The sequence below is a fragment of the Xyrauchen texanus genome, chromosome 39 (assembly GCF_025860055.1).
Source record: "Xyrauchen texanus isolate HMW12.3.18 chromosome 39, RBS_HiC_50CHRs, whole genome shotgun sequence".
NCBI classification, from domain to species: Eukaryota; Metazoa; Chordata; class Actinopteri; order Cypriniformes; family Catostomidae; genus Xyrauchen; species Xyrauchen texanus.
In genome coordinates this window covers 15,113,661-15,257,839 of record NC_068314.1, presented here as the reverse complement: position 1 = coordinate 15,257,839, position 144,179 = coordinate 15,113,661, and the positions used below count along the sequence as shown (strand labels likewise).

The window sequence follows — 144,179 nt, the reverse complement described above, 5'->3', positions numbered from 1 at the left end:
GGCAAAAAAGAAACCGCTTTCTCTGGAAAGTGTTTTGTGGAATAAAGGCTATACAATCCTTGAAATTGCCAAGAAACTGAAGATGTCACACAAAGGTGTACTACAGTCTTCAAAGACAGAGGACAACTGGCTCTACAAGGACAGAAAGAGATGAGGAAGGCCAGATGTACAACTAAACAAGATGATAAGTACATCAGAGTCTCTAGTTTGAGAAATAGATGTCTCACATGTCCTCAGCTGACAGCTTCATTGAATTCTACCCACTCAACACCAGTTTCATGTACAAAAGTAAAGAGAAGACTCAGGGGTGCAGGCCTTATGGGAAGAACTGCAAAGAAAAAGCCACTTTTTAAACAGAACAACACAAAGATAAGTTATATTGGGCAAAGAAACACAGACATTGGACAACAAATAATTGGAAAAGAGTGTTATGGATCTTAAACCCATTGAGCTTTTGTGGGATCAGCTAGACTGTAAGGTGCGTGAGAAGTGCCCGACAAGACTGCCTCATCTATGGTGAGTGCTACAGGAAGCATGGGGGTGAAATGTCACCTGAGTATCTGGACAATCTGACAGCTAGAATTCCAAGGATCTGCAAAGCTGTCAATGCTGCATGTGGAGGATTTTTTTATGAGAACTCTTTTAAGTAGTTTAAGTTCAAATTGTAATAGTAATTTTTACTAAACTAAACCTTGTGATCAGTTGAATACTACTTTGGTGAATAAAAGAACACATTTCTTTCCATAAGAGCAAAATCTGTACATCATTCTAAACTTTTGGCCACCAGTATATGTATGTATGTGTATATATATACAGGTGAAACTCGAAAAATTAGAATATCGTGCAAAAGTTCATTAATTTCAGTAATTCAACTTAAAAGGTGAAACTAATATATTATATAGACTCATTACAAGCAAAGTAAGATATTTCAAGCCTTTATTTGATATAATTTTTATGATTATGGCTTACAGCTTATGAAAACCCCAAATTCAGAATCTCAGAAAATTAGAATATTGTGAAAAGGTTCAGTATTGTAGGCTCAAAATGTCACACTCTAATCAGCTAATTAATCCAAAACACCTGCAAAGGGTTCCTGAGTCTTTAAATGGTCTCTTAGTCTGGTTCAGTTGAATTCACAATCATGGGGAAGACTGCTGACCTGACAGTTGTGCAGAAAACCATCATTGACACCCTCCACAAGGAGGGAAAGCCTCAAAAGGTAATTGCAAAAGAAGTTGGATGTTCTCAAAGTGCTGTATCAAAGCACATTAATAGAAAGTTAAGTGGAAGGGAAAAGTGTGGAAGAAAAAGGTGCACAAGCAGCAGGGATGACCGTAGCCTGGAGAGGATTGTCAGGAAAAGGCCATTCAAATGTGTGGGGGAGCTTCACAAGGAGTGGACTGAGGCTTCAAATGTCATATTCCTCTTGTCAAGCCGCTCCTGAAAAACAAACAACGTCAGAAGCGTCTTACCTGGGCTAAAGAAAAAAAGAACTGGTCAGTTGCTCAGTGGTCCAAAGTCCTCTTTTCTGATGAGAGCAAATTTTGCATCTCATTTGGAAACCAAGGTCCCAGAGTCTGGAGGAAGAATGGAGAGGCACACAATCCAAGATGCTTGAAGTCCAGTGTGAAGTTTCCACAGTCTGTGTTGGTTTGGGGAGCCATGTCATCGGCTGGTGTTGGTCCACTGTGCTTTATTAAGTCCAGAGTCAACGCAGCCGTCTACCGGGACATTTTAGAGCACTTCATGCTTCCTTCAGCAGACAAGTCAAGTCAAGTCAAGTGGTTTTTATTGTCGTTTCAACCATATACAGTTAGTACAGTACACAGCAAAACGAGACAACGTTCCTCCAGGACCATGGTGCTACATAAAAACAACAAAGGACCAACATAGGACCACATGAGACTACACAACGAAATAAAATACCTATATAAACTACCTATATAAAGTGCACGTGCAAACGGCACTTTATAGTGCATTGATGATGTCACTTTCTCCAAGACCATCACCACACGCTCCAACCAGAAGCCGTGGATGACTGCGGAGGTGCGCACGCTGCTGAGGTCCCGAGACTCCGCCTTCAGAGCAGGCGGAGCTTTATGGAGCTTTATGGAGATGCTGACTTCATTTTCCAGCAGGACTTGGCACCTGCCCACACTGCCAAAAGTACCAAAACCTGATTCAATGACCATGGTATTACTGTGCTTGATTGGCCAGCAAACTCGCCTGACCTGAACCCCATAGAGAATCTATGGGGCATTGCCAAGAGAAAGATGAGAGACATGAGACCAAACAATGCAGAAGAGCTGAAGGCCGCTATAGAAGCATCTTGGTCTTCCATAACACCTCAGCAGTGCCACAGGCTGATAGCATCCATGCCACGCCGCATTGAGGCAGTAATTAATGCAAAAGGGGCCCAAACCAAGTACTGAGTACATATGCATGATTATACTTTTCAGAGGGCCGACATTTCTGTATTTAAAATCCTTTTTTTTTATTGATTTCATGTAATATTCTAATTTTCTGAGATTCTGAATTTGGGGTTTTCATAAGCTGTAAGCCATAATCATAAAAATTATATCAAATAAAGGCTTGAAATATCTTACTTTGCTTGTAATGAGTCTATATAATATATTAGTTTCACCTTTTAAGTTGAATTACTGAAATTAATTAACTTTTGCATGATATTCTAATTTTTCGAGTTTCACCTGTATATATATATGAGCATATTATTTGAATGACCTACTTACTATTTTATCATATTCATTACCCTATTTGTATCATCAACCTTTTAATTTACCATTAGGTGTCATGTTATGACATTTATTATTGCAGTAATTATTTTTTTTTTTTAGGCGAACTATAAATATTTACTCACCCTCATGTTGGTTCAACCTGTTGAACACACAGAGACAAACACAGACACAGACATGTTGGTCTACCTATCATTATGAGGACTTTCCATAGACATAATGACTTTTATACTGTACAAACTATAGATTCAATCCCCTAAACCTAACACCCTCACTGAAAACTTTCTGCATTTTTACATTTTCAATAAAACATTGTTTAGTATGACTTTTTAAGTCATTTAAATTATGGGGACACTAGAAATGTCCTCATAAATCACATTTATAGCATAATACCCTTGTTATTACCAGTTTGTAACAAAAAAATTGTCCTCGTAAATCACACAAACATGCACACACACACACACACACACAGAGAGAGAGAGAGAGAGAGAGAGAGAGAGAGAGAGAGAGAGAGAGAGAAAAGAACAAGTTAATTACATTCTTTAAAGAAAACTGGAATACAAAATTGCACACGATATACATAATGATTAACTAAACTTAAAAACTTCACTAAGCAGTTAATTGTGCAATAATAATAACAATAATAATATAATATTATATATATATAGATCAGTGGTTCTTAGAATTCTGAGATTAAAGATCATCTTTTGAGTTCCACTGAAGAAAAACAGCTGACGAGTTTGGAACAATATGAGGGTGAGTAAATGATACTGAATTAAAATGTTTGCTACATAGCTTGTAATTCTCTGAAACACAAGAGGGCGTGCCATTTAATATTTGGAAAGGGTTGAAGCACGTATTTGAAGTTTAATCTCCCATCATTAGCATAAACAAAACCGCCATAGAAATCACGTCTAAAATATAATCAAAGCGTTAACGACAGGGCATTGTAAATAGGCGATGACGTAAATCATGACGTCACCTCGAGACGTTCTCGCGATGTTTGCTCATGCTTGGGTTTGATATAATCGTTGTGCGTCCTTTTGCCCTCTCGTTCGTCCTCAGTGCAGGATAACGAAAAGACGTGCCCATCAGCCGGTAAAGCAGGCCGCAGACGGAAAAACTAGTATTTGTAGAGACTGTGACAGTTTAAGTGGTCGCACATCGAGAGAAAAGGAACAATTTTGGATAATAGTGAGGTGAGAAGCTTTTTATGAAAGTGTTATATTTCATTCGCTCGCGACGCGTCCGTACACTGTGGACGTCTTCGTTGGTTGGGAGCGTTCAAATTTGTTGAGTTGCGATGTCTTTTTTAACTCTAAACCTTTGAAAACTATTAGACTCTTCCCAATAGTGATCGATTATCAAGACCTGAGGTATGTGTCTGATGACAGTATGAATTCAGTGTTCATTAATTAAGAATTTGTGGTCAAATATAAATTCTATAATAAATGTCAGAGCTGAATTTAGTTTAACTTAACTTAGCTGAGTTTTAAAATACAGTGGTGTCCAATAGTGAAATGCCTCTCTCTCTTTTTTTGTTTCTTTTCTAATATATGTATATATATATATATATATATATATATATATATATATATATATATATATATATATATATAATTATATATTAGAAATTGTATTATCAGCACAACACTTTTAATGAAATGTGAATTGAAAAAATATTATTCCTACATTGAGAATGTTTAAGTATAGTTTAGGTCCCTTTAAAGTGTGTTCACGAGCTGGTTTAGACAGAACCTGATGATTCACGTAATCCCAATATGTTGTGAGAATGTTACACAAAAACATCTAAATTCTGTCATCATGTACTAATTAATATTCATGTTGTCCCAAACCTTTTTGATAATTTGTCACTACATAATTCTCATGCTTCCATTTTTGTAATTTCATACTTTTGATGACTTAATCGTTAAAAAAAAGATCTCATTTTCGGAATTCCCATTGAGCTGAATAAGGAAAAACAGCTGAAATAGGTTTAGGGATAATTTTTGGCATAGACTTTCGAGACATGCCTACCTATTTCCTCAAACTGAAGTGTTTTTAGGAGTGGCTGCATGGTTTTTATAGTGTAGATTAGGTGTGGAGAGTATGACCAAAATCTTATCATATATGTAATGTTACATCACAATATATTTATTTAATTTAGCTGGAAAGTTCAGTGACAATATAAATAAACAGTTTATATTTTAATAACCATGCAGTATGCCTATTTTTGGATAATCCAGTTATTTAAATACTTTACGAATAAAAGGTATTCAAAGAAAATTATTCACAATGAGAAATTTTAAATAAATATGCAAGTAGTGCAAAAACAGTTTTAGACTTTATAACAAAAGACTCAAAGTGGATAGTGTCACCTGTTCAGAGGAGCCACATTTAAAATCATTGTAAAATAGCCAGAGTACACACAGATGTGGCTGCACATCAGTTTCATTCTATATTAATGCAGCAAGTAGTGGCATTGCTCTGCCACCCTTGTTACAACCCCTTAATAAGACATTCTTCCTCGTCTTGACCTGTCTGAGACACTTCCCACTTTTGTTTCTCTTACATGTAACAACATAAAGCAGTCCTGCACAATAATAGCTTTGCAAATATATATTTTGTTATATAAACAATGCCATTTCTTTCCAGGCTTGTACAATCAACTATGGACACTATTATCCGCTGCCCATTCCTGTCTCGTGTCCCCCAAACCTTCCTGCAGCAGGCCAGAACGTCCTTGGTTGCTTATGCAATGAAATGTCCTGTCATGATGGACCTTGCCTCAAGGCCACTGGTCCGTTCTGTCTGCTCTTCTTCAGCCAGCTTGCAGAAGGTTGAGAATACAACCCCAGCCAATGAGGGTCAGTCTTTTCAACCACTGCTTGATTTTGCATGAAGTCTGGAAGTGTACACTTCTTACTAAACAATGTCCCATTTGTTTTTTTGTATTAGAAACTAAAGAGGCCCCCAATGTGCCGCTGGGCCACCCCGTGCCTCCAGTCGGTCAAGCAACAGCCTCCAAGTGCCCCTTCCTGGCCGCAGAGATGGGGCAGAAGAACAGCAGTGTGGTTCGGCAGGTCAGCATGGAACTTCAGGAGGATGTTTCCGAAGTTCGCACTATGTGCAAAGGTTTGTCAGGATGTTTGATTTATTATTTTTTAAGTTCAACTTTATATTCTATATATATATGCACTTGGATGGCTGTAGTAAACATGTTGACCTCACTTATTGAGTAATCAGTGGTTGGGCAACTAATTGACCATTCTGGAAATCCCTACTCTACATATTAGTTTTTTTTATGAAATAGGCAATTGTTTGACATTGACGTGGCCTGTTTTTCAGATGTCTCTCAATCTGAGCTGAATCCATTGGTGAAGGACACCAAGGTTGGAGGGAACCTAATGAAAAAGCTGATGAAACAACGTCCCACCAGGGTCTCCCATTTGCTGCAGGAGAACATGCCCAAAAGTAAGTACTTTTATCATCACTATCTTGCTTATAGTTGTGTTCAAAAGTGTAATGATAAAACTAATACTGTACACAACTTCCTATTTTGAAACTTTTGAAATTCTCTTGCAGCTGTCTCAAACTTCCGCTATGATGAGTTCTTTGAGAAGAAAATCGAGGCAAAAAAGAACGATCACACATACCGGGTGTTTAAAACGGTGAACCGGAGAGCTACTGAGTTCCCATTGGCAGATGATTACACCGAGTCTTTGTCCTACAAGAGAAACGTTTCGGTGTGGTGCAGCAATGACTATCTTGGCATGAGCCGCCATCCCCGTGTTGCAAAAACTATAATGTAAGTGACACTCGAAATCTGTCAAGAACATGTCCTGGTCATATTTCATCCAAAAAACAACCAGAAATGAATAAAAATGGCATTTTGCATAAAAAATGTAGCTCCTTTTAGAGGTATTCAGATTTTTTGCGTTGTTAAATTCTTTTTGTGACAAGAATTAAGCCCCTTTTCTCCCATTCTCATAAAAAATAACAAAGAAATGTATGTCATGATGGTATTTGTTGTAATGCCTTTTTATTTATGCTGATTTCAACCAAAAAAGCATATAATTTACATGCTATCCCAGATGTGTATGACTTCCTTTCTTCTGCTGAACACAAAAGAAGATTTTAAGAAGAATTTCTCAGCTCTGTAGGTCCTTACAATACAAGTGACAAATATTTTGAAGCTCCAAAAACCACATAAAGGCTGGATAAAAGCAATCCATAAGACTGCAGTGGTCTTCGTCTCTATATCTTCAGAAGCAATGTGATGGGTGTTTGTGAGAAACAAATCAACATTTAAGTCAGTAATAAATAAAATCTCCTCCCCGCCCAGTAGGTTGCGATATGCATGAAGAATGTGAATCGCCTAATACAAAAGATGCATTTGAATGTGAAAGTGTAGATTTATTGTAAAAATATTAATAAATTAAGTACTTAAATATTGATCACACTTCTATCATAATTATTGATCTAAATCTGTAATTGTTTTTCATTTTTGGGTGAACTGTTCCTTAAAAGCTTCAAAAAGGACCAAAATGTATTAGATAATTGTGAAAGTCTTCTTAATATACACTACCGGTCAAAAGTTTTGAAACACTCGACTGAAGATCTTAACACTTAATCTTAAAAATCTTTTGATCTGAAGGCGTATGCTTAAATGTTTGAAATGAGTTTTGTAGACAAAAATATAATTGACCCAGACTCCATAAGCTTGTAAGATTTTGCTGTCATATGACTCATTAGTCAAGTAATTAAAGAAACTTTGGATTAACAGTTCTCTGCATTCTTTTCCTTGCTCTAAACAGGGAAACTTTACAAAAACATGGCTCAGGAGCTGGAGGGACTCGAAATATATCAGGAACGAGTAAGTTCCACGTGGACCTGGAGCACGAGCTTGCTGATCTTCATAGAAAGGACGCTGCCTTGTTGTTCACCTCCTGCTTTGTGGCCAATGACTCAACACTCTTTACACTGGCAAAAATGCTCCCAGGTAATAAAACTAAGACAATTTGGGGTTATTATTTAACCGCAAAATCACAAAAAAAAAAAAAAAAAAGAGAGAGAGAGAGAGAATTTTTTCATAAAGAAAATGCATTGAAATAATTTTCATGACCCACATATTTGTTCCCTAAATTCTCATTACCATTATATGTAAACATGTCATTCCCATTAATGTAATATACAAAATGTGTGTATCTATATATATACACACACACACACACACACACACACACACAAATCTATTTAAACAGAAATATTTTGTCATGGTTATTGTACTGAATATATGCTGGTTAAAAAAATTAATAAATAAACATTGTCCAGTAACTTTTGTTACTTTATTACAATAGAAAGTGATATTTTTCACATTATACTTATGACAGTTTGGTGTGGAAATGTGCCTAATAGTCTTTTAAAGATTTAAAAATTTCACAATGCCAAGTCCAAATGGTGTTTTAATGGTCCTGGAGAAACGTTGTCTCGTTTCGCTGTGTACTGTACTAACTGTATATGGTTGAACGACAATAAAAACCACTCGACTTGACTAATAGGCTTAATTTTCTTAATGCAAAATAGACTTTTTCTGGCTGTGGGGAATATGGTCTGCACATTTCTCCATGAGATTCACCCATTTAGGCTGTTGTGAGATTTCTGATAACACCTTTTTGTGTGTTTTCTTTTAGGTTCTGAGATCTATTCAGACGCAGGCAACCATGCTTCTATGATACAGGGTATCCGGAACAGCGGTGCCAAGAAGTTTATCTTCCGTCACAATGACGCCAAGCATTTACGTGAGCTTCTGGAGAAATCTGATCCATCCACTCCAAAGATTGTTGCCTTTGAAACCGTGCACTCAATGGATGGTTAGTAAGAACCTCTTTGTTATGCTTTTTGAACATGAGTTCCATGGGTTCCAGTAGTTAATGGTGATTCTTGTTTGTTGTGTTAGGTGCTGTGTGTCCATTAGAGGAGATGTGTGATGTTGCCCATGAGTTTGGTGCTATCACCTTTGTGGATGAAGTCCATGCAGTGGGACTCTATGGACCCAGAGGGGGTGGCATTGGAGATCGTGATGGTGTCATGCACAAGATGGACATCATATCTGGAACACTTGGTCAGCATCATTTGCTTTTATATTTTTATATATATATATATGTATATACACATACACACACACCCACTTGTATGTGACAATAAAGTGATTTGATTTGTATGTATATATCCGTGTATAAATATGTAAGTATGTATATTTATATATAATTTTATAAGGAAAAGCATGTTAAAATAACAAGTGTATATCATATTTAATCGGTTCTTCTGTTTTTTTTTTTCAATAAACCTTATAAAACCGAGAGTTAAAAAAAAACATAGGGAGTTGAAAATCTTTTTATTTTTTCCATTCCCCCCCAGAATTTGTTTTTTGTTTGTTTTCTCATGAAATAAGCCCAGAACTTTGGACTTGACATCATAGCTTTTGTCACTTTATGCTCTTGCAGATATTTGCTGCCTTGTTGCCTAGAAACCAGCTCTTGTTTTGCTCACATTGAATTGCCCCTGAAGGCTCTTGAATTACCATTTGTCAGTCAGGTTGTCGTGACCCAGAAGGATTTTAGTGCTAATGAAGAGTTCTTCACACAAAAAAAAAACAGACGTCATCTTTTTTATGCAATGTTAATTATGCACAGAAAGAGTGAAGTAAATATTCTTGGTATGTTGGCCCAGCACACCCTTTTTCAACTTTTCTACGCTGAATTTAGGGTAACAATCTGTGGAATTCAGTGATATGTCTTGTAAAATGTGTTAAACGAAGGCTTCCCGTGGTCATGCTAAACCTGGATATATCACAGAATTTGAAAATTGTGGTACTACACTCTTATTGTTTGCTGAAACCATAATGACATTAGAATCAGAATGAGCTTTTGAGACAATCAGAATGAGCTTCATTGCTAAGTATGCTTACACATAATTGTGAATATATACATATACAACATTTTTATACAAACATTTGAAATATACATATAAACATTTATTTGTTAACAGTGAAATAAGGTACAACAGATACATATATAGAGGAAACTACAGTAGGGCAATAATGTTGTTCAAAAATGTTATATACTGATATACAGTTATGTGCTAGGTTATTAAATGTGCAGAATAGGTAGGATATGTCAAATAAAAATAAATGGAATATAAATATAATATGAATGAATAGTTGAATATGCACATGATTGTATTGCACATGAATAAGCAACTTAATATTAAACAAATGTTATTCTTATAATTAAATAAAAAAAACGACATATTCATCTAAATTATGAGATGACTGATCCTTAAAATGACTGATCAGTGCCCTAACTACTGATCTAGGGAACTGATTGAGACCCACCCAATGTGTGATTCCCTGCGTGCTGCAAAAAGATTGGCCCTCAGTCTAGGCACTATAGGGCGATCGGCAATCATGGATTTAAGATGAAAATCGACTGATTTAGATCGGTGCACCCCTAGAAATCAGTATAACCGATAGCCACCAAATATTTTTAACTCTTTTCAAACTAGGACTCTTGACTGCTGGTTCAACAACAGTTTGACTGATTCACTGAAAAGAACCACACATTCAAGAAACGTATTAGCAAATTGTACAGCACATGGTGCTCTTGCTCATTTTTGCATGCAGTTATTAAGGAAAAGCTGTTGACCATTTTTGTTCATATATTTTTTCGACGACCAGTCATCCTCTTGTCGCATACAATTCACAAGCTTACAACTCATCTAAATTTGCTCTTTTATTTTTTATAATAGTGTTATGAAACTGCTTTCTCATGTCTCTTGTTGTTTTAATTTTGCAGGGAAAGCATTTGGGTGTATTGGGGGCTACATCGCCAGTACCAACGCATTGGTGGACACTGTCCGTTCTTATGCTGCTGGCTTCATTTTCACTACATCCCTACCACCCATGCTGCTTGCTGGTGCCCGGGAATCCATCCAGATCCTGAAAAGCGAAGAAGGGCGTGCACTTCGACGCAAACACCAATGCAGTGTTAAACTATTCCGTCAGATGCTGATGGATACAGGCTTGCCCGTAGTTAATTGCCCCAGTCACATTATTCCAGTTAGGGTACGTAGAAATCCCTGTCAATAATAGAGATCTTCCAGACCGCTGTATGATTTTGGTTGTGTTTTTGAGTGGTCAACTAATAAGGATTTTTCAATGACAAGAGTGTGTAATGTCTGCTAGGATACTATTTTATTGTAGCAGTAAAGATATACAGTATACACACCCCTCACATTTTTGTAAATATTTGATTTGGCCACACAAAATATGGACATTTTCACTTAGGGGTGTACTCACTTTTGTTGCCAGCGGTTTAGACATTAATGGCTGTGTGAGTTATTTTGAGAGGACAGCAAATTTACACTGTTATACAAGCTGTACACTCACTACTTTACACTGTTGCAAAGTGTCATTTCTTCAGTGTTGTCACATGAAAAGATATAATCAAATATTTACAAAAATGTGAGGGGTGTACTCACTTTTGTGAGATACTGTATACATACACAAGCATTTAAAAGATTTTACACAGTAGTTAGTGACATTTTTTAAAAACAACACAATTTGTGCTTTATCCATTGATTAAGCTGTTGGTATATTTTGGAAGTGAGCTAACGGTTGTGTTTAGTGTCAAAACATATCAGCTGATGTCGAAAATGTCCAAATATTGGTCACTAGACATATTGTTGATTATGGTTGACTAGTATGGGTTTTTACCGATATCTAGTGAGCAGGATGGATAATGTATGGAAAAAAAACATTAAAACAAAAATGCTGAAACAGTTACTGAACTTCACTCAAAGTTCACTTAAACATAAGAAAACCGTAAATCTATTGACAAAGCTAACATGAATATCTAAATTCAGGTCGCGGATGCAGAGAAGAACACCGAAGTCTGTGACATCATGATGAGCCGCTACAACATCTACGTTCAGGCCATTAACTACCCCACCGTGGCACGTGGAGAAGAGCTGCTCCGGATTGCCCCAACACCACATCACACACCACAGATGATGAAGTACTTTGCTGGTAAGCCTGTTTTTTTTTTTTATTATACATAAGATGTGTAGATGTTCAGTGCGGATGTATTGTAACAATAGTTTGCTTCTTGTGCCACAATAATTGACCAATTAATTTCTTCCCATAGATAAGCTAACTCAGACCTGGAAGGAGGTGGGTCTGGAGCTGAAGCCACACTCATCCGCACAGTGTAACTTCTGTCGACAGCCTCTGCACTTTGAGTTGATGAGCGAGAGGGAGAAATCATACTTCAGTGGGCTCAGCCAACCCATATCTGCCTGCGGCTAGCACCGACTTCATCAAGCATTACGCATTCCTCAAAATATTGTAGCGTCTAAAGTATCGTAAATTATTGAGATTGATATTCCATGTACATCAAATCCTGTATGAGAGAATAAATATTTAGAAAGATTGATTTAGTGTATTTATGTGTTTTGATAATGGATCCTGGAAAACAATTTTGAGAAGTTTAAAAGGTTTTATATTTTACATTGAACAAGGGTAGAAAAGTAATGAAAGTAAACTTCCATCAAAATGCAGATTTGACACTTATTGGATATTAAACGAATGACTCTTTACACAATTGTTTAGATCCTCAGCAGTTATTTATTTAATTATTTCTTTTTCATTTAGGGTTTTGTTACCCGACTGTGGACTTAAAGGAATAGTTCACCCAAAAATTAAAATTCTCTTATAATTTATTCATAATTTTTTTTTTCTTCTGCTGAACACAAACGAAGATTTTTTGTAATATCTCAGCTCAATTCACAATGCAAGTGAATGATGAACAAACGCTCTAAAAAGGCAGCATAAAATTAATTAATGTAACTCCAGTGGTGTAATCCAAATCTTCTGAAACAATCCAATCGGTTTTGGGTGAGAACAAACCAAAATGTAACTCTTTTTCACTGTACACTTTCACTACATCTTGCCATTGTAGTTTCTAGTAGCCACGATCATGATTTTAAGCCCTCTTACACTTCCTAGTGCTTGGTGCATGTGCAGAGAGCTCGATGGCTCTAAGATAATGCAGAGGTTGATCCCTTCAGCAGTGCTTTTTATTCATCATACAACAAAACAGTGCTCTTCTTTTTCCATCAGGTTAAATGTCTTAGACAATCAAACCAAAATCAAATTAACCCTTAAATGCATAGGTATTTCACAAAATATTATTACATACTCCGGTCTTTAGCAAGCTGGCACATAAATCTATCACTAATGGATATACAAAATGCCCAGATAGTGTCACATTTTTAAAACATTAGAATAGAATATATTTTTGAATATATTTTGACATTATATTTCTCATATTATCAAAGGGATGATGCAACAAATATAGAAATTGATTCATTACATCCACACTGATATGTCATGAGACACAACTGTCTGTCAAGCGCATTGAGCTACACTCAAATGTGTAAGTAATTTCTCAGACATGTTTTGAGTCTAAATAGATACACAACTTGCATCATTTCAGTATTACACCCAAATGACAATAGCCAAATCATACTGTTTATGTGTTGTACTTGCTATAGTTTACTTTCACATTGCTTCTTCATATCAATGTCAAATGAAACCAAGTGAATCACTGAAACAAAAGCGCCACTTTAAGAAAAATTATTTTACAGATTGTTTTACTTTTAATTAACTATATCACAATTCCAGTAAGGTGCAAGTATAAACACCATGGGAACACACAGCCATTACACAAGTCAGGAAGGAGACGCATTCTGTTTCCTAGAGATGAATGTAGTTTGGTGTGAAAAATGTAAATCAATCCCTGAACAACAGCAAAGGACCTTGTGAAGATGCTGGAGGAAACGGGTGGACAAGTATCTATATCCACAGTAAAATGAGTCCAATATTGACATAACCTGAAAGGCTGCTCAGCAAGGAAGTATCCACTGCTCCAAAACCACCAAAAAAAAGCCAGACAACAGTTTGCAAGTGAACATAGGTACAAAGATCTTACTTTTCTGAGAAGTTTCCTCTGGTCTGATGAAACAAAAATTGAACTTTTTGGCCATAATGACCATTGTTATGTTTTGAGGAAAAAGGGTGAGGCTTGCAAGCCGAAGAACACCATCCCAACCATGAAGCATGGGGGTGGAAGCATCATGTTGTGGGGGTGCTTTGCTGCAGGAGGGACTGGGGCACTTTATAAAATAGATGGCGTCATGAGGATGGAAAATGATATGGATATATTGAAGCAAAATCTCAAGACATCAGCCAGGAAGTTAGAGCTTGGTTGCAAATGGGTCTTCCAAATGAATGCATAATGCAGAGCATACCTCTGAATTTGTGGCAAAATGGCTTCAGGACAACAAAGTCAAGGTATTGGAGTGGCCATCACAAAGCCCTGACATCAATCCGATGTGTGTGATGAATATTTGTGGGCAGAACTGAAAAAGCATGTGCGAGCAAGGAAACCTACAAACCTGACTCAGTTACACCAGTTCTGTCTGGATGAAAGGGCCACAATTCCAGCAACTTCTAGTGAGAAGTGTGTGAAAGTCTACCCAAAACATTTGAACCAAGTTAAACAGTTTAAAGGCAAATATACCAAAAACTAACAAATTGTATGTAAACTTCTGAGATGAAAGAAATAAAAGGTGAAATAAATCATTCTCTCTACTATTATTCTGATATTTCACATTATTAAAATATAGTGATCTTAACATAAGACAGGGAATGTTTTCTATGATTAGTTGTCAGGAATTGTGAAAAACTAAGTTTAAATATATTTGGCTAATGTGTATGTAAGCTTCTGACATCAAATGTATGTGTACACGCAAAAACTTTTAATGGAATACTAATAATTCACCATTGTCAAAGAAAATGAACATAATATAGTAGTCATTTTTATAAATATAGTTATTATTTGTCTTTTTGTCATGTCAAGAAATGTATATCCTGTGATAATAAACTTGTATAGATACTGTATGAAAGAATCATAAAAATGTGATTTATGTAGCACACAAAAAAAAAGTGATCCAGACTAGGTCACTAAAGACCAGAGGTGTGCATTAAATGGTTAATGCCACCTTTATACCCCACAAACAGAGAACTCATCTGTGTAAAGATATCTTAATTGTTGTTATATAACATTTGAGACTTGGATTACATAAGAGCTAAATGAGTAACATCAGTGAAAGAGAAGAAGAAGAATGACTTATTTCTTGCCTCTATTTTCACTTTATTTTCTACATTGTGAAGTGATAATGTCTCCTTTTCAATGCACACCGTTATAGTGAACTATATGATGTCCAAAACAAAAACATTAATGTTCCTGGCACAGAAACCTAATATATGATAACAAATTGTCCGGGTAGTAGGTCAACTGAAAAATGAGACTGGTCTCCAACCAGATGGGATAAGGGACGAATAATAACTAATCCTTTTGCAGAAAACAGGTGTAACTGACATCATCATCTGTTTGCATCTTCATCTAATGCTGATGCTCAAAAATGTGTAAAATGAGGTGACCCATTTAAAAGAAAAGGAACACTGGTAAAAAAAATAATGTCTGTAAAATCCTTATTAAATAGAAATCATGGCCATCTTGTTTCGGCTACTGTAATCAATACAATATGTTTCTTTAGGAAGCAGTCAGTTTGAAACAAAGTAAAGAGTGTTATCTATGATGAGTTTACAGATGAGAAATCAATTAGTTCCGATCAACTGATCCATGTTGTGTATTCAGGGGAATTCTGTTCATCATATGATGTTTGATGAAACCGTGATCCACATTTTTAGGCCATCTTGTGATCAGTTTAGGCTGGGGTCCACTAATGTGGAAATACCACTTAAAAGAGCTTTTATCTTTTGGTTTAGTTCAGCTTCAACCACTGTCTACTGTCTTCTCTCATTGCCTTTGATGCAGTTTTGAGAAAGAGGAATTTCATGTACAGCAAATGGGTAAACGGGGTTGTGGTTAAGTTTGTGATACTGAATGTCCAACCAATGATTTAGACTTCCTAATTTGAATGATGAATGGAGCAATGCTATAGTACAGAATACTTGTGAATTTTATTAACCATTTCATTTTTTTAAGCAAACCTTTAAATTAGCGATTTCGAGGCCTGGAAAAATCCTGGCAATTAATAAAATCTAACATTTGTGTAACATTTATTTTGTAGTTACCTAAACATTTTTTATATCAAAGTGTTTTTGTATATATAAATAAATAAATAAATAAATAGCCATTTTAAAGAATAAAATTTCAAATGTTAATTAAAATCTCATTTTAGATATATATGAAAAAAAATCTTAGCACTGCTCATATTTTCTTCAAAATGTATAATGTGTTTTAGAAACAACGATTGTGATATTTTATATTTTTTTTTTTTGCTGCTACGGTACACAATGCATAAAATCTGCATTGCCCTAAAACATGCTTTATCTTCTTTAAGAAAAGCTAAATGAGTGAGATATCAGAATATATAAGAATATATATGGATTTTCAGGTGCATAACCCAGGCATGTTTTTGACAGGTTTTTTTTTTTATTCATCTTTCTAAGCCCAACAACCACTGTATCCCTCTACAAAGGCTGAATCATCTGAATCACCCTGGCAGGAAACACTAATTGATCTGATTTACAGTGCATATTGCTCATAGCTCATTGAACACATGTTATACTTGGGTCTGTTGACTCACATCTAATGGGATTTCAAGCCTTTTTTTCAGGGTATAACTCAGACCTTTTTCTGGGCTTATTTACATCAAAGTCCCACAACCCTCTAAACTACTGTTAGGAATTATGTACCTGAAGCCTTGGAACAATGCACTTTTTATCAGACAGAAGAAATATAAATGCTTGAATTCATACATTATATCTCTGAGAAATGTCCTGTCAGAGCATGAATGAGTGACTGTTCATTACAGTAAAATCATTTTTGTGGTATGCAGTCATGTGGCTTGTGCTCAGACAGCCCATAAAAGCCAATACGTCACACTAGTCTTAAAGCACAACTTCTCTTAGACAGAACCGATGAACAGTTTCAAAATGAAAAGTGCTGAAATTCCCCACATAACATTGTCATAGACATATTTTTACTTTTAAATTTGGTAATGGAAACTATCTAAATCAGAGGTTGTGTGTGTGTGTTTGTCTGTGTTTGTGTGTGTGTGTGTTTGTCTGTGTTTGTGTGTGTGTGTGAGAGCGTGTATTTATCACTTTGTGGGGACCAAATGTCCCCATAAGGATAGTAAAACCCGACATTTTTGACCTTGTGGGGACATTTTGTCGGTCCCCATGAGGAAAACAGCTTATAAATCATACTAAATTATGTTTTTTGAACATGTAAAAATGCAGAAAGTTTTCTGTGAGGGTTAGGTTTAGGGGTAGGGTTAGGTTTAGGGGATAGAATATAAAGTTTGTACAGTATAAAAACCATTATGTCTATGGAAAGTCCCCATAAAACATGGAAACACAACAGTGTGTGTGTGTGTGTGTGTGTGTGTGTGTGTGTGTGAGTGAGTGAGTGAGTGAGTGAGAGAGAGAGAGAGAGAGAGAGAGAGAGAGAGAGAGAGAAAGAGCAATTCATTTTTATAGTTCTGCGGACTGACAAATCATTTTGAAGAACTAATATTTAATGTAATCTCTCAATGACTATGAGGTCATAAAAACTATATGTATAATAATATAATTAGATAAAAAAACCAAAAAACTTTTAAATAGATTTAGATGGATGAAATTTCATGTCATCTAGCTTGACATAAAACTAATGATTTCCGGTTCGCAAAAGACTCGTTCTTTTGAAGCGGTTCTTGTTAGTGACTCTGAGAACTAGGAGTAATGTGATTCTAACACTAGTGATTGCCTACCTTTGCTAATGCTCCTTTGCAATGAAGTGCTCTGACTAGTTCGCAAATTGCACTGAATGATCTTGTCTCGCTCTCGAGTCAACAGTACACTGATTACATGTCCATCGAAATAACTGGTTTTTTGGACTTGAAACCACAATGAATTGTACTTCCCATCACTAGCTTCAAGGCATGTATAAATCTAAAACTCAAATACTAAACCAATCAAAATAAAGATAAAATAAATAAATCAAATATAATTTTATGATAAATCAAAATATAACTTCTTTTTCACTCTAAACTCATGTTTACACTGCCAAGGTGCTACAGAAGCTGTATATAATATATTAGATGTATTTCAACAGACTGTTTAATGCTGCTCAGGCATAAATGCATTTACACAGACATTACAATTGCATACATACTATTAGATTAATGTTTTAATAATACAATTTGGAATATAGAAATATGAAATGAATGAAAATATGAAATGATACTTTCAATATGAAACAAAATTATGAAAATTAAGCTTTATCATAACAAATACAATGTTAAAGGCTGCTCTGAGGTGGGTTAGAGCAGGCTTGCTTTTATGCTGCATTGTGTCTTTACACAGAATGTTAAGCAGGATTAGAGCAGGATTAACTCGGCTCTGTAAAGATGCCTTCAAGGCATCAGCAGTCTCCTAGTCCTATCTAGCGCTCTGTGCATGCATCAAGCACTAGGAAGTGTAATCAAGCTTGAAATCATGATCATGCATAGAGACCTCAATGGCAAGATGAACTGTGAAAAAGGTGTTATATTTTGGTCAATTCTCATCCGAAATCAATCGCGTCAGAAGACCACTGGTCTAATGGATTACTTTTATGCTGCCTTTATGTGCTTTTTGGAGCTTCAAAGTTTTAGTCACCATTCACTTGTGGACTTTATGGATCTACAGAGCTGAGATATTCTTTTTAAAATCTTCATTCGTGTTCAGTAGAAGAAAGAACATCACATGTGTGATAATGACTCGAGCGTAAGTAAATGAGAAGACTTTCATTTTTGACTGAACTATCCCTTTAATGTGACAGCTGATAAGTTTCAATGTGATGTTGCATTTTCTCTACTAGATAACCCCATTCATGTTTACATTCAGTAACAAGGATGTGGAAACTTGCATTCCAGAGTTAGCACGACATGACCAGACGTACTTCCTGTTGAGCAACAGCCTGACTGTAATTATATAATAAAAATGGGATCAGAATTACACCACCATCATTAAATGTCTTTTCTATGGGAAAGGCCAGCAAGCTGGCATGCATGATGAAACTTTAAAACAAATAAAGAAACTTGTAATATACAACAACAAAGATGCAGACAGTATGATTGTGGTTATTCAAAAACGATGTTAGACACTGAAATATGCTCTGGCCCCCTCCATGCTCGTTGTGGTTACAAGGTTTATAGTAGATTAGTGTCTCTGAGTGGTGTCCGGTGAATAGCAAAGGATTTATAAACAATTGGAAGAGTTTTTGGGGTAAAGTATCTGAGTAACTGGGGCCCAGGTCAGGAAGCAGACAAACTGGTTAATCCAAACATCTGCCTTGAGACATCACATAGGTCACATGAACGACAACACATAGAGACAGTATCACCTATCTTATAGAGACTGTCTGTTCCCTGAACTACCAAACACAAAATTCTCAGTAAATAATTTATAAAAAATGTGATTAAGCTCAAACTTAAAACATCATGTGACGGTAGGGCTACTAAACATTAGAGCTCTTTCTACCAAATCACTAATTGTATTTATATATTAGTTTAAATGAATCTACTCCCACAGGTTATTGTTATAAACATGAGCCTGGTCTGAAGGGTTGAGGAGGAGGTGTTTCTACAATTTACTGTGAAGTTTTAAGTGTTACTCAGAGGACAGGATATCATTTTAAGTCTTTTGAACAAATAATGCTTAATGTGCCACCGTCAGATATAAATAAATTAAAAAAACTCTGTCGTCTTTTGCCCTTGATTTCCTTGGTGAATTTGCTAAAACTTTTTATCAGAACTTGTAGTTAATCTAGATAGAGCTTTAATTGTTGGTGACTCGCATAGATAATGAAAATGACACATTGGGATTAGAATTTATCGATATTCTCAACTCGCTTGGAGTCAGACAAAATGTTACAGGACCAACTCATTGCCATAATCATACACTAGATTTAATTCTGTCATACAAAGTTGATGTTGATACTATTGAAATTCTTGCGCAAAATCTACACCACGCTATCGTTCAGGTAGAACTATTCTTTTGACCACTAAAGATAGCTTCACTAGTAATCTTCCAGATCTATCTCATACACTCAATAAGCCCCAAAGTCTAGAAGAACTTGATGAAATAACAGGAAATATAAATACAGTCTTCTCTAGCATTATTAGTGTCGCCCCCTTACAATTAAAGAAAATTAAAGAAAAAAGCTCTGCGCCATGGTACAATGATCACACTCATGCTCTCAAGAGAGTAGCTCAGAAAATGGAGTGCAAGTGGAAGATACAAAATTAGAGGAATTTCCCAGTGCATGGAAGGATAGTCTGTGTAACTACAGTCAGCATATTTTAGCAAACTCATAGAAAATAACCACAACAATCCTTTATTCAGTACTGTGGCTACATTGGTTAGGAATAAAACCTCAACAGTACTGGTACCTATATTCCATCGCAGCACAAGAGTAATGACTTCATGAATTTCTTTGCTGATAAAATTGAAATAATCGGAATTATGCAATCATTTGTCACAGTACCTCAGAAAACAGTGTCTCATAATTTTCCTTACATGCAACTTCAATCCTACACTGTCATAGGTCATGAAGAGCTAACATAACGTATCAAAAATCAGAAGCCACAACATGGATGTTAGATCAAATACCAACTAAGCTCTTAAAAGAGGCATTCCCTGTAATCTCAGAACCTCTTCTTAATATTATTAACTCCTCGCTATCCCAAGAAACTTTAAATTGGCATTATCAAACCGCTTATTAAGAAGCCACAACTTGATCCTGGAGAACTGGCTAATTATAAACCGATTTCAAATCTCCTGTTTATGTTGAAATTACTATAAAAGGTAGTATCCTACCAACCATGTACATTTCTACGGAGAAATAGTATATATGGACAATTTCAGTCAGGATTTAAGCCCCATCACAGTACAGAGACTGCACTTTTCAGAGTTACAAATTACTTGCTCTTATCATCTGATCACAGCTACAATTCACTTCTAGTGCTTTTCGATCTTAGTGCTAACACGATAGATCACAACATTCTCTTGAATAGGCTGGAGAATTATGTTGGCATTTGTAGACTTGCATTAGCATGGTTTAGGTCCTATTGAGCAGACCGCTACCACTTAAATAAGGAATTGTCAAACGAAACAAAAGTTAAGAATGGAGTGCCACAGGGATCAATTTTAGGGCCTCTGCTTTTCTCCTTGTATATGCTTCCCCTGGGAGATATTATCAGGAATCGTGGAATACATTTCCACTGTTATGCTGACGATACCCAACTTTCTATTTCTTCAAAACTGAAAATTCACAATTCTCCAAATTATCCAAGTTACAATTCTCAGATGTATCAATGAAATCAAAGTTTGGATGGCCAGAAATTTCCTTCTACTCAATTTCGGCAAAACAAAGGTACTAATTATTGGACCAAAAAAAACAAGACGCTAAAATATAATTTGACTCTCAATGAATGTACTGCTTCATCATCTTCAAAGCGAAGAACTTAGGTGTTATATTTGATACCAATCTGCCCATTAAAATCAAATTACCAATGTTTGTAGAACAGTATTCTTCTACCTAAGACATATTGCTAAATTGCAACACATGCTCTCTGTTGCTGATGCTAAAAAATGAATTAATGCGTTCATGACCTCAAGACTAGATTATTGTAATGCATTACTGGGAGGATGTCCAGCAAGATCAATAAATAAACTTCAATTAGTTCAAAATGCAGCAGCCAGAGTGCTGACAAGAACCAAGAAATATGATCATATTAGCCCCATTTTATCATCATTGGCTACCTGTTAAATTCTGTATTAATTAAAAAATTCTGTTAACTACATTCAAAGCTTTGAATGGTCTTGCTCTGCAGTACTTAAGTGATCTTCTACCACACTATATTCCAACACGTTCATTAAGATCGCAAAATTCTGGCCTGTTAATTGTTCCTAGAATATCAAAATCCACAAAAGGAGGTAGATCCTTTTCATATTTGGCTCCTAAACTAAGGAATTGTCTCCATAACACTGTTCGGGATGCAGACACACTCACTCAGTTTTAGTCTAAACTAAAGACTCATCTATTTATCTAGGCATACACCTAATTTATCCTTCAACTCACAATTAGGCTGCTTTAGTTGGGTCTGCTGGAACCAGAAACAGTGATCATGATCTATAATTCTGTAATAAATTGAATGACATCTATGCTAATATTATTCTATTTGTATCCTTGTCTCTACCTCGGGACTCCTATCCAGAGTTCACCAGAACCAGCTGGATCCAGCTCCATTCCTGCTTCATGTTGGACTCCTCTGCTATGTGTCTCTGAGTGATGACGACTAAACACAGCCGGTGCCAGCCAAACGTAACTTCATTCTATTGCGATAGACTTCAGAGGATGAACTGATGCCAACTCCAACCATAAAATCTGGGATACTTCATATGCCATTGGCTGGATTTTGGATATAGCTCACCGAAATTACCAGCCAGGTTGAACTGCGATGCACCTTAATCTAGGATGGACTTCAAAGACATTAGTCATTAATCTTACAGTTCATACAAAATCTTTGTTTAAACACTGACTTAGTTTAATAATTTTCAACTATGACTTGCACTATACATAATTAAATAATATTGGCATTATATTCATGATGTTAGTCAGAGGGGAACTGGCCCCCACAGTGATTCTGGTTTCTCCCAAGGTTCTTTTTCTCCATTAACCAACATCTTATGGAGTTGTGTGTTCCTTGCAACATTTGCCTTCGGCTTCCTCACTGGGTTTCAAAATATAATAATTATTTAATTAATTATAAAAAAAAAATATCAAAATCGTATTTTATCAAACTCCACAAAGATGACTCATTATAATACATTATAGATATTACAGTTTCATTTTCTGTTACTGCATGATTTTCTGTAAAGCTGCTTCGAAAATATGTATGTCGTGAAAGGCGCTATACAAATAAAAATGACTTGACTTGATGGGAGTGTGGTCATGTGTCTGCTTGAGAGAGGGAGTGATGTAACTCGTCAAGCTGGTTGACATGACCCTAACAGCTGTTTCTCATTACAGTGATAGCGGAGAGACACCTTAAAACAACTGAACATGCCAGAAGAGAGTGAGAGAGCAATAGAGAGAGCGAGAGAGAGAGAGAGCGAGAGGGAGAGGGAGAGGAAGGGTCTGTATATTCTTAATGGTAGGATCCGAGGGGACTCTTTAGGTCAATTCACATACTGCTTAGCTCTTGGGGCTAGTGTAGTTGACTATGCCATTACAGACATGGATCCCTCCTACATATGTGCATTCACTGTCAGACCACAGTCTTCAATAGCAGACCATTGTCAAATTAATGTGTTCCATACGGAAATTCCAACACCATAGTACAGACCAAGGGCCCAGAAACCTGTTCGAACTAAACACAACATACAAAGGCCCCTAATATATGAATCTGAATTCCTTAGTGCAATTAGCTCCTATGAAATGTCCAACCTAATCAATAGATTTCAAATAACACTGTTTATGGCTAACAAGATATACCAAGTCCCAACTACAACAAATAAATTATATTTATCAAAGGTGCTCAATCAAAGCAAACCTACTACTTACAAACAAGAAAACTTAACTAAAAACTAGGGATGAAATTTGGTTTGATAAAGAATGTAAAATTAAAAGAAAACTACTCTACTAGCTCTCTAACCAAAAACACAGAGAGCACAAAGCTGAAACTAGACAAAATTATTGTGAAGCACTCAGGGATTATAAAAATACAATACTTAATGAAATTTAAGACTCCATTAATAATAATCAGTTGGGAAAAATAACAGTCTGAATAAACAACCCAGCCAGGACATAGCCATACCAAATGGAGAATTGTGGAAAGGCTATTTTAAAAACATATTCAAACACTGTAAAAAGTATTATGTGATAACTATTTAAAAAAGTATGGTAACAATTTTAAATGAAATATTTTTAAGAACTTTCCATCCTTGTTTTTTAAAATTAAATCTCCTTAAATAAAATCACCCAAATGAGTTAGTAATTAAGCCCTGTTTTTTTTTTTTTTTTATGAAATCACATTAATTAAATCTAACATGCTTTATTCTTCTAATGATATTAAGCTAAGTTAGTCATTTTTAAAGGTGGGGTATGTGATTTTCTTTTTTGACCATTTTTTCCAAATAACTTGAAATCCTATTCCTAACCCACTTACTGGCTGTAAATTAGAAGCACTGAAATGAAAATTTAGCAATTTAATCATCTGTGGAACGGGCAGGACTCGAAAAACTCCAGCCAATCATTTTCAAGACCATCTAGAATCATTGGACAGAAAATGTGTCAATCAAACGGTCGTACCATGCCCCCCTCCCCCCACCACCCTGGCGCGCGTGTCCCGTTCGTGCGCATACTCAAAGCTCGTGACCCAGTAACAGGAAGCGATTGTATTTATGTATGGAGAACAGAGCTTTTATAGTGCTAGTGGGGTTGTTCCACATTTCTATGAATCCTGTTTTGAATAGAAGACCGCTGTACAGACGCCAGTGAGACTAGTGAGTCTAGAACACTGCTAGAACACTGCGCATCTGAGTTTTCGCTCGTGCATGATTGCGCGTCCATGTTTTTCGAATGGGTGGAGTCAGGGCCAGCGTTGGAGGAGAGAAGGTAGGACCTTAGAGTTGTGTATTTTCAAAATCTGCCGGCCGTTTGGCAAATCACATACCCCACCTTTAAGCTTAAAAAGTATAAAAGTGCCATTTTACCACCTTAAAACTGTCACGTTCCTGTGTTGTCTGCCCCAGGTTTTCTGTTTCACTCAGCACGTCACATTCCATGTCACATTCCTTGAAAACTACACTTCCCAACTCTCCTTGCCCTCACCACCTGCCAGCACTCACTCATTGTTTTCACCTGCGTATCGTGTAGTTCCATCACCTCTATGTATATAACCCTGTTTATTTCTCCATTCTCCTGTTGGTCTTTGATGTATGTGGACGCCTGTTACCCGTGCTGTCTTTGCTTGTTCCCTTTTGTATGCCTTTCATGTTTTGTTTTACTTTTTCCCATCGTGGATGTTTTCCTTTGTTCGTGTTTTCGTGTTACCCTTTTATTAAATAAACCTCCGCTGCAAGTAGATCCTCGTTCTGTGTCTGCCTTCACCTACAATCGTGACAGAAAGACCGACCACAAATGGATCTAGCAGCGGTATTCACCGAACTGGCCCGGGCAAAGTTGACCGTTCGCGAGTACTCACGACTCTTCTCCATGGTCGCCATCCACACCGGATTCGACGACGCTTCCCTGAAAACCATCTACATGGTCGGGTTACCATCATGCCGGCGGAGGGAAGCACCGGAACCCGGAGAGCACACGTAGAGGGAGTACGTGAGTCTCGTTCTAAAGAAACTCGCGGCCGACGAACCACCCCTCGAGATTCCGGCTTTCGAGCCTGAGCCCATGCCTACCCAGATCGACGAGCCAGCGCTGCCAACTTCGTCTGCCCGGAGGAGGAGGAGAAGGAAAGCCTCCGTTCTCCAGCCCACGCCTGCCACGGTCAGCGAGCCATCGCCCACGCCTGCCACGGTCAGCGAGCCAGCACCCACGCCTGCCACGGTCAGCGAGCCAGCGCCCACGCCTGCCACGGTCAGCGAGCCAGCGCCCATGCCTGCCACGGTCAGCGAGCCTGAGCCCACGCCAGCCACGGTCAGCGAGCCTGAAGCCCCAGACCTCAGTGAGCCAGTGCCAGGAACCTCAAACGTCAGTGAGCCAGTGCCAGAAGCCTCATACGTCAGTGAGCCAGTGCAAAGAAGCCTCATACGTCCCTGAGCCAGCGCCTGTAGCCTTGACCGTCCCTGAGCCAGCGCCTGTAGCCTCGACCGTCCCTGAGCCAGCGCCTGTAGCCTCGACCGTCCCTGAGCCAGCGCCTGTAGCCTCGACCATCCCTGAGCCAGCGCCTGTAGCCAAGATCGTCCCTGAGCCAGCGCCTGTAGCCACGATCGTCCCTGAGCCAGCGCAAGTGGCCATGACCGTCCAAGAGCCAGTTTCCCTCAAGCCTTCCAAGGTTCCACCTCTCGTGCCTCCTGAGCCTTCCAGGGCTCCGCCTCTCAAGTCTTTCAAGTCTCTCGAGCCTCCCAGGGCTCCTCTCGGGCCTCCCAGGGCCCCGCCTCTCAAGTCTCTCGAGCCACCCAAGGCTCCGCCAACCAACGCACCACCAGCTGCAAAAAAGCTTCGAAGGTACGATGAAGCATACCTGAAATTTGGGTTTACAGTCACGGCTGATCTGAGACCTCAGTGTGTCGTGTGTGCCGAGGTGCTGCCAAACGACAGTATGAAGCCCTGCAAATTAAAAAGGCACCTCGAAACAAAGCATGCTGTCATTAAAAATAAACCAGATGAATATTTTAAAAGAAAGCTTGATGGCCTCCATCAGCATCAGGCAACCATTTCAGTGCACAGCACTGTCTAAACAGTGTTTGGAGGCATCGTATGTAGTGGCCAAAAGGATCGGTAAACTGGGTAAACCGCATACAATCGCCGAGACTCTCATTTTGCCGGCAGCGCAAGACGTGCAGAATAATGATAGGCGATAGTGCAGCAGCCAAACTCGGTGCAGTACCACTGTCCAATGACACAGTCGCTAGGAGAATTGTAGACATGTCCAATGATATCAGAGAGCAACTGATAGAGTTCAGTAAAAAGAGTCCTTACTACGCTGCAGCTGGATCGAATCCACTGATATTGCTGGGCAGGCACAGCTCCTCACCTATGTCAGGTATCTGCGGGACAAGGCGATTGAGGAGGATGTCCTGTTTTGCCGGCCTCTTCAGTCGCACACTACAGGAGAAGCCATTTTCAATGTCCTTGATATTTTTATCCGTGAAAATGGTTTGGCTTGGGACCGATGCGTTGGCCTATGCACGGATGGTGCGCAGGCAATGACAGGGCGTGAGCGTGGCCTAGCTGCTCGTGTTCAGCAAGTAGCTCCACTTGTGAAATGGACACATTGCATGGTCCATCGCAAAGCACTAGCTGCTAAAAAAATGCCGGTTCTCTTTGACTCCGTGCTGAACCAATCTGTGAAAATAATAAATCTCATCAAATCACGGCCGCTAAACTCTCGCTTGTTTGGGGTCCTCTGGCAGGAGATGGGGTCAGGGCACGAACAGCTGCTTCTGCACACTGAAGTTCGCTGGCTCTCCAGGGGGCGGGTGTTACAGCGGTTGTATGAGCTGCGAGAGGAGGTGAAGTGGTTTTTGACAGAAATCAAATCAGATCTGGCTGAAGCATCTGGATGACACTATGTGGCTTAGCGTCTCTGTCCTATTTGGTCGATATATTTGACCGCTTGAATGGCCTCAACCTGTCTTTGCAAGGCCGCAAAACTCATATTTTGCTCCTTGCAGACAAAGTGCACGCCTTCACACAAAAACTAGACCTCTGGCATGGCCGCATCAGTCGAGGGAACTGCGACATGTTCCCCAGCCTTGCAGACTTTATCACTGATGCAGGCACGTCACACGATTTCTCCTCCCTATTTCAATCAGCGTCTGAGCACCTGTCAGCAATGAGAAAAGAATTTGCGACGTACTTCAAAGAGGATTATTGCTCTTTTGCGTGGGTTCGAGATCCGTTTGTGTGCACAGCAAACGAGCTATCAATTGATATGCAGGAACAGCTTATTGAGCTGAAGAGTGACAGTAGACTGAAGGAATTCTTTAGCTCCTGCCCTCTTTCGTCATTCTGGGCAGCATTGATGCAGGAATACCCTGATCTCTGTGACGTCGCCTTGAAGATTCTCCTTCCTTTCGCGTCGACATATTTGTGTGAGGCAGGATTCTCAAAAATGACTGCACTCAAAACGAAATACCGCAATCGTGCACAAATCGAGGATGATTTGAGGCTATGTTTATCAAACATTGAGCCAAGAATTGAGGATCTTTGCAAGGCAAAGCAGGCTCAGGTCTCACATTAACATCACCTACCAGCAAGCTTCTGTAAAAAATGCAGATGATACCTACTATTAGGCCTAGTAATAATAACAATAATAAAGCATAAATTAATATCAGAGGTCTGGTGCCAATTCCCAATTATAGCAATAGCCTAGTAATGATAATAGACCTACTGATGATGATAATAACAATAATAATAATAATAATAATAATAATAATAATAATAATAATAACAATAAAGCATGTAACCTCATATAATTATATAGCAATAGCCTAGTAATGATGATAGGCCTACTACTACTCATAATAATAATAATAATGCCTGCAAGCTCACATTAGAAGTCTGGTGCTACTGCCAATAATAATAATAATAATAATAATAATAATAATAATAACAACAATAAAGCATGGGGCGGGGCGGGGGCACTGGGGCCCCAACTGGAATGAACCAGCTTTGGGGGGGCCCAGCTTGCAAAAGGTTGAGAACCCCTGCCTTAAGGCTATAAAACATATCATAAAAAACTTTTCAAAAAGAACATTAATGATATAAAGCATTAATGATATAAAGTCATTTTTTTTACATTAATTTTTTGAAAAAGTTTCTGAAAAACCTACTTTTTCGAACTCGTCCTAGGCCGTTTGCATGAAAATTGGCTAGCATCACCATTTTCAAATGGCGCTTCAATGAATTTGACAAAGAGCACGCCAAAATGGACCTGAGGGTTTATCTCCTTAACGATTTCGCGTATTAATACCAAACTTATTATTTGTCATAGGCACCATGACTCGAGGGTGCCTGTTAACAGTGCCACCTAGTGGTCACGAGATATGAAAAAAGCAAATTTTTGCTTATAATGTCTGAACAGTTTGACATAAAATAATTAAATTGGTCTCATTAGTTTCAGTGGGGTATAACGATATGAAAAATTCCAATGTTGGCCATTTTGGACATTGGCCATTTAGAATTTTCTGAAAAGCCTACTTTTTCTAAATCGTCCTAGGCCGTATGTCCGATTCGCACAAAAATTGGCCTGCATTATCTCGTGGAACTCTCGACAAAATTTGATTCACAGACTTTTGATAAACCATACCATTTTCAAATGGCGCTTTAATGAATTTGAGGAAGAGCACGCCAAAATGGACGTGAGGGTATATCTCCTTAACGCTTTCGCGTATTCATACCAAGCGTATTATTTGTCATAGGCACCATGACTTAAGGATGCCAGCTAAGTTTCGGAACAGTGCCACATAGTGGTCACAAGATATGAAAAAAGCACTTTTTTGCTTATTACTTCTGAACAGTTTGTCATAAAATCATCTTAAGATCCAGAGGCGTTTAATGAGTCCAACTATATGAAAAATTCCCATGTCGGCCATTTTGAATTTAGTCATAAAATGCTGTATTTTACCAATGACATATCATATCATTACGAAACTCAGTGTGTGTTTTTGGCACCATGCTCTGAAGGGACTGAAAATGTTTCGGGAAAAAATTATAATGCTATTTCTAAAAATGCAAATAGCTATTGACTCCTTTTGCCTACAGTCATGAGACTGGTCTTGATAGATTCCATGGTTCATGCCGAGAACAATTATGTCATGATCGAGCATACTTCCTATCCGCCATTTTTAAATGTTTTGAAAACCTACTTTTTCTAACTCCTCCAAGACTGATTTGCATTAAAATTGGCCTGCATCATCTAGAGGCACTCCTGACAAACATGTGTTCAGAGAATTTTGATAAACCATGCTGTTTTCGAATGGCGCTTCAACGAATTCGACAAAGAACAAGCAAAATTGAACTTGAGGCTGTATCTCTGCAACGCTTTGAGGGATTGGGATGAAACTTGGTACGTGTCATCACAATTAGGCCCTGAGGTTACCTGCAGCATTTTGGCGCACTGCTCCCTACTGTTCAGGAGATAGAATTTTTTTATTTTGGCTTATAACTCTTGACCACTTGACTTGATAACCATCATGCCCAGATATTACCTGAGCAGTTTCAGAACAGCGCCACATACTGGACAAAAATTCTAAGAACTAGCTATTTTTTAGTTAATTTGAAAATAAATCAGTTTTTTTTATGATTGAAAGTTTTCTTTTTCTAACTCCTCATACACTGTTCATCAGACTCTAACCAAAAACATGTCTCAAAGCTTCTTTTGCTACTCATGGTGCCGATAATTGGCTTGACCCCGGTATCGCTGTTTGCAGCTAAATTTATTATTTTATTCTTATGTTCATAATGTCTTGTTAAACACTTATTTTATTTGATATTGTATAGTGTATATTGTTATTACTGTTTTTATTGTATTTTATGCATTACATGGCAACTTATTTTAATTCTATTTTTATTGTTACTGTTTTATTATAATTATTTGTCTTGTCATTATCTGTTTTGTGTATTAATGCATTGGCAATATTGTATGAAAACACAGTCATGCCAATAAAGTACTTTAAATTGAAACTGAAAATTGAGAGAGAGAGAGAGAGAGAGAGAGAGAGAGAGAGAGAGAGAGAGAGAGAGAGGGAGAGAGAGAGAGAGAGACAGAGAGAGAGAAAACATGAAAAAAAACAATGAGAATGAGTGTTGAAGCTATTGAGTGTTTGAGCAGAAGATTATTTTTTATTTTGGAGAGTGAATAATTGAACTGAGTGGAAAAACCTGAAAAGAGTGCATCTGCTGCACACGAAGACACGAAAATAACACCCAAAGCGTGTCACTGCCAATGTGAGTAATAGATTCCTGATGTGTCTTTAAAGATAAGACTGCAGTGGTGCAGCTTTTCCTGGGCAACAGCCAATATCTAAAATAAGAGTTCTCTCACTTCAGACCCTTCCATGTGTACGTGAAACAATACACACTCAACACACAGCCAATCTGATTATAAACACAATAGACCACACAAGCTAAAGGATTTCAGTTGATTAAGCTGGATTTTTATAGATATTAATTGAAGCTTAATTCAATGTTCTATTTTTAAGATTAGTGTAAGAACAATTCGTGGAAATATTATGTGTGTTGTCTGTGATGCTTAATAATGACCTTATATGACCATACTTGTTCTTCTATGCTTGGTTTACTTTCACTTATGCCCAAGAAGGAAGTGTTTAATTACATTTTAATTTAATAAAGTTTAAATTAATTAATGTTAATTTAGTTTTTTTCTAGATAATTAATTAATGTGTATCACATGGTGGGATCTATCTTGGCACTCATGCACAAGAAGATTGGAAATAATGGAGTGCAGAAGATAGCTCACTTCCTTTATATCATGCTAATGTGAGCAGTGTAGACAAGGGTATTAGACTTCTTTGACTTAAAATATATAATTATAAAATAGTTTAAAAATTGCATAAATTCTGATTTCTGAAAGTGTGAAAGAACTGTTTGAATGCACTGCTTCTCTGTTTGATTAAAAAAAATTATAATATAAAATGTGGGCAAATTTTTTTATTAAGGCCCACCCAAAAGTAATTTACTGGCTATGCTCTTGAATGTGAGTGAGATAAAGAAGTTTGATGCCGTTTGTTTTCTTTGGAATCTAAAACTGAAAAGCGGAAGCTATACAGTATATGTATACTTGAAATAAATATTTTATCTGTAAAAATCATTCCATAGAGACAAAAGCATACTCTCTAAGTTTGTGTAAATTCTGCAATAAACATAAATGGGCATTCACTCAAAATGTGATAACCTTTTAACAATTAAACTTGTTTAACCTCTTACCTTTTGAGATTAATCTCTGAGAACTGACACCAATTGTCAAATAGGTAAAAAGTTATACAGGTTTAATATTAACCTTGTCAAAATACCCACATTATCAGTACAAGGCTTGCTATAATTCAAGGTTCAAATATGATGTTCTATTAACAATGCGACATGACACAGCAACATACTGTAGATGGATTCAATACTAAACTTCAGTAACAATCATTTTCAAGAGTTTAATCATGTCCATAGCAGTCCAGTTGTAATTTCTGACTTTAGTTAACTGTTTAAAGATTAAATGTGGTTTCCTTGTGGATAATTTCAATGTCAGTAACAGGAATTGTTAAACAGAATTAAACACTAATGACACTATGTGGTTTCAAGGAAACTTCCCGGTCATGACTTCCAGTGAAATTACGAATTGAGTTTCTCGTAAGGACCAAAAAGCATTTTTTTTAAATGTCACATTATCAATGAGTAATTCATTTACACTAACAAAAGAAATGGCGCTTTTGTCTATAATCAAGGAAACGTGTAACTCAGGTTATTGCCCGATTATCCCATGATTTTGTTTCCTGTTTATTTTAGATGTTGTTTTATTGTTCTCATAAAAAAACATATATTTTATTTTCACAAAGTAATGTGAAAGGGTTCATAGGTAAAGACTCGCATGTAAAGGTGATAATGCTAGCTGTGATTCTTTGAAGGAGTTGATGTAGTTAATCTGACATCATCATCATTAGTAGTGTACAGTACATACTGTTCATACTTGATTATCATTGTGTTTGTTTCTACATTTTTGTAAATTATGCAATAAAAACAAACAGACTTTCACTCAAAATGTACATGACACTCCATTCTTCTGGAAATGTATCACATGCTTTGTCATGTATCATGCTTACATGACAATTAAACCAGTCTAACCTGTGCCTTAGGAGGTTTGTAATAGATTGTTACTTCTGACATCCTGTGGTTATTATTAAAATCACACCTAATTATAAGTTATGTCTACATGCACTTTTTGAAATATGCTCAAAATAATTAGGATGTCTAAACTAGCATCCATGTTGGAAGGCCATAGGTTGACATGCACGTATGTTTAGGCTAATTTTACAGATAGAATGTTGAATCTTTTTTTGAAAGACATGTCCTTTTTGCTATAGTATGATTTTTGACCTATTTAATGGTCTTACACAACAAACAGAAAAGCATAGGCTAACAAGATCAAGACAAAAGTACGGACAATATATTGTACACCTTATACACATCAATATATGGCAGTACAGACTGCTATCTGTTATTTATAATGTCTTAGCAGGAAAAGGTAAAGAGGCCAGATATCAGTAAAACAGTTAAGCAGATTCACAATAAGCACCTTATGTGCCAATTGAGGTCATTGGTTACAGCAGTCCACAACATTAACCACTATAGTGTATGTCATGCAATTCAGACAGTCCTTAAAAATATTAATTTAATAATAATAATAATAATAATAATAATAATAACAACAAAAAGTATAAACAAATTCATTAAATTACTACCATTTAGAACGACTTAGACAGGCAGACAGAGACCATCAGCTCTTTATTGCCTCTCTGTGTTCATCAGAACAACTCACATGTTCACAAAGTGTTTTGAATTTAACTGAATGATCATCATGACTTGCAATTTTAAATCTCCGTTGGCTCAGGCGAGAAGGCGGCCACTCAAAGCACGTCCCCTTTAATAAAACCCTTGACGTCAGTAGGTGGGGACTCAGCGACTAACGCGCACGCGCCAAACACGGCGGGTAAAATGAAAGCTTTTAGCAACAAACGGACAGCCCTTAGCAACCATATAGCTTAATCAAACACGGGGTTAAACTGGCAAATAAATATGTTTTGTATTTTTTCTTTATTAGCATCATACATTAACTGGTAGTTTCATTTTTGTTTGGAAAATTTTATTCAAATCCTATGAAAGTGTATGCAACCTTACTGGAAATACTGTCTTAACAGTATTAGCTTGTTTTCATAAACAACTGTGAAGTCTCCATGGAATGAGCTTTAATTTATAGTAACGTTCCTATATTATTTGTATTCATTAGTTTAAAAGGATCAACGCTGAAAATGAGCTCTGTCTTGGTGAGTAGTGTATTGAAATATGATAACACAATAATGTTAAATTGGAGTCTTATCTAACTAAATTGTGTTCTTTGGATATCTTGAAGATTATATGTTCTATTAATCTTTTTTTCAGGTTGATCCAACACTTGAGAGGCATTTTAAGGGTCATAGAGATGCCATCACCAGTGTTGACTTCAACTGTAATGTGAAACAAATAGGTATTTTACTTTGCATGCATGATGTGTCTTTCAGTCCATCTTCCTGGTGATACATATTGTTTTGTATGTATTAAACCCCTGTAGTCGTCTATACATTTTCAGCTATTCATATGAGATATTAGATCATTTTATGTTGTCTTGGATTATAGTTAGTTTAGTAAACAAATGTACCTTAAATGATAGTTAAGGAAAATATTGATAGTCAATAGTTGGCCAGCAAACATTGGAAATTCATCAATACTATTTAAAAAACATTCCATGACAAACCTCATAAAGTTGATTGCATGCAGAGAGTGTGCAAAGCTGTAATCAAGCCCAAGAGTGATTTAATTTGAAAAAGCTAAAATATCTAATAATGTTTATTTGTTTAACATATTTTTGGGCACTGCATTATTCCCATACTTCTAGTTGGATTATTGTATAGATTTAATGATAATTTTTCCAGACATTTTCTTAGTCCTGGACATTTTCAGCCCTCCCAAGTTTCCACACTAGATTGTAAAATAGATTCCAGAATGTTCTCAACATGACTTCTGTATACTACCTTCAAGACTGGTTGGCTAACATTAAAAGTTCTTAGACCCCCTTGACATGCTCTCTTTAAAGTACAACAAAACAGCATTGTAAAGTTTTATTTGCGTGTTAATTTCAGCCACTGGCTCCATGGACTCGTGTGTTATGATCTGGAATATGAAGCCACAGATGAGGGCATACAGGTTTGTGGGACACAAGGATGCTGTGATGTCGGTTCAATTTTCTCCTTCTGGTCATCTTGTGGCCTCAGCATCCAGAGATAAGACGGTCCGGCTCTGGGTACCCAGTGTGTAAGTAATAAAGTCCCTATCTCTGAAAAGTTGTGAAACTTGCACTATGTTAGACTTGCTTTTAATGATCTTTAATGTCATTTGCATTACTGAATTTGCTCAAGTGATATATTTTATTCTAGTGGTTATGCGAACACAAATAAAATGTTATTTTTTTTAATTAGGCAAATTTATGCAAAGTACATATTCACATTTATCAAATCTGGTGCATGATTATATTTTTTAGGGGTTGACAACTGGCAGAAAGACCATTAGTTATGTCAAATCTGTCTGGATTTTATTTAAAGGTGCACTCAGTAAGTTAGCGGCATAGATGCAGCATCATGCAAAACAAAAGTTTTCAGTTAGTGAAGCCATTGTAGAAATGCGCTCTTCACTGTAAGTCATTGTAAATATATTCCACAAGCAAAAGTATCTGCTAATAAGGGGGTTACGGAGATAAAGTGAGCAGTATTTGGCTGCTTATGTGATCTCAAGATGTCGGTGCTCATGAGGCAACCAGTTTCATGTAAAATACAAATAAATAAAGCATTTTCTTTAAGCTACGGATATGACTGGAATCTTTATCTCATTTGAGTGTACTATTCATTTCTTAATATGTGAAAATTGTTTCATAAGGGAAACGTTTCTGAAATTGTTAAATGTTGACAGTGGGTGGCAGCAAAAACTAATTCATTGATAAACCTGTTCTATAGCCAAGTAGTTCCATATTGCCGAATGTTACAGAGACTTAACAAGGGTTTCAATCAGTTAAAATGTAGAGTTGAAATGGGAGAGATAGATTTTCATCCTCTGTAGGTTTTAACAAGTAAGATTTTTTTTGTTATGTGTATATGTCATGTTATGTCACATAGATTTGTGTTTTGTCACTTTCCATTTCCACAAATCTCTGTTTAATTTGTATAGATAATCTAGATATACATTTTTTACCATTCTGAGATTTTGGTGATACTGTTTATCAGTGCTAATATTGTTTATGAGCCAATTTCAGAAAGCAAACCCTCTGTTCTGCCAGTGACTAATGTTCCCATAAGTCTTTTCTCTCATTCAGAGAGATGCTTGATGTGGGTGTAGTGTGTACATAAATACTTACATAAGAAAGTTGATAATCATGCTGTCTTAAAGCGTGAGGGTGTCTGGCCATGCGTCGTTGGAGACACTGCTAGTCTATACCTGGGTAGACCAGTGTATTATTCTAGAGAGTTTTCAAACTTTTGAGGCCTTGGAATATGCATCGTCAAGTTTTGTATTTTCAGTTTAAAGAACCAATACTGTGTGAAAGAAATAGTAGCATGATACACTGTCTGGCTAAAACAGTTGCATAATCTAATATTTTGTTAGACCGCCTTTAGCTTTGATTACGTGCACATTCGTTATGCATTGTTTCAACAACCTTATGCAACGTCACATGATTTATTTCCATCTGGATTTGCATACATTTTTGGCTGAGATCTTGTATTGATGACGGGAGAGTTGAACCGGTGACAGGGACTAAAAATGGTTCAAGGAACGAAAACGAAAACAAAAAAGGAGCAAAATGTTTAGCCGAACGTAACCGAAAACCGGAACAACATGATTTTCAATTGTTTTGGAGTGAAAATTGTATTTTTAAATGCTAATAACCGATTATAACCATCAAATTTCTTTCCATTAAATTTTTTTCATGAAACAAAAGGCCAAAGGGTTTATCACAGTAAATTTTTGGAACTACACGACTTCATGTTGCCCAAAAAAATTATACATGCGCTTTGATCCTGAAGGAAACTGCTGCATCACAAATTTCTTTGCTTAATTGGCAATTGTGGATGTTGCGTTCTGTGAATGAAGACCTTTTTAACAACTTTGTATAAATACCACATATACATGAACGGTTAATCCAGATACAAGGAAAACATTATTAGAGATAAAAGCATATTTCTCAGTTGTTTCTCAAGTCCTCACTGAATCATTTTCAGATATGATGCAGTAATACAGATTTGATGCTGCCAGATTTTGACTCAGAAGCAGCTCTGAAATAAAAAAATATACTTAACTGTTAATTAACTTCTTGTTATGATTTCTTTGCTGATAAATACACCACACCGGAAATAATTTAATTGCTTTTTTAAGTGGCTTTTTGGGGGCTTGTTTTTCCAGACTGGTTTATTTGACGCTCTTCAGTTCTGGCAACACTGCAATTTGTATTTCACCCAGCCCTTAGCGCAGAGTACTATCATTTTAAAAAGAAAGTTATTAACTGTTCTTTTATTTTGTTCTAACCGGTTACCATTTGGAAAGGAGGCTGCAAAACTTTTGAACATTTCTTTTTTGTCCCTGCCAGGCCCATCACTTTGGAATAGGGTAAATCTGGACTTATCAGACCAAATTTCCTTTTTCCATTGCTACAAAGCCCAATCTTTATACTCCTTAGCAAATTTATGTTGTTTTTTTCAAATAGCCTCACTAACAAGTGGATTTCTTGTGGCCACATAGCTGTTTAGTCTCAATCCTGTAAGTTCTTGTTGCATTGTGCATGTTGAAATGCTCTTACTTTCACTATTAAATAGAGGTGTGAATTTTACTGTCAATTTTTTTACAATGTGACTTCACTAAGCGTTTTAGTGATCTCTGATCACGATCATTCAAGATTGTTTTCCAACCACATTTCTTCTGTGAAGCTGAGAGTTCTCCACTATACTTCCAGGTTTGAATGATGTGTATGACAGTTCTTAACCCAGTTCCATTGATTTCAGCAATCTCTTCTTTGCTTGATACAGGGTAATAGTTTGCCCCTTCTGAAACACAGTAACATTTCTTTCATGACCACGGGATACATCTTCTGACATGGTTGTAAAGAAATGAGAAGCTACACCTGCATCAGTTAGGTTTAAAAGAATTGTTGCAATCTGAAACATATTAATCACTGCAATAATGATCCAATCATAGGCTCTTAAGAATCTGCTTATTTAAATCCAAATGGCAAATGTATGTTTGGGCAGGCAGTGTATTATTAATGCAACATGTTTGAAAAATTAAATACAGTAAATGCTTTTATATTGTCATTATATTAAAGCCAAAATAAATTTATATTACATATCTGAATGCCCAAACCAGTAATAATTTTTTGAATACTTAACTCAGCAAAAAAATAAACTTTATTTCAGGACACTGAATATTAAAGATAATTTTGTAAATATTCAAATAACTTTACAGATCTTTATTGTAAAGGGTTTAAACAATGTTTTCCATGCTTGTTCAATGAACCATAAACAATTAATGATCATGCACGTGTGGAACATTCGTTAAGACACTAACAGCTTACAGACGGTAGACAATTAAGGTCACAGTTATAAAGCTTAGGACACTAAAGAGACCTTTCTACTGACTTGAAAAACACCAAAAGAAAGATACCCAGTGTCCCTGCTCATCTGCGTGAACGTTTCTTAGGCATGCTGCATGGAGGCATGAGGACTGCAGATGTGGCTAGGGAAATAAATTGCAATGTCCATACTGTGAGACACCTAAGAGAGCGCTACAGGGAGAACACGCCGCACGATTTGGGGTATCATTCAGTGCTCTGACCATCTGCAATAGGCTGAGAGAGGCTGGACCGAGGGCTTGTGGGTCTGTAAGGCAGGTACTTACCAGACATCACTGACAACAATGTCGCCTATTGGCACAAACCCACCTGTGGTCAGAACAGACAGGACTGGTAAAAGTGCTCTTCACTGACGAGTCACAGTTTTGTCTCCGTCATGGTCTAAGGTGGTGTGTCACAGCATCGTCAGACTGAGCTTGTTGTCATTGCGGGCAATCACATCACATCACTCATAAAAGAGACTTTTATTACCTGATTTTCATTTACATTCAATCATTTAACAGATGATCCATGTTTGCTTATATATTATGTTACATTAATGAAAGGCTAAAGGTATGACACCAACAGAATCAGCAGATGGAAAATGAATTTTTAAGATTTTTTTTGTTAAAAAGATGTGTATACAAGTTATGAATTTCTTATTTCAGGAAAGGGGAATCTACAGTATTCCGAGCCCATACTGGAACAGTCCGCAGTGTAACATTTTCTCCTGATGGCCAGACCCTTGTCACCTCTTCTGATGACAAAACCATCAAATTCTGGACCGTTCATCGGCAAAAGTTCCTCTTCTCCCTCAATCAGCACATCAACTGGGTCCGCTGTGCAAAGTATGTTATTTTCAGATACATTTGGGTCATGGAAAACCTGAAATTATCAGGGAATGTTCAATTTGTGATTTCTAGGCCGGAAAAAGTCATGGACATTCTAAAAGTCATATTTTTATATTGAATATAAATATTTGAATGTACAGTTTTTAGTCATAATCTGCTCTGAAGTATAGCATTGGGAAGATGTTTGCTCTTTGAGCACTTCCTGTCTTGAACAGCATTCTTATTAGATAACAGAACAAACTTTTTTTTTCTTATCTTAATGAATACACTAAAACTATATCAGTTTTTTTCATCATTTACTCACAAGCATAGCATACCATGGCACATTGTCTGATTGAACTGTTGCAAAAAAGATGTTTTTAGGACAAGTAGTCAATGATGGGGAAGTTTTATTTCATGTGTAGTTTTACCATCCTGTAGGTTTTCACCTGATGGGCAGTTGATCGTTTCTGCCAGCGATGATAAAACAGTGAAGCTGTGGGACAAGAACAGCAGAGAGTGCATTCATTCATTCTATGAGCACGGAGGGTAACTGACCGACATAGCTACACACAAGATATATTGGTGTACTAAATCTGGATAATCATAACAGGGAAACATTTTGCTGTTATTTTCAGATATGTGAATTATGCTGACTTTCACCCAAGCGGCACCTGTATCGCAGCTGCTAGTACAGACAACACAGTGAAAGTCTGGGACATTCGCACCCACAAACTCCTGCAACACTATCAAGGTGAGAATCACTTTCACTGTAAATCTAAAAGCTTCAGAATATGGCAGTGTCATTCCTACAATTCAGTGAAATTTCGGCTTTGAAACTTTTGAAAAATAAAACATACGTTTACAAGTATCTTTATGTTTCATCACTATAGGGACATGCTAATGATTTTATTATTCATACTGGTCAAGCTAATTGACAAAACAAAACAGATTGTAGATGTTGAGTTAAATGGGCAGGGTCAGGGTGGAAAATAACTGCGTGAAGAATTACACGGTAATTTTCAATTTCAGTTGATATATTAGCCACTACATGGTCTATGAATGACTACATGGTCTATGAATGATATCTAGCAAACATATTCGTAAACATACCGGTATATTGATGATTTTATTTCTGTTAACATAAATATATTGAAATTAAAAAATTACATTAATTTCCCATATATCTTTCCCATTACGAGGTGGACATGTTTTACTTGGCTACATATGACTAACACCACAAAATAAAGAAAATCAAATAAATCAAAAGAGTTACAAACTTCAAATAACACAAAATAGTTTTGCTGAATGAATGATGTCCACCTCCATTGTGTGATGTCATTTCACGACATATGACATAACAGGGTGGACCATAAATCAAGGAACACACAAAAAACTCTTATCAGTGTTCAAATGACAAACTGACCTTAAATGAATACATGTTAGTGAGAAAATGTAATACTAAACTCTTAATTAATTGGGGGAGGAAAAAAATAGAAATCCAATGATTTAGCGTTCATTTTTGTCAAAGATTTTTGACGTGATGCTCTGGGGGACATGAGGAAATGACATGTGTTTAAAAATAAATGTTTAAGCCCACAGCAGTGTGTAACATTATAAATTGTCTTAATTCTTTTCATCAAGCCTATTAAAATTGTAATCAGGAAAAATTAAACAATGTAAATAATACCACAACTTGTAATGGGGACTTGTCACAGAATTGTAGGGATGGCCCGGCTATTTAACATATGCTAGATGATTCAATCCCTTATTAGCGATACTGTGTCCACTGGGTCTTCCTGAGATATCTGACCTTGACTGAAAAATTAAAAGCCAGTATTTACAAGTGCTTAGAGACTTTCAAAACATGTGTATCAGCAAAGTAGGCATTTATCCACATCTATCAAGATGAAAATATCTTGGAGAGCTTTAATGTGGAAGGGTAACATTTATTTATGTATTTGTACATGCACCCCATCCCACTGCATCTCTCGCTGCCACCTTCTAGTGTTCTAGTGTGGAATTACATTCCAATTGAGAAGGCTTGTTATAAAAAATAAATATCTCCTTTAGTGGCAGGGTTACATATAAATAACCCATTGGTCCATTGGTGAACTTGGTGGTTCATCATGAAAATATGGGAAAATCTTTTTGACAGCTGCATACCTGTTACTGCTTAAAGAAGTGAGACCCAGGTAGATTCAATTGTTGTTGCAACTGTTGGAATGAAGGGAAATACTTATCAATGAAAGGCCTTTTTAAAGTTCAAATTCTTTTATGACATATTCAGTCTGATAGAGAGGGAGGAATTGAATGCTTCACAGTCTGTGGTCCTAGAATCGAGCATGCATGCCATTTGACGTGTCTCAAACAACTAGGTGCATTTCATTCAGAAGCGATCATCAAATAGTGAATTTTCTTTATCAAACATGATGGAATGTTTTAGAGTGGGACAACGGAACCAATACCACTTACAATCACATAATTAATCAAATCCATTGCTGATACTTACTGATGTTGATGTCACTTTCATGGCCACCAATTTTAGGTTTAGCAAAGGTGGGATGGAAAGGTTTCAAATGTTATAATATACTGTGTGTCAAAACCTCAAAATAAAATTAATTCAAGGTCATTTTTATTTTAGTTTTGGAGTTATGTAAATGTATTAGTTTAGTTTTAGTTTTTCCAGTTGTTAGTTTGTAATTTTATTTGAGTTAATGAAGATGTTTTCATTTAGTTTTAGTTTTTGTTAATAATAATTAGACTTCCGTATAGTATCTATGACCTATAACGTTTAGAATAGCTAATCAGATTTCACGTAATAAACAAAGTGACTTATTTCAGCAAAAATGTTTCTGCTTGGCAGATTACTCAGTAGATTATTATAATACTAATTTGTGATAGGGCTTTAAGGATAGATTTTACGTTTGGGTGATGAGGTCAAACACAAGGCCATGGCGTGTTGTTATTGGCTGACGTTCAGCCCAGGACCTGGTCAATGATGAGGCCAGATGCAAACCTGTTTTGTATGACATGCACAATAAGACCATATAGAGACATTTGTTAAGGAAGTAAATTGAGTCAGTATTGGAGAACAGAAGTAAATATTAACATACTAGGTGAAAATTGTATGTCTATTTGCTTTGAAACATAATAGTACATATCTCATCAACATGGTGCACAATTTGGGGTATCTTTCATGTCTGAAGCACAAAAAACACAAGTTACATGCCAACGTTTTATACTAGGGGTTAGAGGTTCATTCAAATGTCCAAACCTAAGTATAAGCAATAGTTTTTTTAGCCTTAGCAACCAGTGCTCATAATTTTTTTATATGGGTAGAGTAATAGTTTGACTTTCTACCGATCTAATGTGCAACAAAATTGAATGCCAATGTTTTAACTTTTGACTTGTGCAATGTTAATTTTTAGGTTTTATTAAATACTTTCAACTTTGCTTTCAGAGTGAAATATTTGTTTTTATAGATTTGTTGGTGGCAAAAAAAAAAACTGTATATATAAATAAATACACATTAATATGTGTTTTAATAAAGTATGTGCTAGTTAATATATACAGTATGTTAGTAAAACATAGTTGTTAGTTTTGAACCTTGTGCACCATAATATTAGACTGGAAAATAATCTGAATGCATATACAGTACATATGATTTATAGGTATGGATATTTGACAACAAATAGTTTTGGAAAGTTGACATGTCCTGTGGTGTGACATGCTATTCTACTATATATCTAAAAGTATTTTAAACAGCATTTTGCTCATTCTTTTATAATTATGTATACTGCTTCTGTAATCTCATATTAATCGAGACACTATATAGAACATTTGTACTGTTTACAGTTTATGTGTAACACGGCAGGACCATTTAAAATGAACAAGTGAAGACAAAAAAAAGTTATTAAAAATAGTGAAAAACATAAAAGAAATGGTGACCACCAGTCAAAGCTTCTAAAACACAGTCTTTCCTTTGTCAACTCTTATCTAATTAAATCTTGTAATTCCTACAGTCTTCTGCTGGGGGGCGTTTTATGCTTGCTGTTGAATGTTCATTCATGTGGGTGACGCCATTTGAAGTGCAATGTGTCCTAAGAGATTTCGTCTACTTGACTGATAGAGATTTAGGCTCACCCATTTTATAGCCTCTGCTAAGGGCTGTTTTGTAATACACATGTACAAGAACAGAAAAAAAGAGAGAGACTGTATCTGTATGGCACTAGACTTGTTTCAGAATATTGTTTATTACCATAATGCCTTAGAGACTTGCTTTTGCTACTGGACAATGACAGTGGATTGTGGCTCACTTCAAAGTTAAAAAAGGACCCAAAAGTGTCATAAAAGTAGATCATGCGACTCCTGAAGCTAATGTCTTCTGTCTTCTGAAGGCTTATGTAGGTTTAAGTGAGAAACAGCCTGACATTTAAGTCATTTTTCTGTAAATATCTTGATGTCTGTTGCACATTGAGCTTTGTGAGAAAAGCTTGTTCTCAGTGGCTCACGTTCACACAAGAACTCCTCATTGTTTAGCATTAAAAGTATTTATTTAAAATAAACATCACTCTTTTGATATCTAATACAAGGACATTAACACATTTTGAATTGTGACTTAAATGTCCAAAGTCTTGGGGCCATTGTATGTTAAATATTATACTGATTAACTAAAAGTAAAAAGCCTGTGATTGGGTGTGTGTGTTCTCAGGGTCAATGTGAAAGTATTGGTGTTGCATAGATAGGGTGGGGTAAGCTGTGTGACTGTATCTATAGTGTGTAAAGTTTCTGTGTGGGCTGTTTCAGTTCATAGCGCAGTTGTGAATGAACTCTCCTTCCATTCATCTGGAAACTACCTAATCACTGCCTCCAACGACTCCACCCTCAAGATCCTTGACTTACTGGAAGGACGACTGCTGTACACACTGCACGGTCATCAGGTAACACGCTGCATGCAGACACGTATCCGTTGTGCATCAGGCAATATCAAAATCATCAAGCTTGCTGCTCCAAAACCAATTGACCCTTCATTAAGCTCCACTTATTTTACAGCATTTTACAGGACTTATCCAAATATATGGTGACTTAGGAACAGTTCTGTTCACTTACACTAATGTTATTAGTTGTATTCAATATCAAATGAGGTTATTTTACTTTTCAATTGAACATGACGGTGAAAACGGGCAGTTTAGGCAGAACTAAAAAAGCAAGACACCGTGCAAAAATATAACAGAACATGTCTCGTGATGCATTTTTAGTTGAAAATCTTTTTAAGTTGACAGTCGATATTTTCTTGATGACTGAAGCCAGTGCCACACTATCAGACTCCAAACATCTCTATTTTGGCCAGGGGTGTCACACATGCAAACAGTTTTGCTGACATCTCGACTCTTCAGTCGGAGGTATGATACACTTGCCGATACAAAATGGTGGAGTGGTGAAAAATATACCAACTCACACGCTCCGATTCCCTGTCACGTGGAGCTTGCCAAAATAACAACACGGGTTTGACGTGAGCATAAACAATTGTAATAGAGTGATTTAGACCTGGTTTTCAGACCTGTAGCTTGCTCCGTTTGTTCCAAAACAGGGGCTAAAACACTGTTGCACTTTCTTCTTGGTTTGGTTACACAGTATTTTAAAACGGACCAAATGGTACTACTTCCGTTGTAGTTATTATTATCCATCATTAGTTGCTTTTGCATTATTTCTGCATTGAAAAGTACCTGTTCTGATCACAGATCTCTCTCTCTCTCTCTCCCTATCGTGCCTGTACACTTGCACACACATACAAACAGAATGGTTACAGTGTAACCAAATTTTTATCTGTCAAAAAGTTGCAGACACAGTTCTACCTGTGTCTGTTCTGCCACGAGCCACAAGAGAGGTGATGAAGGTGTGAAGATAGTCCTATATCTCATAAAGCCACCAACAGGATTCCAGACTAAAGAAAATTATTAAGGAGCCATTGGCTTCTAAACTGAAACATTTAGGAGCCAAATGGCTGTTTTAGTTGCCACATCACCGAATTGCTTGATTTTAGATTGTTGTTCAAAAACAAGATAGAAAGCCAAAGAAAAGACAGCTGATAACTCATTAATCGGGAGTTAAATATTTATATACTGTATAGTTGAGTGCACAAATTTGCATTCCCATTTTGTTTGCATTCCTCTTTTCCCAGATTACCAGTCCAGCTCTGGCTGTGACAAAGAAAGTCAAAGAGGGGGAGGGGCAGGGGCTCGTGTGGTCTTGCAGAATTACAACTTAAATGCAGATGTCAGGCACACGTTTAATTGAGAATTTATGCCAAGAGCCAAATTGACATAAACTAAAATATACATTAGAAAATTTTGAAATTTCTTGCAAAAAGGGCACTTATCTTGTGAAAGAGGGCGGGTGCTTGAGCACCGCTTGGGATCTGTCTGTGCACATTACTGCCTGCCTGAGTTTTGTCGACAGTCGGAGGTGTCCCAAAATTTGACAGAGGTGCCTGCCTCATAATTCTCTATGCAGGAATAACCCTATATATATAATATATATACAGTGAGGAAAATAAGTATTTGAACACCCTGCTATTTTGCAAGTTCTCCCACTTCGAAATCATGGAGGGGTCTGAAACTGTCATCGTAGGTGCATGTCCACTGTGAGAGACATAATCTAAAAAAAAATCCAGAAATCACAATGTATGATTTTTTAACTATATATTTGTATGATACAGCTGCAAATAAGTATTTGAACACCTGAGAAAATCAATGTTAATATTTGATACAGTAGCCTTTGTTTGCAATTACAGAGGTCAAACGTTTCCTGTAGTTTTTCACCAGGTTTGCACACACTGCAGGAGGGATTTTGGCCCACTCCTCCACACAGATCTTCTCTAGATCAATAAGGTTTCTGGGCTGTCGCTGAGAAACACGGAGTTTGAGCTCCCTCCAAAGATTCTCTATTGGGTTTAGGTCTGGAGACTGGCTAGGCCACGCCAGAACCTTGATATGCTTCTTACAGAGCCACTCCTTGGTTATCCTGGCTGTGTGCTTCGGGTCATTGTCATGTTGGAAGACCCAGCCTCGACCCATCTTCAATGCTCTAACTGAGGGAAGGAGGTTGTTCCCCAAAATCTCGCAATACATGGCCCCGGTCATCCTCTCCTTAATACAGTGCAGTCAGCCCTGTCCCATGTGCAGAAAAACACCCCAAAGCATGATGCTACCACCCCCATGCTTCACAGTAGGGATGGTGTTCTTGGGATGGTACTCATCATTCTTCTTCCTCCAAACACGGTTAGTGGAATTATGACCAAAAAGTTCTATTTTGGTCTCATCTGACCACATGACTTTCTCCCAGGACTCCTCTGGATCATCCAAATGGTCATTGGCAAACTTAAGACGGGCCTTGACATGTGCTGGTTTAAGCAGGGGAACCTTCCGTGCCATGCATGATTTCCAACCATGACGTCTTAGTGTATTACCAACAGTAACCTTGGAAACGGTGGTCCCAGCTCTTTTCAGGTCATTGACCAGCTCCTCCCGTGTAGTTCTGGGCTGATTTCTCACCTTTCTTAGGATCATTGAGACCCCACGAGGTGAGATCTTGCATGGAGCCCCAGTCCGAGGGAGATTGACAGTCATGTTTAGCTTCTTCCATTTTCTAATGATTGCTCCAACAGTGGACCTTTTTTCACCAAGCTGCTTGGCAATTTCCCGTAGCCCTTTCCAGCCTTGTGGAGGTGTACAATTTTGTCTCTAGTGTCTTTGGACAGCTCTTTGGTCTTGGCCATGTTAGTAGTTGGATTCTTACTGATTGTATGGGGTGGACAGGTGTCTTTATGCAGCTAACGACCTCAAACAGGTGCATCTAATTTAGGATAATAAATGGAGTGGAGGTGGACATTTTAAAGGCAGACTAACAGGTCTTTGAGGGTCAGAATTCTAGCTGATAGACAGGTGTTCAAATACTTATTTGCAGCTGTATCATACAAATAAATAGTTAAAAAATCATACATTGTGATTTCTGGATTTTTTTTTTTAGATTATGTCTCTCACAGTGGACATGCACCTACGATGACAATTTCAGACCCCTCCATGATTTCCAAGTGGGAGAACTTGCAAAATAGCAGGGTGTTCAAATACTTATTTTCCTCACTGTATATATATACAGGTGAAACTCGAAAAATTAGAATATCGTGCAAAAGTTCATTAATTTCAGTAATTCAACTTAAAAGGTGAAACTAATATATTATATAGACTCATTACAAGCAAAGTAAGATATTTCAAGCCTTTATTTGATATAATTTTGATGATTATGGCTTACAGCTTATGAAAACCCCAAATTCAGAATCTCAGAAAATTAGAATATTGTGAAAAGGTTCAGTATTGTAGGCTCAAAGTGTCACACTCTAATCAGCTAAACACCTACAAAGGGTTCCTGAGCCTTTAAATGGTCTCTCAGTATGGTTCAGTTGAATTCACAATCATGGGGAAGACTGCTGACCTGACAGTTGTGCAGAAAACCATCATTGACACCCTCCACAAGGAGGGAAAGCCTCAAAAGGTAATTGCAAAAGAAGTTGGATGTTCTCAAAGTGCTGTATCAAAGCACATTAATAGAAAGTTAAGTGAAGGGAAAAGTGTGGAAGAAAAAGGTGCACAAGCAGCAGGGATGACCGTAGCCTGGAGAGGATTGTCAGGAAAAGGCCATTCAAATGTATGGGGGAGCTTCACAAGGAGTGGACTGAGGCTGGAGTTACTGCATCAAGAGCCACCACACACGGGTCCTGGACATGGGCTTCAAATGTCAAACGTCTTACCTGGGCTAAAGAAAAAAAGAACTGGTCTGTTGCTCAGTGGTCCAAAGTCCTCTTTTCTGATGAGAGCAAATTTTGCATCTCATTTGGAAACCAAGGTCCCAGAGTCTGGAGGAAGAATGGAGAGGCACACAATCCAAGATGCTTGAAGTCCAGTGTGAAGTTTCCACAGTCTGTGTTGGTTTGGGGAGCCATGTCATCAGCTGGTGTTGGTCCACTGTGCTTTATTAAGTCCAGAGTCAACGCAGCCGTCTACCGGGACATTTTAGAGCACTTCATGCTTCCTTCAGCAGACAAGCTTTATGGAGATGCTGACTTCATTTTCCAGCAGGACTTGGCACCTGCCCACACTGCCAAAAGTACCAAAACCTGGTTCAATGACCATGGTATTACTGTGCTTGATTGGCCAGCAAACTCGCTTGACCTGAACCCCATAGAGAATCTATGGGGCATTGCCAAGAGAAAGATGAGAGACATGAGACCAAACAATGCAGAAGAGCTGAAGGCCGCTATTGAAGCATCTTGGACTTCCATAACACCTCAGCAGTGCCACAGGCTGATAGCATCCATGCCACGCCGCATTGAGGCAGTAATTAATGCAAAGGGGCCCAAACCAAGTACTGAGTACATATGCATGATTATACTTTTCAGAGGGCCGACATTTCTGTATTTAAAATCCTTTTTTTAATTGATTTCATGTAATATTCTAATTTTCTGAGATTCTGAATTTGGGGTTTTCATAAGCTGTAAGCCATAATCATCAAAATTATATCAAATAAAGGCTTGAAATATCTTACTTGGCTTGTAATGAGTCTATATAATATATTAGTTTCACCTTTTAAGTTGAATTACTGAAATTATTGAACTTTTGCACGATATTCTAATTTTTCGAGTTTCACCTGTATATAACCAAGCTCTTGTCGGGTGATTCATTATATAGATCTGGTTCAAAAGAGTCATTTGTTCACGATTCGGACATCATGGCTCACGCTGTGTTTGTTGTTGCGTGCAGCCAGCGAGTTCATATCATCAACAGAAAGGGGGAAAAGAAACACGAGACTAGTGCTCTAAAGATGTTTTTATAACTCACAAAATATATGACGAAAATGCATATGAAAGCACACATCCCGACTCTTGCCAATTGCGATTAGATTTTATCTTATTGTAAACCGTAAACAGTGCATGTCAGAGCACAAACCAAGCCATGAAGTCCAAGGAAATGTCTGTAGCCCTCAGAGATAGGATTGTATCGATGCACAGATCTGGGGAAGGGTTCAGATGTCTGTAGCATTGAAGGTTCCAATGAGCACAGTGGCCTCCATCATCCTTAAATGGAATAAGTTTGGATCCACCAGGACTCTTCCTAGAGCTGGCACCCGGCCAAACTGAGCTATCGGGAGAGAAGGGCCTTAGTCAGGGAGGTGATCAAGAACCCTATGGTCACTCTGACTGTGCTCCAGCGTTTCTCTGTGGAGGAGAACCTTCCAGAAGAACAACGATCTCTGCAGCACTCCAATCAAGCCTGTATGGTAGAATGGCTAGACGGGAGCCACTCCTCAGTAAAAGGCACATGACAGCCTGCCTGGAGTTTGCCAAAAGACACCTGAAGGACTCTCAGTCCATGATAAACAAAATTCTCTGGTCTGATGAAACAAAGCTTGAACTCTTTGGCCTGAATGGCAAGCGTCATGTCTGGAGGAAACCAGGCCACGCTCATCACCTGGGCAATACCATCCCTACAGTGAAGCATTGTGGTGGCAGCATCATGCTGTGTGGATGTTTTTCTGCAGCAGGAACTGGGAGACTAGTGAGCCTCGAGGGAAAGATGAATGCGGCAATGCACAGAGACATCCTTGATGAAAACCTGCTTCAGAGCGCTGGACCTCAGACTTGGGTGAAGGTTCATCTTCCAACAGGACAACGACCCCAAGCACACAGCCAATATAACAAAGGAGTGGCTACGGGACAACTCTGTGAATGTCCTTGAGTGGCCCAGCCAGAGCCCAGACTTGAACCCAATTGAACATCTCTGGGTAGATCTGATGGAGCTTGAGAGGTCCTGCAAAGAAGAATGGGAGAAACTGCCCATAAATTGGTGTGCCAAGCTTGTAGCATCATACACAAAAAGACTTGAGGCTTTAATTGGTGCCAAAGGTGCTTCAACAAAGTATTGAGCAAAGGCTGTGAATACTTTTGATTTTTTTCGTTTTTTATTTTTAATACATTTGCAAAGATTTCAAACAAACTTCTTTCACGTTGTCATTATGGGGAATTGTTTGTAGAATTTTGAGGAAAATAATGAATTTAATCCATTTTGGAATAAGGCTGTATCATAACAAAATGTGGAAAAAGGGAAGCGCTGTGAATACTTTCTGGATGCACTATCATGTTTTGATTATTAATTACAGTGACAAGCTTCTCTGTCCAAGTGGTCTCGGACCAATTGTTTTGGTGCAAATCTGAGTGCGATTGTGTGTTTATATATGCCTATACAAACCGAACCAAGGGAGAAAACGCTCCAGGTTCTGAAATAAATGCTGCAAACGAGCCAGGTGTGAAAACACCCTTTGGAAGCAATTCATGGACTAACTTTACCTTGTGAAATTGCGTGATTGTGTATTTATCCCCTGGAGGCTTTCCATAGAATGTGCATGTCCATAGCTTTCAGTGAGTAAAGAAATTGCATTCAGTGAAAACAGACTGTTGTTACAATGCTTTCTTATGTAATTTTAGTATAGGAAAAAAAGGCAGGAAAACACTTGTTGACAGAATCACTTTGTATTACAGTCAGCATTTGTGATGATATGATTTATCAAATGATTGTGATTTAAAATGTTCATATCAGCTTGACGTCTTGTCAATTCTGTAGTTTAAGTAGCTGATTGGTCACTTGAAGAGAACAATCTCGCCTCGTCGAAAGAATAATTTTTTCAAGCAAGCCTGATGTTTTTTCAGTTTTTAAAGCCACTAATGCAGCAGGGAGTCCCAACAGTCAAGTGATTTAAAGTGATCAATCGCCCTCCGTCTCAACAGCGATTGTGTTAATGATGCTCACACCTAAAAATCAATGGAAAATCAGCTAGTGTGGCGCTGTAGAACTTTGGGTATATCAATCCTGTACTAAGTGTATTAAATCTGACCGCCTACCCACTGATCATGAGTCATGTAATGCTGTACAAACCCAAAGCTTCTTGGTTAGTGTAACAGTAGCATTACAGAGTGTACTAAACACCTGCTATCATCAGTGGGAGTGGGATGAGTTGTGAATAACCTGCAAGTCTTGAAGCATTAAATGACTGCAGTAGTACATGAAATAAGGAAAGCTATAATTGGTCGGCCACTCTCATCCCTTATAATTAGATACGAAGGACTTTACTAGCTAGTTAGTAGGTAAAGTATTTTTATTTTCTTTTTTTTATATAGAGCTGTCAGTTAAAATGTGCAATGGGCAGGTCAGTGGCATGTCCACACATAATTACATTCATAAAGTGAGAGAAAAATATTTGTTATTATTGGTCATTTCTGTGTTTACATGTTCCATTTTGATGCCATTTGAGAAAAATATTCTTGTATTTTTGTGTGAAATGAGACAAGTGTACAGTGCTCTGTGCATGTGTCAAGCGCAAGGAAGTGTAAATAAGATTTTGTCATGAACATGCCAAGGAGACTGCTGTTGTCAAGATTTGTAGTGTTATATTTACAAATACAAAGTTATATTTTGGTCCCCATTGACTTGCTTTGAGTACATTTACATAGGCAGTGTTAAGCTTGATCTCTCTGTCCAATATACATGACACCATGTGCAATCAAATAGCTGAAGAAATTATGTCAGCTGAATAAGCGATGCAGACATTTTCCAGCTGACCTGGAAAGTCTGCTAACTAGCTTCTCAAAAGCGAGACAAACAACAGGCACAAGAACATGGAAAACTTGACAGCCATGTGCATGTCTTATATTATTTACTTGCTGATTTTGGTGCAGATCAGATATCCGTTATCCATTGTGCTTATGATGATGTGTGAAGACAGACCACACTATTTGCTCCTGGTTTGTTCTATCTTAATGAGCTCTGCTTTGCTTCATTTAGAGATTATCCTTATGAACTCTGTTTAAAGCATAATAATGTCATGGATTAATAGACGATTAAGAAAATATATGGTGTGTCTAAATCTTAGTATTTAAAGTTTGTTGTCTGCATACTTAAAATGGTTCTTTTATTTTTTTTACCTGTCATTTACTTCAGGCAGCATATTCAATAAATATAATGCTTTCTGCCTCATTCTATGAATGGAATCCACATGAGATGATTAAAATAAGCTGATAACCAGTCGATGATAATTGAAAGCAAGGTTTATGCAGTAGATTATGTGACATTTGTAATTTTACATTCTGCATTGATGGCACTAATGCTAATGCTCACCTTGTATTTGATGATGAAATATGATGGATGACATAAATTTACATGTATGATATGAGTGCTACTATGGCAGACAGATAAGAAGATTAGTCAATGGGCAGAATACAGACAAAATAATTTTAATTTGAGGCTCATCAACGTGTCACAGTTGTAAATTGTGTACAGACTAATGATCCAGCTAAAAATTTAAATTTCTATCATTCGCCATGTGTCTTTGTATTCCAAGCCTCTGAAGGGCACTTTGAAGGAAGAAGAATCATGTTGGCCGCTAATGACAGAATTTCCAATAAAAATGACTTATAATGTGAGCCCGTTATTTTTGAGCCCCACACCTTTCAGCCCTCAAAAGCCCTCACACTGGACAAAACAAACTCGCTTTTCAGCGCAATCGCAAATGTTCATGGGAACAGCAGTCTCGGAGTGTGTGCATTGCTCTCGCTCTCCTTCACTGGCATGTGTCTCGCTCTTAAATCCATCTCCAACTGGCACTGCAGTGACAAACAGCTGTTAGAAACAATCACTGCTTGGCGAAGATCCTTACCATTCTCACCTCCTGATCTTGCTCTCCATTCACAAGCCGGGGCTCAACCACACCCCTACCACCACAGGAATATAGAGATTATCACTTCTGAATGAAACAAACCCTCTGTTGTTGTTGTTGTTACATTTCTCTGCTTTGTTTTGTGTTTGACATCTGGGTTAAATACATGTCGTGCGGCATGTCTATACGCATATTTTGGACCGACTGGACGGATGCAAGCTACAATTGCATTATCCAGGTCTGTTAGTTTGATTTCTCAAAAAAACAGACTGTTAAAATTTCAGTCAGACAAACACATCTACATTACATTTTTTGTGCATGTAAACACACCCATTGTATGGATCTAAACTCATCATACAACTATGAAAATATCTGTGCATGTGTTTTCTGCAGAAGATAGAAAGTCAGACAAGTGTGATATGGTGTAAGGGAGTGTAAATTATGGGAATTACTATTTTTATATTATGCATCAAAGTATGCGTTAAAATGTTCCTTTTTAAATAGATGCATTTAAATCAATATGCTATCACTTCTCAATCAAATTTGAGAGAATCCCATGGTTTTGTAAAGAAGGCTTTCTTCACTTTATATACAGTACTATATATTCTCACACTTATAAGCAGTGCTGTCTGAGCAGTGTCCATCTACATTTTCTCCTCCATCCTCCTACTCATATTGTTAACTTTTGATGGTTGCTGTACATCTGGTGATGAAGAGCTCATTAATTGAAGCCACCAATCTGCAGTGAGGAAGATCTGCTTTGACATTTCTTCCCTTGCCAAATGATTCATGACCTGACCAAACATGAGCTAGATTAGCAGTGTCGCCGGGGTGGCTGACCCTCTGTGACAACAAGGCAATTTCAACATGGCAAAATATTCATGGTCAACAAGCCAATTTCATATATTAAAATCAAGGTTGTTGCTGACATTTTTGAGTGGTGAAATATGTGGTAAAACTTAGTGCCCTTTTACAATTAATATCTCAAATAGTACTAGTACCATACGTTTCAATTACCAGGCACCTGCAGTGGCCCAGAAAAATACAATATTACCCCAATAAAAGCTGTTTAATTTGACATGGAACTGGTCGCCCCCTCATTGGCGCTGCCTTGTTAACAGCACATGACACTGTGTCATGCAGCTGACTGAGTTACTACCAGTATTAATGACAATAATAATATGATTACTTTTGTGTGGAAATACAGTTATGCCCAGTAAAGCGGCCAGTATGAACAATTATGACATACATATTATTCAAATATGAAAAGAGAGTGCTCTGAAGACAAAATTCTCCATATTTCTTAAGGCAAAAGACAAAGAAAAAATGAGCTGAGGATTTCAAACTAACTTAGATTACATAATTATAGGCATAAGCAAATTAATTGACATCATCTCTTATAAGTACAGAGATCTGATTGTTGAACAGTACAGAAAACTGTAGAAATCTTGACGTTCTGTTTAACTACGTGAATGCAATCATTCAAAAGATTATATTTTTAAAACACTAAGTGAAGTTGGTAATCAGAAACGAGTCAGATGGGTGAGTCTTCTCTTTAGATAAACTAGTGTCACATTCCTCTGACTTAGTCACATGATTCTCAAAACTACAAACAATCCCTGCAATGACATCATTAGACAGAATGCAACATTTCTCCCAAGGATGAGAACCTCATTGGGACACAGGCCTTATCAGCTGGAACAAAATAGAAAACTACATCTAAATGCAACAGAAATGTTAGGCAGAAATATACTTTTAGTGATGAATGCTAAAAAGGTATTTATGTCAGTAATTAAATGACCAATAAAACTCTTACCTCAGTTCAGTTACCATTCTCTCTGCCCACATTCTCGGCCACATTCTCTGGCCAGAAATCTCACATGATGCACTCTCCATGTGAGCCACATCCACCATTGTGTGCACTCCTTCTCTCCTTACACACACACACACACCTCTACCCTCCTCTCATGTATTATAGGCTTATCTGTTACCACATCTAATTACTGACTAGTTTGTAGTTGGAAGTCAGAATTTATCAACTGTATTGTATTTATTATTAATTGCCAATGCTCAGACATAAAAGTACAAATAAACAAAACAAGCAAACCATAATCAATCAATCAATCAGTTTTATTTCTATAACACATTTAAAAACCATGTTGAGCAAAGTGCTTCACATTATAGCATAAACAGATCATATACATACAGAATGTAGAAAATACAATAACAGATAATAAAATAAGCAACCCACATTAAGCACAGTTAAAAGCAAGTGAAAAAAGGTGACTCTTCAAATAAGATTTAAAACATTGACTGATGTACCAGACCTGATATGTAGTGGTAGGCTATTCCAAAGCCGTGGAGCTGCCACTGAAAAGGCCAGATCTCTTTTTGACTTAAGACGGGACTTGGGGATCGTTAAAAGTAAACTCTTTGAAGACCTTAGTAGTCTAGAAGGCATGTGATGCTGAAGGAAATCCATAATATAGAGATCCATATATAGGTGGCTCAGTGGTTAAGGCTCTGGGTTTCTGACCAGAAGGTCGGGGGTTCAAGCCCCAACACCGCCAAGACACCACTGTTGGTCCTTGAGTAAGGCATTTGACCCTATCTGCTCCAGGGGCCGTATCGTGGCTGACCCTGCACTCTGATATGTGAAAAAAACAACTCTGACTACAGAATTGATGTGTTTATCAAGTTTTAAATCTGGGTCAAAAATGACTAAATCATTAATCATGCATTTGGTAGAGCCAAGTGGACCAAACACCGTCACTTCACTTTTTGATTCATTTAGGTGAAGAAAATACATTTTCATCCACTTTTTTTATATCATTTATGCAGCAGATAAGGGAATCTAATGCAGAGTTGACCCCAGGCTTTAAAGGAAGATAAAGCTGGGTATCGTCAGCATATCAGTGATTTTGTGCTTTTGACAGATTTGGCCCAAAGGAAGCATGTATAGAGAAAATAAGACTGGGCCCAAGAGTGAGCCTTGAGGAACCCCACAGGTAATGGGAGCCAGGGAGGATGAGAAGTCCTCTAGTTCAACAGAAAATGTCATATCTTTAAGATAAGAGGAGAACCATTTAAGAGCAGTCCCCCATATTCCTGCCCACTGTCTTAAGCATATGTCAAGCTACCTGAATCAACAGCCAGCAGCAGGTCATAAAAACGTTTTAGAGTGCAGACTCTGTGCTGTGTTGTGCTCTAAACCCTGATTGAAATGTATAAAAAAATGTTTTTTCATTTATAAACGGAGAGAGTTGATGGAAAACAACTTTCTCTAAAATGTTTGATAGAAAAGGCAGATTTGAGATCGGCCAGTAGTTCATTATTGCTGTTGGGTCAACGTTGGGCTCTTTAGAAAATGCACCACTGCATGCTTAAAGCAAGATGGGACAGTACCCTCTGCCAGACTGCAATTTACTATTGACAATAAACTCAAGCAACTACATCTAGAACCTGACTGAGGTGGCAAGGAGGAACAATATCTAAAGAAACTGTGCAGGCTTCATATGTGAAACTAAATAGACAAAATGGGATATTGAGTCTGGTTCAAACTCTTTAAAAAGGAGGGGAGCAGAGGGAGGGGGATTTGAGAGGTCTTGGTTATGGTGGGAAGATGCTAGCTCTACGAGCAACAATTTTTGAGAATTCACCACATTAATCAAATTTTTCCGAAACCTTCTGTTATTTGAAATCTGAAGATCCTGGAATATAAAATGCTTGTCTGAAATGTTAACTTATCTTGCACTGACCTCCTCTTCCTACATGCCTGTTGCATAATTTTCCACTGAATGGCTTTTTTTCAATCCGCATTCTGCACATTTGGAACTGCAGTCTGAAAATGATTGGTGTTATTTCCCCAGCGGTATGTTTGCCTTTTAAATGGGAGGTTCAGGAAGTCCAGGTATTCTATTTATGTTAGATATGTTTCTTAGGGAGAGATTTTCAGCTTTTATTTCCTCTTCTATGTGAACAAGTGTGAGATGTTATATATATCAGCATTTGCTTTTGGGTATCTAAATGTGCTTTTCCTCAAAACCCAGTATTTAGTTGTTTTCTATTTATATATGGACAATAGGATTTCAGTATAGTTCTGTCTAATTGTTCTGTCCATAAATGTATTGCTTCATGGCTGCACCGTTCTTAAAATATAAAAAATCAGTTTGCAATTTAACATCTACAATATCTTCGCATAATTTTGTACAAATTTGGTGCCAGTCACATGAATCCCCTATGAGGAGGATTTAAAAGTTCAGAGCTTGCGATTTTCAGAAAATCCAAAATAGCTGAATTCCTGATGAGTGGATGACTATAATTATGAAAGTTGTTCAGCTTGGTGAAAACCAGATATGTACTAAGTTTGGTGACTACAGGTGAAAGTGGAAGTGCTACCGTCTTACACAGGCATTTTAAAGGGGGGTGCTACAGAGCATTTTCCCAGCCATAATGGCCAACGCCACTGATGTATGTGAAACAATTCATGTAATTTTAAGCATGCCAAGTGCCTCAAAACACCCAAATATAGGAAGAAAGGAATAATAACAATTAATGTGTTGCCATGGCAACTGTATTTAAGATATCAAATAAGTTTGAAGTCATTCATGTACACGAGGTCTTTTTTAAAGTCTGTTAAATATGCCATACTTCCTGCTGCCAGTTATTGGCACTAAGACCATTGCCCATAATAGCCATATTAGTGTGATCATCCCTCATTACCAAACATACAGCTGAATTTTAATCAAAATCACACAATGCACACTGAAGGCACTTCCTGTTTTACATCTTTCGCCATAAATGTATTGCTTCACATTGGCAACACCATTCAAAATATAAAAAATCTGTTTGCAATTTAGCAATGTCTTGGAATGATGTTGCACAATTAGGTGCCAGTCACATGAATCCCCTAGGAGTATTTAAATGTTCAGAGCCTGCGATTTTCAGAAAATCCAAAATGGCCGACTTGCTGAAAGTTGAAAGTCCAGAGTATGAAAGTTGTTCGGCTTTATGAGAACTATATATTTACCAATTTTGGTGACTGTAGCTGAGATTCCAGTGACTGGGGGAATCTCACTCATACACATACATGGCAATTTAGAGTCTCAAATTCACTTAACCTGTATGTTTTTTGGACTTGTGGGGGAAACCAGAGCACCCGGAGGAAACCCACAAAACATGGGGAGAACATGAATACGCCACGCAGAAATGCCCTAGTTGAGCCGGGACTCAAACCCAGGACCAATGTCAAGACGTCAAGATTTATGGTGAAAGTAAAGTTACATTTTTAGTCATTTACATGTATAATTTCAGAGTTACCTCGATTTTAAATGAATGATTTACAGTTACTTTGTTGGTGCACATTTCTGTCAGTGTGAACGCACCTTGAGTGTTCTCTTGAGTTTTTGCAGACACCGGCAAGTATCTTTTCTTCAAGAAGCTGTCATAAGCGCTGAGCCAGTCTTGGCTCTGAGGATATTAGCAGGTGCTGCTGCTAGCATGCTGCATGCTGCATGCTAACCCACAAAACAAAGGGAATGGCTTGTGTCTCCATGTGCTAGACAGCCTGTGAGGTTCATAGACGTGTGAGACAGTGGCTGGGACAGCCTGTTAGTCAGCAGCACACAGTCTGTCTGTCATGTCTGTTTGTGGTTTTACTGGGCATATTCACCAGTAGGCATGTTTACCAGTGTTTAGTGCAACATAAAAGGCTTTCTAGTCAGCATTAGACTTAGGATCAAATTAAAATAAAAACCAAATTTACTTATGGAGAGCTAGATTTAGGTCCTCAGTAGGAAGTTAAAGAAAGCCCAGATGTTGAGGAGAGGTTTAGTAATACCATGGGCATTATAAACTTTCGATGGTAGCCTATAAATTTCATAAAACTCCATAGTTGCTCAAATGTCTCCTAAATTATGTATATTTACCTGTAATGTGGTAAGATTTACAGCCACGCTGGATTTTCTGCACTTATTGTGTAGAAAAGCCTTCGTAATTCTCTGGAACGCATTTAGATATGATACAAATGTCTTAAACAGCGTACTACACTCTGGCCATGTACAGGATCTAGAGCTAAATACATGTTTCACTCCTGTTTTTCATGCTTAATCCCATTCTGTATGCTCAGAGTTTTTTTTACTGAGTAGCATACGCATGCTACAACCCAGTTCACTCCTGAAAAATACTGTAGTAACTATTATACATTTGTGTAGATTGTACAGAACTAAACTGAACAACTGGTTGCAAATTAATTAGGTTAAAAGTGTGTCTGAGGTTTGTTTCTCTCTTATCATTATTCAATGTAAGGAAATCACAGTCATTGAGGTACGTGTCCTCTCTTTTTTATTTTTATTTTGTGAACACATTTAATTAAGTCTGTCTCTCTCTACAATGGTTGCTCCAACTACCATTGTGGTATAGAGGTAGCCCATACATTATTGTTTAGAGAGAACACGCTGTTTAAAAGCAGCAGCTTAACAAATGTAAACAAATAGCAGCACGCTGTCAGCAGTATATTAAAGATGCCAGGTGATAATATCTGGATCGGTATCGGCTCTGATATTGGAATTTTTAACCAGATCGGGTATCGTCCTGACGTCTGTGATCCAAATCCGATACTGTGTGTTAACCATGTTCGTTAACACCAAGCTTAAAGTATTACATAAAAGTACCATTAAAGTAGTCAATATGACTCGTACATTTTATTTAAAGTCTCTTGAAGACATATGATAGCTTTGTGAATCGCAAAAGGCTGTGTTTAATAAATAAATATATAGACTGCATGCAAAGTGCATTTCACTCTTTGAGTTCTGCTCTGTTGTCTCGAACACACATAGCACACACAAGGCTGCTGTTTTCTGTACTCTCAGAGTGGCACGCAATACAAGAGCGCTGCACATGAACTCCATTTCAGATGTATGCTCGATAGTTTTATGGTTTGCATATAGCATGCATTGAGATAGGATCTGGAGGAGCAGTACACCAGAATTTAAAAAAAGATGCATATTTAACTTTTTTTTTTAAATTGACTAAAAGATGGAAAAAAATTCAGCTAGCGTTTTCGATTTTGCGTGTATAGGTGTATATGCACTCCTTCTAAAGAATATCAAGAAACTATCCTGAAATGAAATAATTGTTAATGCCAGGTGTAAACGGGGCTTATGCAATCATATGGCAGATAGACATCTGCAGTTGCTTTTGAAATGCACATTTTGCCAAATTCTTTTATCCGAGTATCCACGCATATTCACCGGTTAACCGATAAGCCATGAATCAAACAACTGGCCAAACGGCATGACAAAGGTCTACACTGGCTGAAACAAAACTTGCTCACATGACAGATGTGCATTTTTAGCAATAGTTATTACTTAAATATAAAAAGTTATTACTTAAATATACTCCTGTATATTTCCTTCTCATATTTCGTAACAAACAAATTATTGAATGGATCACTTGCATGCCCTATTAGCTATGAGGCGATAACGTTTGCCAGTTTAACAGTGAAAGAATAAAAACAGCCAGCCTACCCACAAATTGTGCTGCTGGGCAATCCTAATAATTTTTGTTTTGAAAAATTAACAAATATATACTTTGATTGGGCACGAGTACTAGAGTACTCAAGTACTCTGATGTGGCAGCAATGATCGATCATGAAAATAATGATCGATGGTGATCATGCATGATCTGACGTCTCACACTGGCAGCCAAAAGTTTGGAATAATGTACAGATTTAGCTTTTTCTGAAGGAAATTGGTACTTTAATTCACCCAAGTGGCATTAAACTTATCACAAAGTATAGTCAGGACATTACTGATGTAATAAACAGCACCATCACTATTTCAAAAAAGTCATTTTTAATCAAATCTAGTCAGGCCCCATTTATATTTTAATTGCCAAAATATTTCATACAAAGATGTACATTACAGTCTTCAAAGACAAAAGAACAATGGGCTCTAACAAGGACAGAAGAGATGTGGAAGGCCAGATGTACAACTAAACAAGAGGATAAGTACATCAGAGTCTCTATAGACATAGACGCCTCACATGTCCTCAGCTGACAGCTTCATTGAATTTTACCCGCTCAACACCAGTTTCATGTACAACAGTAAAGAAGTGAAGGCCTTATGGGAAGAATTGCAAAGAAAAAGCCACTTTTGAAACAGAAAAACAAAAAGAAATGGTTAGAGTGGGCAAAGAAACACAGACATTGGACAACAGATAATTGGAATAGATTGTTCTGGATCTTTCTTTCCATAAGAGCAAAATCTGTACATTTATTCCAAACTTTTGGCCACCAGTGCAATTCAAAATTCAATGACAGGAAAAAAGTTTAGGAACCTCTGGTCTACATCCCTAGTTGCTTCTTGCTATTTTCGGTGTCTTGTGCCATTAGCGGTTAAATGAATGTTCCTGGTTCAGTACAAGTTAACCTCAGTTGAAAGCATTCTATTACCACAAAAAATTATTTTGATTCGTTCCTCCTCCTCAAAAAAAAAAAAAGATTACAGTTGAAGTTACAATGAGGCACTTTCAATGGAAGTGAATGGGGACCAATCTTTGAACGTTAAAATACACACTGTTTCAAATGTATAGCCACAAGACATAAAGGATCTCTGTGTAAACATTATTTTAGTGTGATAAAATCATTGTGGAAAGTTATAGCCAATTTTACAACTGCATTACCCTAAATCGACAGCAGAAATTACAATTTAAACAACTTTTCAGCTCAAATTATTTGAATAATGCAAGTGCTTTTATAAAATGATAAACTTTACATTTCTGTGTTTAACTCCTCCAAAACTGGCCACATTCACTTTCATTGTCCCCATTAATTTCCATTGTAAGTGCCTCATTATAACCCAGGTTGTTTTTAAAGAAAATGAGAAACGAGAGAAAATGAATTTTTATGGTAATCAACATTATGCCACAAATGCTGTTGATTGAGCTTTACTTGTATTAAACCCAGAACATTACTTTAAGAATCTTTGAATACATGTGTGCACATGTGTGAATCTACTGTATGTGCTACAGGGCTGTTTGGCAGAAGGTTTGTGGACTACCTGGATCCAGCTGAGAAGTCTGTCGTACTTGACACCTCAGCCAAGTTTTCATTCCACGTTTCCATCTGCCTCCTCCCTCACAACCTCTCGACCTCCATCTTTCCCTCTTTGACGCCAGAAGGAAGGCAGACTTAATACTTTTTCATGTTGGAACAAGTTTTTTCAGCATGGTATGTTCTTTTCATACCTTTGGACATGTAGTGACAATGGCATGCTACGTTGAAGTAGATTCATGTGTCTAGTAAAATAGAGCTTTTGTTTTGGCTTTTTGGGAGAAAACCAGATGTTTTTGAAAACTTATCACCTCTGGAAAAGCAGTTTGAGCTAATATGCTTAAAATGAAAAAGGCTATATTTAATTATATGAATATATAGTCTGCATGTGCTACACAGTGAATAAAGTGCTCTGCTCTTTGTCATTTATTGACACGGTTGGTGTTTAATCAGTGACTTCTCACATTAATTTACTGTAGAAGTACGTAGCTCATGCAAATCATATATTTGTTTAATTAAATCTCAGCCTTTTGTTGTTTAATCATCACATTAGGACATATCCATGGTTTTTCCAGCATTTAAAATTTTCCGGCATCTGCCGAAGCAGATCAAGTCAAGTCAAGTCAAGTCAAGTCAAGTGGTTTTTATTGTCGTTTCAACCATATACAGTTAGTACAGTACACAGCAAAACGAGACAACGTTCCTCCAGGACCATGGTGCTACATAAAAACAACAAAGGACCAACATAGGACCACATGAGACTACACAACGAATTAAAATACCTATATAAAGTGCACATGCAAATACGTGCAAAAAGTACGGGACAGTACAACAAATTTCTGACAATGAACAGGACAATAGACACAGTGCAGCGCCGACCAGTACTCAGTAGTGCAAAAAGATGACAGTTTGTAAAAACGTAAACATAACATACTATAAGATAGTTTTCTATGCACATAGCAGTTATTTAGGTAGCAGACAGTTATAAAGTGACAGTAATTAAAGTGCAACTCAGGACACGTGTGTGTGTGTGTGTGTGTCAAACCAGTCTCTGAGTATTGAGGAGTCTGATGGCTTGGGGGAAGAAGCTGTTACACAGTCTGGCCGTGAGGGCCCGAATGCTTCGGTACCTCTTGCCAGACGGCAAACAGTTTGTGTGAGGGTTGTGTGGGGTTGTCCACAATGCTGGTTGCTTTGCGGATACAGTGTTTTTTGTAAATGTCATTGATGGAGGGAAGAGAGACCCCAATGATCTTCTCAGCTGTCCTCACTATCCTCTGCAGGGCTTTGTGGTTCGAAACGGTGCAAGTCCCAAACCAGGCAGTGATGCAGCTGCTCAGGATGCTCTCAATAGTGCCTCTATAGAATGTAGTGAGGATGGGGGGTGGGAGATGTGCCTTCCTCAGCCTTCGAAGAAAGTAGAGACGCTGCTGGGCTTTCTTGGTGATAGAGCTGGTGTTGAGGGACCAGGTGAGTTTCTCCACCAGGTGAACACCAAGGAATTTGGTGCTCTTGACGATCTCCACAGAGGAGCCGTCGATGTTCAGCAGAGTGTGTTCACCTTGTGCTCTCCTAAAGTTAACAACCATCTCTTTTGTTTTGTCGACATTCAGGGACAGGTTGTTGGCTCTACACCAGTCCGTCAGATTTCAAAATGTTATGAAATGTATCTTGCTTTTACCACTTTATAAGTGCTAAATATGGTTCTTGTGTGGAACACGAATGCACGGGGTGATTGAAGACTGGTTTCACGCGAGTGTCGCGCGATCAATCAAGCACGTCAACCAGGCTTCCCTGGATATGTGAGCTCCGTTGACAGGATAGTGCAGAGCGGATCACATGCACGATTAAACTGGGCTTCCCTCCATATCGTGGCGCAGACAACAACTTATTCGACCCATCAATTTTTACATGCAAATTCTCTTTTTTTTAAAGCACTATGGATCAATTAAACCATTTTAAATGCCAAGACAGCTCCGACATTCTGAACAGTGTTTATAAGGGATAGAGAAAACTCCTGCCTTTTAACCATCATCACTTCCAAGACTTTTCACATCTTCACATCTACACATCAGCACTAACATTTATCACAGTAAACTGTAACAGATTTTTTTCATTATAACTGTGGCAGTTGTGTTAGGAAAAAAAAGTTATATTATTTTTAATCAAATAAATTGTTTATTTTTTAAGAAAGATTATCTACCTAACCACTGTAATTAGGAGCCAGCCATGATCTTTCTTGTGATTATTGCATAAGTGCAGCTGTTAAACAAATAAAACAATGGTAAATATAAGGACAAGTACAATGTAGAATAAATGGCTGAACCTTTATACATTTTTACAAAGTCATGTGTAATATTGAAATATATTGAAATTTCTAGATGCTCAGATGATCAAAAATAAATAATGTTATTTACAAACATGAATTGTTACTAAATATTTAGCGTTCGGTTCGGGTTAGGGTTTTATAAATAAAAAATGTAAATGTTTTTTATTCTGAATGGACAGTCTGTCTTTCTGTTTGTCTATCTGTATATTTTATTTTTGGGGAGGGTGTGGCACAGTGATTAAAAAGTCAAATTAAAAATAGCACTTCATATCAAAAAGGTTGCAGACCTCTGCTATACTTGATTTAATGATTATTTTAATGGCTTTGCCATGTAAACATCATAAAATATGTACATACAATAATATGGTACCCATATACACATAAAATGCAACACTAAATTTTCAGACAATATGCAATGGGGGTCCCTGCTCCGTCTCTCCAAGGGGCCCTTGGCCTGAAAATGCCCCCTGATCTAGAAGGAAAAGATAAAAGATCAACCAAAAATAAAATCTCTGTCATTAGTTACTCATCCTCATGTCGTTCCAACCTCGTATGACTTTTGGTCTTCTGTGAAACAAAAAATTAAAAATTTTGCAGAATGTTTTTGCTGCTCTTTCACATAAAATAAAAGCATATATTGACCAGGTGTTATCAAGTTCCAAAAAGTAAAATTCACTCAGCCCTCTACATTGAGAGTAAATCACTCACATATGCAACAAAAATATGTCTGTTATTAGCCACTGGCTGTGAATATTAAGATTTTACTCGCCAGTGATTGAGTTGTGTAGTGGCGTAGCACCGAGATCTTTTTACTGAATAAGAAGCTGTAACAGCCTCTTCTTTTACAGCATGTTGTGTCTCATGAATAAATATTTATTTATGAAATAAATATTAATTCTAATAACACATTGCGCAAATGAGGTAAAAACAACAGCAACTTCTCTCTTGTTAATGTACAATGCACTCATTCATCTGTAAACATTTGCTGCGTTCTCTTCAAACCAGTACCTCAAACCATCCCATTTGGCACCAACAATCATGCCACAGTCCAAACCACTGCAATCAATTTTTCCCAATTCTGATGGTTCATGTGAACATTAACTGAAGCTCCTGATCCGTATCTGCTTGATTTTATGCACTGCACTGCTGCCATGTGATTGGCTGTTTTTTTTTTTTTTTTTAACTCATGGATGATTGTTGGTGCCAGATGGGCTTTTTTTGAGTATTTCTGAAACTGCTGATTTCCTGGGATTTTCATGCACAAGAGTCGGTGCCAAAAACAAAACACATCCAGTAAGCGGAAATTTTGTGGACGGAAATGTCTTGTTGATGAGAGAGGTCAACAGAGAATGAATGGCCAGACTGGTTCGAACAAAGTCTACGGTAACTCAGATAACCGCTTTGTACAATTGAGGTGAGAATAATATCATCTCAGAATGCTATTCTGAGGTGCAGGTTGGCGCTGTTTTGGCGGCACGAGGGGGACATACAGGCAGGTGGTTTTAATGTTGTGTTTGATTGTCTATATTGTCTACTGTATGTGTATAATCAGAAACGTCTAGGTTACGTATATAACCTCCGTTCTCCGATGGAGGGAACGAGACGTTGTGTCAGAGAAGCGACACTAGGGGTCTCTCTTGAACGCCGATATTCACCTCTGGACTATGAAAAAAGGCCAGCGAGAGTTGGCAACCAGTATTTGCATGTCCCGCCCCCTGACATACGGGTATTTAAGCGGCGCAAATATGGGAGTTCATTCAGGATTTTTCTGAGGAGCCGGAAATGGTCCGGCCACAACAGTGGCTCGGCTCAGCGACGTGGCAGGGGAGACACAACGTCTCGTTCCTCCATCGGAGAACGGAGGTTACATACGTAACCTAGACGTTCCCCTTCTGTCGCTCTCTCCACGTTGTGTCAGAGAAGTGATACTAGGGGTCCACTTATAAAAGTGCCATGCGCTGAGCCATGTACGTGAACTGCTGATACAGGAGCGAGCAGGTATTCTTACGTGCAGGACTGACCAACTGTATCAGGCTGCACGCACTCTTCCCCAATGCCCCATTTAAGCCATCAGGATTCCTTATCGTTACCCTGGAGGGAGGAACAAGGTGCTGGCCGCCAACCTGGGAACGGGCCAAGCCTGGCCGGGCCTCTTTCTCTCTATGTTTCTCGCGATAGAGCAACTGAGGCCGGGGCCCTTACACGCATTGAGGGAAGGGGGTCTTAGCCCTTATTCAGGGCGGAGAAGACCCTGCGGAGGCCACGCCTACCCGAGAGGGGAGGCAAGTTTAAGTGGCAAAACCATCAGAGGCCTGCTTAGGGCCTATGTTGAAAAGTCGGTGCGGTGGTGGATCCAGCCTCATAGAGGGGGGAACATACAGCATGGCAACCGAGGCAGCCGTGACTGCCTAAGGGAAACACGGGAGTCAGCTCGCCAGAGGGGACAGAACCGTGGTGTTACACACAGGGGGAGTCCAAAGGAGGCCTTACCTGTGGAGCACCTATACCAGTACAGGGTAGCTTGCGGTACCCGCAGTGGCTTGGGTCAGCGAGTTCCTCCACTGAACTGCGACCCATGAGGGCTAGGGAGGAATCAACCTGTGTCCCAAACCTGAGATCTCCTGGGAATGAAGGCGCACTGTTTCCCCTGGTTAGGGGGAAGGGTGCTAGGTGCAAGCGATTCACGACCCGGTCAGATCGTGGGCGTGCCACCGAAGTTCTCACGGGCTCGGTACCTGAGAAAACACGGACGCTACTGACTCAACTCGGAGATTGTAGAATCTCGCAAAAGTGTTAGGTGTTGCCCAGCCCGCTGCTCTACAAATGTCTGCTAGGGCAGTGCCCCTAGCCAGTGCCCATGAGGACGCTAACACTCCTGGTGGAGTGAGCTCGGACCACGCAATGGGGGCACGGCCTGGGTGTGATAAGCCAGGAAATGGCGTCGACAACCCAGTGGGCGAGTCTCTGCTTGGAGACAGCGTTCCCTTTCTGCTGTCCCCCAAAGCAGACGAAGAGCTGCTCAGAGCGTCTGGTGCTCTGTGTGCGGTGCAGATAAATATGTAAAGCACGTACTGGACACAGCAGTGAAAGGGCTGGGTCTGCCTCCTCCGGGGGCAGCGCTTGCAGGTTCACCACCTGATCCCTGAAGGGCGTGGTAGGAACCTTGGGCACATAGCCCGGTCGCGGTCTTAGGATCACGAAAGTATCTGCCGGACCGAACTCCAGGCAAGCGTCGCTAACAGAGAACGCATGCAGGTCCGCGACCCTCTTGATGGAAGCGAGCGCGATCAGCAGGGCAGTCTTGAGAGAGAGGGCCCTGGGTCCAACTGAATCAAGCGGCTCGAAGGGGGGTCTCTGGAGTCCCGTAAGGACGACCGAGAGATCCCAGGAGGGGAACAGGTTAGGCCGGGAGGGAGTTTTAGAACCTGACGATTAAGTCGTGCTTACCAAGAGACTTGCCGTCTACCGTGTCGTGGTGGGCCTCGATAGCGGTGACATCCACCTTGAGGGTGGAGGGGGACAGCCTCCTCTCCAGAAGAAACACGAGCACTGACCTAACTGCGCACTTCTGCGGTTCTTCGGCTCGGGAAGAACACCAGTCCGCGAACAGACGCCACTTTAGAGCGTAGAGATGCCTGGTAGAGGGGGCTCTGGCTTGATTGATTGTATCTATGACGGTCGGTGGTAGGTCGGCTAGATCTTCCGCGATCCCGGCCCAAGGGCCAGACGTGGAGGTTCCAGAGGTCTGGGTGCGGGTGCCAGAGCGTGCCCGTCCCTGAGAAAGAAGGTCCTTCCTCAGGGGAATTTGCCAGGGAAGGGCTGTCGTGAGGAGCGTGAGGTCCGAAAACCATGTCCGGGTGGGCCAGTAAGGGGCTACCAGAATGACTTGCTCCTCGTCCTCCCTGACCTTGCATAGCACCTGTGCAAGAAGGCTCACTGGGGAAATGCGTACTTGCGCAGCCCCGCCGGCCAGCTGTGTGTCAATGCGTCTGCCCCGAGGGGAGCCTCTGTCCGGGCATACCAGAGCGGGCAGTGGGAGGTTTCTTGGGAGGCAAACAGGTCTACCTGAGCCTTGCTGAACCGGTCCCAAGTCAGCTGGACCGACTGGGGGTGGAGCCTCCACTCTCCGCCAGGCAAGCTTTGTCTTGACAGTGCATCCGCTATCACATTGAGGTTGCCGGGGATGTGAGTGGCACGCAGTGACTTGCGTCGCTGCCGACTCCAAAGGAGGAGACGACGGGCGAGCTGTGACATGTGGAGGGAGTGTACTCCGCCTTGGCGGTTTATGTAGGCTACGACCGTGGTGCTGTCTGTCCTGACTAGGACGTGTTTGTTCCGAATTAACGGAAGAAACTTCTGCAGGGCCAGAAAAACAGCCAGCAGCTTTAGGCAGTTGATGTGCCAGCACAGCAGGTCTCTGTTCCACCGGCCTACGGCTGTGCGCCCGTTGCACACGGCGCCCCAACCCAGTTTGGAGGCGTCGGTTGTGACCAGAACGCGTCGGGACACCTGCTGCAAGGGTACTCCTGCCCTTAGAAAGCAGAGGTCTGTCCAGGGTTTGAAGGTTTGGCGGCAGGCAGAGGTAACTTTTATGTTGTGCGTGCCGCGGCGCCATGCTCGTCTGGATCTGGAGCCAGTGCTGAAGTGGTCTCATATGCATCAACCCCAGTGGCGCGGCCACCGCGGAGGATGCCATATGCACCAGGAGCTGTTGGAAACGTTTTTAGCGGGACCACGGCGCCTGGCTTGAAGGAAGCGAGGCATTTCAGCACTGACTGAGCACGCTCGTTGGAGAGACGTTAGAGTTGGAGTCTAACTCCAGACCGAGAAAAGAGATGCTCTGGACCGGGGAGAGCTTGCTCTTTTCCCAGTTGACCTGAAGCCCCACACGGCTGAGGTGGCTGAGCACCTGGTCTCTGTGTGCGCATAGTAACTCTCGGGAGTGGGCCAGTATGAGCCAGTCGTCGAGGTAATTGAGTATGCGTATGCCGGCTTCTCGGAGCGGGGCAAGAGCTGCCTCTGCGACTTTCGTGAAGACGCGAGGGGACAGAGACAGGCCGAAGGGGAGGACTTTGTACTGATACTCCTGGCCGTCGAACGCGAACTGCCTGTCCATCGTTGCGTTTCTGGACCACGGAGTGGCCATCACCTGTTTGAATGCATTTCCTGCAGCACGTCAAGAACAGGACCACCCAAGTGCAGATTTGAAGTGCCCTGGCCCGGTGGACTTGCAGGAGGGGGCCATGGCGTGCAGGGGGGAGCGGTCTGGGACCGTTCTACCACCGAGGGTAGCGAGAGCGGAGGAGCGAGGAAGCTGGGCTTGCTCAGCTCGTCATGCACGTCCGGAAGGAATCCGGGGGGGGCGGCTGTGAGCGGCGCACATGCCCGCGGAACCAATTAAGCCCGGGGAAGTATGGCGGACCTTCTTGCGTCAGGCTCAGACTGGGCGGAGACTCGAAGGTGGCGGCCCAGGCGAGTTATCCGCATCCGACGCCGCTGTTAAGCTCTCCGATGCAGCGGTGATGTCATCATCCAATGCCGGGGAGCTCGAGGGACCGGACGGTAGGCTGTTAAGCAGACCGCACTAATCCCGAGCTCGGGGGAAGCAGGCAAGCGTGCCGGGGAGGCGGGAGGTTTTCGAGGGGATTTACCCGACGAAAGCGTCCCGTTATTCTCCCCAGATCGTTCTCCATCACCCGCGGCGCCAGCATCAATCCCGTAGGAAGGAGGCGAGGCGTGGGGGAAGGCTGAAATGGCTCTTTCTCACTACAAGAGAAAGCAGAGATCGCAACGCTGCCGCGGTTATGTTCTCACACTGAAAACATAACCCATTGGAGAGAATGCTCATCCCGAGCTCGGACGGAAACAAGTAAGCGTGCCGGGGAGGCGGGGAGTTTCGAGGGGTTCACCCGGCGAAACGGAGCCCGTCACTGTCCCCAGATTGTTTTCATCGCCCGCGGCGCCTGCCTCAATCCCGTAGGAAGGAGGCGAGGCGCGGGGGGCGGCTGAAGCGGCTTTTTCTCACTACAAGAAAAAGCCTACGACCGCAATGCTGTCATGGCTATGTTCTCGTACTGAAAACATAGACCATTCATAAAAACGCTGCCTGCGTGTGATCGCAACCCAGGAATGCAAGGCAGTTTTTATGGCCGTCAGAGGTGGGGAGAATCAACGCATCCAGAAACTACACAGAGGCGGAAAATCGTCTTTAAAAAGACGTGTCCTGAGAAGGACGTTCAACACCGCTGTTTTGCTCTTTTAGAGCGAAATTCACTCTTTTAGAATAACTCTTTTGAGTTGTCTGCGCTGTCGGCTCCAGGGCAAGAATGCACAGCCGCAGCACGAATGAGAAGGCCGCTGTTATGCGCCGCCAGATCCAACAGCATGCAGAGCGCCAGAGGATTAAACAGGAACTTGGTGTGTAACTCGCAGCAGACTGCATGCACGCACCATCGGCTCGAAGAAATTTTCTGAATGAACTCCCGTATTTGCGCCGCTTAAATACCCGTATGTCCGGGGCGGACATGCAAATACTGGTTGCCAACTCTCATTGGCCTTTTTTCATAGTCCAGAGGTGAATATCGGCGCTCAAGAGAGACCCCTAGTGTCGCTTCTCTGACACAACGTGGAGAGAGCGACAGAAGGGGAACTGATTATATGTGTTATGACCAGGTTTTTTTTTTTTTTTTTTTTAAACATGCACTGTGCCAGTTATGTGGATGGAGTATGTGATCCCATTTCCGTGTCTTGTGGCTTTGCCAGGGCTGTGTCTGAGTAATTGTATCTGTTTTTTTTGTAGCACTATAAAGTGCCTAAATTTAACCTACTGTTCAACCAAAGTCAGTATGGCATTATTATGCTATAATTTTCCTCCTACAAGCTAGCCACAGGTTCTTTTCTGGTCTCATCTTTCATCGATAATTGTGTGTATGAGAGCGATGGTGACTACTGCTGTACCACATTTTGAGCTGTGTGGACGACCCACTCTATGGTGTGGACTCAAATCATAAACTGTTTCTTTGGCAGCATGGGTTATAAACAAGGAACATATTCATTGATAGATTCTCATTAGTGTTTACAGTGTTGTTTCATACCATGATGTGGGCGGCTGTGGCTCAGGTGGTAGAGCAGGTTGTCCACTAATGGCAGGGTTGGTGGTTCGATTCCCGGCCCACACAACTCCACATGCCGAAGTATCCTTGGGCAAGACACTGAACCCCAAGTTGCTCCCAATGGCAGGCTAGCACCTTGCATGGCAGCTCTGCCGTCATTGGTGTGTGAAATGTGTGTGAATGGGTGAATGAGACGCAGTGTAAAGCACTTTGAATACCGCTAATGTTGAAAAGGCGCTATATAAGTGCAGACCATTTACCATGATATTTTTTCACCTACATACCTTATGATGAAATAATCGTACAGTATTTCCAATGCTTTGAGGAGCACCATCATTATGCTTGCAGCATCACCAGAATGTTCTAGTGCTGTTTACAGTTCTTCATTAATTCATTAACCTAAAGTGGTAGGGATCATTTTTGTTTTTACTGCAAATACAGATTGTTTTTATGTTTAAGTGTGGGATAACTGATATGTAGATTTTTTTTGATGACATTTAAATGGATTTATATATGCTTTTTGACAAAAACAAATAATCCTTAGACTACAACAATGTAAACAACTTGCATAAGGAGTATTTTGATGTTGTTATTATTGTCATTTATATTTATGCTAAGTTGAATTGTGATCTAAAATTGTTGCAAATGTATTTTCTTCTTTCTTGGGCTATGTCAAAATGTTAAACATAAAATAATATGCATTTCTTTAGAAGAAATGGTTATTGCATATGATGTCACATAAAAAGTGGAGTAATTTATGCAAACAATACATTAAATAAGTTATTTAATTTACCATTGAGTGAATGACATTTTTTGTTAGACCTGGGATTTTCAAGTTGAAAAGTGTGGATATTGCTTTACTTAATATCGGTCAACCCATTTATTGGTCTATCACTACCATGTGGAATCTCATATTTTATAACTTGTGCTTTTTAGGGCCCTGCCAGTTGTGTAGCCTTCTCAAGGGCTGGAGACTACTTTGCCTCTGGTGGTTCAGATGAACAGGTGATTGTATTTAACATTTAAATAGACAGAAATGTATTTGGACTCATGAATTTTAAAGTTCAGCAGCTTTCAGTATATTAAAAACTTGTAGAGATACAAAATCTTGACAGTGTGGTGGCACCAAACAAAATTCTTTCAGTGTTTTGAGAATGTATAAAGTATGCTTTTGTGTCTTTTGCAGCTGATGATATGGAAGACAAACTTTGACAGTGTGGATTACAGTGAAGTGTTAGAAATGAAATGCACGAATTCAGAGTGTCAGCCTCTTAATCGAGACTCCAAAGCATCTGTTCACAGCTCCAACACACGGCCCTCAGCACAGGTAAACATAGGCCTTCTGTGAATAATAAATAATCATATGATCACAATTATTTTAGATCTTTCTGAATATGCCCCCCGTCTGCACCTGGTCAAATGGCTATTTATAAATCAATCCATCTGGGACATTTAACCAAAGAAAAGTCATTTGCAATTGTTGTATGGTAGAATGTATTGTTTAAGCTCAACAGGAATGAAATCTCATCAATGAATAAAACACGTGTTACAAGACGGTCAGACCGCTGCAGGTTATAAACTCTGTGTTTGATATATTATTCAGGAGCTGAGTGAAGCTACATTTGGAAAGGAAAAAGTCTGTTTAGAGGCAAATTTCAGCAAATAATACATTTGAGACTACCAAAAACATGATTTATTGTTTTAATCAACTGACAGCCTTATAAATTGAAAAAAATCTCTGCATATAGGCGCGTTGAATCCGCACTCTGTTGAACATGGAAGGAGTTATGCAAGTAGTCCATTGGTGTACAATCGTGGATGTAAATGCTCTCAATAATAGGAATGTTTTAAGCCATTTCTTGTTGTAAATGTAGATGGTCTTACAGAACAATCTAATTATATGGTGTTATGGTTGCAAATGTGCTAGTTTGTTTTGAAAAATTATGTTTTACATCAGGAAAGATTTCTTGTGCTGCTATAACATTAAGTAGAAAAGTAAAGTTAAAGATTACTTAGGCCAGATGGATGCACAGACAGAAGGACAGGCAGATGACGGTTGTTGTGGGTGGTTGCAGGGTGGTTATAAGGGCATTCAGACAAAAATCTTTGCGGTAGTATCAGTGCCATCATAAATTACAATAACAGTGTGTAATCACTGCATATTATGGCTTTGTATAGCATGTTAGCTTATTAGCTCCATGAATTCAGAATATGAACAAGACAATTTACATATTATCTGCTACAGATATATCACTTTAGCATAGTCACTGAGTAGTTAAAATGCTAATCTCATGTGAATTATATTCATAGAATAGAAGTCTTTGATTACACATTTAAATGTCAGTTGACAGTTGTCAGTTAAATTAAGAAAGAAGACGCTTTTCTGTAAATGTAATGGGGGCTTTACAGTCAGACATTTTGTTCTCGGGTAAAAGATTTTGAAAAACCCTGACGCAAGTTTGTACAATAACACTATGTTGGATTTCTCAAGCCAACATAACAAATGCTTTTGTGAGAGGCTGATTTCCTGCCCGCTTCAGCCTCAGACACGTCACACCATTCCACACGGTCCAGTGACATCAGATAAAGTTACTGTTTTTTTTGTGGGTTTTTTGACTCGTCACGCTATCATGGTGTTGATAGACCAAAGGCAAATCCCTGCACAATGGCAGTGTGCCCCACATTTCTAGCATCAGTTTGCAGTGAACAAATGGGCTGGGACTTCCTCAGAAAAGGATGCTCTGCTTGAGAAGAATAGAGAGAAATGGCCGGAGTGTAGAGATTCTTATCATGTAGTTTTGCTGAGGTTGAGCTTGTTCCACATTGGCATTCATCTTATTTAAACTTCTCTATGGTTTGTGAACATGTTTGATTCCCATGTGAATATAGGATCATAAAAGCATGTTTTTCAGTTTGGAGCAAAATTTGTTTACAAGGACGTTTTCAAACTGAGCTGTTAGACATGGAGACACATGTACAACTAGTTGTAAATGATTTCTGGCATTTATAGACATGTTATTGTTTAAAACATTTAATTGCAATTCATATCTTTTCTAGTTAATGCATTCAGTTCTTTTTTTAAGGAAAAAATACAAATAAAATTATGGACTGAACAGTTGGGTTCAGCATTCGTTTGGACTACACATATTAAAATATGTGCATGAAAAGATAGAGAGTACTGTAAATGTCTGCTCATGCAGAAAACACAGTTTCTATATTTTCCAAAGTGTCTAAAAACATGAATGCAATCAAGTTGATGGAAATCTGAAATAATTATAGCTAACACTCTTTAGCTTCTATGATAATTCAATTGCACCATACAAAGGCAAATTACTGTATGTAATAGTACTTTATCCATTATGATGGTCTGTCTCCGTTACTTGCAGACATATTATTAGATAAGCATGTCAAAAAACAGTAAAAAGATGATTTTGACCAGGTGTACGGCACTGCATGTCCCATTGATTTGCTTGCAGACAAAACGGCAATATTACAAACTCAAATATTTTTATAACCGAATAGACACAGAGAATGACAGAAATGTACACACATGATACATAACTATTTTTAATAACTATTTTAGAGCCTTATTTCTAAACTTAAACTTAGATGATTAAAAAAAAAAATCCATCAGAAATAAATAACATTAGAATACATATAGTATGTAAATATTATAAAATGGACTTTTATTTTGTCATTTTTTGGACAAAATACTTTTCTAAATGGAAAGGTAATACTATTTTATTTGTGGAAAATCTGGAAAATCATGCCATTTTATTTTCATTTGTGATTTCTAGGCCTGGAAAACACATGGGAATTGCTAAAATCTTGAAAAGCCATAAAATAAATTCATCAGCTCTCTCAAACCGAATCAGTTTTGATTTGCTTTTTATGAGTACAATACCTGTAAGATTAATAATGATAAAAAAAAATATCCTTACTCAGAATTTGTGGATGACTGCAAAACTCAAAAGAATTAATTGGTTGAACCCAAAGTTACATCAGCACTGATTTTTCCTCCAATTTTGAGTTGTAAGCCGAATTTACATTACAGTTGACTGGTTGGAGAAAGTTGCTGGGGATGGCTATATCTCACAGCCTGAGAGCATTACCAACATCAGTAACTCAAGTCACTGTTGACTCCACTTTCCACGTACACACTACAAAGTTTCTGGAGTGACAACCACATTTTAATGCGGGAGTGAATCCCCTAAATTTTCATTTTATTTGTGTACAGAATACAGGAGTTACTACTGCAGTTGCAATGATTTACAAGTGTTAACCATTGCAATGCTGCGCCTGTGAACAAGAAACTTAAATGCCAGAGATCGCTCTGCTCACAGTATGCATGATGTAAATTTCGTTATAAACCAGTCTGGCCAGATTTTCTCAACTCGCGGATGCGGTTATTGTTTGTGCTCATCATCGGTGCGTGCGCCAGCCATTGACTCCACTAAATAATTATCACAAAGCAGTTGTAGTATGCATGCGCTGGATGAATCTGCCTGCACTCAGGATCAATGGAGTATACTCAGGAAAGCAACGAAGTCAACCGGGTGCTATCTGATATGGAGTGCGGCCAAGTATACCCTGGCCTTTAGTCTGTTACAAATGTTTGTGTCCTTGTGAGCTTCCAGTTCTTATTTTTGCGAGCTTCATGTGATAGAGAATCGGAGAGAAATATCATAACGTTCTATCAGTTTAGCATTCTGTCCACTTTATGACCATTTTGTGTTGTGGTTTAATGGTGCTCAGAGAAATGAATTACTTAACCAAAATCTAGTGGTGCTTGTTTTGTTCTTTGTAGCCTCCGCTGCTTCTTATTTGACCAGTAATTGTCTTGCAGGCACAGATTTCCCTTTACAGGGTCTCATGTGTACGTAATAGCTTCCAGACCACCAGTGATTCACTATTTTTACCTACTCCTTTGAAAATGGTGTTTCAAACAATTCTTGAAAATGGAAGAACACCATTATGCGGTTAAATATTAAAACTATCATTATGTGTAGGTGTTGTGGAAAGGACAGCTGGAAGCATCAGGCTCAAGTGGAGTGGGTGAAGTGAAACCATATGTAAAGTTTCAGCTTTTTGTTTTGAAGCTGTGTTCCTTCCATCAACAATGGCCTCTGAACACTATATGGCTTCTTGTCCACCAGAGTCTGTTTTTAACATGGATCAATGGCATTGAGCTTTTTAGTGAGGCTGTAAAAGGAAACCTCTCTACTCACTTTCATGTGATTCTTGGCCATCACTGGAATAGTGGGCATAGCTGTTCAAAAAAATTGACAGACTAAAGGTCTGCACTGGACGTTTTTTTTCATCCTGCTCTCGCAAGTTTCTATCCCGCACACGAATGCTCCTGCTGAATTTTACTCCATGTTCACCTGCTTTCTGCCTGCAGTGATTTTCTTCCCTACCTCTCCCTTCCTTTTCCACACTGGGCAAAAGCCATACAAATAGACAACAAGTGTACACAAAGAATGATACATTTTTTTGTTATTGCAATTATCAAATAATTCATCAATTAATACAATTTTAAAAAAGATATCCTCATCGGATTTTTCAGGCTATTCTCTGACCTCCTGCTCCTGTCCACAACTCATGGACGTACCATCCGCTACCTCCTTCAATTCTGAAATTTAATCCCATGCCCTAAGAAATCTAATCAGGTACAGAGGGTCATGAGGGATTTCTATGGGAATGCAGACATCTTACACAGATTCTTACCCATTTTCAACTGGCTTGGTTGTGCGGGTTACTATTGATCTAAAGATATTTCTGGGTCAGAGAAATCTGTGCCTGACCAGACCCCTGAAACCTGGTCTCGAACCAGAGCTAGTGATGGTAAAAACATGCTGAAGTTCATTATTAGAGGGGTGTAAGATATGTTCTCAATCACTGCATGTGACTGTCTTTTTTTCTTTTCTTTTTCAAACAATGTGAGGGTAGTTCCCTCCATTATTTTATCTTGCTACTTAAGAGCTTATGTTTGAGGGCTGCAGGTAATCAAAGCCATTCTGATAGTCAGGTCAACGGAAAAATTGTGATATTGCTTTTATACACCAGTTCCACAAACAAGTAAAAATACTGAGTAACTAACTAATTAATGCTTAAAAAAAAAGACCACTAAGTTTGTGTATTTTTTCTACCAATAAAATAGAAGTGGACAAAACATTAAGCTTTGTGTGTCACCAAGCCAGACACAAACTGAAAACCAGTCAGGAAACGCATATGTGGATGGCATGGAGAGACAAATAAAAAATAAAGTTCTGTGGTCATACTTTGTCATTCCAAACCTGTATGACTGTCTTATGCTGAACGCAAAAGGAAATAATTTAACAAATATCCTGTCAGTTGAATTCAATAATAGAGCAGCTTATAATCTTAAAAGCACTGATCTATAATATAGGACTGGATTGCAGATGCAACAGTAAAATGCCTGCAATTATATGTGTAGAATGTTTGCACTGTAAGGATTTACAGTCAGATTATCAGTTACAAATTTGGTGATTGAATTGAATGGCGGAAGTTAACCCATTGAAATGAGAACATTTCCTGTTAAGCCAGTAGGCAAAATTTGGGCATAACAAAATTGCAGAGCAGTGGCTTTAATGTAATGATGTCATCAGCAATCTAGTTCTTTGTTATCGTGTATCAGTGCTTAAAAGTAGTCTATTCACCTCATGTGTCATATACCAAGTCTCCAGACAACATGTGATCAGGACAATAATTTATGTCTTTACTCACTCTCAAATCAAAAAATTAGTAAAGATAATTAACAGTGCTGAAATCCAATATGACGGCTACATTGATAACATTAAACTTCATTGGTTTTATGTGTGTCTCGTGACCAGATATCATGTCACAACCTCATAGGTTCATTGTTTTTGACGAGACAATTACCAAACGAGAAAAAGAACCAATTAGGGGATAAGCATACCACACAGGTTACATGAACTACTTTAATTACATTTTTGGATGCTTTATTAAGCATTAAAGGAATCTTTATGTACTGCCATGATATTGAATTCTTTCTATCAATCAATCAAAGTTTATTTTTATAGCACCAAAGTGCATTTACACAAGAAGGATAAAAATATAACCACATGCACAATAAACTTGAACATAGTAGCTTGACAGTAGCTTATAGGAATGTGTTGTATGAATGCTTTTGTATCTTCCTGTTAATCGTGAGCGTAGCCTAGCATGGGTCTTTAGACCATCATGTTTTGTAATGCATAATTCCATTAAAGAGCTTCTGAAAGGGCTGCCTTATCTCAACACCAGGCTTTGTTAAGAGCCTTTAAAATTATCAGGCTGTGTCCTGTAAATGTCAAACTCAAAAACACTGTAATTCACAGAAGTGCTTTCTCCAGGGCTTATTAATAGCCATTGATGGACTCATTATTCATGTCAGATGTAATTAGAAGAACCTTCAATCTGTACACGTCTGCACAAAATTGAAGTCCCTATTCCCTGAAAATATAAAATAGTGTCCATTGTCTATCTCTTCGTTGAAAGAAGTTTGAGTTCTGTGTCTGGAATGTGGGCCTGAATTAGTCAAAGTTCTTTAGGTAGATATCTGTACATTGCATTCTCAATATGGACCCATTAAGAGTGAATGTTCTTTCTAAGAGCTTTGACTTGTTTCATAGGCCAAATCAAATTAACATACTAAACAGTATGCAAAATTATTTTGTGGATCTTAAATCATATGTATATAATATAATATTTATGTAATTATTATATAATGTAATTATTGTTAATATTTTATTATTATTTAATATTACTACATTGAAGATAACATAGTACTATACAATAGTAATAAAAATGTATGTAGCATTATTTCAATTTCATGCATTCCTGTATATAGTAATATATATATATATATATATATATATATATATATATATATATATATATATATATATATATATATATATACTATATATATACACTCACCTAAAGGATTATTAGGAACACCATACTAATACTGTGTTTGACCCCTTTCGCCTTCAGAACTGCCTTAATTCTACGTGGCATTGATTCAACAAGGTGCTGAAAGCATTCTTTAGAAATGTTGGCCCATATTGATAGGATAGCATCTTGCAGTTGATAGAGATTTGTGGGATGCACATCCAGGGCACGAAGCTCCCGTTCCACCACATCCCAAAGATGCTGTACTGGGTTGAGATCTGGTGACTGTGGGGGCCATTTTAGTACAGTGAACTCATTGTCATGTTCAAGAAACCAATTTGAAATGATTCGAGCTTTGTGACATGGTGCATTATCCTGCTGGAAGTAGCCATCAGAGGATGGGTACATGGTGGCCATAAAGGGATGGACATGGTCAGAAACAATGCTCAGGTAGGCCGTGGCATTTAAACGATGCCCAATTGGCACTAAGTGGCCTAAAGTGTGCCAAGAAAACATCCCCCACACCATTACACCACCACCACCAGCCTGCAAGGCATGATGGATCCATGTTCTCATTCTGTTTACGCCAAATTCTGACTCTACCATCTGAGTATCTCAACAGAAATCGAGACTCATCAGACCAGGCAACATTTTTCCAGTCTTCAACTGTCCAATTTTGGTGAGCTCTTGCAAATTGTAGCCTCTTTTTCCTATTTGTAGTGGAGATGAGTGGTACCCGGTGGGGTCTTCTGCTGTTGTAGCCCATCCGCCTCAAGGTTGTGCGTGTTGTGGCTTCACAAATGCTTTGCTGCATACCTCGGTTGTAACGAGTGTTTATTTCAGGCAAAGTTGCTCTTCTATCAGCTTGAGTCAGTCGGCCCATTCTCCTCTGACCTCTAGCATCAACAAGGCATTTTCAGCCCACAGGACTGCCGCATACTGGATGTTTTTCCTTTTCACACCATTCTTTGTAAACCCTAGAACTGGTTGTGCGTGAAAATCCCAGTAACTGAGCAGATTGTGAAATACTCAGACCGGCCCGTCTGGCACCAACAACCATGCCACGCTCAAAATTGCTTAAATCACCTTTCTTTCCCATTCTGACATTCAGTTTGGAGTTCAGGAGATTGTCTTGACCAGGACCACACCCCTAAATGCATTGAAGCAACTGCCATGTGATTGGTTGATTAGATAATTGCATTAATGAGAAATTGAACAGATGTTCCTAATAATCCTTTAGGTGAGTGTATGTGTGTGTGTGTGTGTATATATATATATATATATATATATATATATATCAGTATGTAAAGTGAACCTGAAGAGTTTCGTTCACAATGTATGTTAAGTGCAATCTGCTCCAGGGAAATAAACCGAGCACCTCCTGAGATGGTCTTGGGTCATTTGCAGTATTCTCATAGACAACACTATTCGTGCAAACTGTTTTTAGATGACCATAATAGAGAAGAGTAAGAACTCTTTACTTCAATGTGTTCCACAAGACATGCTTGCACTGCACGCCTCTAAACAAACAGGGAATCCGACTTGCGCATTGACTGCTTTTCTGTCATTTGTTCTTAAAAATATAATATCGTGTTTCTTGATGCACAACTCTGTGTGTCTAACTACATTTCTTGTCATGTGTCAGTCTGAGATGTCTTACAGGATACCCGCCACAGTGGTGAGTAGATGAGCAAAATGACCCACCACTACGCATGAAATACCTGCAACTGACAGGTAGCTGGTGCTAACCCCGGGCTACTATTTAATATATATGGTGACTTCCCAGATCCATGGTTTTGTCTTTTCCCAATATTGTCGAAAATTGTCTGTCGGCATGGGATATTTGTCAGATATTGTCGATATCTGATTACATCGTCCTATCACCCAGCCCTAATTCACACATTCACTTTTAAGCATGCAGCACATGCAGACTGTATATTTATTGAAATAACTTGTCTTTTGTTGTTTAACTCTTGGACATATCACAATTTTATTTTGAAGAATTTTGCATTCATATGTTAATTTGATCAGAAATCAGCCAAATTCTGTGACTATCCACATTTTATAGTTAATAAAAATGTTTATGACTACATTCCATTATAGGGTGCAACTGGATGGTCATCTTTGACCATTAAAATTATAAAAATGCATCTCATTCTGGTCCATTACTCTGGGCTGCAAGAACGTTTCCTTTGTAAACAGAGATGTGAGATGTCGCTTTTGTGGAGATCAGTGTCTCTGCCTTGGGCTCTTTTGAAGGAGCCCAACAATAGGAATGACGAGTGGCTGAGGTTTAACAAAGTTTCTGAACATGTCAGTGAGGGATGATGTGTGTTTGGTACATTTCAGTGTGGATTGCTTGTGAACCAGTAGTTGGATGTGTGTTATATGTACACATTGGAATGTAAATTTTGTGTTTGGTTGAGCTGGTTTATTCAGATTGTGTTTTAAACACTGCTGTATTCGAGGGGCTGCACTGGTTACCACTTAGAGTTTACATGTATTGTGGATGCATAGATGCTTAGATTTGCTATGAAAAGATGTTAGCCAATCATAACAGTGGCCATTTACATTGAAGTCTTAAAGGTGAAGCTGTGCCAAAACTGAACATTTTAGTCAGCGGATCAGAGTTAGTGTTGACTGGACAGTCTCATGACAAAAAATGTCATGTTAGAGACCTTATGCCTGTATCATGAAAATGTCCTTTTCATTCAATTCTCATTGTTTTGGCAATCTTCAGATTTATCTCACTTATAGCCACAATATGTTTCATTATACTTATGCTGTATTAGCTTATGTGCATTATGCTATTATATCAATATTTTTGATCCCTAAGCCCAATTCCATCACTAAACCTAACCACTTAAAAACAACATAAACATGTAACAGTAAATGTTATCAATTTTTTTGTCATTACACTATAATATAGATATTTTAACACCTAATCCCACCCCTAAACCTTAATCTAACCAATAATTACAATATTTCCAAGCAAACAAAATTAAATATGTAAAAAGCAGATACAAGTTTATTCACAATAATTACGTTTTTTTTCCAAAAAGCACTATGAAGATATTCCATGATTTATGCGGCATTCAAAGTCTTCCAAAGTCACACGATGGCTCCATGTGAGGAACAGAGTGAAACTTAAGGTTTTAATGTTTGAAAATCTTCCTCTTGGTGAATGCAGTCAAAACGTATTAAAATTATAAATCCGAGCATTATAATGTTGCAATCGCAATAGAACCCATTATAATGAATGATGCTGTCTGTGCCGCACCCATAGTAATTGGGTGTCCCGTTCCACTTGCTGGTGCTTTTACTGCCAATTTTTAAATGAGTACAGGATTTTGGTGTCATGGAATAAAGTTGGATCTGTTCCTCACACAAAGTCGTCACATGGCATTGGAACATAAAGAATACAGTGCACAAATAGCATGGATTATTTTTCTTGTAATTTCTTATGTTTTACTAATTTTTCTAGAAATGACACATTTGAAAAAAAGAAAAAATGCACTGTAATAGGGCTTATAAAACACTGGAACCAAACACTGGACATCCAGACATTCACAATTTTGTACCTCAGATCAGGTTTTTATTATTATTAATTATCTTAAAGGGGACCTATTATGCAAAATTCACTTTTACATGGTGTTTGAACATAAATGTGTGTTGGCAGTGTGTGTACACATCCACCCTATAATGATAAAAATCCACCCATTCTTTTTTTTAATTCCCATTAATCATAAGCACTGTCTCAGAACAAGCCGTTCACAGATTCTGTACAAAGTGACATCACTTTGTTGACGGACACTGCTGACGGACATGTTTGTTCGTGTGTGTTGTTTCGTTATAGCACATAGCGAACGTTGTAACAGTATTTTTGTGTGTTGCTCATCCATTGTTGCAAAACAGCTGAAAAAAATTCTACAACAAATAAATAAATTTATCAAATAGCCATTCGGAAACTTCCTGGTTCATTCTCAAAGTTGTTACTTCTGACCGAGTCTCTCCCTCAACAGTGTCTGACTCCAGTTTAAACATATAAGGCTGATCACCACTATTTTCACTGTCAGTCATATTGCTTATGATGTCTAGTTATCCGATGCAGAGATGTCAAAACGCCACCCTTTTCTGGATACGGGGCAGGGAGCACCAGCTCATTTGTATTTAAAGACACACACACAAAAACAGCTTGTTTTTATTCCCACCCAAAAATTGGCATTTTCTACATGGTATATGTAAAGGGAATATAGGGGAAAGGAGGAGGAGAGAACCGGCTTGACAACATAAATAATATTTTAATGAAGAAATCAGACCAAAAGACACAAACATAAACACACGACTGTCAGCTGCCGTAAACTCTCTCTCTCTCTCTCTCTCTCTCTCTCTCGCACCAGATTTGCATCCTGTTACAATTGTGGTCTCTATACATCTACTATAGATGTACTACTATACATCTCTAAATCATACACAATGGCCACCCAGTCACTTGCTTGTTCTGTGATGCACCAGTTGTCATATATGTTTAGCAAGTCATAGCTTGTGCTCTTTGAGCATCTGCGTGTGTATCATGTGATGCAGGGTGTTTTCAATGAGATTGTCATGTAAAAACGGAGGTAGAGAGGTTATAGGGATACACTGGTGATCAGAGTGTTGGCACTACATTTTCACACACACACACACACACACACACACACACACACACACACACACACACACACACAGACACACACACACACAGACACTGTAATCCCCATGCTCCACATCTGTGTCTCCCACCCCCCGGTGTTCGCACTCACGTGCTCAGACATACGAGCAGCCCAGCAGCTTCCCATTGCACAGCTACTGGGCTGGGGGGTTGGTGCGGCTGTAGTAGCACTCCATTGGAAAACTTCATCAGATAACAGAATACTGTAGTTTTGTTTCTATTATATTTTTTATAATAATAAACAAGTAATGATATATAGTAAATCATTGGTTCCTACATAAATATACATTTAAACATTAAACGTTTTTCACAATTCCTGACATTTAATCGTAGAAAACACTACTGTCTTAGGTCAGTTAGGATCACTATTTTAACAATGTGATATGTCAGAATAATAGTAGAGAGAATTATATATTTCAGCTTTTATTTCTTTCATCGCATTCCCTGTGGGTCAGAAGTTTACATTCACTTTGTTAGTATTTGGTAGCTTCATCTTTAAATTGTTTAACTTGGGTCAAATGTTTTGGGTTGCCTTCCACAAGCTTCTCACAAGAAGTTGCTGGAATTTTAGTCCATTCCTCCAGACAGAACTGGTGTAACTGAGTCAGTTTTGTAGGCCTCCTTGCTCACACATGCTTTTTTCAGTTCTGCCCTCAAATCGGATTGAGGTCAGGGCTTTGTGATGGCCACTCCAATACCTTGAATTTGTTGTCCTTAAGCCATTTTGCCACAACTTTGGGGGTATGCTTGGGGTCATTGTCCATTTGGAAGACACAATTGTGACCGAGCTTTAACTTCCTGGCTGATGTCTGGAGATGTTGCTTTGTAACACAGTTCAATGGAAAGGAGGAGGCAAGAACCAGCATGACAATATAAATGATTATTTAATGATAAACGTAACCAAAAAGACAAATACACACACAGGTGTCGGGCAGCTGCCGGTAACACTCTCTCTGTAGCACTGCCGTCTCCGGTCACCTTTATCACTTTCAGGCTTCATCAGCCTAATTCGGGGCCAGGTGTGCGGAATCACTACCCAGCCCTGCCTTCTGTCTTGCCACATTCCTCCCTCGTTCTCTCAGGCCAGGGAGCCCCCAGCATGATGTACAGTGGGGGGGTGTGCCTTCCGTCCTGTCTGCCGGCAGGTCATCCCTGTCTACCTGGATCAGGGAGGGGACAAGGGGAGGGAAACAACAACAAAAAATGCGGTACAAGTATGCCGCAATGGCGACGGTACAAAAAAAGATAGGGAAAAGGCCAACGTGCAGCGTTGTACTCACTGTTGTTACAGCACACCTTCCTTGGTCTAGGTGTATGGGAAGGTGGTTAACAAATGTTTTTGGAGAGAGTGCAAAAGTTATCCTGCCTCCAGGTCCCAGAGTAACCACAGATCACAACAACGCATGATATAGTAACAATTTAACAAATTTATTGAAGAAATAAGTAGGATAAATGGAAAACTTCAGGAGAGGAACCGGCCAAAATAACAAACAAAAGGCATTCTTCCTAAAGGGTTTTAGAGAGTGACTTACCTATCAAAAAGGAAAAGATAAGAAAACACAAATCACTTCCCTAACTCCCTCTCTCTAAATACCCTAAAGAAAACAAAATTCTTCAAATTAAATGGCATCCACCTCCCTACTAAATGATCCCACATCACAAACAACTTAAATAGATTAAAAATAAAACGGGTAATAAACTTGTAGAAGTTGCATATTCAACTGTAAGGCATTACCAAAGGAATATAAGCAGCAAACAACTGCAAATTACAATTCTGTTAATCAACTCAAAATTAAAAACAACTGACAAGACTGTTGTTCTACTCACATTAGCACAGAACAATTGGAAAGCTGGGACCAAGAGATAGAATGACTAGTGCAGGAGAAAATATTCTCTGTGTCTCTCTCCATGGTGAAGAGAGTTGTGGGCCTCTTATACTCTCCATTCCTGGGCTGAGCCAATCATGGGTGATGAGCAACAGGTGGGCCTCATTATCCTGCTTAAATGGAGAACGAATGTGACAAGGAAATACACAGGGTGACACAACACACAATAAACCACATTTAAATATCACAATATATGTCCCTTGGGATGAAGCACTGGTTCTCCGATACGCCGTAGCCTGGGCCTCGGCCACTCCTCCACCCTCTTGCAGACAACAGCCATGCCTCCCTGCTGATCGGAGGCAGTCCTCCAGCCCCTTCCTCATGATGCCATCTATTTTGTAAAGTGCACCAGTCCCAACTCCAGCAAAGTACCCCCACAACTTGATGATGCCATCCCCATGCTTCATGGTTTGGATGGTGTTCTTCGCTTGCAAGCCTCACCCTTTTTCCTCCAAACATAACGATGTTCATTATGGCCAAACAGTTACATTTTTATTTAATTAGACCAGAGGTAATTTCTTCAAAAAGTAAGATCTTTGTCCCCATGTGCACTTGCAAACTGTTGTCTGGCTTTTTTATGGTGGTTTTGGAGCAGTGGCTTCCTTGCTGAGCAGCTTTTCAGGTTATATCGATATAGGACTTGTTTTTACTGTGGATATAGATACTTGTCTACCCGTTTCCTCCAGCATCTTCACAAGCTCCTTTGCTGTTGTTCCATGATTAATTTGCAGTTTTCGCACCAAACTACTTTAATATCTAGGAGACAGAATGCGTCTCCTTCCTGAGGGGTATAATGGCTACGTGGTCCCATGGTGTTTATACTTGCGTAATATTGTTTGTACAGATGAATGTGGTACCTTCAGGCATTTGGAAAATGCTCGCAAGGATGAACCAGACTTGTGGAGGTCCACAATATCTTTTTTTCTGAAGTCTTGGCTGATTTCTTTTGATTTCCCCATGATGTCAATTAAAGAGGCACTGAGTTTGAAGATAGGCCTTAAAATACATCCACAGGTACACCTCCAATTCAGTAAACCTCCTATCAGTATCCTAACTGGCTAGTTGTGTAAAGGCTTGACATCATTTTCTGGAATTTTCCAAGCTACTTTAAGGCACAGTTTACTTAGTGTATGTAAACTTCTGACCCACTGGAATTATAGTCAATTAAAAGTGAAACAATCTGACTGTAAACAATTGTTGGAAAATTACTCATGTCATGCACAAAGTAGATGCCCTCAACGACTTGCCGAAACTATAGTTTGCTGTAAATCTGTGGAGTGGTTAAAAAACGTGTTTTAATGACATCAACCAAAGTGTATGTAAACGTCTGACTTCAACTGTAATGTTGTTATAAGAACAACCAGTCAGTAATTATACTGATTTAAGTTTTAATGAACCTGAATTACACATAACAGTCCTTGTTTATTTTTATTCAGTTTAAGTTATGATGACATGTGGTTCAGTGAGTCAGATATTAATTTAATGAACACTGTCATAGATTCAGTGAATTATCCGTTGAATGATTCAAACTGATAACTTGGGAGTTAGCCAGTCTTGAACAAATCATCAAAATAACTCATAAGAGTCATTCGTTCATGAATCAGACAACAATGGTCACACTGTGTGATTGCAGGCTCACAACTCTAGTACTGGTAAATAGGTTATCTTGCCATGGCACTGCACCATGATCAAATAGTGGTGCAAGACACAATGCATACAGTCATATTTTGATTTTGTCGTGACAATTTCACAGCCTCTGACCCTTTTTTAATGTTTTTTTTAAATAATTTTTTCATTTGCTGTTGCACCTTTTAAGAAATTCTTCCTTTCTTATTTTGGCAGGTATATCTGCCAAAATATTCATGAAAATATTTTTTTTATTATTATTTTGACTATCTCTTTTTATGTGTTTGTAGTTCTTATAAGTAATGTTCTCTTGCTGGGCACATAAATATTGATAAATACAGTTCATGAGGCATCATCGGTCTTTCCAAGCACTTCATAACCACAGAGTCATAATTTTAATGCCTACTGCAATATGCAGTCCTATATATAAATATGCAGTCTCTTAATCATGCAGTCATAACTAATGCTGTGAGTTGAACATCTAATGGCAGTTCTGTTTTTCTTCAGTAGTACTGTATTTTGAACTGAAGGTGAACCTATTTGTGTACGGTAAATGTCTGCTTTTAAACTGCTCAGGGCCATTCAGCATCATTTGGGAAGTACATGCAATGCATCATTTTTTTAAATTATGGGAAAGCCAGAGTTTCATTTTTAATTGTCCAGTAGTATTGTAGCAATCAATATTTCTGTCCATGAGTTCACTGAAATAATGCACCTGCATTCTTGGACTTACTTCACAGAATCCCTTTTAACAGGTTGGATGCTCTTTCTCTCACTGTCTAAAGCCTGAACTTTTATCTTCCATGAAATAGACTTCAAAGAAAAGGAGATGCCCACAATGCTGATTGCTTTGGCTGCTCTCTGATAACCCATCTGATATAATCCAACGTTTGCAGCCGAGTTACAATGGTATCAAATGATCACAAATAGATTTTCTCACAAAGGATCTTTGGCAATTTTACTTAATATGAATGCACAACCTCATGTGGATCAAATATCCTCTTTAGAGTAGCAGAAAGGAAAATTGTAGTGTTTTGCCATTAGCCTTTTTCACATGAATCAGAAACTGTCACCGCAGGGTAAAACTACTTCTGCAATGTCTCTGTGGCTATTATTTTAGTATACATTTGCCTCAAATAAAACTACTACTTCTGTATTGTCTTTTTTCCAACGAGTCACAATATAATGTACACAGAAATCATTTATCACCTTTTCCCAGCAGATTCTTCAACAGTTCCAGTTTTATTAGCAATATTGAGAGTCCTCATGTCTCAGTATCATGATAAATTAATTATAAAAAGCTTTATATACTCCTAACACAGATGCAAAAACAAATAAAATTAAAATTTATTTACCTATTTTCATAAATTATATATATTATATACGCAATGTACATTAATCCCACCATCCCAGTAAAAGAGCAGCAGAGACCAATAAGGAATCTTTGCAATAAACAATGCATTTTATACTGATTATAATACTATTAATGTGAGCAAAGTGGAGTAAGCACTAAAAAGGATATTACAGCATGTATTTACATAGTAAGAACATTAGCGTCAAAAATGATTAAGAACAGTCTCACTACATTTTTCGGAATATTTCACAGCCATTGGTCCAATCTTTTATTTATAGGGATAATAAAATGACTATGATAAAAAAATCCTTATTTTGCTATGTAAAAGACTTCATAGTGTAAAATACACAGAATTTAGTTAATATTATCCCGAATGACAAACATGAATTTACTACACTCAGTTTTATGATATAAAAGATGCTGTGTCAATTTACAACTCCGTTTTAAGCCATTCGGTTACATTCAGCTGCTGCCAAAAAAAAAAAAAAACTTAATACAGTGCATTTATTTATATTACAATAGTCACATGGTATACTCTACATTGAATTATAATTTTATATGGTCTGGCCATAAATTCCTTCATAAGATCTGGCTGAAGAACAAACATGACTTATACTCGTAACTAACAAATAATAAAAATAAATCCATAAAAAAAAAACTGATGAGAGACATTTAGACCTGCTAACCCCCCTCTCAATATCATTGAAAACAATGGTCATATACAAATGTTATGTTTCGTTAAGAATTTTTGGAAAAAGAAATTGTCAAAATATCAATTTTCTCTATAAAGTATTCTCTATAAAGTAAGTAAAAAATTAGTCCTGTATATATTGTGAATTTGCACACAATAGCCAGTGCAGGAGCCAGATTTTTGTGTAGGTAATCTTTGGCAAAAGAAGAACAAACTGATTTGATGCTGTTCGTGATTGAGAGGGCTGACTCACAGCTGTACAGAACCAAATATAATCAGGATATCTGCAGATTCAGTTTCACGTTATAATTTTTCCCCAAGCCCTACAGACCATGAACCGATGAGACACGATCGTTTGACACTTCAAGAATAGTGAATGAAAGCAAACTTTTCAGTGCATTTTTTTGAACGTTCAGTTTTCATCATCAATTTCATAATGTGCATATGTGCTGACAGCATTTCTGTCACAGCTGCGGTGATATTTATTTTCATCTGTAGATTTGACCACACTCCACACAACTAAGCAATTTTATATAAATACATTTGATTGAAAAATACGCTATCAAATGCTCACCTAAACGGTGTGATCATGTTTAGCAAAGCAGTGTAACTAAACTATCGCCAGAAAATCTTAAACGCATGCTCATGTCCGCACAACTGATGATGGTTGAATGCTGTTGCACGTGCCAATGAGCGTTGTTAAACTCGCTGAGGCTTGCACGTATGAACGCTGAGCTTTGCACAGAGACATTCAGATTTTGTTTTAGTTTTTTTTTTTTTGCATTGTTACAATGAAGTAAAATATGCTATATATATTCTTATTTTTCTTTGACTGCTTTTGGGCCGAAATATGGCCCAGAATATGACCCTTTGTGAGATTCATCAGTTTTTGTCTTCCCCTATCTACATGTCTGATTATTACAACAGAATCTATTTGACAAGACTGGACAAACTAATTCACTAGAGAGACAGCAATGATGTAAATTAGTGTTATTTTTACATATACACATTTTATTAAAAGATAATGTCATTAATATTTTTTTCATCCATTCAGTTATTCATTCAGTCATTCATTTTACAAGGCTTGATAGATAATCCATATTTACATACAGTAGTTTTGATCATAATACCAGCAACAGTGCTCATATATGATTGATTATAGTACCCCTCTTAATTACTCTACATGTGCAACACAATAAAGCACCCCCTCCTATGTGTTCCTGTGTGCTTTGTATGTGTGTGCATGGGTGTATGGGCGGTGCTTGGTGAATGAGTGTGTATGGAGGAAGTGGCTATTGATGGATCTGTCAGACTAGTGTAATTCAGAGTTTCATTGGGGCCTCAGGAAATTTTCCACTGTTGTTTTTCCAGTCCAGGTGATTCATGGTGAGGGTGTTAACGTGTGTGTGTGTGTGTGTGTGTGTGTGTGTGTGTGTGTGTGTGTGTGTGTGTGTGTGTGTGTGTGTGTGAGAGTGTGTTTAAGCAGCTGTGTTACTGCTGAGCTGTGAATAAGTCCACCTCTCAACAAGAGTTAATCCTGCTTTTTGGAAGCCTGTTGGCTCAGCATAAGCTCTCTTCAGCTTTCAAGTTTTTGTGTTTTTTTTTCGTCTCCTCCTTTCTTAGCATTCAGGTCCAGTTCCACTGCCCACACAGTATTCCAGAGATGTGCCTCCGTGCACAGTTGCATAATGCCTCTACAACTCGATACAATTCAGTCGAAATTGGGGCTGGGTAATATATTAAATATCCTCAATGTATTTGCAATGATTTTTTTACCAACATAAAACATTGTGATGATTTTAAAGCGCTGTTAAGACTGTCATTAGACTACTTTCATGATCCTTGTCTAGCAACTTGCGAGAATGAGAGCATTAATTTAAAAGCTGCTCTGGTTTAAACTGAGTAGCAAAACATTTGTAAGTTTAATTCATTTCCGTAAATCGATTAAAAACTTTGATCTAACCACTTGTTTGCGTCACCAGTCAAAAAACATAACAGACCATACTCCACATAGCGTTTATCATGTTTAAAATGTTGTAGTATAAATATAAATGTATACTTTGGTAAATATGTCTGTTTGTCACTACATATGGAGGAAAATTATTTCAGAGTAAATCATTATTATTATTATTATTCAGAATGATTTCAAGCCATTTCTGGTTAAATACATAAATGCAGAGGATATTTAACGCCCAGTCCTAGTTGAAATAGCACTGTACATTCTTGCTATTTGTAAGCTATTATGAATTAGAAACAATCTGGTTTTGTCACTCTGATGAATAATGTACATGTCGTCGTATTAGAGCAAAAAAAGTCTAAAGTCACAAGTGTGTATTTCACACAGCAACCCAGTTTTAAATCCTAATTCTATAATTCATCTTCCTGCTGGTTGACTGAAAAGTTTTCCATTGTTTAAGCCATGTGGATGTACTGTGTTTTCTGAACAAGGGTGTACAGACTTGCCCAACTTGATTAAAAATAGACCCGCAGAGTTCTAGGCCAGCCACACATGGTTTATATAAGGGTATACTTCACTGTAACTAAATATTTGAACTGGCCGGGCGCTGCCACTTACCCGGCACTGCAAAAATGCACCTTTTGGCATCCTCGCATCGCACTATTGTTAAAAAAAAAGAAGCAAAGTTTATTCGGAGCTAACTAATGACGAAATGCAACTTTTTTCCGTTACATGTTAGGGGATTAAGGGTGATGATTAAGGCAATCCCACACTTGCCATTGTAATAAATATCCTTGAAAAGCATCAGGACTTAGTCATTAGAGACAAGCTGGCATTTCCATGTTGACTGGAAAGTTGCACTGGTGTCTGACAGGTGGAGCTACCAAGCTAGGCAAGTAATTCTTTTTTCAAACACTACACAGGCCTACCAGGATTCAATGCTGAAGTCAACACGAAAACCAAAATTGGCTCTATTTACTTCATCAGTGCACATTATAAATAAAAATCGTTTTAATCTTTTTCAAAATGTAATAATTTGCTTTGTGTCTGAAATATTTGCACTTTATGGCATTACCTTGGCCACCCGGGCTGTTGGATAGTGTTAACCAATAGCCAAAAATCTGCTTTAGGCATTGTTTTAAGGCAATTTTTTTAAATAATGCAACCTTTCTAAAATGGTTACGTAATTTATTGCTGGCAAACATTAATGCATTAACAATTATATCAATAATAGCAAATAATGATAGCTTTTAAAAAGAAGAATCACTTTTGGTGTACAAGGAGATAAAGACTTTCAGCCTTCATATATTGGACACAAAGCCTTCTCAAAAGTGGGTGTCAGCATGTTTTTAGGAGAGGAGTAGTTCTCCACCACAATCCACTGCAAACTCACATTCATGTCTGGAATGGAAGGTGCGCTTTTCACGATCCAATCGATTCTTGATGAATCAAGTCAAGTTTTGCCCTATATACGGCCCTACAGTTTAAATTAGGGCTGGGCATTCATCAATAATTAGAATATTTAAGCTCATAAAAAACGAATATTCAAATATTCTATTATTTAAATGAAGGTATTTAATGAGAAAGAGACGTTGTAAAATATTTTTTTTGTCATAAAATTACTTTTTGTTTTATATACAGTGGGTACGGAAAGTATTCAGACCCCCTTCAATTTTTCACTCTTTGTTATATTGCAGCCATTTGCTAAAATCATTTAAGTTCATTTTTTTTCCTCATTATTGTACACACAGCACCCCATATTGACAGAAAAACATTTTTGCACATTTATTAAAAAAGAAAAACTGAAGTATCACATGGTCCTAAGTATTCAGACCCTTTGTTCAGTATTTAGTAGAAGCACCCTTTTGATCTAATACAGCCATGAGTCTTTTTGGGAAAGATGCAACCAGTTTTTCACATCTGGATTTGGGTATCCTCTGCCATTCCTCCTTGCAGATCCTCTCCAGGTCTGTCGGGTTGGATGGTAAACATTGGTGGACAGCCATTTTCAGGTCTCTCCAGAGATGCTCAATTGGGTTTAAGTCAGGGCTCTGGCTGGGCCATTCAAGAACAGTCACGGAGTTGTTGTGAAGCCACTCCTTCATTATTTTAGCGGTGTGCTTAGGGTCATTGTCTTGTTGGAAGGGGAACCTTTGGCCCAGTCTGAGGTCCAGAGCACTCTGGAGAAGGTTTTCATCCAGGATATCCCTGTACTTGGCCGCATTCATCTTTCCCTCGATTGCAACCAGTTGTCCTGTCCCTGAAGCTGAAAAACACCCCCACAGCATGATGCTGCCACCACCATGCTTCACTGTTGAGACTGTATTGGACAGGTGATGAGCAGTGCCTGGTTTTCTCCACACATACCGCTTAGAATTAAGGCCAAAAAATTCTATCTTGGCCTCATCAGACCAGAGAATCTTATTTATCACCATCTTGGAGTCCTTCAGGTGTTTTTTAGCAAACTCCATGCGGGCTTTCATGTGTCTTGCACTGAGGAGAGGCTTCCGTCGGGCCACTCTGCCATAAAGCCCTGACTGGTGGATGGCTGCAGTGATGGTTGACTTACTACAACTTTCTCCCATCTCCCGACTGCATCTCTGGAGCTCAGCCACAGTGATCTTTGGGTTCTTCTTTACCTCTCTCACCAAGGCTCTTCTCCCCCGATAGCTCAGTTTGGCCGGACGGCCAGCTCTAGGAAGGGTTCTGGTTGCCCCAAACGTCTTCCATTTTAAGGATTATGGAGGCCACTGTGCTCTTATGAACCTTAAGGGCAGCAGAAATTTTTTTTGTAACCTTGGCCAGATCTGTGCCTTGCCACAATTCTGTCTCTGAGCTCTTCAGGCAGTTCCTTTGACCTCATGATTCTCATTTGCTCTGACATGCACTGTGAGCTGTAAGGTCTTATATAGACAGGTGTGTGGCTTTCCTAATCAAGTCCAATCAGTATAATCAAACACAGCTGGACTCAATTGAAGGTGTAGAACCCATCTCAAGGATGATCAGAAGAAATGGACAGCACCTGAGATAAATATATGAGTGTCACAGCAAAGGGTCTGAATACTTAGGACCATGTGATATTTCAGTTTTTCTTTTTTAATAAATGTGCAAAAATGTCAACAATTCTGTGTTTTTCTGTCAATATGGGGTGCTGTGTGTACAATAATGAGGAAAAAAAATGAACTTAAATGATTTTAGCAAATGGCTGCAATATTTACATTTACATTTATGCATTTGGCAGACGCTTTTATCCAAAGCGACTTACAGTGCACTTATTACAGGGACAATCCCCCCGGAGCAACCTGGAGTTAAGTGTCTTGCTCAAGGACACAATGGTGGTGTCCGTGGGGTTAGAACCTGTGACCTTCTGATTAACAGCCCTGTGCTTTAGCCACTACGCCACCACCACTCCAATATAACAAAGAGTGAAAAATTTAAGGGGGTCTGAATACTTTCCGTACCCACTGTATATATTTAAACGAGCAATGCGTGAAAACAAAAAATGAAATTAAAGCATTTAAGCTCACGCAAAGTTAAGAAAAAGAAACCGCTAATGAAGTAGACTGACGCAGTAAACATACTGAATGAATATAAACGCTAGTCATATAGTTATCATGTTTATGTTGTATCTCATGTCATGTTTTTGTTGAGAATAACAAGCATATCCACATGCTCAGTAAACTATACTCCTTTTATACACACCAGTTTAAATGTTTGAATGTCCCTTACCTCAGCTAGCATAGTCTTTCTCGGATGCCATGTTTGTCGATTACAGAAGTGTTGCAGGGATTACGTTGCTACGGGGATGCTGCTTTCTGACGAGCTGCACACCTATGAGAGTAAAATGTACACTGCTTATCCAGTATATTTAAACAGGAACCCAGCTTTCTCACAGTAGGCTGCATTCTCACAATAATCCGCTTTTCTGGTGTCCATCTGAACGTACTGACAGAACCGTTTTCTCAACAAATGTTATCAACTTGTGTCCACACTCAACAGTGTCATCCAGTGCATTCTGTTATAACTACCAGTTTTAGTTTGTGTGCTCAGGATTGAACATGCATCTCACTGTATATATGGCCAGCAAAGCAAAACTTTGCGAAATTCGAATAGTATTTTTACTATTCAAATAATTATTGCAGATAATATATACTCGTGCAGATCCCTAGTTTAAATAATAGATTTTTGTATTTTCTGAAGTATTCAGTATGTGAATCTTGCTTACCTGTGCAAAACTTCCCATTACAGTGCTAGAGTGGTTGCCAGCAATATGCTACTTCTAGACTTGTAAGGTCATCACAGAGTTTTCTTTTAATCATTCCTAAGTCTCATTTAAAATCAAAAGGAGATGTGCCTTCTCTGTTGCAGCTCCGTGCCTTTGGAATAGTTTGCCTCTCCATTAGGGCTGCACGATTATAGCAAAAAACATAATTGTCGATTATTGCTCTTGACATTGTAATCCTGATTATTAATGTTGATTAAAAATGTGAATTACCGTGATGTCACAAAGTAAGCAACCGTGTGGTTCTTCAGAGTAGCTGATTTCAATGGTGGATATGAGCTGCGCTCCAGTTTCTTTTAAACATCTTTTAAGCATTATATTGTATTCTATATTGTAATAATGTTTGTTAAGGTAAGGCAAAGTTCAGCCGAATTACTTTTGCTATTTTGTACAAATGAAATTCACATTGGCCTACTTATTAACATGACAAAACAAAACTGTTATTACATTCTTAATACATTGTACACAGAAACCGAGCAACACGACAAACTCTCCCATTACAATGACTGCTGCCACTCACTGCAGGTTTACACTGTTTGAGATCTGCATTTCTACGCAAGCTCAGTGACGCTCCACACAATGTTCTGCACTCACGAATGCTCTCATTAAAAACAAAGCTGTCTAATCAGCATAACAACTCAGTTATTTACACCACGTCTGTGCCTTGATTAGAACAGGATCGTTTTAGTTTTGTCGTGCTGCTCATTTGCCGTGTATTTAAAATCTACTTTTCAACGATAGCGGTGCAATATGCAATGAATCCAAAATAATTACAAAGTGCTTTTTGCTCTTGTTCTACAGCTTCTTTTCAAGTGTCAGGTGACGTTTCTTCAGTATTCATTTTCGTGTGCTGCACGAACAGAGCAAGCATCCAGGCATTCAGATGGTTTAAAACTTGCGCATTAGGATCAGTTGTTAATACAGATAGGACAGAGGACTAATCTAAGCGGCTCTGATTGGCCATTGCCATTTGATTGCTCAACGGACATGTTAGTGATTGGTTAGAATACTCAACCGCTGCAAAAACATGTTGTAAATAGAAACCATTGACGCAACAGGAGCAGACATAAATTGAACGCTGTAACGTCAGTTTTCACGATTACATAATCGTGGCAGCCGCAATCGTTATCACGATTAGTTTTTCGATTAATTGTGAAGTTCTACTCTCCACATTAGATCCTGTACCACAGTGGATGTTTATAAATCTCATTTGAAGATGAATCTCTTATCTCTTTCTTTTGACTGTGTCTAGTGTGTGAAACTACATTTATTTGTGTTGGCTTTAGTATTTATGTTCACTGAATGTGCATAATTTATTTTTGTGTCCTTTTTGTAAAGCACTTTGTCAACATGTGTTGTTTTGAATGTGCTATAGAAATAAATGTGATTTGATTGATTGATCGATTGATCGATTGATTGAAATGAACTGTGCCTCACACAAGACACCAAAATATTTAGAGATTTTTGATCAGACGTCACTTAACGTGCGTGTATGTCAGTATGAATATCAGATGAATATCAGCCTATCCCAGCCAGCAGCTATATGCAGCTCTCGCCTGGTTACACAATGAAGCCAACCAGGGGGTGCTCACCCTGCGGTCTGTGTGGGTCCTAACGGCCCAGTGTAGTGATGGCACCGTCTTTCAGATGAGATGTTATACCGAGGTAAATTCCCCCCCATTGGCTCATGAATTGGCTCTATCACTCTCCTCTCTACCAATAGCTTGAGTGTGGTGAGGGTTCTGTCACACTATGGCTGCCGTCACATCATCCATGTGGATGCTGCACACTGGTAGTAGTTGAGGAGAGCCCCGTTCACAATGTAAAGCGCTTTGAGTGTCGCGTAAGAAAAGTGCTAAATAAATGTAACATGCATTCATTCATTCATTCTCCCTCCATCCTCAAGGCACCAGCTAAGGAGTTTCACAGTATAAAAAAATTACCCAAATTGACCTTTCAATAAATGAAAGAAATGCAAATTGTCATCTGTTGGTCATCTGAATAATCTGAAAGATTTTTGAGATTATTAAACCCTTTAGATCTTTTCTTTGTCTTCAACGTAAGGAACACATAGTTGCAATAAAATTAGTTTTATTTACAAAATGATTAACAAGACTAACTAACAAAATGGTACTAATATGCTAAAATATAAAATAAATGAATAGATATATAAAAGTGCATAGGATGGAATGATACAAGTGGTTGAATTGGCAAATTAGGACTATTACCTTATGAAATATAAGTTGCTGTTTCTCTAATTAATAAGGTGAAATATTTTCTATTTAAACAAATAATGCAAAGATTATTTGCAAGACATTTCATACACTGGTTATAAAGAATGTTGGATAGTGATATATAGTGCTGCACGATTAATCGTATCACAATCGCAATGTCAGCCTGTGCGATTATATGACAGCAAATGCTGCGATTTTATTAAATAAATAGGTGCATGTGTGGACGTGAAAACTCATTCTCTCTGAGAGCAGTTTGCCCATTTTCTACACCGCTAATATAAAGATGACAGTGTGGAAATCAGGTGAAGATGGATGCCGAGCAGACCGACACTGAACTGGTGGTCAGAAAAAAGAACACAGAAACACAGATCACAGCTTGGCAATATGTCTTTATTTAATCAATAATTAAAGTTTATATAATACGGGAGCGTGACATGTAAATAAGCACAAACTCCAAAACTGTCATTCTCCGTGTGGTCAGAGCAACAGCCAGTCGCGGAAGAGACCCAATCTGACCGGGAGTCGAGACCTGGAGAGATTTGAAGTTCCACCGGCTGATGCGCACGCTAACACAAGACGCTCGTCTCTCACCCCCACTGTTGCATCATTGATGAGATCATCATAAGATCAGTCTTGTCAAAAATAATATTAAAATTACAACAACAATAAAGGTGTGTGTGTGTGTGTGTGTGTGTGTGTATATATATATATATATACACACACATACACACACACACACACACACACACAACATCAACAACAGTTTTAGTGGTTTGAGTGAACCACACTTTTATATCCAGTTTCCTTTTCAAAAGAGTTTATACAAAGTACATGTTACATCCTGCTTAAATGTCCCTGTTTGTTTGGACAATCTTATTTTTGCAAAAATGTGTATGTTCTTATTTATTATTCTATTTTAATTAGGTATAATATTGAGAAAATAACAAGTTTGCAGTAATGCAAAGATATTATTTAATTTTGTAAAAACTATTTTAAAATTTCAAAACACTGCATTTATAGTTGTTGTTGCTAGTTTGTATGTTTGAGTTGAAAAATACAGATTTCAGCATTATCAGTAATCTATCTGTGCATTTTTCTTGATAACCAAGCAAGTTGAATCATGATACCATTTGTTTATTATATTGCAATCGCATATCGCAATATTAACCTCAATAATCGCAATATGACTTTTTCCACAAATCACGCAGCCCTAGTGATATATTTACGTTCTCCTTGATCGAGTGATGAGTTTGGTGATGGCGACATCTTCCACTGGGGCTCAGGGCCATATTACAGAGGGGAAGGAGCTGGATTCCGTTTTAACAGCCTTGGACATGAAGGAGCTGAGGAATGCTGATCTCCTGGAAACACAGAGAGGGTTCTTGCAATCTGGAACACACTGATATAAAGCCCTTATGTCTGCGTATGTTTCTTTTTCTGGAACTCACAGATGCACGAAACTTGAAGAGAAGGTTTGCTCGCCAGAGCTAAACCTTGTCACCGTAGTTATTGCCCTGGGACAAGAATGGGCAAGGAGGAGGCGGGAACCGGATGAAGCTTCAAAGTAATATTTTAATGGAAACAAAAGACACCAACATAAACACACACACGGCAGCTGTGTGTTGCTCTCTCTCTCCAACTGACGCATCCGGCTTGGCCTTATCCCTCTCCTCGGCTGATTAGCCTGATTGGGCGCTGGCTGTGCACACTCACGGACCGGCCGGCCCCTGCCCTCCTCCTCGTCACACTCTTTCGTCCTTTGCCTCAGGCATGGCGTATATCCCCCCCTCCTTTCCGAGTGAGACCAGAACGGAGTTTTGTGTATATCTCATACTAAATTTTTAAAAATTCAAACAAAATGTAACATAAAACAAAGGCAACCTAAGTAAACACAAATACAGTTTTCAATTTATTATTATTATTATTATTTTTTTTTTTTTTAAGTTACCCAACACCTACTGTATATCACCCATGTGAAACTGCCCCCTTAAACTTAATAGCTGGTTGTGCCACCTTTTGCAGCAACTACTGCAACCAAGCACTTCTGATAACTGGAGATCAATCTTTACAATGCTGAGGTGGAATTTTGGCCCATTCTTCTTCGCAGAACTGCTTTTGTTCAGCCACACTGGAGGGTTTTTGAGCATGAACTGACCGTTTAAGGTCCTGCCACAGCATCTCAATTGTGTTAAAGTCAGGACTTTGACTAGGCCAAAACTTAAATTTTGCTTCTTTTGAGCCATTCAGAGGTGACTTACTCCTATGCTTTGGATCATTGTCTTGCTGCATAATCCAGTTGCACTTGAGTTTCAACTCATGGACTGATGACTAGACATTCTTGTTTAGGATTTTCTGGAATAGAGAGCAGAATACATGTTCCCTCAATTATTGCAAGTTGCCCTGGCCCTGAAGCATCAATGTATCCCCACACCATCACATTACTACCACCATGCTTGACAGTAGGTATGATGTGTTTTTTTTTGTGGAATTTGGTGTTTGATTTATACCAGATGTAACGGGACATCTGTCTTCCAAACAGTTCCACTTTTGACTCATCAGTCCACAGAACATTCTCCCAAAAGGTTTGAGGATCATCAAGGTTTGTTTTGGTAAAATTCATGTTCTTAATGTTCTTCTGGGTTAGCAGTGGTTTTATCCTCGCCACACATCCATGGATGCCATTTATGGCCAGTGTCTTTCTGATAGTGGAGTCATGAACAATGACATTTATTGTTGCAATAGAGGCCTACATCCTTGGATGTTGTCCTTGGCTTTTTTGTGACTTCCTGGATGAGTTGTCACTGTGCTCTTGGAGGAATTTTGGAAGGTTGACCACTTCTGGGAAGGTTCACTACTGTACCAAGTTTTTTCCATTGAGAGTTAATGGCTCTCACTGTGGTTCTTTGGAGTCCCAGAGCCTTTGAAATAGCTTTCTAACCCTTCCTAGACTGATGTAATTCAATCACCTTTTTTCCTCCTCGTTTCTGGAATTTCTTTCGATCTTGGCATAGTGTGCTACAGGGTGAGACTTTATGCTGCTGAAAAAGTTATATTTCAGTGTTGATTTGATTGAACATGGCTAACAGTAATCATGCCTGGGTGTGTCTGCGGTTTCATAGATTTGGGGGTTTAGTAAGGGGGGAAATGATTTTTCACACAGGCCCAGTTGATATTGGGTAACTTTTTTTGCTTCAATTAATAATATTACCATTTAAAAACTGTATTTTGTATATACTCAGTTTGCCTTTGTTTTATGTGAGATTTTGTTTGAATTTTTTGAAAACAATTTTATATGAGATAAACACAAAAAAGAAAAAAATCAGGATGAGCAAATACCTTTTCACAGTTCTTCACCCCTATTTGCCTTGAAATCACCAGGGTCACACAGGCAAATATTTACCTAGCTTGGACCAGGAAGGAGATGCTCGAATAGCACCTGTTTGCCAGATGTTTCCAGGAGGTGTTTTATGGTACAGTAGGATAGCTGTCTGTTTTGTCTGTCTGTCCCAATTTGCTGCCCAAAGAACTATTCACACCAAGACCAAATTATTGGTGCAAATGTTCATCCGAACAAGCTTTTAAATGGGGGAAAATAGATTTTGAGCTTTTCACCGCTCAGACAGACCTGTTTTTTTTTTTTTTTTAATTTCCAAAATTGTTTACATTTTGTTTGTTTTGGTCTAGGTGTGAAAAGACCTTTCACCTGCAGTTTGTCTCGCAAATGAGGCGTGAACATGCCTTGGGGGTGATTTTAGTTTTGTTGTGATGTACAATCGCGTCCAGTGTAGATTGGGTGTAATGATTTATCTCACAGAATATTGTAGTACAGCACAGCTTGATTTGGTTTGATCATTAAATAGATGCTTTTATTCAAAAAGACTTACTACAGGTTCAGTTCACCTGGAACCACCTGGCTCATGGTTCACTCCGTTTTGTGGAGAGCAAAACGTTCTGCATGTGTCTAGCTCTCTGTTGTACACTCTTGGATTCCTATGGTGGTAACAAACCTCAGTACACAAAGAGGCAACAGAGCTACCTTCATATGTCTGTGCCATTAAACTTGATGTGTCCTTCAGGTAGTTAACTTACAATTTGTCAACAGTTTAACAAATTTTAACTGACTTGCTCACCAAGATTCTCTACAAATTGCACTCTGTACTTTATGCTTGATTTACTAAATGTGTCATAGTTAGAAGCATCTGTGATCTCATACAATGAGTCTGTTTTAGGCATAAGACCAACTCAAACATCTGTTTTCTGTTTCAGTGACACAAGTTTCTCTTTCTTATTGTGGACTTGTAATGATGGCTTATTGGCAGCAAATCTTCCAAGCAATGTCTAGTGGTTCTTGACTGGTGCAGATCTGTTCTACAGGTCTTTTCAATGCTAAATGAAAATTTGCAAATGTTGTCAGATATTAGCTTGATGGCGGAGGGAGTCGACGCACATATTAGTGCCTGTCATAGGAGGTGACAGTAATTTCACCGTCAAGACTCCCTGCTGAGATAATGGATTCAAGAACTGAAAAAACCCCACATCCATTTTGTTTAAAACACTAGCACTTTGCTAGTTTTTAAAATTATTTTAATGTTATAATCCAGTGAGATTCGATACACCCAGTTACATACTTGCTCTTTGAGGTAAACATGGCAAAGAAGTCAAAATCCTCAGATTCTGGAGACATTGAAAGACACTTACTTGTTCAAGCTGAGGCCTCTGGCGGTCCTGCGAGCCAGGGACTTGTTTTGGAAGGCATGTCAGGAGAAGAAAATCAGAGCCAACTGTCCAACATCTTGGTGATGCTGACGAAGGTTGTTGCTGACTTTGAGGATCTCGCTGTAATACGTCGATCGATTACAACGATGGAAACTAAAGTGGCAGATGTTGAGAAACTGATTAATTATCTGGCGTAATTGGAAAGGGAATTATCCGCTGATCCGCCCATGTCCAAAACAGACTTGGAATACATTTTGGAAAAAAATGGAATATTTCGAAAATATGAGCCGAAGGAATAATATACGGATTCCATAGTGTTGTCACGGTACCAAAATTTCAGTAGTCGGTACCAATACCAGTGAAATTTCACGATACTTGATACCATTTTTGGTACCAAAGCAAAAACAGGTTACTAAACAACACTCTTTTATTAACAAAGTCTACAAAATATTAGCTGCAGAACTAAGAACAAAAATATGCCATTGAGCAACACTTTAATTTAAATATATATTTTTTATTATAACAAAACTGAACAATGTATGCTTAAAGTATTTTTGAACACTCATATAAGATTTGCTTCAACTTTTGCAACTTTTAATTAAAGTTTTTACCAAGTACTAAAAAACAAAACCTAAATAAACAAGCATACAATAGAATGAATAAAAAACAATTTACAAACTAATGTGCAAATTGCTCTCTTATTAATAAAGCTGCATATTGCCAATTTTCTTCATGATAAGAAATGCATAGTGACATATATATAGATATAGATATTATGATTAAGTCACGAGCAGTCGCGTTCTAATCTAGCTGCATTAAGCGTGCGCGCGCGAGAGATGAGTTCCCCGAGGCAGAGTCTCTCTCAGCCGGGTGCAGTTTCAATCTCTCCCCCTTAGATCGGAACATTCTCGCAACTCATAGAAGAGGCACCGACCTCACAGAGAAATGCCAGTTTCTCAGTTTATAGTTATTAACATGATCTGCTTCTGTATTATTTGAACTTTAATAAAGCAATAACGCATTAAATTTGACTGCATTTAAGATGTAACACCGGGATGTTTCCTTTAAAGAGCTCCGCCTCCGCTTATTCCACAAAGGTACATGCTTCTGAATGTACTTCTTTTTTTAATCATTCCCTAATACTTTGGGATCTACATAATATAAACTGTGAAAGTCTAAACTCACCTGCTTTATTTGCTTGAATAAATCCGGGTGTCTGTCTTTCATGTACTTTATTAAGTTTGATGTGTTTCCTCCTTTCGTCAGAAAATTGCAAAGCAGCGTTTACAAATAGGTTTTTGCTGATCTGTGATGTTTCCCTTTTCATCAGCCTCAAATTACTTGGCTTTTTCCACTTTTCATTTAGACAAGATTCAGTTGAGGCTCTGCCGCAGCAGCTACTTTGCTTGCTTGTTGTGAGCGTTTGAAAGTTCCCGCCTCTGCGTGGGTACCGGGTAGACCCGGTACTCGGTACCTGGGGTACCGGTATTTTTGACAACACTTATAGGCCATAAACTTGAAGGTTGGTGAAAAGTGACAGAATGTGAAATAAGTTATCCGTACAGTGAAAATGTACTTTATGGAGTCTGTTGGCAATACCTTAAGAACCATTTATCATTCTTTGAGTCTACATTGATTTGCTATCGAATTACCCAAGGTTATTTTTCTCCATTAATCTACATCTTATGGAGTTTTGTGTTCCTTGCCACAGTCGCCTACAGCTCGCTCACTGGGGTTATTAATACAATTATCATTTAATTATTTTTAAACACTATTAAAAATCGTATTTTATCTAAATTACACAATGATGATTAATCGACTTTATAGACATTACAGTTTTATCGTCTGTTAAAGCTGATATTCTGTAAAGCTGCTTTGAAACGATGTGTGTTGTGAAAGGCGCTATACAAATAAAATTGACTTGAATTGACTTGAATTTAATTAATACACCAGCACTATGAGCACAATATTGGAGATGTACTTGCTTGTCTTTGTGGTGTTTCCTTGCGTTCTTTGTGTGGCTTGGTTCTTGGTCGAAAGTTCGTTCCGTCGATGTTTTGATCTCTGTATGGTTGAAGTTTATTGTCTGTATAAATTAGGTTGATTGTGAAGCGAGGCCTTCTCACTCCTTCTCGGGACGTCGAGTCCCGAGCTCCCGTGGATCTCACATGGCACGTGCAGGCAAAAGAGAGAAGAGAAGAGCTAGAGAGCTGATCAAGAGCAAGAGCAAGTTCTTCCTGTTTGGATCTATTTGAACTGAGGTTGGCCGCACCCCCCAAAGGTGTCCTGCGCCAAACAGAAGTGACCCCTCAGAGTCACATGGTCAACTGGGCTGTCCTTTCTGACATTTGAGTTATAGTCCTTTGTTTCAGAATCTTAAAAATGTACCGCTCAAAAATAGTGCACATTTAATCATGAGCTTTTTTATATTGAGAATGGTACAAGAGGCATAATATTCATTTTCACCAGATTTCTCTTCATACACCAGTGAACGCTTACAATCTAAACATGATATTTTTTTATGGATGTAATACGTGTAGGTAACAAAACATGAAAATCCCTGGTTACAAAATCATATTGGTTTTACTCATCATTGAATTTTATCAAGATAAACCTTATAGCCACCATTCTTAGTAGAATGAGATAAATCATACAGAATTAAAGATTATATTTGTCAAATATAGGTGACTGCAAATCACTACACACATTTTAAAGAGGTCCATCAGTCTATAATCATTAATTTGTCAAGTACAAACATTACCACAGTTCAAAGTGATTTTCAGCATTATCTAGCAAGGCTAGATTAAGATGAAATGTCTTAGAGTTGTGCAAATCTGATGGTCCCCGTAACCTTACACAGAACAGACTGTGTGGGGGTTCTTGTGAAGGCCGGTGATTTACGACGTTGAAGCATTCCAAACTGAAAGGCTGTTTTTTACTTGTTTCAAATCATGTTGGTGGAATTCTTCTGCATATATAATCTTACAGTGGACTGACTCGCTGTTTAGTGACTCGATTGTCTGAGGAACCTTGGCTCCATTTTTTTTTTTTTTTTTTTGCATTGGCTCCTTCTAGAGTTTGTTTTGTGGAATGACACTTCCTTCAAGAAACTTTTGCATTGATGGAAAATAGTTTTTACACTTAAGTTCCCAGCCAGATTGTGAATGGACACTATGGATGACCGCAAAATATCTACATGCTCACATAAAGACGTCTTTTGTAAAGTTGATGGGCTAAGTAAGTCTTGATGTATTTTTCATGCAGCCTCCAAGCGAGTTTGAATCTTGATCATCCGAGGAACTGGGATGTCTGTTTTGTTTCTTTTCATGCAGGTTCCGCCTAGTCATGCTTGGGGTTAAATGGGAGCAACTTGGGGTTCAGTGTCTTGCCCAAGGACACTTCGGCATGTGGAGTGCCCCAACCCCAAATTATTAGTGGCCGACCCGCTCTACCAACTGAGCCACAGCCGACCCTATATTCTTTTTCATATCATTCGATATTGATATTTATCACGATTTTCGTGGCCAGCATTTACCTGCTATATCTGCATAGTTACCTTAAACTTTAGGCTCTGCCTAACCAATAATCACTCCTAATGCTGAAACCTGACAGCCAATCTGAATCAGAGTAGGGCAGGGGGGTTTTCAAAGACCTGCACGTCGGAAAGCAAGTCTGAGGTAAGTAAGTTAGCGTACAATGTTAACTGTCATGTCAGATACTGTGATGTTGCCAATTTCATTATTTAACCCACTGTTATCAACCAAGAATGATATCTAAGCTAATTGTTCATTTATGGAGATGAGTGGTAGCAACCTGGATTCAATGTAGGTTAACGTCAACAACAGGATAAAACGTGTCAGTATTTTTCTCTTGTTACACGTTATCTATAAAACATGTAAGCTAATGCAAGCAGGAGCAAGCTCCTATCTGCTAGATTTACAGAAATGAGCCTGACCTCTGTTTTACATGTCGAATACGATGCTGATAAATTAATAATGCACTTTATATGTTTTACATGATCATGGCCAGAAAGATACAGATTTTAATTTAATAATTGTATTGTACCATATTGTTCCGAATATAAGACAATGTTTTTTTTCCCCTCATAATATGTCTGAAAATGTACTCGTCACAGTCGCATGCACACAAAGCAGAAATGCGCTCCAGATACTTTGCTGTGCACACCCAGAGCAGAAATGCTCCCGCGCAAGGCCGGTTTTACGCCCGCAGATACGGTTCTGTGCACTCGTATTACGTACACGCGCCGGATTTTTATGTGCCATATTATGGTACTAGGCAAACGCCATAAGTATATGTACCCATAATGTGTAACATTCAATAGCCAAGTCAGACCATCAAGTACACCCTCCAATCCAGGGAGAAGACGGCAGTCGAGTTCTTCAGACGAGATGATGTCAAATATGGGGAGATTGATCGCACACTCTGCAAGAATATCCGTTCAGCAGCAACCACTATCAAATGCCAGCAGCAACAGAGTCTGCTTGAAAAGAGACTCAACTGTGTCTGCAAAGGATCCAGTTATGCTCAGGATCTTAAAAAACAGGCAGTTGAAGAGGAGAAGAGGGCAAGGCTGAGACATGCTGCAAAACAGAGAAAACGGGCACTTGAGAGTCTGGTTCAGGTGAAAAATGTTAAATAAAAACAGACCCCTCTTACGCTGTGTATTTTGTGGAATGACTTGCCTCCACACATTAAAATGGCCCCCGTATTTTATGTGTTTTATGCCCAATCCAAATCCGATACTATGCGTATAGTCATGTTAGTTACTATCAAGCTCACAAAATGACAAAAGAACCATTAAAACACAATTAAAGTAGTTCATATGACTCATGCATTTTATTCAAAGCTACTTGAAGACGTGCGATAGCTCTGTGAATCACAAAAGGCTGTGTTTAATAAGTAAATATAATAAAAGCACCTGCAGCGCCAGCGTGAATTTGTTTACAAATGATATAATATTTAAGTTGAATGGGTTCCAAAAAATAACTGTGAATGAAAAGTGAGCTGATATCTTATAACTTAATTGAACAAAATAGAGATCTGAATCCTGTAAAGTCCAGATACAAGTTAAAAAAAAACGGCTTCTTTTCTACTGATGACTTGTACTGGAATTACTGTTAATTTAGCTGTTACATTATCTAGTATACTAGACTACATTTCAACAAATTACATATGCTGAGTGGGCTAGGCCTACCCAAGATTTGTTTTATTATTATGTGTTCTGTCTCAGGTATTCGGCTCATTTGTCGCTTCCACCTGAAAGAGCCCCTCCCTGGTTTTCTACTGAGCAGGAAGTTCTTGCCCCTATTTCACCATTACAAAGCCATTCTATCAAACTAACATTATTTCACATTTGCATGTGATTTGGACCAGAGTATTTAATTTGGACATTTATTTAAATGTTGCCTCAAGCATATGAGCAACAAGTCCCCTTTCTGTTGGTCAGAGTGGATTGTGATGGGGGTTACTACACTCGGTGACCTGTATGAGTGTGGACTGTTCAGATCTTTTGAGAATTTGGGTCATCATTTTGGGATTTCCAGATCTCAGTTTATAGGCATTTACAGCTGCATCACATGCTCTGTACTGTTTTTGGGAATAGCACAAACCCCCCCTAAAGTGGCAGATGCTTTGGGAGAGGTAATTACTACTTTTGGAAAAGGTCATAAGGCAGCAGTGTATTATTCCCAGCTAATTCAGAGTCTGGGGGACAGAGCTTCAACTTCTCGGAAGAGATTATGGGAGAAAGATTTATGGTATTTACTTGGTATTGGAGAAGGGAGTGTGGGCTAGGATTAAAAAAAATATCAAGTCTGTATCTAGAGATGCAAGGGTTCACCTTATTCGGTTAAAGATTTTACATGGATTCTGTTGGACTCCCTCTAGGCTGTATAGGCTTGTTCTTAAAGATACACCTACCTGCTGGCGATGCCAATTGGAGGATGGATATACAACCCATGTTTTTGGGGTGGGTTAAGATACAAGGGTTTTGGTTGAGGGTTCAGAATTTTGTATGTGATGTCTTGGGCACTCAGGTTTCATTTTGCCCCAGACTCTGTATTTTGGGAGATGGGGCTTAAATCAATGTGGAGAATAAACATGTGGAGGATTTGGTCCTAACCTGTGTTATGGTCACCAGACAGGTGATTTTGAGAGGGTGGAAGTCGGTTGCCTTTTTTTCTACACTAAAATGACACCAGAAAGCAGAGCAGCAACAGTCTGTTTTTATTGAACAGAATTTATTTTTATTCACTTATAGCTGCAAATGGACATACGTGCCTCGAAGGAATGAATGCACAATCACGCACTTTCTCAAGCTCTTTCACGATTGCTTCTCTCTTTTGGATAGCAGCAGAACAGACACTGGTAGGATGGCTTTAGCAAGTTTTTGACAGATAAAAACATGGCTTTACTGTTTTCGTCACTCTTTCTGTGTATGAGTGTGCAGCGAGAGAAAGAGCTCCGTGACCACAAGAACCACATGTACTTATCAATGCAGAAATATTGCAAAGCAACTAATGACGGATAAAAGTAACCTCAACGGACATTTTACAGGTTTGGTGCATTCTAAAATGTAACCTTATGAAAGCCAATATAACAACATTGTAACTATTTTAGCTCTTTTTGCCTACTGTCATGTGACTGGTCTTGATAGATTCTGTGGTTCATGCGAAGAACAATGATTCTAATTATGTCATGATCAAGCAAACTTCCTGTCTGCCATTTTTAAATGTTTTGAAAAACTACATTTTCAAACTCCTCCTGCATCATCTAGAGGCATTCACGAAAAAAGTTATTAACAGAATTTGATAAACCATACCATTTTCGAATGGCGCTTCAACTAATTCGACGAAGAACGTGCAAAATTGATCTTGAGGCTGTATCTCCACAATGCTTTGAGGGAATGGGACGAAACTTGGTACGTGTCATCACAATTAGGCCCTGAGGTTACCTGCAGCATTTTGGCACACTGCCTTCTATTGGTCAGGAGATATCTGTTTTGGCTTATAACTCTAACAATTTCCTGAATGATAACCATCATGCCCAGATACTACCTGAGCAGTTTCAGAACAGTGCCTCATGCTGGACAAAAATTCTAAGAACTAGCTATTTTTAGATATTTTTAAAAGAAATGTTTGTTTTTTTATGATTGAAAGTTAACTTTTTCTAACTCCTCATACACTGTTCATCAGACTCTAACCAAAAACATGTAACAGCTTCTTTTGCTGCTCATAGTGCCGATAATTGGATTCACCCCGGTATCGATCCTTGCAGCTATATTTCTCTTTACATTTATAATTGTCTTAGTTCTTAATTTGTAGGCTATTAGTAATTTTCACCTGGTGTCTTTGATGGATGCTTGCATGGTAGCAAGTTGGAGAGGGTAAATGTTTGCATTTGGGGATGTGGTTATATATAAGATTTTTTGATCACTTCATTATTTTATTGCTTTTGTCATATAGTTTAAAATGCAAATTGAATTTAGAAATCTCATTGGTGTAAGTTTTTTTTGTGTTTCAATAAATAAATGTAATTTTTAAAGCAAAATAAATAAACAAAATTATTCACTGACCCTTGGCAGGGGGGATGACCATATAATCGGATATCGTGATATTTTAAAGGCAATTATCGTTCAAATATTTTTTACATATCGCCCAGCCCAAAAGGGAAGTTACATTTTTCATGAACAATTGTAAAATGAATTTTCTAGAGACCTGCATAAACACATGTATTAAATTCCATATTGCAACGTTACCTATTATTATTTGCATATGTTTTTTGTGTAGTCTGTGGGCAATATAACATTTTTATTTTATTGAAAAACGTTTTTGAAAATAGTTAATTATTTGTTTGTGCTATGGCTCTTTCGAAAAAATGCATCAACCAAAAATACAAAAATTGACTCCTAAGTGAAAAAAGGTTCCCGACCTCTGATGTAAGGGATAGTGTACAGTCAGCCATTTGTTATCGCACAATAAACCAAGACAGAGTGATCAGGACTTGTTAGGACATATAATATTGATTTGTGTTGAATTTATGTAATTGCTGAAAAGCTGAAAGTTCTGTTGGTGTTTATTTTGTGAAAATTACCATCTGACTTATCATTATTCAGCCTATTACAAGACTACCTGCCAAATAAACAAATAAATGGACATGAAACATTGATTTGTGCTGAAATTGTGTAATCATGGGAGAAGAAAGAAATATCTGAACAGCTGAAATCAATCTCCGGTTTGCGTTGAAGTTCTGTTGGTGTTTATTTTGTGAAAATTACTATCTGACTCCTAATTTTTCAGCCTATTACAAGACAACTTCACAAAATAACAAATAAATGGACACTGATGTGAGTTTAAATTATTTTATTAGCTTACTTGTAAAGATCGCATAGTGATCCGAGAAGCAGTAGAGACGATCGCAGTACCCATATGAGTGGTCTGATATGTGGATGTGCGATCGTTACAGAGTAATATCGGACCACTGGATGGTGCCATTGACCAATCAGAATCAAGTATTCCAGAGAGCTGTGTAATAAATGCAGTTATTTACTTGGCTACTTAAGTAAACTTAGTTGCCCATTTCAGACTCTGGAGGGCATTCCTCTTGCTGTAAGCCATTTAATTCTCATTATATATAACATCGAGCATTATTGAAACTTTTGTGTCTCATGACCAAACTTCATGACACAAGAACCAATGAGGTTTAGGCCTTGAATTTTGACCTCTTCTGGTAAAAGCCACCTCCAGCTATTTCAGTGATAAAAAGATGATAATTTATACTGCTTTATATTGCAGCCTGGCCACATACGTCATTATAATATCATCAGTAATTATTATTTACATAAACATATTGGTTCGGAGTGCACTGTTTATCACATTTTGAAATAATTTCATCACACAATGTTGTACAAGCAGAATTAATGAGTGATCAGGCGCTGAAACCGACAGTCAGCTCCGTCGTCATGGCTACCACAAACTTTACACACAGGAGAGGAGAAAAAGAGCAGAAAGCAGCTGAAGGAAAAAAGCAGCTCAATTCAACATGCAATTTTATTGCATCTTCAACTTTTATTGCACCAAAACTGCATCATCTTTAATTTTGGCGAAATAATAAATGCATAATTCTCTCTTTTCTTGTCCAAAAACATTCTCTTTCTATATGGTGTATAATAAATAGACAAGCAGATATTGCTTTCAGAATTATTGAAATACAGTAAATAAATAAATAAAGGCAACATCAGTGCTTATGCAGGTACATATGAATGGAGGTTTACATAGAGACAAGAAACACTGCATTGTCACACTCTTGGTAAAGTAAGAAGCAGATTTTATTATCGTATCTTTAGAACATTGCACAGCAATCAGTGTAAATAAATGCTGACATTAGAAAATTGTCCGACATTAAGATATTATTCTGCTGTACATCCTGTGGTTGTGTGATAGTTTATAAGCCCATATCACTAAATTCTGATATTGTTATCCTAGTTATTACATTGCAGTCAATGACAGCAGAAATTTGCCACAATTACCGGAAATGCAACTGCTTGCTTCTGCATTGAAAAATAAGGTCGATATACTGTACATGAGTACAGTGAATGAATAAAGGAATAGTTCACCCAAAAATTTTAATTTGCTTAGAATTTGCTTTAGAGTTTCTTCCTTCATCAAAACAGAATTTAAGGTTTTTAGGATTTCATTTCAGACCTCCTCCTTTAAACGATGTACTCCATTTTTTGATGATCCAAAATGCAGATTTAGTGTGCATCAGAATAATCCACACGACTCCACATCGACAAATGTAGTTCTTTTGAACCCAAACGATTGATTGTTTTTAGAAACATAACAATACATATATACTTTTTAACTACAAATGTTCACTTCCATACATCTCTGTGATGCGCGCTCATGAGAGAGATGACGTAAGCTCATTGGTAAGGTCACGCATCACATGGAGGAGGAGGCAGGAAGCGCGTCATTGTTTACAAGAGAAGGAGAGCTGTACAAAATGTAATTGTCTTTACTGTAGATTTGTATTGTTCAAAATGGCCCTTTAGTGTGTGTATTCTGGATGCTTCAACCTTCAGAAACCCCAAAGAAAAAAGGAAAAATATAAACTTTGCATCAATTGGCTTTACATGATCATGAGCGATTGAAGCTCTGGCTTATCGCGCTGAACCTGGATATCAGTACACCCCTACATTCTCTCAAATATTGGAGGGTGTGCAGTGAACCCATTTACCCCAGAGGATTTCAGACCATCGAAAGAAACAAAGGGTCGATATCTGAATTCATCAGCTGTGCCCATGCCCCAGCGAACTCAGTTATGTGTGAAAACTTTGTCATTGTCACGCCTCCCTCAAATAATTCACTGCATTTCTAATTAAATCTGATTTCGAATTAACCACACCTGCACTAAATTCACTCGCTCATCACTGCCTGCACAAATAATTGTGTGAAGCTTCTCTTCTGTGGGATATCACCTGTACCACTGACCTCACTGTGTAAACCCTGTAAGTCCTGTGAATCTCAGTAAATGCTCTTGCATTAGTTTCATTAACTACAACTTGTGTGGCTTGAATTCCTGACAGTCTATATATTTCTGCTAAAGAAAAAGCACAAGTAGATAATGCGATGGCATTGCTCCAAAATAAAGGATGGTTATTTACTGCAGTTTTTTTTGTTAATATTTGGAAATTAATTTGTATTTTATATTATTTTGAAATAGTTTTGGACCGTTTTTGTTTGTAAACGTCACTTGGTCTGTGGTCTGTGCCAGTTTCTCTTGTAAACAATGACACGCTTCCTGCCTCCTCCTCCATGTGATGCGTGACCTTACCAACGAGCTTACGTCATCCCTCTCATGAGCGCGCATCACTGAGATGTACGGAAGCGAACATTTGTAGTTAAAAAGTATATAAGTATTGTTTTGTTTCTAAATATAATCAATCTTTGGGTTGAGAAGAACATTATTTGTCGACTGGAGTTGTGTGGATTATTTTGATGCACACTAAATCTGCATTTTGGACCATCAAAAAATGTAGTACATTCACTTTCATTGTTTTAAGGAGGAGGCTTGAAATCTTAAATTCTGTTTTGATGAAGAAAGAAACTATTCCTTTAAGTTTGATTTGAAATCATACAGTGCATCTTTCATTAAATCAATCATTGTTAGTTAACCAAAGTCCATAAGGATTTTTTCCCCCCACAACTGCAAATGGTGGGTGAATTAAAAAAGATAAATGGCCATTCATATTTCTTGCCAGCCATGAAACTACATTTTGCATTATTTTTATTAAAATAGTTTTTGACCCTATGAGAATTATATCATTTTTATATTTAACTGTGCAGTTCGTGTCACTCACTGCATCATATAAGAGATGAGTGGTGACATGTTTTCTGTAGTAGATGTTTGTATGATTTCAGTTGCTTACTGTACATCAATGATCATAATGATTCTTAAAATTTGACTTCCACTTCTACAGGTGTCGAATGCCACTGGGCTGTCCAATGAACTTACCTTACACAGGAATGGCAGTAAAACACTCAGCCAGCCAACCCAAAACTTCACTGAACCCAGTGCGGAATCTCCATCCTATACTCAACAGCAGCACCCTAAACAGACTGCAGCGGATAGCATTCCAGCTGCACTGGCCAGCACCCTAGAGCACATTGTAGGACAATTGGATGTGCTCACTCAGGTAAGACAACACAAAATTTTAGTGTATTTCTATTTATTTTGGGTGCACACAAATTTCTCAATGTTAGTTCAACTAAGAGCTAACTGAACTCATGCAACATATGCATTGAGATATTATATTCAAAGTCCTCTGAGGGCACATGAAAATTATGAAAGTCATTTTTCAGTGAAAATCTTGACATATGTTGCACTTTCATGAGCGCTATGAGAGAAGCTTGTTCTGAGTGGCTCATGTGTTACATATGTCACATGTCAGAACAATGCTAGTTCTCATGTGGACCAAAGGACTTTTGGGTCCCTTTTACACTTTAAAGTTAGGCACTATCCACTGGCATTGTATTGAATAGACTGTCTGTTATATTAATTAGATAGAAAGATAGAAAGTCATACAGGTTTGAAACAACATGAGGGTGAGCAAAAAATTATGACATATTTAACCTATGAATTTAAATTTTTGGGTGAACTATTCCAGTAATAGATACTGTATTTACATGTTCTGCACAATGCAAGACAAGGATGGTTACATTTCATTTTAATTTCAAGGTGAAAGTGGTTAATTTAGTATTGACTGCATTTTGTGGTTCCTTCCCTGGTTTTCCAAATTCTTTTAATCGTAGGGCCCTAAAACAGTGTTTAACACTAGTGTATGACACTTTAAGGGTTTGTCTTCGATTGACTGCCATGCTTAAACATGCAAACACAACAGAATGGATACAAAAGCATATACAATTTTTTTTTTGTTTTGCTACGCACTAAAGATTAAGTTTGGGGCCTGGGTAGCTCAGCGGGTATTGACGCTTACTACAACCCCTGGAGTTGCAAGTTCAAATACAAGGCATGCAAGTTTTGCATCATTCTGTTCTATATAATACAAGTTTAACCCTAAAAAGAGCAACCGTATAAAGGTACCTCTAAAAAATAAATTAATTGCTGTTTACCAACACATTAGGACCAACATAATACATTTCCATAATTTCGTTCCCTACATGAAAATATTGCTTTTTTTTTTTCAATTGTATAGCTTGTAGAAATCATGAAAATATTATTGAAATGAGAGGAGCATTAGCCTCAAGGTCAGCTGCCTTCTCAAAAAATACTGCCTTTTTACTTTTAGCTAAAGATGGTGAGTTGATGCCAGCTATCATATGCAAAGTCGCATTTCCTCAGTATAAACAGGGAAACCTTTTCAATTTATTTCACAAATATTTGACCAACTATATGTTTGTATCCCCAAGTTAAGCCTTGGTTAAATGTCCCAAAATAGTAAAATCAAACATGCCATATTATGGTTAAAATTCCTTATAATTCCCAGCTGACTCTTTATCTTGAGCAGTCTGTTAGTCCTGGCTCTCTCTTGAGTGATGTGATGCTTTGTGTCTCACTATAAAGACCCTTGTGAAAGTTTGGTCACAGCTATCAATATCTGCATTGTTCATGCTTGGTCATTTCAATAAAACAAAGACAACGACAGTAGGAGCAGATTAGCTTAATTGTTTTAGCCTTGCGTCTAGTCAGAGCCATGGTAAATGTCTGTACTTTTTATGTGTCTTTGCCTACTGACTGTAATTTTTAAGGGCACAGTATGGCGCATTTATTGTATTGTGAGGAGCTGTGGACAATTTAAAAAGTATATTTTAAAAGTCTATTTGAACTAGCATAAGGAGGTATGTACTTAAAGAAGATAATTTTTTGTGTAACCTAAAGTTTAAATGAATAGTTCGCCCAAAACTGAAAATTCTGTCATCATTCACTCACCCTCATGTTTTTTTACCACACCCATTTGACTTTTCTTCCATAGAACACAAATGGTGAATTTTCATTAAATATATTGGCCAGGGGGCCTGGGTAGCTCAGCAAGTAAAGACACCTGGAGTTGCAAGTTCAGGGCAAATCCAGGGCATGCTGAGTAACTCCAGTCAGGCTTCCTAAGCAACCAATTGGCCCAGTTGCTTGGGTGGGTAGAGGCACATTGGGTTGATAACTTGATAAGATGCACGGATTGACTGTCTCAGAAGCGGAGGCAACTGAGATTCATCCTCCGCCTCCCGTTTTGAGGCAAGTCACTACGTCACCACAAGGACTTAGAGAACATAGGAAATTGGGCATGCCAAATTGGGGAGAAAAGGAGAGGGGAAAAAATAATATCTTGGCCGTCTCTTCCATGTAAATATAGTTAAAGGGGTCTTGGGCTGTCAACTCTAAAATGACAATAGATTATAAAAATTCTTCACCTCCCAGAATTTCTGAAAAGGTCAGTAAAATTAATCTGGGCTACAAAAATGGCAAGTAAAAAAATATATGTTATTTGAGACAAAGCAGTGTTTATAATATATTTAATAAAATGATAGTAATATATTTATATTTACAGACACTGACTAAATTTTGTTGAGGGGGCAGTGAAAATGTTTGCAGGGCAAGGAGAAATCTACTACTGCAGCAAAAAATAAATCGTGACGTATACAAACCATTTCATTTTCCATTTAAAGTTTTCTCACAGGCGATTATGTAGACTAGGGAAAGAGCATTTGATTCAAATCAAATCTGTCTCCAAGTTCAACACATTTTAAATGATAGCCTGGCTGCTCTTTCCCCAATTAGCTAAACTAAGCCAAACGTATCAATCTCCTTATGCACTAATAGTGTCGTTGGGTTCATCAGCTCACTGTACAGAAAATGAGAGTAATTATCTGCTTTGAGATAGGGCTAACTATAATGTTTCTTCTCCATTTTTCAGTGCCAATTCCTAAAGCTATGATCATAACCACTAGGAAAGTGCATCACTCATATGCTCGGGGCTTAGAAAATCTTACTTTCTTTGGCATTAAAGTTTAATATACCCAATAACAATGGGAAATAATTACAGTCTGGTTAAAACAATGGTCACTGCTGAAATATAGTCCTACTGTTCATCAGAATGGATATGATTATTACTTCAGAATTTCAGTGTGCATACAGTTTGGCTTACATGTTTTTGTTTATTTGAGGGGAGAAGGCACAGTTCTATTTGATTTATTAAGTTGAATCAAGTTATTAGCAAACACAGCCCTGCTATAGATAATTTTTTAATTTAAAGACTTATGTAGAAGGAAGTAAGATTTTTTTTATAGTTGCGTTCAACTTCCATCTTGAACTAGAACTATTTAAAGCTTAAGTGTGTAAATTTGTAATGCCAATACTTTCTCACAGCGTATTATGCAATCAAATATAAGAAAGTCATTGTTCCCCAAAATGTGAAAACACTGTAACTATGGTGCCATCAAACCATTGCTTACTTTTTTGTTTGAATATCCTGGCCTGGATAGATATGGGTGGAGTGTTTGGGAAAGCCTGATTAAAAATAATCTTTGCAATTGACTTAATTATTTTGTGGGGCGTTCATTCAATGGAATCATTGTTTGACAGACAGTTATGTCATGTCCCTTTTTGGTATCGTTGCTCGTATTATGAAAGTTACCATGTTTCCGGCTTTACATGGTCATAACATAAGTTGAAAGACTGTAATAATAATACCTTTTATTAATAATGTGCCTTTCTTACCCTCAAATCACAACAAGATTGAATAAACACATAACATTCAACAGCAACCACCATACCAACAAATTAAAAAAGACTAAACACAAGACTACCATAAATTAGTCTTAAGTAACTTCTTAAAACAGTCCAAGGTTGGGGTGTTTCTAATAGTAAAAGTAAGAGCAATCCATAGCTTAGGGCCTCTGAAAGAGAAAGCTCTTTCCCCCATAGATTTAAGTTTGCAGAAGGGCTGCTGAAGGGCACAACAAGACTGCAAAAATACCATTAACTGCTTTATACGTTAAAATTAGAGTTTTAAAATCAATACGAGCATGAATGGGATGCCAGTGCAACTGCGAGAGCACAGGGGTAATGTGTAGACATGGTGATGTATGTGTAAGAACATGGGCAGCAGAGTTCTGAATATACTGAAGCCCGTTTATGGTTTTGATGGTAGGCCAGAAAAGAGGGCATTGCAGTAATCCAGCCTTGAGGTGATAAAGGCATGGTATAAGCCTTTCTGCATCAGCCAGAGAGGGCCTAAGTCGGGCAATATTTCTAAGGTGATAAAAGGCTGTTTTGGAAATATTCAAAGATGACACCCAGGTTCCGCACTTGGGGGGAGAGAAGCACGAGGCTGTTGTCAACCATGAATTTTAGATTTAGATCAACTTTACGTATAGCAGCCAATGCACCAATGAGCATGAGCCTCAGTTTTGGAACAGTTGAGCTTCAGAAAATACAGTGAACCTACGTCAGCACAGTAATTATAGTGCAATTAATATCAGGGCCAGTGCTGATGAAGATTTGTGTATCATCAGCATAACAGTGATAACCAAGGCCATACTTCCCAATAATCTGCCAGAAAGGAAGCATTTAAATGCTGAATAGAGTGGGGCCCAACACTGACCCATGTGGAACACCCTGATGCACTGATAAAGTCTCAGACTTCTTATTACCCAAGATGACAAACTGAAAGTGTTCTGTAAGATAAGATCTAAACCAGTCCAGCACTGTCTCAGAGAGACCAAGCCAGCTGTGCAGCCTATCCAGTAAAATGGTGTGGGATATTGTGTAAAATGCAGCACTGAGGTCTAACAAGACCAAAATACTGCATGCACCTGTTTCAGCTGCAATATATAGCTTGTATATAGCTTTGCACAGACAATTGAAATTCTATCACATTAGTCACAAGTTAACACACAGGCCCTGATTTACTAAAGGTTTGCGTGTATACAAATTTCCAAACTTGAAATCACGCTTAAAAAAATGTCAGAGCGGATCTACTAAAATTGGCTTCTGAGGATTGTGTATTTCAGATCGCAAAATAATACATTTTTGAAATTTTTGCGTGTTTCCCTGAAATTAATATGCAATTTAGAGGTGTGCCTCATGTCCACAAAATGTAGGGCGGTGTCAATGCAAATGAATCAAATTGCACCCGCAAAGTGATTAATCAAGCCTGAAAGTTATTTCAGAAATGGAAACTGCTAGAACAAATGAATACAAATGAAAGGCAGGTATTAATCTGATTTGCTCTTTGCATCCTGCTGTCATTGTTGCAAACCAGAGACTTAAGATCGTAGAATACATAGAATTGCTATTTATTACATGCATCAATGGTATTTGTAATTACTTCTCATGAAAAACAGTTTTATTTGGTTATTTTAGAACTTGAAATCATAACTGTTATCATACGGATGATCATACAACTCTGATAAAAATAGCCTACTAACAATTTATGCCAAAATATGTAGTATTTCAATGTTTTAAACACCGTTTTTAACTGACAAAATATTGTGAAATATTTTAATTGGTGGTTCTCTCCAGTGCTCAATCATTTGCAACCTCCCGTGTCTTTCTCGAGCATAACCTTAACATGTTCGAGGTATTTGTGGTTTGAATTTCAGAATTTGTTATAGTACACATCAGTGGTGCAGTGGCTTAACGTGTACATATTGTATTTTCTTCTTTGTGAATTATGTTTTCAGGTGATTTGTTCCTCCGCTCCGCAATCGGTCTGAAGCATTTCAAATATAAGAATGTGATAAACAGGTTTTCTTATTAACTACTCTTACTAATTAGCAAGAATTATATGATATTATCATATAATCATAGAAATAATTATATTAATGAATAAATACAATATTATATTGAATAAAATTGTATTATATTATGACTGGACTGACTGAAAGTAAGTGTGCTTTTGGTCCGAGGTACACGTGCAAAAGCCTCCTTTTGGAGGGTGTGTCCAACATATTTGCACGTGTAGCTATTTGCACAGTTTTTCTAAGTAAAACACCCGCAATACGGCCACAACGCGCATATGCAATTTGATAGATTGCATAAGTAAATCAGCACCAGTTATTTGGGGCCATACTGTTTAAGGCTTGTGGCTGTACTTTTGAAATGTCTTGGCCCATGGAATTTAATTGTAAATGTGTTTTGCTTGTTTTTCATGAGGGGCAAGTCATTTTATTTTTCCTGTGGTAATTGAAGGCATCCAACAGATGCTGTTGATAGAGCATAACTTGGATTTAACTAAAATAAATTCTTCAAAACAATTGATGCAAAGTTGCTAAATTATGCATGTTTAAGAAATACTGTATGTAAGCATTTAGAAATGACTAAATATGGTGTTATTTAATCTAAGAATCCATTGTATGTCAATTTTATCTCCTATTAAATTCATTTAAATGGCATAATGGGGAATGGTCAAATATTCTGACTACTAGAGGTTATCATTTTACATGACTGGCAAAAGTATAGGCTAATGCTTTGAGCTCCTAAGGTCAACATTTCCACCTGACCTGCCCCTATTCTCAGCTGTTTAAGTGTAATGTCACCTCGTGATCAGTTTACTGTCATAGCTGCATGATAATAGAGATAAGATGTCTTTATGCTGCCGCTATTAGTGAGTAACAGCTGGTTTTCATTGTGAACTCCACTTTCTGTTCTAATGCTGTTCCTCTGGCATGAGGAAAACACTCTGGCCTTAAAGGGGCTTTTCATCATCTGGGAGCATTTATCCATATTCCAGATACACATTCTGCATGCAAGGAATGCTAGCCTTTACCTTCATGCAAACATTGCCATCTGCCTTGGCCTACAGTTCCACTGAAGGTGGTAAAAGAAGTCTGTTTTCTGTTCACTCAACCTTTATCCGTAATGAAAAACCACTTGATCCAGTTAATCCGGCGTCTCACTAGCCAACACCAAACAACTCAATTTTGGCAGAGGGTGTCACACCTACTGTTTGCTGAGATCTCGCACTCTTTAGTCGGAAGAATGGATTTGAGTTGACAGACACTGACTTTCTCCCTGATTCCCTGTCATATGGAGCTAGCCTAAATAACAACAGGTGTGCCACACGAACATAAACAAATGTAAGAGTCTGAATTAGGATGTTATGTCCTTTCTAGTATTGCCATCAAAAGCATATATCCATTTGCATCTTTCATTGAGAAATTAATTATGTTTTATTAACATATTGTTCTGCCTCCATTTTCTGATTTTAAGTTTTGGAGAACCCCGCTATCATAATGGATTACTATCAGAATTTGTGATTTGGCTGCGTGTGTTCGTTGATTAAAGCGTTCAGATCAGAGCATAATATCTTATCGGATTTTTCAGTGTGAGAACAAGATTATTGGTCACTTTATGAGACGACAAGAACCTACTAAAAGAAGCAACTAATTTTTTATTTATTTATAAATAATAATAAAAAAATGAGCTTTTTCAGTTGTTAGAGCCATTAACTAATGACTGAAAATCGGAGGAAAAATCAGCTAGTGTGAGGCTGGCAAAAGCTGCGGTCTGATTCAACAAAACATAACTAGAGAGAAAGCCTATGTATCATCGTTCACTGCTTATGAACTTCTATTTCCTATTTAATGCAAATTTCAATTAATTAGTTCATTAAAAGCCTACAGGTGTTTTAAAGACTGTCTAGAGTATTAACTGTGTAATCTCCGTTTCAATCAGACCACCACAAATCATCCTGTGCATATTAGAACCATATATAAATCATGTTTTTACCTTAATAGTAAAGTTACTACACTTAATACATACTCTTTTAATCATTTTGAATTTGACCAAAGTCGAAAGGTCCCATTTCGGTGGCAACAATAATATGATTAAAGATAACGTTACAACGGCTTTCAATGTAGTTCATCAGAACTACTTCTTAAAAACTTTTAAAAAGTCAAATTTTCTCAGAAATGACAAACTAAGAGCTTTTCCACAATTGGAAAATATTTCCAGTCCCAGATTTCTCAGCATGGATAGCTAACTGTACTCAGGAGAGAGAACCTTGCTGGTGGAATGCCTGTAGTGACTTGGTGACTTACGACTGGTCACTTGCTCAGCTCAGTCCATTCTAATCCTGATTTTGCAGAACCACAGTGGAAGAAAACAAGGAACAAACAAGAACTGTTCGGCCAATCATGGAAAAGCCCTTAATGATGGCATGTATTGTTTATGTTAGCTGATTGATGTAGTTATAAATCAGTTAGAGTGCAATGTTGTGCAATCCTGATTTGTGACAATATTTTCAGGGACTGCAACATAGTGTTGAGATAATGAGTACCAGTTTGATCACCGACCATTTCAGAAACCCACATTTAGTAGTTTTTCACCTTTTACTATTCAGTACAAAAGATCTTGAGCCACAAGACTTTGAAAACACAAGTCAGAAGTACTTTAGTAGCAGAAATAGTTTGGCCTGTGATAAACATTTTATGACAGTGGTGTTTTTTTCTGTGTCTCCAACTCTTGAGATCACAAATTGAGAATCTACATTGAATACATGTACTTTATATTTGTACTTAAAAAATAATAATGTGTCACCACAGGCCCATTTAAAATGAACTAGTGAAGTCAAAAAAAAAGGTGATTTAAAAATAGAGAAAACATTTAAAAGAAATGGTAATCATTCACAGACCTAAATAACACATTGTCCCTTAAACCCTCAAAAAATCTTGATGTTGATTCACATAAAATGTCCATGGACACGTTACGTGTCCACTACCCATAAGCACAAAAATGTTAACATTTCATTTTCACCCTACAGTAGCCTAGCAATAGGTATTTAAACCAAATGTGCCACCAGATGACATACCATATCTCCTCTGCCCTTTATTTGATCTTAAAGGGATAGTTCACCCAAAAATAAAAATCTCTCATAATTTACTTGCCGTAATGCCATCCTAGATGTGTCTTTCTTTCTTCTGCTGATCTCAAACGAAAAATTTTAGAAGGATGTCTCGGCTCTGTTGGTCCATTCAATGCCAGTGAATGGTGACCAGAACTCTGAAGGCCCAAAAGAGACATAAAGGCAGCATAAAAGTAATCCATTACACTCCAGTGGTTAAATTCCCAAACAGTAGGTGGCAATACACACAAAGAATGCAAATATAGATCTTTTTGTTGACTTTGTAATTTTTGGACCTTCAGACTTCTGGCCACCATTCACTTGCATTGAATGGACCAACAGAGCTGAGATGTTCTTCCAAAAATCTTTGTGTTTAGATGGAAGAAAGTCAAACACATCATCTGTAATGGCATGAGGGTGAGTAAATGCTGAGATCATTTTCATTTTTGGGTGAATTTTTTTACATTTATTCTCACATTTCTAACATCCATTGTATTTTCTGAATCCACTAATACAGTGTATTATTTCTGGTGCATACTATGAGCTCTGGGTAAAGGATCCTTACAAGAAAACACTGTATCCAGTTACTTGGAGTTGATGAATAATTCACATTTGAACCTGAAACAGGGGGAAAAGTGTTAAGCTACACACTTTCATACACTCACAGCCCAGGATTACTGCAGATTATAAATGTTATTATGGGAAATAAAGCTCACAGGATTGGTAACATTAAGAACCATTTTAAATGTTCAACTTATTAAAGTGAGCCCAAATGTCATTACCATCAGTCAACGGGTGTGCTAGCCACCAAACTGAATGCCCAAGACTCATTACAAAAAATAAACAAAAGCCACAGCTGGGTTGTGTGGGCAACAGAGCCGCCAATGAAACAAAAATAGAGCTCGATCTAACCTGGATAGGGTTTAATAGACCGTTAATATAGGTTTTACAGGGTAAATGAAAAAGTTTTTATAGGTAGTTGCTGTTTTATTCTGTAAAAGTGCATCTATTTTAGATTAACTGATTTTGATTTACTGAATTGTATTCTTGCATGGCAGAAAACAATTCCAGATAGCCTTGTTTAGAAATTATTTTCATCTGCACTACATCAGTCTAAACATTAATAGGTTAATGCTAAGTATCTCATTATTTATAGAAAACTGGTTTCAGTCCTTTAATCAGTATACTTAAAAGTGTTTTCAGTGCAGTGTTTTCTACTCAAAATACACACATCAGCAGCAGCAACATTTTAAATACTGCTCCTGTTAACATGTAAGTCTTGTGTATTGTACTATTATTATTATTATTATTATTACGCTTTTACCTACGCTAACTCCAGTGACCTTCAGTGCTGTGTTGCAGGAGAGTCTAGTGCTGCCCAGCAATTTCAGATGGGCCTGATAGGCTTTTACTCATATTGATTGGAAAAGCACACTTGCAGGGGAAGGAAATGCAAAACCATTCCTTCTAGCATGAAATACCAGCAGATGTTATTGAGCTCTGCCTCCCAGGCCCCAGGAGGCCGGCTCAGGAAGCCTGTTTACTGAGCATCAGCCCCAGTCTCGCCCACATTCGAAATCGTATGTGCTTTGGAGCGGGGGGGTCATCCTCGGGTTGCCCTATCCCAGAGCTGCACATCAAGTACATCCTTGTACTGTAGAAGAGTGCTTTGCTGAAGGGCGGATCGAGAGAAGATTCAAAACACTAGAGTGTTGTGAAAGAATGATAAAATATAACTCCACAGCCATTAATAGCATGGCAAGGATTTGCCCTGTTACTGTAAACTGATTCAAAACTATATAAAAACATGCAGAAGACTCAAAACACTCAAGTTTGTAGTCAGATCTGTTACTGGATCACAAGTTCTCAAAAACAGCAATTGACAGTTGACAAGACAGAATTAAAATTAAATCCTTTAAATATACTTGTGTAAAAAATAACAAGGAATGCCTTTTATTGGATTTTCGGTTTCTGTTCTGTGTGCGGTGTTGTTCACCCCAAAGCCAATAGTTCAAAGTGCTCTTAAATGTGATATCTATTCTCAGTGAACATTGCTCTATATATATTTTTTTTCAAACTGAGTTTTACATGCTGCGTTTTACATTTTGCCGTTGTTATCTGGTGAAATTTACAGTAAAGGCGTTACAGCAATTGTGCACTTTATTCATTTTCACACAAATCACAAGTACAATGTCTGATTATGACTTTCTAAATACCTTTTTCCCCCCGCTCTATTACTCACACACTGCTATATGATATAAAATGTTTTTACTATAATGCATCATTTTTTTAAAATGACACATTGTAGTACTTGTTTTACAGACCCACCTACATTTTCATTCTTATTCCAAGGTGATCAGCTTGCACGGTGACTCACCTGATTATGTCCATTTTGGGGGTTTTGCCATCTCCCTGCTCCCTTTCATATAATGAAAATACATTGGTACTGAGGCTTTCAGTCCCGGACATTCAGTCTAACATCTCCTTAAAAATGTCATAACTATTTTGAACTATAACTGCAATGAACCAGGGTAGGATGTCATGCATGAGGGCAAAATTGTATAATATATGGTCTACTAACTTTACAGCAACAATACAAACACACATTTTTTGAATATGTGACTTTTGTATTGAGCCAAGAGGTCAGTGTGTGATGTTTCAAGCATCTGTTGGTCAAACGTCATCCAGGTATCGCAGGTCAGAGTTCGCCAAACTTGAACTTAACAATTCTTTCATATTTTAATGTATTTTTGTACCATTTATTATAGCAAAACTCAAATGTGTATCTACACACTATTCAGTAATGACTTGTCTTGCAAGTTTTAAAGGAATAGATGACCCAAAAATGAATATTCTGTCAATATTTACCTACCCTCATGTTGTTCCAAACCCTTATGACTGTATTTCTTGTGTGGAACACTAAATGAGATTTTAGACTGAATGTCCGTGACTGACAACCACAGTACCCATTTATTTTCATTGAGGCAGATGAGTAAAGCAAAAGATATTACAAAAAATGACTTTTTAATTTCCATTTCAGTGTACATAAGCTTATCCCATACCTGCAAACTAGTCACTTTTCGGTGAAATTCGCTGTTTTAAATAAAATAAATGTCATTTATTTGAATCGTGTAGACCCAAAAAAGTTTCTTTTTTTGGGGGGGGATTGAAATGGCAAGCACTAAAAACCTCACAACAATCGGAAATTGACTGATTTCCCTTAGACTGGAGTGAGACCATAGACATATCTAGAGCTTTCCCAACCCTTTTCTCAATAAAACCTTTGGTGCAGCGCCTCAACACTTTTGGCCAATCAGAATCAAGATAATGGCATCGTCTTATTTTCTATGGATCAAGACAACTTTTCGCGGTACTACAATTCTGAGGTAAGTTTGCTGCCAATGATTAAATGCTTTTTAACTAACTTAACCTTAGGTAACTTGTTGCTACAGTAACGTTAACTTGCCAAATCAAGTTATTTGTTGGTTAGTAAGATAAGTGTGCTTGTTTGCTAATGTAGTCAATTTAGATATGTCAAAGTAGTGAAGCATTTTTTCTTCAGTTTTATGTTTCAAAGTCATGAAACAATAACAGGGTATCCAGGGTTTTAAAAAGTCTTAAATATCTTAAAGCTTGAATAGAGGAAACACTTAAAACAGTAGAATCTGCGCAAGTCAAAATCATCTCTCTCTCTCTCTCTCTCTCTCTCTCTCTCTCTCTCTCTCTCTCTCTCTCTCTCTCTCTCTCTCTCTCTCTCTCTCTCTCTCTCTCGTGCATCCGTCATTAAGCAGCTGACGCTTGAGTTTAGTGTGAGCGCGTGCAGGGAAGCGCATGTGTACTGAACTTATGATGTTACACATGTATAAACCTTAATAAACCTGTTAATCTGAAATGCAAATGGAATTATTTTGCGTCTCTAACACTGTCGCTCCTGCTTATAATCGACAAAGCGGTCAACATTACAATTTGCAAACGCGCAAGGTTGTAGCGATCTTCCTTATTTTACTCTACCTTTGACAAAAATTGTAAAGCTAACAGAACTACTCTACGCTTCAGAGTTACACATGTTATATCTCTCATATACCTCTCTAGATATAGGGCTGCCAAGCGCAATTAACACTGTTCTCATGCCACACGTCCCTTTTCTCACGCAGTAAAAATATTTTGGAGCAAAGTGGACACAGACCGCGCATGGACAGAAAAGACAGAGCAGCCTGCATGATGCTGCCAGTTATTCAGACCAATCAGGGGGAAAGCAGCAGCACAGGGTCTCTCCCTCTACTTCTATTTCATAATTTAATCTGTTAACATTTTCAGTACATCTTGTCAACTTTAAACGGCCATTTTTAAGGTAACTGATGAGTTTTTATTAGCGTTATTAGTTATTTCACAAAAAAATTGTAATTGTCATCACTTGCCTTCATGCTGTTGCGAACCTGTATGACTTAGTTCAATGGATATCAGGAGATATTAGGGAGTTTCAGTCACCATTCACTTACAATGAATGAAAAACAAGATAGTGACTGAGACTAAATGTTTTGCTTAACATCTCCTTTTTTGTTCCATGGCAGAGAAAAATCCATACAGACTCAATGGTGACCAGTGATGACAGAAATTGCATTTTTAAATGAACTGCCCTTTAACTACCTGTTAAAGGTATCTGCCAAGATAAAAAATATAAATGTTATTCAGCACATGCTAGACCTTATTCACAGCAGCGGTATATTTTTAATGACGACGACAACAAGGCTGTGTGGGATAGACATAGTCTTTTCGATGAGAAGTGTTTTTGGATTGTTCTGTGTACAAAATATTGGAAAAATATCTTTTCAAGGACACTAGTAGACAAAAAACTCCAGACAACATGAGTTGTGGAAAATCAGATGGGATATTGGAGCTTTTTACAGATTTACACCATGCATGCCATTGAAGAGATGGTAAGTCTATCGCTCACAGCCTTGTTTCCATTCCCATTAAAAATCAAACATGGCGCTACTGTGAATAAATTCTATAGACCAATCTAAAAATGTCTCTGCATGCACAGTAAGTGCTGGCAGAAAGCCCGCTGACTGTTGATAGATTTGACAGATTAGATGATTAAACGAAAGTATGACAAAACCATCATAAATACAAACATATTCTTAGCAATACAATTACTATAATTCAATTAGTTAATAACGAACATGTAATCATATTTGCTATAAATGTATGCTGCTAAGTTGTGAGTTGAAATTATCTCCTCAGTCCAGTCAGCTCTGTTGATGATCTTGAAGCCACAGCAGTTAACTAGAGCCCTCTGAATAATTTTTCAACAGTGTAATCTGATAAATGTTTACTTTTTACACATGGTTTTGCCACCACTTCCATGTTTGACATAAGCGGTGACGTTGCCAGCATACTGGTCTAATGCGTCATGTCTTGCTAGAAAACTAGTGACTAAAAAGAAGGGTCACAATATAGGCTACATACATAAGGCTACATGCATTCATATTGAATTCATTCAGTTTTAATGTTGTATTAACTTATTAATACATAAATGCACAATATATATAAAAAACATCCAGAGACATTCAAGTAGCCTCAGTGGTTTTGTATTTACCAGCTAATTAATTAATGTGTTTTTATTATTACGAAAGTGGTCTTAAATTTTTATTTTATTTGGCCTTAAAAAGTCTTAAATTTAATTCCTTCGAACCTGCAGATACCATGAATAATTTGGGTGTTTAATAATTGCATATTGGCTTCACTTTGGTCATATATCATATAATTAGCTGCCGCTACAGCAGGTGTCATGTGGGGCAGAGGACGTCTCTAGTATTTTCCGATCAGCAAGCGCACTGGAGTCTTGGCTTTAAACCGAAACACCGGCTCTGGTGGATTATTTAAAGTTGACTGATGCAGTTGGGGTCAGCCTTAAGAAAATTTTATGATGATGAAAAAGGAGACCTGAAGCCATCTGATATGTTTTAAAATCCCAAATTATGACAATTGGATTATAATGATAAAACTTTAACAATTATCTGGTGGCTGGCTCCAGAAAATAAATTATAGCAATCTCATTTCTAACATTTACTGAGAACACTTTCTTTGAGCACAGGGTCATTGGACATTTTCTTTTATGCTTTTTCAAATTGAGATGATGCTAAGTGAATCCTATTACCTGCTTTGTTCAGTCTGAACCCAATACCCAAAGCTCTGGCTACTCTGGACTTTGATGGCAAACTGCTACCAGTGAAAAAGATGTATGTGGGATGGGATGCTAATCTATTCAGAGTGGCACTTCCACAACACCCTATGAGTAAATAGAATGATTAATTTGGAAACTCTACTAGGTTTGTATGATTATATGTGTGCTTGTTGTTGATCTCTGTTTCAGCTGCTGAAGCCATTGCTTCAACATGTCTTCAGGGCATACACTACATGTGCCAAATACCTGCAGAAAAAGCTGCCTTTGCAGAGCAAGACCCTGCAGTGTTTGTCTGCCATGGATCCAGTTGTGAGCGGGCACTCTCAGACTGGGTTTGAACTGAAGATGCTCACAGAAATGATGAGTCACTCACTCCCACCTGATGCTGATTCTCACCAGGAGTATCACCAATTCAGTGTAGTGTGGACCAGACCCTGCCCACTTTCAAAGAGGAAGATGAAGTTGTGACATGGTGGGTCTCTGTCTTTGAAACAGGAAAATATCCAGACCTGTACCAAGCTGCCATGTCCATCTTCCAATGCCCCTTGGTGGAATCGTCTTTCAATCTGATGAGCGAAATCATAGACCCCAGAAGCACCAGCATGAACATTGCTACATTTAGTGCCATCCAGACTGTGAAATACACTTTGCAGTCCAGGAAGCAGAGTGCCATAAAGATGTTCAGTAGGGATGGTGTTAAGTTTGGGGCAGTAGAAAGGAGGCTGTGCAGCGACATCAATTCGGCAGGAACAAGAGACAAGGCCCAGTGACAAAAGAAGTTGCTCAGAGTCTGAGAGAGGAGGATGGAGTTTGACTGCCAGCCATCTACAAGTGCTGCAGAAAAAAGGCTTGAAGAGGAAGAAAAAAGAGGAAGGCACATTGCTAAGCAGCGAAAACGGGCACTTGAAAGACTTGTGCAAGCCAAAAGACTGAATAAATACATTTTAAAAAATGTGACCAGCAAGTTGTGGCTGGTGTGCCAAAAAGTTCAAGTGAAGTGGTGTCAATAAATGTATTTTTTTACTTGAAGCAGATGTTGTCTTTTCCCTTTATTTTCTTGTCAGAGTGCACCAGAATGCTTCGTTTACATGTTAAAATCACAAAAATGTTCTTATTGTCGTGGATGGGTGCCTCCAGACCCCCCACATGGTTTTAATTTGGAAACATGTCACCTTTTTCACCTCTTGTGAGTTTGCAAGTCTGTTATCACTTACATATAGTTAATATCGGTCCAAGGTAGAATTAAGGGCCGGTCACACGGAATGTGTTCTTTGTGATCTGTATGATATACTATTTTGTCTACATGTCTTTTGATGTTGTGCATGTCTTGTGGTTTTTTAAGATGCAGGGTCAAATAGTTTAACCTTGAAAAACTCATCTTTAGAGACTTGTGTTTTGTTCCATTCTGTTGTGCAAAACCGATGTTCTTTGTGAACTGCTCCTAACGATTTTGCTTCCTGCTCTCTTTAAGTGTAGTTTGTTGTGGTAGAATATGGGCTGACTGCAGAATTTGTAAAAACATTTCCTTATTTTTCATTTATATGTGGAGCTGATGGTATGATTGTTTGCATTAACATATTAAATTGACAGTGCTGATACATTTCTGTTATCATTTATTCACCGATTTCCTTTTTTTTTTTTTTCATTTCAAATGCTGTTAAGGGCCCCACTGCCATTGACATCGCAAATCTAATTTCTGTAATTGGATGATACTCTTAGTAAAAGCATATTTTTTGCCTCCCTCTCATAGACCACAATTGTCTAGAGCTCTTGATCAGGTTGACACTTTTGAGTCACTTTTACTCCATTCTCATCGACTGAACTCTGCATCTGCTTCACAGTGATTGCTTCTATAACAAGTGTCCTTTTGTGTGTGTGGAGAGTTTTGAGGGTTGATCTTTTCTTGGCAGTGTTTGGATGGTTTGATGAAGCTTCCACTTCCTCATAATTGAAACAACAGTGGAAATTGGGACACCCGAACCCTTGAATATTGTTTTGTAACCTCTTTGTTTTTACAACTGTCTTTCAAACATGCAGTCCTCCATGGTGCCTTTTCTTTGGGTTGTTACAAAGAATGTGGTTGATCAAAACAGTTTGAGATATGCAGTTTTTGTAAATAATTTCACTAAAGTGGCCCCTACCTAAGAATTCAGTCACTTTGATAAAATGCAACATTTTCAGCGAGTCAGTATGGGGTGGGGGTGATGTGACCAAAATATTATATCACAGTTTGAGTTTTTTCTAATGATCTCGTCTATGACCAGTGTTAATTTCGTCAATTAAATAACTGATGAAAATGTTTGTTGGTGAAGGGTTTTTGGATTTCGTCAACGATAACGAAGACAAGACGAAAAAGTTGCATCATGACAATAATCATACGATTTTAATTAGAACATATTGTTGACGAAAATATTAAGAGAAAAGAATAATACTGCAAGATTTTTTACAATGTCCTAACAATGTTTATGTTTTTTCTTTAAAGAAAAATCTAGGAATAATTGATTCAAATAGCCTAATTCGTTGTGGAATTGGGTTAATTACCTCTCTCAAACGCATCCTATAAAGCAGATTAATCTGCTATATTCGCAACATAAATGTAATATTACAACTTACAGTACATCTGCACAGACAATGGAACAAATGAACAGGTTAACTTGAATTAAGTTATGCACAAGTCAGAATGTATAATTTGCTTTTTGAATATGCTATTTTTGTAAAGTGCGAAACATATGTAGGCAAATGCAATATCCTAAACGGTCTATAACACTGAATAGTCTCTAAATCCACAACACAGTAACTTCTAAAAAAGGTAGCTAATACTGTAGTGTACTTCAGTATACAATACTTAATTTAGTATACAATAAGTATTTTCAGGATATCACGTTTATCATACAGTTTTTTTTTCTTGTTGTTTGTTGATAAATCATGTGTTTGATCCATGTTTAAATAGTTAAATGTTTATACAATGTCCAAAATTTTGGTATATTTGTTTAAGTTAGTTCTGTTACGGTTTAAAGACTAAAATAAACTGTAAAAATGAACACTGTCTGTGACAGTCGCAGTTTCAGAGTGGTTTTCTGCATGGACTTTTTGCTAAATATATGGTATAGCATAATCTCATACTACGAGCCCGAATTGAGTACATCAGATTTCTGCCCTGATAGGTTTGTAGTAGTCAACAAATTGCTGCTGTTGCTAAATGGAAATAACTCTAAACAACAAAGCACAGTCATCAAGTGGTAGGTTGCACAAGCTTTCAGAAATGCTAAACCGCTTTGCATGAAATATTGGCTGTCCTTGGTTGCAACACTCAATAACAGATCCACACTGTAATTGAGGCAACATCAACACAAGAACTGTTCCTCTGGAGCTTTATGAAATCGTGTCGTTGGTCGTGCTGACACAAGCCTAGGATCACTGTTTGCAAAGCTGAGCGTTGGCTGGAGTGTTTTATTGCTTGCTGCCGTTACAATCGAATGGAATGGGAACACGTTCTTTGGAGTGATGAATCATTCTTCACCATCTGGCAGTCTGACGGACAAATCTGGGTTTGGTTGGCGCCAAGAAGAACATTACCTGCTTAAATGCATCGTGCCAGTGTTTGGTGGAGAAACAATAATGGAATGGGACTGTTTTTCAGAACATTCTAGACAATTCTGTGCTTTAAAATGTGTGGCAACAGTTTGACGAGGGCCCTTTCCTGTTTCATTATGACAGTGTTCCCAGACACAACAGGAAATCTATACAGAAATGGTTTGTCAAGGTGGATGTGGAAGATCCCACCCAACACCTGTTAGAAGCAGCAAAGGGGACCATCTCCAAAATAATGCTCATGATATATACTGTATAAATAGTTGAGGGCAAATTTTTGCATCCCTTTTTGTCTCAATGTTACACACCCCTTTCACAATTTATACAAATATATATACCTGTATATATTTATTTTTTTATACATTTTTTTGCCCTTCAGAAACCACATAACAGATAATAATAATACAATTAACACAAATCCTACCGTTCAAACATTAACATCCCATTGGTTCTTAATGTAGGGTTTTACCTTCTTGAGCAATCATCAAAATGTTTGCATCTTTTGTAATAGTTGTGTATATGTCCCTCAATTGTCCTAAGTGCCAAAGGTTGGATCTCAGCATCATGTAGCCACTGCTAAAAAGAACTCAAATGTGCATAAGATGCTGGGAAACACCTGGAGGATTTTTTTGAAGAACAGTGTGCAGCTTTACTGCTCAGGACAAAGCAGTGACTCATACCCAACTATCACAAAAGAAGTCATTGATCATCGAGGAAGTAACACCATACTAAGAATCAAGGGAATGTAAACTTTTTGAAAATGTATTTATTAACAATTATTTGTCTTATGAAATATATGTAAAAATCTGTTATTTAAAATGGCTTAATCAGGGCAGTACTAAATAAAAAACGAAATGCAATTTTTTATGATTCCTCTTTTTTTAAATGATGAACATCTCGCATATTCTGCAAGCGGGGTGCAAACTTGTGCACTCAACTGTATAAATAATTATTTTTTTCAAAATGTCAGAATGGACTGATATTTCCTATTAAAGCAGCACATAACAAAGCAAATTTAAGAACTTGACGCATCAGAAAGGATAAGATTTTCACACCACAAATGCAAAGTGGCCATGCACGTTTTTGACCACCTATATATGGTTTCAACTATACATTCACAAACAGTTTTGACCCGGTTTACAAATGTATTGCACTGTCCATTTGTGATTTGGCCACCCAGAATGCATCATAATGGTATAAACGAGGTCCAAGAACATTTGCCGTTGCACACATTTTAACGTTAAAGTAAAACCAGAGTGTTTTGGGCTCACCAAAAAAAATAAAAATATTTTAAACTTTATGCACTCTTCAGGAGCTGCTCTGAATGCAGTCCGTGGTGCAGGTCAGTGAGATTGTCAAGTTTGTTCGAAGTGCTCGCATTGGAACGCCGGCATTGGAAAATATAACACAAAAATACCCTGTTTATGGCATTTCTCTATTTGCTTAAAATTCCCTTTTTTTAATTACTTTTAAAGCACACAATAAATGTTGTCTGTTGTCTTAAATGACCACTGTTAGAGCTAATAATCTCAATCAGGTGATTATGTAATTGATCGATCAAAGTGATGGTACTGCCCCAATTTCACGCCATAGTCGTCAATGTTGCAGTGTCGAGCTTGTAAATGGAAAATTCTCTCATAATTTCCCAGATGTGTATGACTTTCATTCTTCTTCAGAACACACATGAAGATTTTAGAAGAATATTTCAACTCTGTAGGTTCATAAAATGCAAATGAATGAGAGACAAATGTTTGAAGCTCTAGCAAGCACATATAGCCATCATAAAATTAATCCATTCGACTTCGTGGATAAATGGATGTCTTCTGAAGCGAAATGCTTTGTGTAAGAAATAGATCAATATTCAAAACTTTTACTAAAAATTCACAAGGGTCGAGGTCAAGCGCGTTGGCAAGTTCACATGACAACTTACGCGTGAAAGTGGAAAAAATTCAGAAGCGCTGTTTCATTTTCAAAAGAGGAACATACATAGATGCCTCATTCGGCTGGTTTGAATACGTCAACTGCGCCGCCATCTTGGAATGGTGAACAAGGAAAGCTGTTTGAATTGGTTTGAATGCAAGTGAGTGAGTGGAGGAGATGCCTCAGACTGAGCTCCTTGCTCAGAATGAAAAAGTATCGAGGTCCATAGAAACAGCTGCTAAAAAGGGATCTACATATGAATATCTATTCAGAGTAGGTTTACGCACTTTGAGAGGCAATTTGAACTCCACACCCTCAACGAGCTAGCCAGAAGTGAACATTTTATGGGCCTACAGAGCTGAAATATTCTTTTAAAAATCTTAATTTGTATTCTGCTAAAGAAAGACAGTCATACACACCTCGGATGGCATGAGGTTGAGTAAATTATTAGAGAATTTAAATTTTCTATTACTATTCCTTCAAGATTCTCAACCAGCCAGAGCAATGTTTTGATATTTAATGTTGTGCTACAGGGCCAAATTGTTAAAATTTTAATTGTAATTACACTTTTATTGCTATTAATCGCATGTTTCAATTATTACTGAGATAATACTTACTGCGCTGCTGCCCCCTACTGCCCCGGATTCACAAAAACGTCAAGGTGTTACTTCAAGCTTGAATTGCTCCAAAATTATGTTATGTACAGTCAAGGGACATTAATTTTTTATTTTTTTTTTACTTGCTATTTTCATCAAATGAATCACACTTAATCGACAGGACTAATTTTAACATGTGAAAAAATTACACTCTTAAAGCAAAATACAAAAAAATATATATTTTCACACAAATTGTTATGCCTATAATATAATTTGTAATAATAATAATAATAAAAAGAAAAATAGAAGCATTTTCAATAGTGGTCTAAAACATTTGGGACCCACTGCATTTTTGTAACAAAATACGACAAAAATACTGTAGGTTTAGTAAAATTATGTCAAATCTACTTATGTGCTATTAGCTTTCTAACTGACTGAGTACTACAAGAGCAAAGAAGCAAATGATTACTGCACATTTCTCCCAGGAAGCTTGTTTTCAGGACACGCTGTTAGCGCTCCAACAACAGATGTGCTTTTGTGAATGCAAGGGCTTCAGCCCACCTGCCACACTACATTAAGGTCAGTGTGTTCCTTGCCTGTGCCCTCATGATAGGCACACTACGCCATGTTTACCCTGGCACAAGACATCCTGCCTCCATTCCCTCATCTTATCCTTAGAAGTGCACAGAGAAGGGCGCTTTCTTGAGGGGGTCTGTCTGTGCTTCCGCCCTACATAGAGGATGTGGTGTTTGGTTTCAGTCTCGTGCCATGAGCAAGGGGGCTTGTATTCCACCCCACATAATCAGCGGGTTTGTCTACGAGGAGAACAGCACATCTGTTTGGGGCTGGCCAAAATAGATGCATTCATGCATTTTTGTGACTATGGATTATGATTCCCTCCCACGCCTGAATCTGTCTGTCTGCCTAACTCTTTCTCCATCCTTTATTTTCTTGAGATATCAATACGTTTTGTTTTCAATTGGTTCTTCACTCTTTCTTTTTCATTTTCATTATTTTATAATGTGTTGTTTCTGCAGTCACTGTTATGTTCCAGTGGTTGATAATTTATTAAAAGAGTTGTTCACCTATAAATAGAAATTGTCATTTCAAACCCTTTTAAACTTTTTGGGTCCATGGAACATAAAGACTTTAAGGTTTGTGGTGATACAGAAATAGATTTTTTTTTTTCAAATATATGTTTTGGATTTACAAAAAATATATACGTAGCATATTTGTATAAATGTTTTTTATATAAATTCAACACATGGTCTTTTTTGTCATCACAACTAGAAAACCTTTGTTAGATGTACACAAATATATCAGTTCATTCAACTTTATTTACTTAAAAATATGTCACATGAATAAGACTTAGCAACGAATAGTTTATATTTTGTCACGGCTCTGGTGAGTTTGCCGTTTTATTCTGTTGTTTTGGTTTTCTCTCTCCCTCATGTCTCGCAGACGGAGCCATGATAGTGTTTTCATGGGAACGTTGATCGTTCCCAGAGAGGTGCTGATCATGCCACTGATTAATGTGCTAGCTACACCTGTTCCACTCTGATTGCACTCCCTACTTAATCCTTGTGTACCCTCACTATCTTTTCACTAGATTATTATTTGTGCTGTCATGCAGCTAACCTTGCTCTCTTTCTATGAACTCATGACTATTCATTTACTTGATGTAACTCTCTAAGTTCACCTTAAAATGTATATTTTTTATTGTACACATTAATAAAAAATTAAGTATAACTTAAAATTTAAATAAATATGTGCAAAAAAATAAATATCCTCATTTCTTTGTTGATAGTTGTAAATAAAACAAGATACACTTCTTCTTTTGTTTTTTCGCCAATTTACATTCTTCGTGTATATTGCCACCTACTGGGAAGGGAGAAGAATTTATAGTAATAAAGGACTTAAATATTGATCTGTTTCTCACCCACATCTATCATATAGCTTCTAAAATTATGGTTTAAACCACTGGAGTCATATTAATTACTTTTATGCAGCCTTTATATGCTTTTAGGGCCTTCAAAGTTTTGGTCACCATGCACATGCATTGTATGGACCAACAGAGCTGAAATATTCTCCTGAAAATCTTTGTTTGTGTTCTGCAGAAGAAAGTAAGTCATACTTTTCTGAGATGGCATGAGGATGAGCGAATGATTAAATCATTTTCATTTTTGGGTGAACTATTAACATTTAAAACATTCTTATCCAGTAATCACAAAGTACTGGTAAAGTCAAGGAATTTCATTGGTCTTTTATAAGGCACTCTGGAATATGCTGTATTGTGAATATACTCTACTTCTCATCATGCCTAACAATGCCCTTTATTTGTGACCAAATTCATATTATGGCAAAGCCTTAAACACCTTATTGCTTAAATGAAAAATTTAGATAACTGCACAACAAAAAAGCTATACCACTCTTTATAGAATAGTTCAACCAGTAGATGCTATTTTTTTTATACTTTATGGTTGTTGAGCCAACAAACCTTTTTGTATCTTGAGAAATATTTACTGGAGAGAAAAAGTGTGACTTTACCATAATTTACTTTTTAGTGTAACTAGCCCTGATCTTCCCTATATTTTGGGACTGTCTTATCACTCTCTCGTGTCTTGTTTTATAGACGGTGGCCATTTTGGAGCAGAGGTTGACACTGACAGAAGACAAACTGAAGGAGTGTATTGAAATGCAGCACAAGAGCAGCTGAGTGAAACAGACAGAGATACACACAGACAGACTTGTCACACTGCTGGAGCTACAACTCCAAAATTTCTCACTGTCACTTACTCAAACACATCTTTATAATGCTTTACTTGTGTCCATTTCTGCCCCATTCACACACAAATAAGAGTAAATAAAAAATAAAGATCCTTATTTCTTTGTTGATAGTTGTGAATAAAACAAGATACAATTGTTTTATTACTTGGTAGCAGATGTTTTGTATGATGTGCAGATTTTTGCATTGTTAAGGCAGAATTTAGCTGAGGGTGTATGGTTTCTGCTGAGTATGGGCATTCATTCTGCATTTGTCCTGTGCTGCAGGCGGTAGCATCAGAGGAAGCATCAACTTTACTGTATTGCAATCCATCCTCAAACCACAGACTGAAATTGAGCTTTGGGTAGAAATCTGACAAGAGAAATCAAAATGCAAAGCATTCTTTACTTGTGGAAGCTAAGCAGTATGCCTTATATTTTAAGCTCAACTTGCTTAGATTTGTTGTCTTTTTCACTTTTGTTGCTGTATTGTTGATTGTTATTTTTTCTTGTGAATGTGAACTTTAATGAGCTGTTGGTCTTAAAGGGATAGTTTATGCAAAACAAATGTAATTGATGTCTTTAATCTCTGTTTAATCTCTGAATTATCTCACGTAATTCCAAACCCATATGACTTTCATTTTCCCTTGGAAGACAAAAGGAGATGTTTGGCAGAATGACAGCCTCCGAATCCATTCACTTTACTTGCCTCTTTTTTCCATTCAATGAAAGTGACTGAGGCTAACATTCTGTCAAATATTTCCTTTTGTGTTCCATGGGTGGAGTCATTTGTGTTTGGAACAACATGAGGGGGAGTAAATGATGACAGAATTTACATTTTGGGGTGAACTTACCCTTTAACTGGGTTTTATTGAGCATTTTATATTTTGCTTTATTAACATTTTCTCTGAGAAAATTAAAGTTGTGATAATATGACATGCTTTCTGTGCACACTATTCGGTGCTCTTATTGTGTAATACTGTAAAAAATAAAAAGGATACTTCTGAGTCCTTGATGCTGATTGGTCTATGCAAGGTTTCAACTGAGCTAAAATAAAGCAATAAGGAGAGGCGATGTTAAATTACGAATATAGTTGAAGATAAAGGCTGTTTGACACAGAGGCCATGTCTGAATATACATACTTCCCTACTATAATGCATACTTAAAACATACTGTTTTATCATCTGAGAAGTGCATCCGTTATCAAATACAGTACATACTGTGACATTACTTGATTTTGGGCGCAGGGAGGCACAGCAAAGGTCTTAAAAGAATAGTTTACCAAAAATTTGCTTTTTCTCATAATTTACTCATCCTCATGCCAACCCAGATGTATATGACTTTTTTCTACTGAACAAAATAAAAAATATTAGAAAAATATTTCAGCTCTGTAGGTCTTCATAATGCAACTGAATTGTGGCCAGAACTTTGAAGCTCCAAAAAGCATATAAAGGCAGCATAAAAGAAATGCATACGACTCCAGTGGTTAAATCCATATCTTCAGAAGTGTTATGATAGGTGTGAGTGAGAAAAAGATAAATATTTAAGTCCTTTTTGTCTTTAAATGTCCACTTTTAGTTCTACATTCTTCTTTTTATTTTTTTTCTCTCTGCAATTTGCATTCTTCATTCGTATCTCCACCTACTGGGCAGGAAGAAGAATTTATAGTAAAAAAGGACTTAAATATTTATCTGTTTCTCAAGTTTCTGTTCTTAATTTTATGCTGCCTTTATATGCTTCTAGGGCCTTCAAAGTTTTGGACACCATGCACTTGCATTTTATGTACTAGAGATATTCTTCTGAAAATCTTAATTTGTGTTCTGCAGAAGAAAGAATGTCATACATATCTGGGATGGCATGAGCAAGTGATGAGAGAAATTTTCATTTTTGGGGTGTGCTATCCCTTCACGTTTGCATAAGCTCTATGTGAGTGCAATTATTGTAACATTTAAAAAATGTGTATCCAGTAATCACAAATTAATTGTAAAGTCATGGAATTTTATTAGACGTTTTTAAAGCACTCAGGGACATGCTGTATTGCAAATATACTCTACTGCTCATCATGCCTAACAATGCCATTTGTCTGTGACCAAATTATTTTATTATAGCACAGCCTTCCACACCTTATTGCTTAAATGAAAAATGTACATAACAAAAAAAAGCCTGTACCACCATTTCAAGAATAGTTCAACCAAATCTTTTTTTTTTTTACTATTTTAGCAACCTGTATGACTTGTTTCAAGTCAAGTCATATTTATTTGTATAGTGCCTTTCACAACACACATCATTTCAAAGCAGCTTTACAGAAGATTATGCATTAACAGAAAATAAAACTGTAATGTCCATGAGTCATCATTGTGTAGTTTGATAAAATATGATTGTGAATTGTGTTTAAATATAAGTAATTAAATAAACATTTTATTTATAACCCCAGTGAGCAAGCAGAAGGCGACTGTGGCAAGGAACACAAAACTCCATAAGATGTTGATTAATGGAGAAAAATAACCTTGGGAGAAACCAGACTCACTGTGGTTTAAAATTTAAAATTATTAAACTAAGTCAGTGTTTAAACACAGATTTTGTATGAACTGTAAGATTAATGACTAATGTCTTTGAAGTCCATCCTAGATTAACTGCAGAAGTTCACATAGATGCAATTGTTCTTGTTAGTTGGCTGATGATGAAGGGTTTTGTTGGCAATTAATTGATAGTCTATGAATTTCATTGTATGAGTGTAGTCCATCATTAGACTGAGGTGATGCAGGCAGAGATCAATTAGGTGCATCACAGTTCAACTTGGCTGGTAATTTCAGTGAGGTCTATCCTAAAGCCAATGTTCAGGCAAAAGCATATAAAGTATCCCAAGTCTTACGGTTGAGGTTGGCATCAGTTCATCCTCTGAAGTCCATTGTAATAAACTGAAGTGATGTTTGGCTGGCACCGGCTGCTATTAGTCATCATCACTCAGAGACACATAGCAGTGGAGTGCAACACGAAGCAGGAATGGAGCTGGATTCAGCCAGTTCTGGTGACCTCTGGATAGGAGTCCTGAGGTTGAGGCAGGTAAACAAATAGAATAATATTAGCATAGATGCCATTCAATTTATTGCAGAGTTATAGATCATGATCACTGTTTCTGATTCCAGCAGACCCAACTAAAGCAGCTTAATTGTGAGTTGAAGGATAAATTAGGAATCTTTAGTCTAGACTAAAACTGAGTGAGTGTGTCTGCATCTCGAACAGTGTTAGGGAGACTATTCCATAGTTTAGGAGTCAAATATGAAAAGGATCTACCTCCTTTTGTGGATTTTGATATTCTAGAAACAATTAACAGGCCAGAATTTTGCGATCTTAATGAACGTGTTGGAATATAGTGTGGTAGAAGATCACTTAAGTACTGTGGAGCTAGACCATTCAAATCTTTGACTGTAGTTAACAGAATTTTAAATTTAATATGAAATCTAATAGGTAGCCAATGTAAAGATGATAAAACGAGGCTAATATGATCATATTTCTTGGTTCTTGTCAGCACTCTGGCTGCTGCATTTTGAACCAATTGAAGTTTATTTATTGATCTTTCTGGACATCCTCCCAGTAATGCATTACAATAATCTATTCTTGAGGTCATGAACGCATTAATTAGTTTTTCGGCATCAGCAACAGAGAGCATGTGTCATAAATTAGCCATATTTCTGAGGTGGAAGAATGCTGTTCTACAAACATTAGTAATTTGATTTTCAAAGAACAGATTGGTATCAAATATAACAACTAAGTTCTTCGCTGTTGAAGATGACATCTAGAGACAAATTATATTTTAGCTGTTTATATTTAGAGGTTATTGGTCCAGTAATTAGTACCTCTGTTTTGTAGGAATTGAGTAGAAGGAAATTTCTGGCCATCCAATCTTTTATTTCATTGATGCACTCTGCTACTCTGGAGAATTGTGAAATTTCATCAGGTTTTGAAGAAATATAAAGTTTTGTATCGTCGGCATAATGGTGGAAACTTATTCCATGATTCCTGATAATATCTCCCAGGGGAAGCATATACAAGGTGAAAAGCAGAGGCCCTAAAACTGATCCCTGTGGCACTCCATACTTTACGTATGTTTGGTTTGACAATTCCTCATTTACATAGATAAAGTGGTAGCAGTCTACTAAATAGGACCTAAACCATGCTAATGCAAGTCTACAAATGCCAACATAATTCTCTAGCCTATTCAAGAGAATGGTGTTATCTATCATGCCCTAAAAGCATATAAAGGCTGCATAAAAGTAATCCAAAGAAAGCACTAGAAGTGAAATGCAGCTACGATCAGATGATAAGAGCAAGTCATGTGTAAATCTGATAAGTGCAGTCTCTGGCCTAAATTCTGACTGAAATTGTTCATATATACTATTTCATTGTAGAAATGAACATATTTGGGAGGATACTGCCTTTTCTAGTATTTTAGACATAAACGGGAGATTTAAAATCAGTCTATAATTAGCCAGTTCTCCAGGATCAAGTTGTGGCTTCTTAATAAGTGGTTTGATAACTGCCATTTTAAAGATTATTGGGACATGTCCTAAGGAGAGCGAGGAGTTCATAATTTTAAGAAGAGGTTCTGAGATTACAGGGAGTACCTCTTTTAAGAGCTTGGTTGGTTTTGGATCTAACAAACATGTGGCTTTTGATGTTTTTATAAGTTTGTTTGCTCTTTATGACCTATGACAGTGAAGGATTGAAGTTGCATGTGAGGAAAATTATGAGACACTGTTTTCTGAGGTACTGTGACAGAGGATTGCATAATTCCATAAATACAATTTTATCAGTAAAGAAATTCATTCTTGAACTTGATCTTGAAAGTATTTATACTAGAATGTCCAAGCTGCTCCTTTCCTTACAATGAGTGAATGATGACCACAGCTGTCAGGAACATTTTCCAAGCAAGACTTTCAGAGAATAATAACTTGAATTGCAGTCTGTTCCTCAAGTACAGAATGGGTTTAGAAGACTTGGAATATAGTGCATGAGTCATATAGACTGCTGTTTTAGTGATTTTTGTTGTCCTTTTTTAGCTTGACAGACCCTGGTCCCTATTTACTTCCATTGAATGGATTAGAGCAATCTTAACATTCTTCAAAGCTTCTCCATGTGTGCTCAAGGAGAAAATCATACAGCTTTTGAAAGTAAAAAGCCACAGGATTTTGATTTCTTGATTGATTAGTTAGATGTACTTGTTAGTCTATGCAATAGCAACTATTCAATTATAATTTAGTGTTTCTATAAAACATTCATTAGGCCACACGTTTGGCTTTATTTTCTCATTTTTAAAACTTAAAATCCCTTTCAGAGTGTAGCACTGCTCAATTACAGAAGCATCCAGAAAATAACAAGCCACAGTTTGTAAGGACAGAACGATGCTATTCCCTATGAACAATTAGATAAAGCAAAGTATTTTGATGTTTGTTGTAATGTAAGATGCATGACCACGCTGCAATTGAGGTGTGGGGACTTTTCTGTCGTGATTGCTCTCAAGAGAGAGCAGGGAATGACAGCTGGCCAAAGAATACACGCTTGGCCCAATTATTAGAGTGTGCTTGAGTATTCACAGCATTGCACATTCATGGAAAGAGAAAAACAAAATAGAAATTTTCAAGATGTCTACTCTTTTCCTTCCTATCTGGGGTTTGGCTCTGTACTGAGTACAGCCACCCTTTTCAAGACTTATTTTTATGTCATTTAGGACTGGGATTATCTGAAATAGATTATATCACAATTGTAGCGGCTCCAGAAAATATTTAAAGAATAGTTTACTCAGAAAATATAATTCTCTCAACATTTACTCACCCTTATACCGTACAAACTCTAATGAATTTCTTCTTTGGAACCCAAATTAAGACATTTTGAAGGATCAAAGAATCACTGTTTTGAAGCCTGCAATGTTTATATTTTATTAGGCCATACATTTTGGTCTGTTGCTCACCAGAAGTGATCATATTGCTTTAGAAGACATGGGTTAAACCACTCAAGTCGTATGGATTACTTCTATGCTGCCTTTTTGTGCTTTGTGGAGCTTGACATTTTTAGACCCCATTGACTTACATTTTATGAAAAACAACTAAGATTTCTTTGATTTCCGCAGAAGAAGGAAAGTCATACGGTTCGGAACTGCATGATGGTGAGTAAATAAAGAGATGAAATAAAAAATATTTTATCATTTTTGGGTGAACTATGCCTTTAAATAATAGCATGAACAGTTGCAC

The 144,179-nt window shown here is 37.9% G+C and overlaps 2 protein-coding genes across 2 annotated transcripts; both read left to right on the top strand.

The window, feature by feature from the left end:
* The first annotated feature begins 3,786 nt into the window (after nucleotides 1-3,786).
* Nucleotides 3,787-12,247, top strand: LOC127632351 (5-aminolevulinate synthase, non-specific, mitochondrial-like). The gene is made up of 11 exons (XM_052110895.1): nucleotides 3,787-3,952; nucleotides 5,409-5,620; nucleotides 5,712-5,888; nucleotides 6,102-6,227; nucleotides 6,339-6,561; nucleotides 7,571-7,755; nucleotides 8,447-8,626; nucleotides 8,713-8,877; nucleotides 10,610-10,878; nucleotides 11,679-11,841; nucleotides 11,960-12,247. The coding sequence occupies exons 2-11, from the start codon at nucleotides 5,425-5,427 to the stop codon at nucleotides 12,118-12,120; spliced, it is 1,845 nt and encodes a 614-aa protein (XP_051966855.1). The 5' UTR covers nucleotides 3,787-3,952; nucleotides 5,409-5,424; the 3' UTR covers nucleotides 12,121-12,247.
* A 21,091-nt stretch (nucleotides 12,248-33,338) lies between these two features.
* On the top strand, nucleotides 33,339-138,923 carry poc1a (POC1 centriolar protein A). Its single transcript, XM_052110896.1, has 11 exons — nucleotides 33,339-33,672; nucleotides 33,788-33,872; nucleotides 34,525-34,696; nucleotides 38,702-38,881; nucleotides 39,305-39,412; nucleotides 39,502-39,617; nucleotides 43,673-43,806; nucleotides 72,057-72,125; nucleotides 72,307-72,447; nucleotides 113,995-114,210; nucleotides 137,801-138,923. The coding sequence occupies exons 1-11, from the start codon at nucleotides 33,658-33,660 to the stop codon at nucleotides 137,882-137,884; spliced, it is 1,320 nt and encodes a 439-aa protein (XP_051966856.1). The 5' UTR covers nucleotides 33,339-33,657; the 3' UTR covers nucleotides 137,885-138,923.
* The last annotated feature ends 5,256 nt before the right edge of the window (nucleotides 138,924-144,179 follow it).

Coding starts and splice junctions, on each gene's coding strand:
- LOC127632351 (XM_052110895.1), top strand. CDS start 5,425: ATGGACACTATTATCCGCTGCCCATTCCTGTCTCGTGTCCCCCAAACC. Junction 7,756..8,446: donor ACTGGCAAAAATGCTCCCAG/GTAATAAAACTA, acceptor GTTTTCTTTTAG/GTTCTGAGATCTATTCAGAC. Junction 8,878..10,609: donor CATCATATCTGGAACACTTG/GTCAGCATCATT, acceptor TTAATTTTGCAG/GGAAAGCATTTGGGTGTATT.
- poc1a (XM_052110896.1), top strand. Junction 33,873..34,524: donor CTGTAATGTGAAACAAATAG/GTATTTTACTTT, acceptor TGTTAATTTCAG/CCACTGGCTCCATGGACTCG. Junction 39,413..39,501: donor TCATTCTATGAGCACGGAGG/GTAACTGACCGA, acceptor TGTTATTTTCAG/ATATGTGAATTATGCTGACT.